The following is a 144,179-nucleotide window of genomic DNA, read 5'->3' on the forward strand; positions in this document are numbered from 1 at the left end:
TACTCAATCCTTCCCATGCTACTCAACCTCCATGATACCAAGGCAAAGTATGGGTGAAGAAACATTTATAAATGAACTCTAAATACCAGACATTTTGCTAAGCACTGAGTGTATAAATGTCAGCAATCAAGAAAGCCCATACCTCAAGGAGCTTCCATTGTAATAAGGGGGCACAGTATTTAGAAACAAGCTAGAGTTTCAAAGGTGTGGGAGAATGCACAGACAGCATAATAACATAATTGGGAGATGGCTCTGAAGTTGTATAGTAGCCTCTTTCCTGGAAACATAAGATAAATGTTCACTCACCAAAATCTTAAGGGTGAGAATTCAAATTCTGATGGAAAGAAGAGGGCCAGAATATAGAGATGCCAAATACAACTACATTTGTCCAAAAACATCCTTCCCTTGCTTCCCCCTACTCTGAACAAAGCAACAGATCCTGAATCTGCCTGACCATGTTAAAGAAAGGAGAGGAAAAGAAAGGGGAAGAATGAGGTATGCAGAAAGCTGACTACAAAAGTAACCTCTTCAAATCTGCAGGAAAGACAACTAGAAACCCAGATGGGACCAGTCCCTTGCAATTGTTCACCAAAGAGACTCAGGCCAGTACCCAGGCCATTTGTCTTAGCCTTGGAACTTGGAGGGACCAAAGGGAAGGTCTAGAAAAATACTGATATGAAATATTACTGAAAAAGGGCTAAAACAACAAACACCACAAGAGGAAAATGTTCAAGGAGACACTAGAATGCAAATGGACAGACATAAACCTAAAATTTAAGAGGAAAAATGAGAAAATGGTAAGAAGAAACCAAAAAAAATACAAAGATTAAATATAATATGAAGGATAGTGAGCCAAGAATGCATGATGAAAGACAAGATGCATGGACTTCCCCCTTCATCCCTTTCCGAGATCATGGAACAACAAGAAGAAAACTGAAAATAACTGAAAAGAGAAAGAAAATTTGAATAACAATAAATTCTAGTGCATCTTTGAGAACGGAGATTTGACTTTTCTTCTTTGTATCCTCAGACTTTAGTACAGGATTGGACAAATAGTAGGCACTAAATAATTTTTGAAATGTATCAATTGAATTACAGTTCCATGAACTAAGCTTTCTGACCCCCTACAGGTGAATCTGTCTTTTTCTGAAGGAGAAGTAGATGAATAAAAAGGGGGTAGAAGATAGAAGGAAATGGGATTGAAGTCGAATGGTATGACAAGTAGGGGACTTAGAAAAGGATGGAATAAAAAGGTTGGGACCATGATACTGGATTTGGGGTGGGAGATCTTGCCCCAGAGGGAAAGGACAGATCTCTGCTAAACAAGCTAATATTCCCCTAGAGGAAGGAGGTATGTGTATGTGGTGAGAAATGAGAATGCCAGAATGAGCTTAGTTTGAGCAAAATTGGATCACTGGAAATTTGCCTTCTTTTGGGTCATTGTGCCACCTTGGGAATTCTCCTAACTCAGGAGAAGGGATATATGAGTTCCTAGGGTCAGAGCTTTCTCCAAGAAATGGGAAAAACAGAATCAGAAGGAGTACATGTTTGGGAATGGAATGGAGACTGTCTCAGAGAGGAAAAATGTTTGGGTAGCTAAATTAGTGTAAAATGCAACTCTTATCCAGCTGTTGCTTCCGTCACACATTGCTTCCCCCACAAAATGAGATACAGCAGGAGAAAGACAAACAGACACAGACAGAGACACAGAGACAGAGACAGACAAAGACAGAGGGGGAGAGTCAGAGAGATAGAGGGACAAAGGAAAGGAGGGAAGGAAGGAAAGAGAGAGGAAGGGAGAGAAAAAAGAGAATGTAAATATAGAAAATTAAGAAAATCTACTTTTTAAGTATTTTGAATTACTGGAACTCATCCATTTATTTTGCAAATATCACAAATTCCTCCTTTACCAGGAGCCTCATTCATTTACCATTATGTGGTCTACTTTGCCAGTTTTTATGCAATTTTTTTCTAGATTTTCCATGGCATAGTCAAACATGAATTATGTCACATAGACAACATGGTACTCTGGAAAGAGCAGTGAATCAGAGATCTGGGTATGTATCTTTTTTAAGTTATTTACTACTTGTATTGCCTTAGGTAATTTATTTAACCTTCAGCTTCAGTTTTCTCATCTGCAAAATGAGGGAGCTTGAGCAAGGTGGTCTCTGAAATTCCTGATAGCACCAGATCTCCAATCTTGGCTCATGTGTCTTTTACATTCCTCTGCCTGCAATCCTTTGTTGGGATGTATCCTAAATACAGAATGAACAGATTTAACTTTTAGAAGCACCAGTAACCTGGGTTGTATTTTTCAGGTATATTTTACTGGGATGTTGTATCTCTTAGGCCTCACCAAATCCATAAAATCTCTATGGATTTTTAAAATTTTCCCCACTCCCACCCTGCACCCCTTTTAGGAAGATCCACTGGAACAAGAGTAAAGAGGCTTCATTATTAGGTGTTTGCTCTAAGTAAGCTCTGTACTGTGATTGAAAGAAGTCAAATTTCTGGCAGCAAATAAGCTCTTTGTGGAAAGACACATTTGATGAAATTTGAGATTTTTAAAATGTCAGGGGGAAAATGCTTTTCCTTATGTGTCTTATGATTCAACTTTCATGTCTACTGAACAAGAATTAGGTTTTCTTGAACTAATAGCTTCTAAAGCAATAAAATGTACACATAATGTAGAAAGATCTATTTAGGTATATAGAGATAATACTTCATACATAACCTATATGTACTATATTTAATATATAGATTCATGTAGTTTATAATTATATAACTAATATCATGGAATGAAAATGATTAGTAAATAAATATGAAAATCATTTTTAAAAATAGTATACATTGGATACTGATATATTAAGTTAATAGGTGTAAACTTTGTTAATCTTAGTTGTTTATCACAGTGTCTTTCCTATAATAGGTGATTAACAGATGTTTATTCAATAATCTATTTATTATTGAAGATCATTCCAAAAAGCTTAGTATTTTTTTAGCTAATTTGGAGACAACTATTTGGGATTTAAAATAACAAGAATGGAAAACGGTGTAAGTAATTTTTTAATTAAATTATACGAGTTCAGAATCATACCTATCTTGGCCATAATATTAATTTGAATATTAAACCAAGCCACACATTCAGCACTCTGTAGAATATTTTTGTCATTCTTATTGATTTTCTCTAATCTTTCAGTTATACTTATAAGGGCAGCTGGAATACCATTTCATCCATAGACAACTATTTTCTCATTCAAGTGCACCTTGGTGTGATTTATGAAAACAAGCCCTTTTAGAAATACGTGCAAACACGTACAAGTCTAAAAATAGCCCTGTGATGATTAAATCATCACACCTCTAGATTTTTACGGCTGCAGCCAATTCTTTTTGTTAGATGGTTTAATAAAATTACATTGTATTTTTGGGAGGAAAGTATAAGAAATAAACCTCCAAAGACTTTCATGTGTAGAGCATGCCAAAAATTTGATACACATTTATTAATTTTATGGGGCATAATAATCTCTAATGACACAGGAAACCAAAAATTTGCAATATTACCATGGAGCCAAAGAATCTTCCAGTTGTGACAGCAACCGACTTAATGAGCCGACTCGAGCAATAATTGAGTTTCTGTGCTTTTCTTTTAATTTCACTACCTGATGATACCTAAGAGCTGTAGACTTTATTTCAGAATCCCATTAGGTACCATTATGAGATCCTATTTCCTAGGGTTTTAAAACCTAATTGTCAGTCAATGTATTACAGTAAGCCTAGCTTTCTTTTGACTCTCATGGCTATACGCGGTGGGAAAAAAACAAAAGAAGTATGTTCCATCATCCTGTCAAGGAGGTTTCTTAACAAATTACCTTTCCCCTCAAAAGAAAACACAGAGAGACTTTTGTGGGCTTTAACAATCCTCATAGTTCATATCTCCTCTTCTAAGCTATTAAAGGGAACACAAACGGAAAACCCATTGAGCACTGAGATACTGACAATTGATGGCCTTAAGATTTATGGAGAAATTTAAGTATTTAATAATGGCAAGTCATGTTTTTAAAGGAGATTTCAAACTCTTTCATAAACTTATAATGTTCTAGAGAAAAAAAAGATGACTATATTTCAACTGATAATCAGATGGGCCATCTCTGCCTAACACCTGAAAATGCATGCTTTCTTTGTCTTTTAGATATTGTTGATAAGGGCCATCTGCATCATCTCATTTTTATAGGGCTTTATAATGAGTTCCTTATCTTGCATACTGTCAGACTGTTATTTGCACCCTGCTTTCTTTTTCTCTTCTTTATAGCTGAAGAACGGTGAAAATAACAATGAGTTTTCAAAAACCTCACCAAACGAAATAACTTCAGAGTGACCAATCCAAAGTTAAAAATAGATTATTTTACATATCAAAGAGGCTGAATTTTCCTTGTTTCAGGTGCATGAACTTAGGTTAGGATGACTTCAAAGATTATTTGAAAATTAAAATGTTATATACTGTCTTGAGTAAGTCTAGGGTTTTATACTGTTCTTTCCCTACAGGTCAATACATTCTGTTGATAATCTTTAATTCAAATTCAACAAACAGTGAAATGACTGACTACTGTTTAAACATCATGTCATTGGTACTGCATGTATACCCTTGTTTCCTGTTGGACTTTAAGGGAACCAAAAAGGACACCTTTCTTTTCTTACCAACCACCAAAAATAGATGTCTTGACCAATTACTATTTTTCTTGAATTAGGTTAGCAATAATGGCCTCACACTGATCTGTCAAAACATCTTGAAGTGGGCCTGCCACCAGCCAAGCAGTCAGGACAGCTTGTCTAATTCCCTTTGCCATGTACAGAGAAGATTGCCTCTGAGTTATCAGCCTTTAATAAATGTATTAGGTCATATAACTGTGAGCTCAGCACTCTGTTCCAGCCAGACAGTAGATCACAGACTATTCCAAGCTACAGTTACAAAGTTCATCTCAAGCAGCAGCAGATAAAGACTAGATATGGTATTATATGTATCCTGTTCCGGGTCTAGCCATAACAGAGGACCCCCTGCACCTCCCATCCTGAGTCTGCATTTTGTTACACAGAGCTCTATGACTAGAAAAAAAAATGAAAAGTAAGCTCCCCCCACCCTACCACTCTTCTGAACAAGAGGAGGGGAAGGAAGAAGTGAGGTATCCATTAATGCTGTGTCTGCCTGTCAGGGAGATAGAAGTAACAGCAAAAAGGCAGCAAGATGAGCCATATGGCCTTGTAATGATTCTTAGAAACCAAGTCAGATTGAGAGATCAGAAAAATAAAGTTTCAGAGGCAGTGTGGCAGTATCATAGGTAAAAGGCTAGATCTGAAGTCAGAAAGAAATAGATCGAATTCAGCTTCATGTATTTAACACCTACTAGCTGTGTGACCATCACTTAACTATTCAGAGACTCAGTGTGTATATCTATAAAATAGGGGCAATATTACATAGAATCTATCTCATAGGGTTTTTGTGAAGAGTAAATGAGTTGATATATCTAAAGTGCTTTGTAATTACAAAAGTATAATGTTTTCAGGCAAAATAGGGAGAATAGGGAGAGTGCGGGATGGAGTCAGCAGACTCAATTTTTAGTATTATTTCTGATGCTTTTTATTGTCTGTGTCTTTGGTCTTATTAGTTCAGCTCTGTGGAACTGAATTTCCTCATCTACAGAACGAAAAAGTTGGGCTAAATGGCATATGAGTTCCTTTCTATCTTTAAATCTATGATCCTTTGATATCCTAAGGAAGAGAAATCAGAAGTTTAAGGCCTTTCTAGTTTTAAAAAGCTCTCTTCAATGAAATTTACCAGGCCACTAGAAGCATTTTCTTTCTTCTACATTGTTGAATTCCCACTACTTTGGCCTAATGTATTTGAAATACGAAGTATAGACAGAATTGAAATGTACCAGGTGTTCCCGCTACACAAACAATGCATTAGATCATTGCCATTCCATATTATGAGAAAAGCCAGACACGAATATCAGATAAGGTATCTTCTTTTAAAATAGGAGACAAAATAGATATTGCAGGCTCCATGGTTCTTCAGCACATTAAGAATCAAGCCCAACAATTCAAGTTGATATATTTACATTAGCACTCCATTGACTCTGCTACTGACAAACACAGAAACAAATTGTTCCACTCAAGAAGAAAAGAGGGGCTATCTAAAACAGTAAGTGTCAAGGGACAAGGCATCCATTGACCAGCCTAGGCTTTTCAAAGACAGATCAGCTTTTTGGCAGCAAGGTGTGGACAAAGAAGTAGCACAGACCTGTAAGTATAGTGTCAAGAGTGTTAGAGGTCTGGATCACCTAATTAAAGAGATGGGCATTAGTACCACTTAAAGCTGAAAAAAGCACAAGAAAAAGCTAACAAAGAGATAAGATGCTACTCAGACTTCATGGATGATGGCATGGAAAATAGAGAAAAGATAGGACTGCTTACCACTTATTACATGTTCATTTTCCCTCTCGATTAGTAAGGATGATGGCTATACTCATGGGTTCCCATGAAGCCGGCGAGGTTGTCACTCATTGAAAATCTTCAAACAAAGGCAGGGTAAACATTGTTGGGTTTGTTCTTGAGAGGATTATTCTTCCAAATTATGGTTTGAACTAAATTGCCTCAGTGGGCCCTGTCAACTAAAATCCTGTAAATCTGTTATATTTGGACAAAAAATAGATAAAGCATAGTTAGTATAGAATTACAAACCAATACAAATTAGGAGATATTGAGAGCAGACTTCATTGCCTTTAATTAATTCAAGTTATCAGGCCCAGAGGAGGTCATTATTGAGAGACTGTTAATAAACTTTATAGAATAGTGAGGAAAAGGGGAGGAACTGTAGGACTAGAAAATAATAAATAAAGTACAGTTTAAAGCCAAACAAACAATGCAGATGACTGAGCCTTTCTAGGCTGTCAAAGTTAGAATGGATTTTAGATACCATTGAGTTCTTCACATGCCTGGAAAACAATAGAATTTCCTACATACCTGAGGAGTAGTTAGATAGTCTTTGCTCGTTCAACATGCAAGGTGAGAAAAGCTTCATAGGAGGCAGGGGACTTGAATTATTCCTTTAAGGAAGTAGATGTTTGGATATGTATTGAAAAAAGATGAAGGGAGTTTTGGTAGGTGGAACCAATAATCAAAAGCATTGCTATTCATAATAAGCACATCATATTAAGAGAAAGTAACAAACTTCATTGAAGTAGAAGATTCCTGTCTGGGAAGACTGAGAGATAAGGTTATAATGGAGAGGCACATGGTACATGTGAGCAGGTCAGAATACACACACACACACATACACACACAGAACTCTGAAAAAGAAATGAAAGATTCAGTTAAGGATGTATAAGATAAGATGAGAAGGTGGGCTAATCATGTGACAAAGGAGGGATATGACAGGGATACAGTCCAAGGGCTCTACCAGTACCTTGTTGTATTAGGAGAAAGCAAGGAGGGCCTTCAGCACTTTGAGCATAGAGATTATGGATGAAATTATGGGTGGGCATGGACAGGCGGGTAAATATAATCATCTGGCCCAGTGGAGAGATATAGTAGGCAAAGACAGTTTCAGTTCAGAATATAACTTAATTTGTAAGATATCCCCCAGAAGGATATTGTAAGATTATGAGCAGTATTGTCTCATAAAACAGTGAGAAACAGTGGAGAGAAAAACAAATTTAAAGAAAACTTGGTGAGAGGTCTAACTAAGCAAACTCTTCCCAAGGGTATTTAAAGATGAAAATGGAAGGACAATAAACATGTGAAAAATGGGGGGAAACAATCTATAAAGATTTTATAGCAAACTCTTCACTATCAAGGACAGTGGAGCCTCAGTGTTCTGATTTTAATTTCCCAGGCACATAAGCAATGGGAAATGGCATCAAGGAAAATTACGACAAGGAAAGCTGTTGTGCTAGAACAAGTCCATACAGAGGAAGGCTAAAGGCAACACAGTTCTGATGGTACTGAGTGATAGGTTCTCAAGGTCTCTGAAAAAGAGAAGATACCAAAGGTTTAGGGAAGACAGAAACAAAGAGGAGGGATGGAGGGAGGGAAGGAGAGAGAGAGAGACAGGGAGACAGACTGATAGAGACAGAGAGGGACAGAGAGATAGAAACACAGAGAGACAGAGACAGAAACAGAGAGACAGAGGGAGAGAGACAGAGTGGGAGACACACAGAGAGATACAGACAGACACACAGAGAGAGACCAAGGAAGAGGAAGAGGAAGAAAAAGAGAAAAAGGGAAGGGTGGGGAGAGAAATAGGACAGGGGAATAGGAAGGGAGGGAGACAAAGACAGAGTCAAAGAGAGAACATTATTAACCAGCAACTTATAAGGCTACCCATGTAAGCTTGAGTCTCTGCAATTTTTTAAACAATGTGCACACTCACTAGAAGCATTATTAGTGATAATATAAAGAATACATAGACTGTTGCAAATGCTGTTCTGTAACTGGAAATTTATTGAATGGAAAATAATAGAAATGGGCCGCTAGGTGGCACCATAGTGGATAGAGTGCTGGACCTGGAGTCAGGATGACTATCTTCATGAATTCAAATATGGACTCAGACAGTTACTAGCTGCGTGACCCTGGGCAAATCACTTAATGCTATCTCCCTCAGTTTCCTCATCTGTAAAATGAGTTGGAAAAGGAAATGACAAATTTCTCCATTGTATTGACAAGAAAACCTAATGGAATGACAAAGTGTCAGACAGGACTGAAATGACTGAAAAAAATCCCCTTATTGACTATCCTTTTATTTGTTTTTGCAAACGAAATGTCACCTTTTCAGCAGCAGATTGTCTCCCCAAATCATACGAGATTCTTTATTTTATGTGACAATTTGAGTCAGTTGCAGGTTGAACAATGTTCTTTCAAAATTTTGTTGAAGATGCCTCAGGTAATCAGTGCTGAAGAGTAATTCCTTAGAGATGATGAGGTCTTCTAGATGTGTTTTTAAAAATTATTCATTTATTTTTAATTTATGGAATGAAAATAGCATTTCCATAACAGCAAAATGAAAAAAAAAATTGCACGTGAAATCTCAAAACTATTATGTACAGGCCGGCCTAGTTACCATCACACCCCGGGAGGAGCCGCCGCTCCCGCAGCAGGCCCCAGTCACCATCACCGCAACAATGAGCAGCAAGGCCGAGACCCAGCAGCCGCCCGCCGCCCGCCCCCCCCCCCCCCCCCCCCCCCGTCCTCAACACCGCCGATACCAAGCCCGGCATCACTGGCAGCGCCGGAGCGAGCGGCGGTCCGTAGGCCTGACATCGGCGGCACCCGCCGGCGGGGACGAGAAGGTCATCGCAATGAAGGTTTTGGGAACAGTAAAATGGTTCAATGTAAGAAACAGCTATGGTTTCATCAAAAGGAATGACACCAAGGAAGATGTATTTGTACACCAGACTGCCATAAAGAAGAATAACCCCAGGAATTACCTTCGCAGTGTAAGAGATGGAGAGACTGTGGAGTTCGATGTTGTTGAAGGAGAAAAGGTTGCGGGGCCAGCTGTTACCGGCCCTGGTGGTGTTCCAGTTCAAGGCAGAAAATTTGCAGCCGACCGTAACCATTACAGACGTTATCCACATCGTAGGGGTCCTCCACGAAACTACCAGCAGAATTACCAGAATAGTGAGAGTGGGGAAAAGAACAAGGGACCAGGGAGTGCTCCAGAAGGCCAGCCCCAGAAACAGCGTCCCTAAAGCAGGAGGCGGTTCCCACCTTACTACATGCGGAGACCCTATGGGCGTCGACCACAGTATTCCAACCCTCCTGTGCAGGGAGAAGTAATGGAGGGTGCTGACAACCAGGGTGCAGGAGAACAAGGTAGACCAGTGAGACAGAATATGTATCGGGATTATAGACCATGATTCTGCAGGGGCCTTCCTCGTCAAAGACAGCCTAGAGAGGAAGGTAACGAAGAAGAGAAATAGAACCAAGGAGTGGAGACCCAAGGGCCAGCAGCCACCTCAACGTCGGTACTGCCGTAACTTCAATTACTGATGCAGACGCCCAGAGAACCCTAAACCACAAGATGGCAAAGAGACAAAAGCAGCCGAACCACCAGCTGAGATTACATCCGCTCCGAGGCTGAGCAGGGCGGGGCTGAGTAAATGCCTTTTTACCATCTCTACCATCATCCAGCTTAGTCATCATAGAAGAAGAAAGAATATGAAATTCCAGCAATAATAAGAAATGAACAAAAGATTTGGAACAGAAGACCTAAGTGCTTGCTTTTTGCTGTTGACCAGATAACTAGAACTCTCTGCATTATCTATGCAGCATGGGGTTTTTATTATTTTTACCTAAAGAAGCCTCTTTTTGGGAATGGCAAACATGGTTTTTAAAAAGCCTGGTTTTCTCAATACACCTTTAAAGGTTTTTAAATTGTTTCATATCTGGTCAAGTAGAGATTTTTAAGAACCTCATTTTTAATTTGTATAAAAAGTACACCTGATTTTTTCAAAAATCCACAAACTGCAAGCACCTGTTAATAAAGGTCTTTAAATAAAAAGAAACTATTATGTACAATTTGCTATTCCTTTTAAATATATAATACTTTTATCATGTAATTTTTTTCTCGAAAAAAAAAATAGGTGTGTATTTTTATGGCTGATATTGTACTTACTGCATCAGAGACTGAATCATTGAATAACTGCTTAAATGGGAGGTGTCGGAAGACTTTGACGTGATAATCCAATGATAAAAAATCAAGTGCAAAAAGAGGTGGAAGAAGACATTAGTGTCAAGACTAAATATGCGGTTGGTTGGAGTACTCATAGAACTTACCCACCAGCACATTGATCTTGGACCCATATTATAAATGTACAATGATCTGAGATCATAATTGAACAGGAAGAAAAGAATAGGCTGTATTGCTTTGAGAAGAATGTAGTTATTTTTAATGTTTCCAAGGTCCCTCCTAAAATATGGCTCAATCTTTTTAATACCAATGTTCTGATGATTTCATGTGGTTGCAAATCAAATGGTCTTTGAAAATGTGAAGTTCAGAACAAATGACAATGAAGAAGCCCATGGTAGGCATGAGCTGTCTGAAATATATTATAAATGAGGAATTATATAAGAGAAGTGAAAAAAATGTATTCAGAGAAATGTATAAACAAAAAATAAAAATAGTCTTACCACAGAGGAAGAGTGAAGGATAAACAATGGACAGCTTTCATGCTCTTTTAGTATCAATCAATTAATAAGAGTTTGCTAAATATCTGTCATGTGCCAGGTATAGTGCTTCATGCTAGGGATATAACTACAGAGGTTGAAACAATACCTACCCACAAGGAGGCTATATTCTATTGGGAGAGACAATAATTATATATAAAATACTTGTGGTATCACTGTGTTTGTACTTTATTCACGAAGAGGACCATGACATCAGGGAAATCATGACATGACTTGTAGTTGACTTTGGTTTGAGTGAGGGAGAGCTGTGCAATGTCACCAGCTTCACTTTCTCCTCCAGAGCCATCTGGGTCCATGTATAAAGTGAATAAATGCAAATATATACAAAGAAGTTAAGTGGAAGGTAATTTTTTGTTTTATTTTTGTAGAGAGGGCACAAGCATTTATTAATGTCTACTATGTGTCAAGCATTATATAAGTTATTTACAAATATCATAATCTTAAATATTACATACACTTGAATTGTATATTCATACGTACATATATACATGTATATTATAATACACCAATGAATTAGTAGCCTTCTTTTTATTCTTATAATAGTACAGGAGACAATAAGGTTTATCCTCATCTCTCATTCTCTGTATAAACTAACCCACCTCTTTTTTTAATCTTACATACCAAGAAAAATTCCATTTTTCACATAGAAATTATCATTACCAGTATGTCATAACCTACTGATATTCACTAGGTATTTTTCTATTGCTTTTTGTTATTTGTCATTTTAATTCTTCTGAAATCATTGTGTTCTCTAACTTAAGATCATGTTGTAACACCAAGAAAATGATAGTGATAATGAGATGTCCATTTGCAGAAACGTGTATTTTGTAGTTGCTGAAAGCAATACATAAATTTCCCAAATGATATAGTTAGGTGGCTCAGTGAGTGGAAAGAATGCGGAAATTGAAGTCAGGAAGACCTGAGTTCAAATCTTATCTCAGAAATTTGCCAGCTGCATGACTCTGAGTCAGTCACAATCTCTCCCAGAATCAGTTTCCTCATCTGTAAAATGTGGATAATAAAAGCATCTGTACCAAAGAGGTTTTTGTGAAGATAAAATTAAATAATATTTATAAAGTTCTTCATGAACCATAAAGCACAGTATAAGTTCTTCTTCTCTTTTTCCTCCTCTTTCTTCTTCTTCTTCTTCTTCTTCTTCTTCTTCTTCTTCTTCTTCTTCTTCTTCTTCTTCTTCTTCTTCTTCTTGTTCTTCTTCTTTCTTCTTCTCCACCTCCTCCTTCTTTTTCTTCTTCCTTCTTGTTCTTGTTCTTCTCCTCCTCCTCCTTCTTGTTCTTGTTCTTCTTTTTGTTCTTCTTCTCCTCCTCCTCCTCCTCTTTCTTATTGTGATTATGATTATTATTTTCATTATATGTGATCTAGCTCAATCTCATCCATTTATTCATCACCCATCTATGTTGCCTCTGTAGTTTTCTTTTCTTTTTTTGCTGCATTGAGGACATTAATTCATTGAGAACATTGAGAGTCAGTTATTCAATGGGCTTCCTGTCCTCCTTCATGTAATTTTCTGAGCAAAATTACTTATCCACTTAGTTGTAAAAAGACCTCTCTCATTTACCCCAGATTTAATTAGGGTGGGTTTGTATTACTTCAGTACTAAACACAATTAGTAGGTAGTCATCTTCAAATAGGAGTAATTTTTAGGATCTTTATTTGTTTGTATTTTACATGGAGATAAGAAATAAATAAACAAATAAAACAAACAAATAGATGGATGGATGGCTGAGTAAATAAATAAATCAGAAATCGCATAGTATTTCAAGTTTGCAAAACACTTTGCACACATTTCATTTTATTCTCATAACAACCTTGGAGCAGGGAGGTTAAGTGCTGTGCCCACATTTTTTTTTACAGATGAATTAACTAAAGTAAACAGAAGTCAAATGAGTTACACAAGATCACACAGCTAGTAAGTGTCTGAAGCCAAATTTGAAATCAGGTCTTTCTGACTCTAGGTCTAGTGTTCTATCATTTGTGCTCCCTAGTTGCTTCCATACTCACAAATATCTCAGAAGAATACGTCTACCCACTTTGTGTCACAATTGATGCCAATACCATTCAATTTCCCGAACAATAGCAAAATCAAAAAGTTTTATAAAATTCACAAATAACTCAATACAGAACTCTGGAAGATTTCTATAAAGCCATTATTAATTTTATTCACATGTGTTTAAAAGTGCAAATTAAAAAAAATACATTTGCATCTTATTTGAAGAAACAAGTATCTGATTTAAAAATATTTGGGGAATGGCCCAATTTCCTGTTCATCTCTTTGCTCCTGTGGCTTCCTACTTTAATTAATGCCTTTCCTTCTTATTACCTTGTCACTACAATAGATCTCATTATCCCAGTCTCCGCAGAAAAAAAAAAAAAACCAACATACAGCAAATGTTCCCTACCATTAAACAACAAAAGTTCCAGGCAGCGTTGATCCCCCAAATGGCATACATTAATTTTGTTAGTATTCTATGGAGCCATTTTGACATCACAATCTCTTTAATCTCAGTGTCCCCTGTAAAATAGCTTCAGGAGGACACTGTCCATCTCATTATGTGCATTCTTTGGCCAAGTCACATATTTTAGCCTCGACATGTTAGGGATTTTGGCTAGGCCTTCTATTTGGTAGCATTAAAATACAAAGAAAAAATATTTTGCACTTTTAAACCATGAAGGGAAAGAAGGGATCCAATCTTTATTAAACTTTATTACATCCTTTTAAAAAATCTTATCATGTATTAGTAGTAATATTTGTGACACTGGAGTACACTTACAGTATATGCCTCTCTAGTTATCAGAAGCTTCATTTTAGCTTTTAATCAACTGCAAAAGCCATTCATGGCTTTGGATAGTCCCACTGCAATGAACATTATCCATAAGCATTTCTTTCTTTTTTCTTTTGCATAAAGGAGCAGGGTCACATAGCTGACTGAACAGAGCTCTAAAAGGACTTAACTGGTTTTAAGAGGGCATAAAAATTTAAAAATAGCTTCTTCAAAAGGCCTATTGAATGATCTGTCAGTCCCCCCATGTTCAGAGGAAAAAATATAGATTCTATTCTCATTCATTCCACAACAAACTGCATTGTGTTCCTACTATATGCTGTGCACTGGGGATTACAAAAACAAATGCAACAATTCCTTCCTTCAACGTATATGCCTTGTATAGGAATATAAAAACATAGTGAATATCCCCCAGACTTAACACCTGCATTGTTGTTGCTTGTCCTTTATTCTTAAAGAGGATCAAAGACATCAGGAAGGTGATGTCTTGACTTGTAAGTGAACTTGATTTTTAGTTACTGCATAGTTAGTTGGTCTTTTTCTATCGTTTAGTAAGCATATATTGATTGCCTACTATATGCCCAACACCGTGCTGTGAACGTAGCATAATGTATAAAGAAAAGCCATCCCTGTACCCATGGAGCCTGTATTCTAAAGAGATTTGTTGTTGAACTGAGTTTTAATGTGGTTAAAGCAGTGTGTTTCCAGGATGGATATAACATGCTAGTAGTTTGTATCAGCATGAATTAAAGGATGATCATCCACTGTCATTTAGCAGAAGACAAAGCCTTGCCAACTTGAGAATAGATATGATTAAGTACTTTCTTGAATTGCTTGTCCTTTAGAAGTCAAGCAGTGATCTGGATGATTGACTGGCTCATTCAATCATTTATTAAGGGTCTACTGCATGTCAGGTATTGTGCTAGATTCTGGTGATACAAAGAAAAAACAAATTTCTGCCTTCAATGAGCTTATATTCCATTGGGGGAAACAAAATACACACATAAAAGTATGTATGCCCTAGGTATAAAGAAATTGTGGCAAGGGTAATAACAACTGAGAAGATCAGGAAAAACCTTCATGTAGACCATGGGATTTGAGCTGACCGAGCCTTGAAAGAAGCCAGGTATATGAACTAGTAGATTGGAGAAGTGTATCCCAGGCACAGAGGTCAACTTGTGTCAGATGGAGAATCAGAAAACGGAATATCAGGCAAAAGGAACAGCAAACATCTGCATTTATCTGAAGTGTGGAGTGTATGATAGGGCTTAGTCAATCAATCAACATTTATTAACTGCCTACTACATGCCAGGTACTGGGCTAAACACCAGGAAACAAAGAAAACAAAGAAAACTGGGGAAACAAAAAAAACATTCTAGGAATGGAAAAGACAACATATAAGCAATTTTCAAACAAGCTATAGACTGAATCAATTTGAAATGATTGACATAGGGAAGGCACTAGAACTAAAGCAGGTAAGAAAAGGGTTTCTGTATAAGATGGAATATTAACTGGGACCTGAAGGAAGGCAGGGGAATCAGGAGGGGGATATGAGGAAAGAGAGCATTCCAGGAATAGGGGATTACCAGGAAAAAAAATGCCTAGAATCAGTAGGGCATAATGAACAGGAAGGAAGGAAGGATTTATACAGCATGTACTATGTGCCAGACACTATACTCAGTACTCATTTGATCCTTATTACAACCTTGAGAGGCAAGTGCTATTATTATCCCCATTTTACAGTTGAAGAAATTGAGACAAAGGTTAAGTGACTTGTCAAGGGTCACACAGATAATAAGTGTCTGAAGCTGGATTTGAACTCAGGTGTTTCAGACTCCAGGTCCAACGCTCTATCTACTGTACCACCTGGCAATGAATTCAGGAAACACAGAATGGTCCAAGATTGTGGAGGGTTTTAAATACCAAATTAATTTGCATTTGATCCTAGAGGCAGTATGGAGCCACTAGAAATTTTTGAGTATGGAGTGACATGGTCAGAACTAGGCTTGGGAATATCAGTTTAGCCATTACAGGAGTTTGAAGGAGAGAGACTTTGAGCATAGAGACCAAATAGATACAGTTTACGAGACTGAGGCCCAGAGAGATTAAGTGACTTTCCCAAGGTGACACAGGTAGTAAGCCCCAAATACTCTGGCAGTATCTGTGTGTGTGTGTGTGTGTGTGTGTGGGTGTGTGGGTGTGTGTGTGTGGGTGTGCGCGCGTGTGTGTGCATGCATGTATTTTTTCTACTAGCTTTCACGCTCATTGAGAGCAAAGGTTATATCTTAGATATGGTAACCACTCAATGAAAATTTGTTGAATTGTTTTTTTTTCTCTCTCTGGATGTCTAGCACAGGACCTTGCATTTAGTAGATACTCAATTATTACTTGTTGAATAAATGAATGGATGGAATTCACTCCGTATATTTACAAAGGAAATGTCTTTTTTCCTTCCATTCCTAGTCTCTGCTTTCATCTAAACATGACCATATTGAATCAGTTCAATTAGATAATCTATAGTGAATCAGACTAACAAAAGTGTTTAGTCTAAAAGACGTTATCTGCTCATAAAAAGCAAAGCAAAGGACAGTAAAAGCAAATTAAAGATAACATCAGCTTTCACAGTTATCTTAGTCCTTTGCTAGTTTGTGAGTGATCTTGGCTTCATCCTGCCCATTACTTTCCAACAAATGGTACCTTCTGGTAGGAATGGATACTTTCTTCCATTGACTGATGCCCATCGTTCTTTCCAATCTTATTGACCATTTGCCCCTTTACCTTTCTACCCCCTGCATAGCCCTCTCTTCTCTGCCTAAGCGTAAACCATCTATTCAGTCCTTTTTGCGAATCTTCTATAGAGATTCCACCCAATGCCTGAAAACTTTCTTTGGAGGTGTTTGTATAAGTTATTCTAATAACTTAAGTTTGTCTAGCATTTTAAAGTTTCAAGGTAGCATTTATTCTATGCATTTTAATCTCTCTAGAACCCTGTTTACTTATCTATACAAATCAAAGGTTTCAATCAGATTGCGAATGAATGAATGAACTAATAAATGAATGATGAGAAAGCATTTATTAAATATTTACTGCACTAAGTGCTAAGAACACATATAACAAAAGCAAAACATCCCTGCCCTCAAGGTGTTTACATTCCATTAGAGGGAGGCAACACAAATATGAGGAATGATGGCCTGAAAAGGCTATTTTGGAGGGAAGTAGAGCACCTTAGAGCCAGTGAGGCTTCAGAAAGGGTGGAGGAACAGTCAATATGGTATTTGCTGCCCAACAACTCCGGGAGAAATGCCAAGAGAAGAATAGAGGTCTATACACAATATTTGTAGATCTGACCAAGAACTTTGATACAGTAAGTCATGAGGGCTTATGGAATATTATGTCAAAATTTGGTTGCCCAGAGAAGTTTATCAGTATTATATGTCAATTACATGATGTCATGCTTGCTCAAGTTCTGGGAAATGAATGATCTCTAGTGCTTTCCCACTCATGAGAGGTGTGAAACAAGGCCCTGTACTAGCTCCCATGCTTTTCAATATGATGTTTTCAGTCATGTCAGTCTTCAATGTGGACAAACATGGCATCAATGTCAGCTACCACACCGATGGTAAATTTTTCAACTTGAAAAGGCTACAAGCCAAGACCAAAGTAGAGGGAGTGTTGGTGTATGATTTTTTGTTTGCAGATGATTGTGCACTCAATGCAGTCTCTGAAGCTGAGATGCAACAAAGTATAGATAATTTTTCTGCTGCTTGTGCTAATTTTGGCCTAACAATTCAATCAAGAAAACACAGAGACTCCATCAGCCAGCATCATACCTCCCTTACTTGGAATCATTGGTTATAGCAAATGGAGAAGTTTTGAATACTGTGGATAAGTTTGTTTACCTTGGCAGCATACTTTCTAATACTTTATTCTATTATTTATTCTATTATTTGCTTTCTAGGGATATAGACATTTAAAATGAGGTTGAGGTGGATACATGCATTACCAGAGCTAGCTCAATGTTTGGGAGGCTCCCAAGGAAAGGGTGGGACAGAAGAAGTATTAGGCTGACTACCAACTAGAATTCCACAGAGCCATTATGGTGACCTCATTGTTGTATGCCTGTGAAACCTGGACAGTCTACCAGCACCATGCCAGGAAACTGAATTACTTCCATTTGAATTGTCTTAGGAAAATTCTGAAGGTCACCTGGCAGGATAAGGTACCAAACACTGAGGTCCTTTCTCAAACTAAACTGCCAAGCATTTAAACTCTACTGCAGAGAGTGCAACTCTGATGCACTGACCATGTTCTTCAACTTCTTTTTTTCTTTACATTTGCCTGGAAATCTCCTTCCTTGCATCCATGCTCTTAAACTTCTCTGCTGCCAGAGGTTCTGAGTCCACCCCTGCTTCAGGAAAGGTAGACTTTTTAGGCACCCAAACTCCCATGCTTCATGTATTTAAAGTTCTTATCACCCTCCACCCACTGGAGTTTTCCTTAGTGTAATCTTCCACCTCCAAAGTAAGACCTCTTCCTATTCTCTCCTTCATAATCTGTCCCTCCTTCTCCTCAACCATTTCTTTATAGACATGCATGTACCCATATTGTAATGCAGCTCCACAAAAGAAGTAGTCAACTGTAGGCAAGGTGTCTCCAGGTTCTGTCTATAATGTTCTCTGCACATTTCTTCACTGAAGCCTTTCTCATATTTACATCTTCAGCCAACTCTCCTTCCATTGATTTAAAAAGAAGTCTCTTATTCACCTTTCTGTTGTCAATTTATTGCTGTTCCTATCAACATTTATTTACTTGTTCTGCCTTTCTGCTGTTTGAAGTGTTTGAGATGCAAATTATCTCTTCTATTCTAGTTTTCTTTCCAAATAAGTTTCAAACTCTTTTTTATAGAATGTCCATGTTTTATCCTCAGATTTGCCAGATACATCACCCTGGGCTGTATCCTGAGCTCCGGTGCTCTTTGGAACACATTATTCCATTGCCTCCTTCTTTTTCTAGTGAGTGCGGAGTAGTCTTGAATTATTTGAATGTCCTTTCTTTTGAGTTTGAAGATCTTTCTCCCGATCGTTTATAGAACTTGTTGTTTCTGAATTGAATTGTTGAATTTTACCACTCTGCCTTGGAGTTTGCAGCCCCCCTCCCGCCCAAAGTCAACTGTGAATTCTTTTGATTAGAATTTCATTTTCTACATTCGGAAATTCTTAGTTTGTCTCTAAACATCCTGCCTTTGAGATTTGTGTGTTTGTTTGCGTAATGAGCATATTTTCTTTTCTTGTTCTTTGCTTTTCTTCTTCTAGATTGTCCTTCACTTCTGCATATTTGCATTCCCAGTCTCTTATTCGCTCTGTTGTTTCTTTGTTGAGGCTTACCATTGCAAATTCAAGCTGTTTTTCTTTCTATTTTGTTCATGATGATGATGATGATGATGATGATGATGATGATGATGATGACGATGATGATGATTTGCTGTTTAGAACATAAATTATGATCTCATAATTTAAATTTTTCTTTTAAATCACTCAGAAATAACATATAGTGGTTCCATGTTCTTTTCATCTTCCACAGGGTCCTCTGTCTCATGAAATGTTGTATTATTCTCCTTCAGGTTTTGGTATTTATTCATAGATGCCTTAACTAATTTGCTGGATCTAGAGGCTACATTTCTTTCTGTTCCTGTTTTCTGTTTTTCCTTTTGATTTATCTGTTCAAGGTCTTTGAAATTTATTCTTCCTGGAATCTATGGCACTTTCAGTCTCTCTCCTCCCCGTCCCCACTTATTTTCCTTATTGCTCATTTCTGACTCCTCACCCCGCCTCCCGTGGTTTCCTTGTAGCCTGGATTGCAAAGCCTTCTCCCACAATGGACAATTTATAATTCACCAGCCTAACTCTTCGCCTCAACTGTCTTTTGGATGGCCAGAATTGGTCCCCAGCTGTATGCTGCATGCTTGCCTTAGGTTTGGTGGATTGGATTGCTGCATAGCTCACCATATTCACTGTGTCCTATTTTGATGACCTGTCCCACAACCTCGGTTGCTTAGTTCTTTGGCTCAGGACTGACAATTCAGAGCCATCCAGTGAAATAGCTTATAGCCTGCTTTCCTCAGCATGACAAGTTCAGAGGTTTGTAGCATTGATACTTCTAGGTTGAAATACCCAGCATCCTTTCGCTCCTGAAGGGTTGTAGTCGATCTGGTTGTTGAGGCCTGAGAAAACTACCATAGCTAGGATCAGGCAGTCTCTTTGGTACTGGAGAGAAGTAGGAGGATTAAGGGGGTAGGAGTCAATTTTGGTATAAGCCTGTGTCTTGTCTTGGGCTTCCTAGCATGGCCTTGATGCCAGTAGTATGGGATGTAGGGGAAGGGTGTAGAGTGAGCCCAGAGTCAGTGAGCATTGGTTACTAAATTTTGGGGCTTTTTTTACATTATTTGGGACCTAGACTTAGTGTCCCAAACCATGGATACAGATGAAGTTGATTTATCTTTGGCACATAATTTCTGTTTGGAGAGGTTTGAGAACTCATGAAGATCAGAAAAAAAATGACTCTGTACTCACACAGCACCCCATTCCTATCTCTCATTCCCTGTCTCTGCCATCTTGTACTCACATGACCCGGAACTATTCTCTATGCCTTTATACCAGCTGTCCCCTATACCTGGGTAGGGGGAGTGGGGGAGGATCTCCAGTTGTTCTGCTCTTTATCTGGGCACTGGACCCAGATACTTCTGGAGGAGAGAGTGAGACTGGTGACTTGGCACAGCCCTGCCATCACCTTCCTGATATAATGATTCTCTTCCAGAATGAAGGACAAATGACAACCTGTGAGTAATAGTAGCTGTCCTACTGGGAACTCAACTGGTCAGTTCCAGTTGGATAATGTTGCTCCTTCCTTCCTTCCTTCCTTCCTTCCTTCCTTCCTTCCTTCCTTCCTTCCTTCCTTCCTTTGTTCCTTCTTTCCTTCTCTTCCTCTTCTCTCTCTCTCTCCTCTCCCTCTCTTTCTCCTCTCTGTTTGTTCTCATAGGGAATCATACCCTTAACTGGGGGTGCTCTGCCCAACAGAATACCAGTTTTGATCACTGAAACCTAGCAAGCTATCTTGGGGTTTCTGGGCTAGATTTGTTTTTTAAGGATCTTGCCTTAAACCTAAATCACTCTGACTCTCACTAATTGGCCAACTAATAAGTCCCAGCTCAAGGCTACCTTGGTCATTATTTGGGTTCTGTCAGCTCAGATTGAATGTGAATGACAATTGTTTCTGTTTTGACCTTGAGAGTCTTCCCCTCCCCAATTGATTTTTTTGAATAGGTAAAAGAAGCCATTTGTGCCTCATTTGCCTCACTTCTAATTTAGCCTTCATCACTGAATGGGTATGGCCTTAGACAAACTGAGACCTTGAAAGACCTTAGTTTGAAAAGGTCAAGGTCTCCCACTGCAGCCCGGGCCATATCCAGTCGTCCTATCTATATCTTGCCACTGGACCCAGATGGCTCTGGAAGATGCAGTGAGGCTGGTGACTTTGCATAACACCCCTTCACTTAAATCCAATTCACTCGCAAGTCATAGCATCACCTTCCTGATGTTATGGTCCTCTTCAAGAATGAAGGACAAACAACAACCCCCATTCCTGGAATGCTCTGCACCCACACCTCAACCTTTCAGCATTTCTCTCTTTCTTCAAGACTCAATCTAGAATTCCACAATCTGAAGGAATAATTTCCCAATTCTCCAACTGTTAACACTTCTTTCAGATTCACTTCTTTTTAAAAATTTTTTTAGACATTTTATTTTTAGTTTACAACACTCAGTTCCACAGGTTTTTGAGTTCCAAATTTTCTTCCCCTCCCTCCTCCCATCCAAAACAGCATGGAAGCCGATATGTCTTCTACATATACCTTCGCACTAAACTCATTTACACAACAGTCAAGTTGTAAAGAAGAATTATGACCAATGGAATGAATCATGAGAAAGAAGAATCAAAACCAAAAAAGAAGAGAAAAAAAGAGCAAATAGTTTACCTCAATCTGCATTTAGACTCCATAATTCTTTCTCTGGATGTAGATAGATCTTTCCATTATCAGTCCTTTCAACCTTGTATTGCTGAGAAGAGCCAAGTTAGTCATCACAAAAGCAATATGTTTGTTGTTGTGTAAAATATTCTCCTGGTTCTGCTCCCCTCACTCAACATCATATCGTGTAGGTCTTTCCAGCTAATCACTTTCTTTATTTCTGTTTCTTCTCTCTGTTTCTCTCTAAGGACATTTTTACAATGTATTTATCTATACAATGTATTTATACATTATACATTTATAAATACATTTCATATACATTATATATAAAGTATATATACATACATATATAATATTTACAAAAAGGGGCAACTAGGAAGCACAGTGGATTGGCCACCGGGCTTGGAATCAGGAATTCTCAACTTCATGAATTCAAATCCAGCCTCAGATACATACTAACTATATGACCCTCGACAAGTCACTTAACCCTGGGTTCCTCATCTGTAAAATGAGCTGGAAAAGGAAATGCAAACACTTCAGTATCTCTGCCAATAAAACCATAAATGGAGTCACAGAGAGTCAGGTATGACTGCAAAACAACTTAATAAATATATGTAAACCACTTTGCAAAGTACTTTATTAACAGTTATTGGAATTAAAAATTGACAAAGATTTTGACATGCAGTTGGATGGGTAACTCATTGAATTAGTCTATCACTACACATATCTGGGAAAAGAACTGTGTGTGGATAATGAACTGTGCCCAGTTTGAATTCGGGGAAGAAAGTTGAATAGATTGAATTTGGGAATTGGAACAGTTTCCATAATCCTCACCTTTTCCTTTACACATAGAAATCCAGCTTTTTGGATTGGAAATCTATATTTACTCAATGATGTAAGTTTAAAGTCCTAAAATACATAAGGGAGACACAGGTTCAAATAGCACCTTTTACATTTAATAGTTATTTGACCCTAATAAACTAACTAAAACTCTCTGGGCCTCAATTTCCTTATATGTAAAATGGACACACATCTCACAGAGAACTTCTGAGGAAAAAATGAGATAATGTGTATGGAAAGAATATATATAGAGAATCTTGTAATCTTAAAGCACATTGTCAATCTGCACTTAGAGAGTTGGAAGGGACCCTAAAGGTCATCTACATGAAAACACTTATTTTATTGAGGAAGAAAACAAGACTCAGTGAGGCTGATGTGCCTCATCCAAAGTCAAACTGGGTGTAAATGAGAGTCTGTACATGAGCCGAGTCCATATATGAACATGATCCTTGCCTCCAAATTTCAAATTATTAAATCGGGTAGATAGATAGATAGATAGACCTATCTATCTATCTATCTATCTACCTATCTATGTATCTGTGGGTATATGTGTGTATGTATATGTATATATATGAGTATTTTTGCATATATCTATATGTGTGTATTATAAGCATTGCAATGTCCAAATAATCAAAATTGTGTCCCCAGGTCAGTGAAATGACATATAGTGGGCATTGCTGAATGCAGTGAATGACCAATGGTGATTTGTGTGTAACAAGTGAGATAAAAGTTATTATCAAGTAAACATATGATAGGATGAGTTAGCAGGGCACATACATACATACATACATACATACATACACATATACATACACATACACATACACATATGCACATACATATATACATACATATATATGTATATGTGTATACATATGTGTATGCATATGTATATTTATGTGTATGTGTATATGTATATGTTAGTAGGGGGGAGAAAGAGGAAAAGCCAAAATATTTCATTTCACTGGTACCCATACAACATGAAAATTCTTAGAGGAAGATCTCCAGGAAATTGAGTAGAATATCTAGGGAGGATGTAAAGACAAATATTCCCAAGAATCAGACAAGATGAGAGAGAAGAGCACCTCTATAAATAGCATCACACCTCTTCAAGTATTGCAAAATGGTTTATTTTCTTCAACTAGACTGTCATTTTCTTGAAGTTCAGGACTAGCTTCCAACTTCTTTGCATCCTCCATGGTGCTTAGCACAGGGCCTGACCCATAGGAGACATTCAGTAAATAGCTGTTGATTGATTGACAGTCTCCCTTAGTGCAGTTCTGTGTGAATCATTGTGTTCATTTCTCCTTTCATCATGTTTCCCAAGTAGTTAGTGGTCCAGATAACAATATCTTCTAATGAAAATTGATTGAAATAAATGCATCCTATAATGCAATAGATTATGTTTTAAAGAACACAGCCAAAAGGCATATTTTCTTAAGTTTGATTGGCAGGTCTTTAGCAATTTTCTTTCTTTAACTCCAGTGTTTGAAATGTTGTGAAGTTTATAGAACATTCAAACTTTTAGCACAGAACTGCTGAGATTATTGACTTAACTTGTGGACTAGAAGTCATGACCTGAAAATGTTGGTTAATACGCAAACACAAAAAAAGCACTATTTCCTCTCTGCCCAATATCTCCAGGCCATTGGTTTTTGGTATCATGAGTGGAGCACTCACTCAGGGCCCAGAGTTCTGAAAGTGTAGCCAGCTCCTGAATGTATAAATGACTGGCTGGGTGCCTTTCCCAATAGTGAAGTCTGTACTTGCACTTGGTCGGCTTCACTGTCATCAGCAGATGTCACTAAAACCATTAGTAACTAATGGCTTGTTTAAAGGGACTTAATAGCTAATTTGTCTAGTCGGGAACAGCATCAACACAAACCTTTGAAAGCAGTGTTCTCTTAAGTCATTAGAAAATTGAGTCTGTTGTCCTTTAATTTTTAAACGGGGGAATGTATTTCAAATCAATTAAAGCACAGAGACAAATGATCTGGCAAAGTTTTGACAGCAAAATGGTCTTTGAATAGTCGATGAAAAAAGAGAACTGGTGCACTGCAGCCCATGGACCAATGAATCAGGTAAAGGAACCAGCAAGGAGATTTATGTGATCTTAATATGAATAAGTTGGCTCCCCAAGGGCCATTAAATAAGACGTGTTTGTCTTCTCCCGAAGGCTCCCAGTGGTTTTTAATAATGAAAGCTTATATTTAAAGGCTTCTATCTTTTCTGTACCGCCTTGAAGGGCAAGGAAATATTCCTAACTCAAATATATTCAATTGTGTTGTTACTGATGAATTTGTACCTTTTACACCTTTCTCCAAAATCCATGTTACCTGCCAACTCATTCTGTAATTAAGATGCGACCATTATTGCTAATAGTAAAATGAGTTGAAAGTACTTCTCTCATGGAAGTTAATATTTAGTTTCAGGGATCCATGTTCAGTTTTAGGAAAAAGCCCTAGATTTAGAAACAGGATTTGCGTTCGAAACTCAGCTCTACCAATGATGCTAAATAATCCATTTATAATAGAATGTGGGAACCTTGGTAGGAGGCTGATTTATTTCCCCTTTTGATCTCTGGCACCTAGTTCACACTAGGCCCTTAGTGAATGTTTATTGAATAAATGAATCTGACCTTTACGCATTTCACAAATTGAGGAACAAACATTTATTAAACACCTACTATGTACACCTACCATGCTTAGGTACTGGAAATAAAAGAACAAAATCCAAAAGTCTCTTTCCTAGTGGGTAGAACACTAGACTAGAATTCAGGAAAATTTGAATATGAAACTGACTTCAAACACTGGCTGAGTGACTTTCTAGAAGTCAAAATCTCTCTCTACCTTTTGGAATTTCTCAAGGTTACAGAACTAGAGGATGATAGAATCAGAATTAGAACCAAGGTTTCCTCATTCCTAGTTGAAAGGAGGAAATTAAGAAATATTTGCTGACTAAACAAGTATACGTTGGTGTGTAAGAATTCAACAAAATCTTGTGGGCATTTTCCTATAGCTAATCTATTATACAGTCAGAGAATTTTTATGCATTTTTAATTGCTGTGGTATATTGAAAATGGTAGTTCAACTTACTTCATTATGAAGAATAATACTCCATTGATGCTTGTAAAGAAAAGAAATCCACATGCAGATATAAAGCCATATAGGAAAGTTGCTTTACCCATGCATTTTATTCATATCCTTATTATAGATTTTATTTGTTATAACTTGGGTATCATGCCAAATTAGTATCTACATAGAAGAAGAATGTAAATGTTTAGTCTGCTTAGCCTACAGAAGACTAGAAGATGGTGAATGAGATGTAATAGTGTTCTTCATATATTTTATGAGAGAGATTATTGGAAGTGTTCAGCTATGCCCCAGAGGGTAGAACAAAGGGCTAGGGAAGTTTCAGAGAAAATATTTGAGTATAAAGAAACAAAATTCTTAACAGTTAGAGCTATATATTTTTTTCCAATGAGAAAAACTCTATGCTGTCTCCCTCTTACATATCCCACCCTCATTCGAAAACAAAAATCCTGTAACAAAGTAGTCAAGCAAAAGTCTCCTGCATTGTCAGCTAAAACTCTAAAATTGGAATGGACTCTATCCTGAGTGATGGGGTTGTCTTTTATTGGAGGTCTATAAGACCATTTCTACAGCTTGGGAGCTTGTCAGAAGGCATTCTTGCCAGGTAACATTGGACAAGATCTGCTTATAGGGACCTTCCAAACCTGAGATTCTGTAAGTCTTTGATTCCATGATTTTGGATGGTGATTAAGGGCAATACATATTCTAGGTGCACTTAAATGAACTCAAGTATTTCCAAAATCATTCCTTTGTTCAGAATGAATATTTATTACATATTCAGGCACACTTTGCAATTGTCTTCTATGTTGAAGTGACCATGCTAGGTACTGGGATACAGTGATATAAATGGCACAGTTCTTACTTTCCAACAGCTTAAGGAGGAAGAGTATACGATTTTGGCACATAAAAATAATACAAAGTAGAGTGTGTGGATACATACAAACTCACCCAGACAGAGTACTCTGGGAAAATTTGGGGAAAGAAGAATTATTTAACTCTTGTGTAGATTAGAGAATGCTATATAGAACCTAAGCTTTGAAGGAAGTAAGGATTGTGAAAAGCAGTATTAAAGAGGCAAGGTATTACAGGGGTAAGGAGTTAGCCTGGGCAAATGAAAAGGGATGGGATATGGTATGTTAAGTTTGAGAAATTTTGACTGGCACATATTTTGTTTGAAGGAATGGAAAGTGAAATATGTCCTTTATGTAGAGATTCTGAAAAAGCTAGTTTAAGTTATTTGTATTATATCCTAGAGCGAAGTGGGAGTCAGCAAAGTTTTTTGAGTAAGGGAGTGACATGGTCAAATCTATCAAACCTTAGCTATGATCAGATTCACAAGAGGCCTCTTCTAAGAAAGTAAAACAATTAAGTAAAACTAATAATACAATATTCTCATCTGAAAGTGCATGCAACATTCTATATCTCTAACTCCCCTCCACCTCTCTATTTTTTAAAAAATCATTAATATTATCTTTAACTTATGGAATAAAACAAACAATTCTATAACATATAAAAAAGATGAAAGCACTTGAAACTGCAAATATATTATGTACAGCTTTCTATTCCTTGTAAAACATAATAAAGTTATCATGGAAATGGAAATTTATTTTTTTATCCTTTTTTTATTCCCTGCATCTACCCACCCTGCCCTAGAGATGGAAGTTATAAAAAGAGAAGTGAAGGCAGATTTAGAACTTGGAAGTGTTCAGATTGTTATAGCTAAGAATACAGCATAACAAGGTTGGAAATTTGAGGGGTAGTCACAAAATACAGTAATAGATGAAAATTAAAGGGAGAAAACATCCCAAGATGACTTTCAAATTCCCTGTCCCAATATTTTAATAATAAGCACAAAACTATTACAAGTAATGAGTATTTTTTAATTTGTCTTTTCTTCTCATCAGTCCAATGTCCCAAGGTGGCCTGCAATAGGCATCTCTCAGTATCATTTAAAGACAATGTGATCATTGGAAGACTTACTTGGCAAAGTCTCTCCAAGAAAACTCGACCTAACAGCATGCTGTACTGAATATATGGTCCTCTTCAAGAAGGAAGGGAAAACTGTAACAACAATCACTTATTGAACATTGTTATGGGTATAGCCTTGTCCTGGTGCTAAAGGAAATACAGACAAAACAAAGGGAACAATGAGGTATTCATTAAACTGTCAAATCAGTCAGTCAACAAACTTTTATCAGGCACCTACTGTGTGACAAGCACTGCGCTTAGCACCAGAGATACAAAGGGAAAAGGCAGAACCTGCTCTCTACATATGTTTGTCCAACATCTATATCTGTGTCTAGAAATATAGGGGATTAAAGTTATATTTATTTCTATATAAAAAAGTTATTTATACAATTTCCTGTCTCAGAAACTTAACCCAATTCCATGAAGATTACAAGTTTTGATGTTTGTCTTTGAATCCTTAGGTCCTGGAACAGTACCTGTACATAGTAGGTGCTCTATAAACATTTACTGTAATTTGTGCATTCTGTTCAATCTGCTTCCTCTTAAAATTATTATGTACTTACACATTGAGAATAGCTGAGTTTACTCCATAAATCAGAAACTATTTAGTCTCCCTCAGTAGGCTGACAAACCCTTAAAAGTAGAGTTCTGCAAAAAATAATTTTCTAATCATTTTTAAAGTTGGATCGCCTGAATTCTTTTAGTCGACACCTGGATCATCATTACTCTAGCGATTTTTCCTTTTCCTTAAGAGTCCACTCTTTCCTTCTGAGAAAATAGATACATGTTTCAGACTCCCGAAACATTTTCCATATGTAATCTCATTTGATCTCCAAATCAACCCTAGGAGGTAGCTGTTAATATTACAATTTTACAAAGATGAAGGAACTGATGCTGAGAAATCACATGACTTGTACAGGGTTATAGGGAAAATTCATGAAGCAGGATTTAAATTCAGGTCTTTCTGATGTCAGTTTCAGAACTCTGAAGGTTACCGGGGGGGCAAAGAGAGGATAAGTGGCAGTGGCTAATCTTTGTCACATGCTGGACTTGTTCCCAGGAACTCCTGATTCCAGTGCCAGCTTTCCATCCATGATGACATGCTAACTCATGTCCTCTTTTTGCATCATGTTCAACATTAAAAGCAAATCAATACATTAGTCCATAAAAAGGAATGACAATATGTTCTGTTTGTGTTTTAGAGAAGTGGTGACAAGACTAGCCAGGGGAATGTGTGGCAGGAATACTGAGAAGTAGGATTTTTTTTATATTTTTGGCCAAGGGTAGTGTTCTAATAAAAAAACTAAACCTTCTGGTTTTTATTCTAGCAGTGGAAATATTAGAAATTAAATAGTTTGTCCTTGCATATGTTTTATAATATGAGACGGATATAATGGGTCCCAGCCTGAGATGGAATTTCTGTTTGTTTGCTGATTTTTTAATTAGTGAGAAGGAATCTCTCATTATTCAGAAAGAAAGAGTACAAAAGCAGAAATAATACAGTCCATAAACATGGCAAAAAATACAAAAAAAAATGTAGACGCTCTGTTTAATAAAGAAGGAAGACAACCCCCCCCACCTCCTCTAAGTTATACATTTTTTTCAGACACAGTTGGCTTGAGTTTGGAGCATGGAAAAATCATGTTTCATTCTCTCAGGGCTTATTAGGGGTAGGGGGTTGGCTAAGAGAGGAGAGGAAATGAATTGGAATGTTGTCTTCATTACTACTGTCTATGCCAACTCTGACCATGCTCTTCTGGCTTTGGGAGATGGGACGAAGACTAGAAAATTATGTAGAGGAGAAATGTAGGAGAGGAATAAAAGGATGAGTAAGCAGAGAGAGCAAAAGGGGGGAAAACAGGAAATAGGAAGAAAAGCTGCATATAAGAAGGAAAGATTGGAAATGTATATTAGGGACATTTATATGTCCTCAGAATTTGGTTAGTGGTAACAAATTTGCCAGTGGAATTCAATGACCCTTTACCCATATTCTCCCACAAGTAATTTGGAAATTCCCTTTAATATTTTTATTGACAAGATTGAAACAGGCCAAGGACCTGGACAAATGTTGTACGGTGGGAATGAATCATCTTTAGAGTCTATATCTGTTAGGAGAGCACCCCAGCATTTAGGACAGCACCTGACACATAGTAAGTGATCAATCACTGAATGAATGTTTGGTTAATCTCTGATATTACTTAACATCTAAATATGAAACATCTTCAAGTTTTGCCTACTTGGATTTCCAAACAACATTTAGAAAGTTTAAGGTGCTATTTTGATTATTAGAATTTATACACACATATTTTCTCTCTGTCTCTTTCTCTGTATATATATATAGAATGTGTGTATACACACACACACACACACACACACACACATATAGTATACTAAGAAGAAATATAGCAACCTGAATCCTTACGTATTATTTTAAATTTTAAATAGGTAAACCTGAATATATATATCAAATTTGGATGTTAAGTGACAAATAGATCGATAAATGCTCCTTTAAAAAAGTATGTATTAGGCACCTACTATGTGCCAGGCATTGTGTTGAGAGATGGTAATACCCTCACTTGTATAAATAACTTTTTTATATAGAAATAAATATAACTTTAATCCCCCATATTTCTAGACACAGATATAGATGTTGGACAAACATATGTAGAGAGCAGGTTCTGCCTTTTCCCTTTGTATCTCTGGTGCTAAGCGCAGTGCTTGTCACACAGTAGGTGCCTGATAAAAGTTTGTTGACTGACTGATTTGACAGTTTAATGAATACCTCATTGTTCCCTTTGTTTTGTCTGTATTTCCCTTTAGCACCAGGACAAGGCTATACCCATAACAATGTTCAATAAGTGATTGTTGTTACAGTTTTCCCTTCCTTCTTGAAGAGGACCATATATTCAGTACAGCATGCTGTTAGGTCGAGTTTTCTTGGAGAGACTTTGCCAAGTAAGTCTTCCAATGATCACATTGTCTTTAAATGATACTGAGAGATGCCTATGGCAGGCCACCTTGGGACATTGGACTGATGAGAAGAAAAGACAAATTAAAAAATACTCATTACTTGTAATAGTTTTGTGCTTATTATTAAATTTCATTTTAATAGAGCTTGATCAGTATGCTTACAAGTGAAAAAATTGATAGCCTAATGGGAAGTCAAGGAAATGACCCATGCACATGCTATTAATCCAATCCAATTCAACAAACACTTACAGGGTCCCTGAAATGTACAAGACACTTTGCTAATTGGTTCAGATATGAAAACAAACACACAAAAAATAATAGTCCCTGACCTCAGGGAGCTTATTACATATAGGAATAGACCTATGTTTCATTGTTATAAAGATCTCCCTAATGAGTAACTCCCTCTGCTGATGGATATCAAAATCTGATTTATGATCTTGGAGAGGTTAAGTCAATTTTTCAGGGTCACTTGGCTAGTACATATTGGACCAGGGACACATTCCAATGCTTCAGAGGAAGATTATCTTAAGGGCTAGAGAAAGATGGAGACCATAAGATCAGAGAAGGACTCTTTCAGTGGGTAGCACTTTGAGCTCAGCTTTGGAGAAAGCAAAGGATTCTTCGAAGGACAGGTGAGGAAGGAGTGAGTTTGACACCCTGGGAACCACCCTTGAAAAGGAATGATGTAGGTTTATGGTGAGTATCATAGAATGCTCATTTTGACTGCAATGGAGAATGCGTGAAGAGTGAAATAATGCCAGAAAGGTAGGTGCAAGACAATCCGTGTGAGGTGGAATCTTCAGTCATTCAAGCTATCTATCATACCCCTGAAACACAATCCAGCTTTTTCTGCCAGATCTTCTGATTGTTATTAAAGGGAAAGACTCAGGAATCAATCAAATGCAAAGCAGACTAAATACCAGCACGACTGCCAGATTGCCAAAAATAGGTCTTTGCTCTGTTTTGTTGCTGTTATTGCTGTTTGTTTTATTTGTTTTTTAAAGTCCTGATTACTTGAGGGAAAATAAGTTTAAAAGCAAAAGAAAGAAAAATACTTAAGTTCATGACTTTTAAAGTGATAGGATCACAATTAAACCCAAGGCTAGTTACTCATTCTATGAAACATGTTTTCCTTATAGTCACTGATTGGATTGTTCCCAATATGATTCTTTCAATTCCAAGGTAGAGTTTGAACATTGACCTTACAGAGACCTCTTTTTTTTTCTTCCTTACCCTCATGTTGTTTTGCATTTCCATTAAATTTTGGGTTCAGAAATGCAACTGCCAAAAAGAATCTGTTAGGTAAATTTTGGCTATTAAACACATGCCTTTAAGGCCAGTTTGTGGAGATTTCTACCGCCCTGCGTCTATTTTTGTTTCCAGTGCCCTATTTCTTCTCCCTCTAAAAATCTATGTTTCTGGGAACTGAGCATTATGACTCATGTCTAGAGTCCCATGGTGCTCTTTAACATTAAATGTAGGGGTCCCAAGAAGGTTTTGGATTTAGACACTTTCCTCAAAGCCCTTTGAAATCTGATATAAGTCAAGCACAATCTGTTGGATTGTCAATGGACGTAGTTGGATGCAGAGGGAGGGGTCAATGTTGTTGACTCACACCTGCTACAGTTAGACTCATCCTTCAACTCTAAAGGGACAGTTAAGCAGCAGCAATGAGCCTTGAAATAGACATTGGTGCTGGTCAGAAAGTGAATAGAGAGGATGGAGCCAGAAAAAATCAGTTGCTGTAGGGGACCATAGAGGGAAAGGAAAAGAATTTGGAGGAGAGACAAAAGGAAGAGAAAAAGCTTCTGTCTCAAGAGGAAAACCTTCTTCTGATTCCTAAGAGTGTCTAGCATGACTAGAGAAGCATCTAATCAGTGATCTCAGGATAATAGAGTTAAAACTTGAAGATAAATTTAGTCTGAACTAATTATTTTATAAATGAGGAGTTTGAGGCCTCGAGGGGTTAAATGACTTGTTTAAATAGCAAATTCAGAATTTAAAGCCAGGTCTTTCGACTCCAAAAGTTCTCTTTCCACTTTATGATGCTGCTTCCATTTTGTCAATTTGTAGTTTTAGGAATATGGCTTTAGCACTGGAAGGGAACTTAGAGTTTATTATACAGATAAGGAATCATGGAATATAATAAACATCCATGACTCAAAATTATTTGTAACCAACACAAAGAAAAACAGAAAAATAAATAATGAAATGATGATGATGATGGTGGTGATAATGATGATGGTGGTGCTGGTAGAGATGGAAGCAATGGTGATAGTGGTGATGAGTATAATGATGGTGATGATGGTGGTGGTCATGATGGGAAAGCATATCAAGTTTTAAATGTTTGAAAAATCTATTGCATATATTTTTTCAAGTTATCCTCACAACAGCCTTGAGAGATAGATACTATTTTAAAGATGAGAGAAGGAATATAGCAATTAGGTGGCACAGAAGATAGAGTGCTGGCCTTAGAATCAGGAAATTCAATCCTGCCTCAGACACTTACTATTTGTGAGACTCTGGGCAATTCACTTGAGCTCTCACCACTTCAGTTCCCTTGTCTGTATTTTTAAAGAGGCCATTCTTTGCCTCATCTGTTATTAAGCCTTAATCACTGAATGGGCACTGCCTCAGTCAGATTGAGACCTGTTAAAAACTTTAACTTGAAAAGGCAAGGTCCCCCACTGCATCCTGGGCCATTTCTAGTTGTCTGGATCCATATCTGGCCACTGGACCCAGATGGCTCCAGAGGAGAAAGTGAGGCTGGTGACTTTGCACAGCTCTCCCTCACTTAAATCCAATTCACTTTCATTTCATGGCATCACCTCCCTGGTGTCATGGTCCTCTTTGAGAACTAAGGACAAACAGCAACAGCTCTACTTCAGTTTCCCCATCTTCAAAACGTAGATAAGAATAGCACCTACTTCAGGAGGTTAATGAGAGAATTAAATAAGATAACAAAGCAAAGTGTTTCATAAACCTTAAAATGCCATGTAAATGCTAGCTATTAGTTATTCTGTTGTTAAATCATTGGTGTCCAAACCTTCCTGAAATCATTTGGAATTTTCTTTGCAAAGATACAGGAGTGATTTGTTACTTCCTTCTCCAGCTAATTTTATGGATAAGGAAACTGAGGCAAACTGATAAGTGACTTGGCCAGGGTCACACCAAGGCCAGATGTGGACTCAGGAAGAGGAGTCTTCCTGACTCTATTTACTTGCCCCACCAGCTATTAGCTATTACTTTCAAGAAAAGTGAAGTGACTTATTCAAGTAATGACAGGTAGAAAATATGGGTTCCTGAATGCAAATCCAAATTCATTTTCTCTGATTCCAAATACACTGGATTGCATGGTGCTTCTGCATGAGGCTTTCTCAAGGGCCAGTGTTTAGGAAAGCACATAGTCTAGTGATGTGTCAAGAGCAAGAAATAGTTTCTGAGCAGCTTGAGCCTTGGACTGGTGTTTATGAAATATTTCAATACCCAGAGGGTAGTCTCCAGTTCCTTGGGCAGATCTCCTTTGGAGGGTTTTTTAAAATAGGAAAATACACAATAACTATGCAGAAAGAGAAGATACACATGAGTTGTGATCAACACCAGGGATCAGAGAACTTACTCTGATGAGATCATAGACTCATGTGGTGATATGACGGATTGAGTACTAGCCTGGAATCATGGCAACCTGTATTCAGATCCAGACTCAGACATTTATTAGCTGTCCAACCTTGGACAACACTGTAAAACTTTTGAATTTTAGCTTCCTTAATTGCAAATCAAGATCAGCACATAACTTACAGGGTTGTAGTGAGTATCATATGAGATGATCATAGAATTTCAGAATTAGAAAAGCCCATCTGATCCCAAGGGCTATCTGGTTTAACCCAGAAACAAACTAAATCTCTAATGTAACATGCCTGAGTACTTTACATCCAATTTTGGCTTAAAAATCTCCAGTGAGGAAAAACTTAAAATTTATAGAGGGAAGGGGAGATGGAGTGGAGATGGAGATGGAGTATTTATTAAGCACCTGCTGGGTGTCAATTGTTTTGCAAATACCTTTTCACTTGATCTTCACAACAACCCTAGGAAGTAGCTGCTATTATCATCCCCATTTTACAGATGAGAAAACTGAGGAAAATTGAGGTTAGTTGACTAGCCATTGGTCACATGATTAGTAAATGTCTGAGACCAAGTTTGAACTCAAGTCTACCTAACTCCAAGGTCAGCATGAAACCACCTAGCTGACCATTGTACTTCTGGACAGCTCTGATTGTCTAAATGATTGCCCTGATTTCAAGCCAAATTTAGTCTCTTTGCAACATCCACCCATTCACTGCTTTTTTCTCTGCCTTTTGAGACCAAATGGACCGAGTCTAATGCATCATCCCAATCAAAGCCCTTCACATACTTGAGGACAGCTGTGTTGACTCCGGGCTAACCATCCCCTTGTTATTCACTTGGTTGTCATAGGCCATTCTTCTGGTTGCCCTTCTCTGGATGCTCTTGTACTGTTTCCAACATCCCTATGGCTCCCAACCCTGAACACACACACCAGATGAAGACTGACTAAGGAAGTGAATAGTATGAAAAGTAATCCATGTAGCATTCACTTTGTAACATTTTAGTCCCTATATGGTTACCTGAAATCTAGGATACATGAAAGTCAATGATCTAGCATCTATTAACAACCTACTAAGTGTGGGGCACTCTTTTCATCACTGAGGATACAAAGCAAGGTAAAAGATAGCCCCTTCCCTTACAGGGTTCACAGTCTAATGGGGGAGATAACATGCGAAACAACTATATATGCCCATGATACATACAAGATAACTTGGAGCTGATCAGCTGAAGGGGAAATGGGAAAAATTTTTGCAGAAGGGGCAACTTGAACTGATACTTAAAGAAAGCTGGAGAGTCCAGGAAGTGGATGCAAGGAGGGAGAGGCTTCCAAGCCAGGGAAGCTGCTCCATTCCTGGAGATGGCTGAGCTTCGCAAGAAACAGAAAGGAGGCTGATGTCCCTGGGATGCAGAGTACTGAGGGAGTATAAGGTATAAGACGGCTAGAAAGGTAGGAGGAAGTTATGAAGGGCTTCGGAAATCAAACAGAGTATTTTATATTTGATTCTAGAGGTAATAGGAAGCTACTGTAGTTTATTGAATGGAAGATGCTATCCACCTGCAGAGAAAGAGATGATGAATATAATTATGCATTGTGTGGTTTTTACGTATGTGTGTGTATTATATGTATACATTTACCTGCATGTATGAGAAATGGTGGCCTTCTCTAGTGCAGAGTTGGGAGGGAAGGAGGGAGACAGCTTGGAACTTAAATGTAACAAAATTAATTAAATTAAAAGAAAGAAAAAGAAAAAAAAAAACAGGACCGCTCCTTATCACTCTTCCTTGTAAGGCACAATAGCAAGCAAGGCCAGACTGACAAGCCCAGAACTGTCAGGGGCAGTATGAACAGCCTCAACTAAAGAGAAAAGTCCTGTCGTGAAAGAAAGTTCTTGGTAGAGACAAAGAAGAAGGAGAAGTTGGACAGAGAAATGAAGACAAATAACACTTTTTCTTAGAGGCAATTTATCATTGCAATACAACGGATTTGGATTCACAGGGGGTGTCAAATTTTTATTCATGGAGGCAGGAGAAAGATGAGACAAGAGTAGGCTTGCGGAAGACCCTAACCAAAACACAAAACAAAACACGACAAACAGAAAGGAACAAATTCCCAACCAACAGCCATGCAAAAATCAAGGCTGTGTATGTTTCCCTAGTAGAGCAATGCCAAAGTATTTCTGAGCCTCAGGCAATACTTCACTTCTGAGACCATTCCTGGCACTTAGCACCCTATCTCAAAGGCTGGGGGCATTTTCAAATTGGGTAATTAAGGACTCCAAAGGAATGCTTGTAAATCTTTTAAAGGTCCTCTCTCCCTCTACTAGCCCCGCAACACACTGAGTTCCAGGTCACACAGGCTGCTCTTTCACATTCCCCTGATTGTAGAGCTAATACTACTGAAGAATAATCATTGTAATGATAGCTTATCTTTACATGGCCCTTTAGGAGTTCACAAAGGACTTTCCTCCCCAACAGCTCAGGGAGGGAGATTATATATCAGATGCAACTAGGAAAGTCAATGAGTTTGGTTACTCTATCATCACTATTCATTCTCTGAACACTGAAGAGAGTAACATGGCCTTTTAAAGAAATTTTCTTTCTTAGTCTAATATTTTAAAAGACCCAATGAAATCAAACAAATGGCCCCAGACAGCAGAAGTAGGAGAAATAAGCAGACTTAAGGTTAAAATCTTAGCTATCTTGGGCTGGCCAAGAAGTAGTGGGTTCCCCCAATAAAGTCTTTATAAAAGCCTGAATGACCATCTGCCGGTCCCCTTCTACAGCTGATTTCTCTATAGAGAGTTAGGACTTCCTAATCTTGAATTGATGCCCAACTACCAGAACTATTCTTTCCAAACTGCTTTGTGACACACACACATACACACAGAGTATGTGCATATATATTCATATATATATACATATATATACATATACATATGTATATATATATATACATATATATAGAGAGAGTGTGTATGTATGTATATATACACGTATACATATGTACACAGATATGGATATATGTATCTATTCCCTTTCTATTTATAATGCATATAATTTACATGTACTTACATAATTCATTAGAATGTAAGCTCCATCTTTTTTCTTTCTTTTTAAAAACTATTGTCTCATTTGCTCCTTGCATGAACCCTGGGAGATATGTGCTATTCTTAACCTCATTTTTAACAGATGAGGAAATTGAGGCACACAGAGGTTAACTTACTCATATTTGTATCTCCAACATGTAGCACAGTGCCCGAAATACAGCAGGTACTTAAGAAGTACTTGTTGATTGATTGTTATGTGAAAATCATGATAACACTGCTTAAGATATGTGCATTAAAAAGCCATGTTAATGTGGTAAAGAAATCACTTTAGCTTTCTAAGCCTCAGTTTCCTCATTCATAAAATGAGGTTGTTACACCTGTAGTACTGATGTAATAGTGTTGTTAGGAGGATGAAATGAGATTATGCATGTAAGTGTTTTGCAAAGCGCTAAGGTTTTATAAGAAGTAAAGTACTATATAAATGAATGATTCAATCTATTAGAATTTATTAAATGCCTATTATGTGGCAGAGTGTCTAGATTGTTGGACTTGCAACTCAGGAAGACCTGAGTTTAAATCCTGTCTCTGATGTTTACTAGCTATGTCACACTAGGCCAGGAACTCAAACTCTTTCAGCCTCAGTTTCCTCGTCCGTCAAATGGGGATAGTATATGTTGTTGTGAGGATCAAATAGGAAAACATAAAACAATTTGCCCAACTTAAATTGCCATATGAATACTTGTTATAATTGTTACAAGGAGAGTTGGAAAAAGTAGCTTATAAGACCTGTCATGGATGTGAGTCATTGTTCTGAGAATAGTTGGAGCTCACATACTGCTTGACCCTTTCATCTCAGTATTCTCCCTAGATGTCTCTACTGCTTACTTTGGGGTCTTACCAGGTAAAATTTTCTGGGCAGTCACTAGAGTTAGACCTGGAACTATACACTCTACTATATGGACATTTTCAACAGGACTTTTTGAAGCTTTGCTCTCTTCTGCCTTTGCTAATTCATCCCATTTTCCTCAACACTGGCAGCTGTTTGGACAATTGAAATCATGGAGTTGGGATTTTTGTTAACACAGACTCACACCCACCCGTGTGTGTGTGTGTGTGTGTGTGTGTGTGTGTGTGTGTGTGTGAAAGAGAGAGAGAGAGAGAGAGAGAGAGAGAGAGAGAGAGAGAGCGAGAGAGAGAGAGAGAGAGAGAGAGAGAGAGAGAGAGAGAGAGAGAGAAAGAGAGGGGCTGGGGAGACAGAGACAGAGACAAGGACAGGCAGAGACAGAGAGGATCACAAAACATCAGATTCTTGTAAGGGTTCATCTTATTGGTTCATACTCCAGAACCTAATGAGATTGATGTCCTTATAGTAATCCCACAATGCAGGATATATGGTTTTAAAGTACTATAATTCTATAATTCTATGGAGTTAAGCTTAAATTAAAATATGTATGGAGAAGAAGCTTAAAATATTAAGATAGATTATTCTAGATTATTTTTGGCTTTCTGTATAATACTCTTTTTATATTTAATTTATTTAATATATTTAGTTTTCAGCATTGATTTTCACAAGAGTTTGAATTACAAATTTTCCCCCCCTTTCTACCCTCCCACCCACTCCAAGATGGCATATATTCTGGTTGCCCCATTCCCCAGTCAGCCCTCCCATCCCACTTTCCCTTCTTCTCTTGTAGGGCAAGATAAATTTCTATGTCCTGTTGCCTGTGTATCTTAGTTCCTAGTTGCATGCAAAAACTTTTTTTGTTGTTTTTGAATGTCTGTTTTTAAAAGTTTGAGTTCCAAATTCTCTTCCCTCTTCCCTCCCAGCCCGCCCTCCCAAAGAAGGTAAGCAATTCCACATAGGTCACATGTGTATCATTATGTAAAACCCTTCCATGATACTCATGTTGTGAAAGATTAACTACGTTTTACTCCTTCCTAACCTATCCCCCTTTATTGAATTTTCTCCCTTGACCATGTCCCTTTTCGAAAGTGTTTGTTTTTGATTACCTCCTCCCCCTGTCTGCCCTCCCTTCTATTGTCCCCCTTTTTTATCTTCTTCCTCCTTCTTTCCTGTAGGGTAAGATACCCAGTTGAGTGTGTATGGTATTCCCTCCTCAGGTCAAATCCAATGAGAGCAAGATTTACTCATTCCTCCTTACCTGCCCCCTCTTCCCTTCCTAGAGAACCACTTTTCCTTGCCACTTTTACACGAGATAATTTACCCCATTCAATCTCTCCCTTTCTCCCTCTCTCAATATATTCCTTTCTCATCCCTTAATTTTATTTTATTTCTTTTAGATATCTTCCCTTCATATTCAACTCACCCTGTGCCCTCTGTCTATATATATATACCTACATAGACACACACATATGTGTGTATATATATATATCTATATATATATATATGCATACACACACACACACACACACATATATATATATATATATATATATATATATATATATATATATGCATATTCCTTTCAGCTACTATGATACTGAGGTCTCATGAATCATACACATCATTTTTCCATGTAGGAATGTAAACAAAACAGTTCAACTTTAGTAAGTCCTTTATGATTTTCTTGTTTACCTTTTCATGCTTCTCTTGATTCTTGTGTTTGAAAGTCAAATTTTCTATTCAGTTCTGGTCTTTCCAATGAGAAAGCTTGAAAGTCCTCTATTTTGTTGAAAATCCATATTTTGCCTTGGAGCATGATACTCAGTTTTGCTGGGTAGGTGATTCTTGGTTTTAATCCTAGCTCCATTGACCTATGGAATATAGTATTCCAAGCCCTCGATCCCTTAATGTGGAAGCTGCTAGATCCTGTGTTATCCTGATTATTTTTCCACAATACTCAAATTTTTCTTTCTGGCTGCTTGCAGTATTTTCTCCTCGACTCAGGAGCTCTGGAATTTGGAGACAATGTTCTTAGGAGTTTTCTTGTTTTCTTTTGGGGATCTTTTTGAGGAGGCAATCTGTGGATTATTTCAATTTCAATTTTACCCTCTGGCTCTAGAATATCAGGGCAGTTCTCCTTGATAATTTCTTGAAAGATGATATCTAGGCCCTTCTTTTAATCATGGCTTTCAGGTAGTTCAATAATTTTTAAATTATCTCTCCTGGACCTGTTTTCCAGGTCAGTGGTATTTCCAATAAGATATTTCACATTGTGTTCCACTTTTTCATTCCTTTGGTTCTGTTTTATAATATCTTGATTTCTCATAAATTCACTAGCTTCCACTTGCTCCAATCTAATTTTTAAGGTAGTATTTTCTTCAGTGGCCTTTTGGACCTCCTTTTCCATTTGGGTAATTCTGCCTTTCAAGGCATTCTTCTCCTCATTGTGTTTTTGGAGCTCTTTTGACGTTTGAGTTAGTCTATTTTTAAGGTATTATTTTCTTCAGTATTTTTTGGGTCTCCTTTAGGAAGTCATTGACTTGTATTTCATGGTTTTCTTGCATCACTCTCATTTTTCTTCCCAATTTTTCCTCTACTTCTCTTACTTGCTTTTCCAACTGCTTTTTGAACTCTTCCATGTCCTGAGATGAATTAATATTTTTCTTGGAGGCTTTTGATGTAGGCTCTTTGACTTTGTTGACTTCTTCTGGCTGTATGTTTTGGTCTTCTTTGTCACCAAAAAAAGATTCCAAAGTCTGAGTCTGAATCTGAGTCAATTTTTGCTGCTTGTTCATGTTCCCAGCCAACTACTTGACCCTTGAGCTTTTTGTTGTGGTATGACTGCTTGTAGAGTAGAGAGTACTTTGGTCGAAGTTTTAGAGGCTGCGCTGTTGTTTTCAGAGCTATTTCTACACAGCAGTCTCTGCCAACCAGTGCTCCTTCTCCCCTAAGAACTGTCAACCAGGATTGAGTGCCAGATCTAGGCAGGGCAAAGCAGGCTTTGCACTCCTGCTCTAATCTGCCACTTAATTCCTCCCATCAGGTGGGCCCGGGGCTGGAAGCAACTGTGCCTGGGGCTCTGGAAGCAGCGTCAGAGCTGCACCAACTCTGCACCCCCAGGCAGTGGCTGATGGGGATCTCCTTTCACTCTGTCCCAGCAGCTTTTCCCACTAACCTGCTCTGTAGTTTTTGGCATTTGTGAGTTGAGAAGTCTGATAACTGCCCCAGCTCAATGATTCAGGGCCCTATGGCCTGTTCTGCCTGGCTCCCTGTCTGGTTGGTCTTCATGTGGCCCACACTGGGCTCTGTACTGCTCTGCTCCCAGCTCCATGAGATAGACCCTGCCCAGCAACCGTCCAGTCTGTCCTGGGCTGGAGCCCTGCTTCCGTCTGCTGTTTTGTGGGTTCTGCAGCTCTAGAATTTGTTCAGAGACATTTTTATAAGTGTTTGGAGGGACCTGGGGGAGAGCTTAAGCAAGTCCCTGCTTTCCAGCTGGCATCATGGCTCCGCCCCACCAAGAAATTTGTTATCATGAGAAACACAAAGGTGCAATATTTTGGAATAAAAATACATTATTTGATAAAACTGCTGGGAAAATTGGAAGATGGTATAGCAGAAAGTAGGTATAGACCAACATTTCACACTGTACACTAAGTAAGATAAGAGTAAAATGGGTACATGATTTGCACATAAAGGATTATACGATACTATAAGCAAATTAAGAGAGCATGAGATAGTTCACTTGTCAGATTTATGGATAAGTGAAGAATTTAACACCCAACAAGATATAGAGAGCAATACAAAATGTAAAATAGATAATTTTGATTATATAAAATTAAAAAATATTTGCACAAATTAAACCAATGCCACAAAAATATAAAGAAAACAGAAAACTGGGGGAAAAATTGCAATAAATATCTATGATAAAAGCCTCATTTCTCAAACATATAGAGAACTTATTTGAATTTATTTAAAAAAAAATACAAGTCATTCCCCAAATGATAAAACGTCAAAGGATATGAACAGGTAGTTTTCAAACAAAGAAATCAAAGCTATCTATAGTCTTATGAAAAAATGTTCCAAATCACTATTGATTAGAGAAATGCAAATTAAAACAATTCTGAGGTGCCACCTCACACCTATCAGATTGGCTAATATGACAGAAAAGGAAAATGTTGGATTTTGGAATGGATATGGGAAAACTGGAACACTAATACACTGGTGGTGATATTCTGAACTGATCTAACCATTCTGGAGAGCAGTTTGGAACTATGACTAAAGGATTATAAAAATGTACATACCTTTTGATCCAGCAATACAACTGATTGATCTATGTCCCCAAGACATCCAAAAAGAGGACCTATTCATACATTTTTTTTTCTTTTTTGTTTATTTATTTTTGGTTTTTAACATTTACTTCCATAAGTTTTAAGACAGCCAGCAATCTGATATAGGCTCTACATATACATTCCTATTAAACATATTTTCACATTAGTCATGTTGTATGGAAGAATTAAAATGAATGGGAGAAACCATGAGGAAAAAAAAAACAAAACAAAAAAAGAAAATAGTCTGCTTTGCTCTGCATTCAGACTCCACAGTTCTTTCTCTGGATGTGGATGGCATTTTCCATCATGAGTCCTTTGGAATTGTTTTAGGTCCTTGCAATGCTCAGAAGGGCTAAGTCTATTAAAATCTGTAATCACAGACTGTGGTTGTTACTGTGTACATACAATGTTCCAGTTCTGCTCACTTCACTCAGCATCAGTTCATATAAATCTTTCCAGGTTTATCTAAATTCTACTTGTTATAGTACAATAGTATTTAATTATATTCATATACTACAACTTGTTCAGCCCTTCCCCATTTGATGGGCAGCCCCTCAATTTCCAGTTCTTGGCCACCATAAAAAGAGCTGCTATAAATATTTTTGTTCCTGTGGATCGTTTTTCCCATTTTTATGATCTCTTTGAGATACAGCCCTAGAGTGCTATTGCTGGGTCAAAAGGTATGCACATTTTTATAGTCCTTGGGCATAGTTCCAAATTTCTTTCCAGAATCGTTAGATCAGCTCACAGCTCCACCAACAATGAATTAGTGTTCCAACTTTCCCACACCCTCTCCAACATTTATCATTTTCCTGTTTTGTCATGTTAACCAATCTGATAGATGTGATGTGGTACCTCAGAGTTGTTTTGATTTGCATCTCTCTAATCAATAGTGATTTAGAGCATTTTTTCCATATGACAATATATAGCTTTAATTTATTCCTCTGAAAACTGTCTCTTCATATACTTTGACCATTTATTAATTGGGGAATGACTTGTAGTCTTGTTGGCTCAGTTTTCTATATATTTTGGAAATGAGGCCTTTATCAGAGACATTAGTTGTAAAACTTCTTTCCCAGTTTTCTGCTTCCCTCCTAATCTTGGTTGCATTGGCTTTGTTTTTTTTTTAAATATTTATAGCAGCTCTTTTTATGGTAGCTAAGAATTGAAAATTTAAGGGATGCCCATCAATTGGGGAATGGCTAAAAAGCTGTGGTATATAAATGTAATGGAATATTGTTGTACTATAAAAATGACAAGCAAATGATTTCAGAAAAATCTGGAAAGACGTACATGAACCGATGTACAGTGAAGTAAGCAGAACCTGGAAAATATTGTACACAGTAGCAGCAATATTCAACGAACGACTGTGAAAGACTTTGCTATTCTCAGCAATACAATGATCGAAGACAATCCTAAAGGACTAATAATAACTCTCTGCCCCCAGAGAAAGAACTGAAATTATTTGAATACTGACTGAAGCATGCTGTTTTTCACTTTCTTTCATTTTTATTCAAGTCTTCTTGTATAAAATGACTAATGTGGAAATATTTTACATAATTGCACTAGCATAACCTATATATGATTGCTTATTGTCCCAGGGAGGGGGTAGGAGGACAGAATTTAGAACTCAAAATTTTAAAATGCTTTAAAATTTAAAAAGTACTGCTCTTGCTGAGTTGCACCTTCAGATTCCTAGGGTATGGAATTTTGTTTAGTAATCTTTCAGGCCTTAATGTATATAACTGATAGGCAAAATTATAGGCCAAGGTGGAATAGATAAATGAAACATTTAACAGGAAAGGAAGGGTGGAGAAGGAGAGAGATCAGACAGAGAGTATTTGGAATTCAACTGACAGGATTTATTATTAGAATAAACAAGCATTTCCTCTTCAAGGACAGAAACCAAAGGAAAGTGACCAAATACTTTTAAAAATTATGAAAGAAGTCCTTTTAGATAAAATTTCAAGGTTGTTTTTTTTTTTATCCAAGGGCATAAGTGGTTATTACATCAAGGAATGAGATAACCATTTACCATGCCCTTGCAAATTTATCATATTTTATTTCTTCTTACTTTCCACAATTAGGTCAGGAAGTGGTTAGTGGATTTCCGTATCGTCAGTCTACTAAGATGTCATGAAATTATTGCACTTCCTTTTTCCCATTTTCTAAAATACATTCGAAATATTCATGGAAAGGGTGGTACTAGCAATTGGTGCTACCCAGAAAGGCTGCATAAGAAATGTGGTGATCAAGCTGGTTCTTGAAGAAAACTAGGAATTTCAAGAAATGGTCGTGAAAAAGGAAATGTATACTGGGCATTGTGTACATTTTATTTTTGAGTCCCTATTTTTGATCATTTGGAAGCAGCCCCAGGTGTCCCTCCAAAACATTTTATTAGTCAGAAATATACATTGTCCATGTACCAGCCAACTGAGTAGAGGTATCAAGTGAATTTAGGTTCAGAACTCACAAACACTCTATTTTAAAGGACAGTGAGTTAGATATTGCTCACTTTGGTGTATTTTTCAATGAAATTAACACTTCACACCCAACACAAATTTTTAAAAGGTTGACATTTATAAATAGAATAAATGTTATAAAGGTATTTTAAGGGGAACTTTGTTCTTTTTTTGGAGGTTTGGATGCAAGACTACCTGTCTTATAATCAAATGCAAACTTAGTTGGGTTGATTTCTTTCGCTGCCAAGTGTAGCATATAATGTCATAAAGATAAGACATGACACCCCCATTTATCTTCATAAATGGTTCATGGAGGCCTGAAAAAATCTTGCTTTCCATGCAGCAAAGAACTGCCTTAGGATCATGGCACTTAATTTTCAATATCTATACCTAAATTATGAGCAGGCATTCACTTTGTCGACTTTCAAAAATCAAATAGATTTGCATTAGGGGACATCCATCACCTTGTGACATGACATAATGTCTTCATTTGTATTTTTTCATAAAATGTTTATTTAAAAAACACATTGTGCATCACTCTGAATTAGATTATGACAGTTACAGCATCATATTTCATCTTACAGAGAAAAGAAAGTGTATTTTTTTCCCTTCCAATGTAGCCTAGACTCAATAGAAACTTGATCAGTCTGTTTGACAGTGTGTCCAGGAGACGGCCTTCAAACCTGGGAAAACCAAAAAGCAGAGACAGAGAACAGGCAACTCTCACATGCATGTGGACAAAAGAACACACAGGGGTGAATAGTCTCTGTTTGGATTGATGTACTATATAAATACATAGAGATTGCCAGCTTAAAATTTGGATTCCAGTCTCAAAGCATCTGCCAAAAAAACATGGAACATACAGTCTCTGTCTGCTGATCATTTTCGCCGTCAGGTATGGTATTTCAGATTTGACTTCAATGTGGGCCTAGTTTGTCTATTCTGTCTAGAATCATTGGCCCCACTTGAAAAACTTGAGAGGAGGGCTGATCCAGAAGCCTGACATATTTTAAATCAAGTTAAATCCATGAGGACACTAAAATCTGGAAACTTCACGAAATGTTCCATTTGTGGACATGTTGTCTCCTAAGAGTGTTTTGGCGCTCCTATATTTGGATGACTTTTTGACCCCACCAATAACACAGACTACAGCTCATTGATTCTGTCTCATTCTATGTGACTTTCGTTCAGGTCCACCCATAAAACGTCCACAGAGGATCCACCCCCCAACTTCTTGGGACCCTTCCTCTAGTTTAAAGGATTTTTAAAACTTTTTCTGTATATATGAATCCTTTTAGCAATCTGTTAATGCCTATGGGCCCCCATACATTTTTTAAGTTTATGAAAGAAATATATTGGATTAAAAAGAAAACCAACCATATTGAAATATAATTCTTGGATTAAAAAAATTCATAGACTCCAGGCTAATAACTTCTGGTCTTAAAGTTATGATGTGGTATGGGTACCCATAGTGTACACTGGCTCTCCTCACTGGCCTGGTATCAATGCCAAATAGTAAAATTCTCTATTGATTGTTTTGTTTCTGAAGGCAAACTCTCTATATAGAACAAACAAAGCCAAACCAAAAATGTCTCCAAACACAAAAAAATCCCTAAAATGTAAATGATCAAAATAAAGTGCTTACCTGGTAAAAGACTGAGATAAGATTATAGCTGTGGCATTTTAGGAATGGAAAGAGATTTGGATAGACATTTTTTATTCTTCCTACATTCACAGGGGAAAAAACCTGGGACTGCTATCTTCTCTTTACAGACAATGAAAAGAATGGTTCTGTTGCCTTTTTCATTTACCTATTTTAAGCAGTGATCTCACAGAAAGGAACTCTGTCTAACCAAAGTTTTCCATTCTATGATGTGACAAAGAATGACATATTTCTTCTTGTGCTGCCCCCAGTGGAAATTGTGGAATATTTGATCATAGAAAAAAATCCTCCATAGACTTGAACATCAACATTGAATCAATTCTTTGTCTACTCTTCTCTGAAATCAGTAATCTCTGTTTCCTTACTCATATAATGATTTCCCCCCTACACATGATCATTTGTAACATTCTCTATGTCTTTGGGAGAAAATATGGCACAGTGATATGACCTTAGGATTTATCTTTAGGCAACCTGGTTTTGAATCTTGTCTCTGCCTTAACTATCAGACTATTCATCTGTCTCTGGTCTATTCACACTGGAAGAATACTTCATTTTTGTTTCACCTTCCTATAACTGACTAGTTCTTCTCAGAACCAATATTTTAAGAAAAGTATGTATGACAGTGACATCTTTCTTTATCTCTGAGTTCTACTCCCTACTCTTAACACTTTATGCACCATAGGACCTCATGGTACTTTCACTCTTTCCCTCCGTATCTCAATTTCCTTCTATGTGTTGTTTTCCCTCTTTAGAAAGTAAACTCTTTAAAAGCAGAAATTGTCTATCTTGGTGCTTGTATTTTATATTTCAAGCATTTTCCAAATTCCTGGCACATAGTAAGTGCTTAATAAATGCTTGCTGAATTGACTTGAGTGACTTTTTACAAATAGTGTCCCTTCCCTGCAGCTCAGTTTCCTCACGTGACATGCAAGAATAGAGTATATGTATATATTCACGTCATGTACATATGCATATAAATATGCATATGTGTTCCAGTATAAATTTATTTGAGAAATAGACAATTGCATTTAGTAGTGTTTATGTATACATATGATTTTGATTATCAGTAACATCATCACCATCATTTTCATCACCATAGTTCACATTTATAGAATAGCATTTGCAAAGCATTTTCTAATTGTATTATCTTACTCAATTGCCACAATTACTTTGCAAAGTAGGTTGTGATACCATTCATTTTCCAGTTGAAGAAACTGAGCTTCAAAGAGTTTAAGTGACTTATCTTAGTTCCTACAGCTAGTAAATGTCTCTGGTGTCATTGTACCCATGTTTCCTGAATCCAAATGCAGCACATATTTATATGTATACATGTATACATGATATACACACATCTAGGAGTAATGGCAAGCACAGCGGGACTTTTTGTTGTCTTTTGTTTTGGAGTGCTTCTCAGCACTAAGGCAATCAAGTGCCTTTGATTGAGTCTTGCCTTTGTTTGTAGGAATGCCCACACCCTTTTGCTAGTTAGATTATGGGAGACGGGAAACCCTGGAGAGGTGTGAAGCCCTGAAGAGATGTGAAGTGCTCTGACCCTGAAGAAGTATATATATATATATATATATATATATATATATATATATATATATATATATATATATATATATATATATATATATATTGTTTGGGGCTCATTCATTGGAATAGTGTTGGTGTGGAAACTCTGGGTAGCCATTAAGAATGCCCCCCCAGCTTCAAAAACCCAGATGTTGGTGCTGCTCTCTCTGGCAACTATGTATGTAATGCTATTGTCAGACAGTTAGAAGCCTGTCTATTGATTTGTGTTATTTTGCTCTGTTTATAATTTCTGCTTGTAATTTCTGTTTGTATTTGCTCTGAAGTTCAGGGTGCTGACTTTTCCCCCTGACTTAAGTGAATGATATATGTATATGTTTGATTAAAGTGAGATTGTAAACCCCTTAAAGTTGCTTTCCTTAGAAAAGGAGATCAAAGAACCTGTGCTAGCATCCCTCCTGAGTTGTTGGTCTTATTATCGGTCTTACACCTCCACCTTAGCTCGTACAACATTGCTGTTACATTAGAAGAGTTCCTTTAACAACTTGATAATTGTGATAAGGTGTGGTAACCTTAACAGTGATAGGAGCATGGACAATGGTCCTTGAATGACCCCCCATATCCTTTTTTGTTACTTTTCTTTTTCAGTTGTTTCAGTCATATCTCTTTGACTCCATTTGGGGTTTTCTTGGAAAAGACACTGAAGTGGTTTGCCATTTTCTTCTCCAGCTCATTTTACAATGAGGAAACTGAGGCAAGCAGGGTTAAGTGACTTTCCCAAAGTCATATAGCTAATGAGTATCTGAGGCCAGATTTGAACACGAGTCTTGCAGACTCCAGGCCCGGCAGAAACATCATCTGAAATTGGGGTCACATTCTCTTTGTACACACAAGATCCCTGCAGAGAGTGGGTTTAAATTTAGAGAGCACATATCACAGAAGGATAAAGTCATGGGTCCTGGTTGCTGTTATTTATTTCTCTGTACTGGGCTCTAATGGTTGGTAATCTTGAAGAGTCCTGAAGCTTTCCACCCTTGGTGCGTCTGTTGTTCAGTTGTTTTTCAGTTGTATCTAACTATTCATGACTCCATTTGGGTTTATTTTTGGCAAAGATACTGGAGTGGTTTTCCCTTTCCCTCTCCAGCTCATTTTTTTTACAGGTAAGTAATATGCCCATGGTCACACAGCTCATAAGTGTCTGAGGCCAGATTTCCAGATTTGAACTCTGAAAGATGAGTCTTCCTGACTCCAGTCCTGGCTATATCAACTGTGCCACCTAGCTGCCCTTTTGGTATATCTAGTTTGTCCTTTGTGTGCCTTTCAACTTGAAAAGTGGATGCTGCTATCTGCCACTGCTATTCCATGGGATGTTGCTTCTACCACCAAACAAAAACTGTTAGGATTACAAATTTTCGAAGTTCATGGGGACGTTTCCTGATCAATTGGACATAGAGGGGGAGAGAGACAGAGAGAGAGAAAGAGAGAAAGATAGAGAGACAGAGACAGAGAGACAGAGACAGAGAGATAGAGAGACAGAGACAGAGACAGAGGGAGATGGTGACACAGAGAGAGAGAGAGACACAGAGAGAAGTGGAGAGAGAAATCACAGAGGTAGAGACAGAGAGAGAGAGAGACAGACAGAGACAGAGACACAGAGCCAGAGAGAGGCAGACAGAGGGATAGACGAAGAGAGTCAAAAAGAAATGTTTTTTTTTTTCCATTTAAAGGAAAATTCCTCTTCAGGAGCCTTTCTCTGTTATATTGGACTACCACGTAACTTACCTGACAATGAAATACCCAATTTTGAAGTTCTTTGTTGGATTCTACATTATCCCAGATGTGTGAGTCCTATTTTTTTAGCCAGTCACAAGATATTTCCTGGTGCCATCATCCACTTTTATCCAACAGCTTAAAGCTTCTATGATCCATTCAAATTGATTAAGTACTTGCTTATATTTTGTTGTTGTTGAATCATTTCAGTCATGTCCTATTCTTCATGACCTCATTTGGGGTTTTCTTGGTGAAGATACTGGAGTGGTTTGCCATTTCCTTCTCCAACTCATTTTATAGATGAGGAACTCATGCAAATAGAGTTAAGTGACTTGCCTAGGGTAACACAGCTAGTAAGTGTCTGAAATAGGATTTGTACTCATGTCCTCCTGACTTAAGGGCCTGTGCTCTACCCACTGAACCACCTACCTGCCCCTAGCTTACTTTAATTGATGGAGTGAATTGAGATATTTGGGCCTTCTGTAATTCCATTAATAAGTTAGATAGAATCATTGCTATAAAAGATTGTGTTGTCCTCTTCACCTGGTTAAGAAATGATATTTTCATTTTTAAATGGCAGGGAGGAGAAAATATAAATGGTAAATTTACCTTTTTTTTTAATTGCAGCTTGCTTTTAAAAACAGTTTTTATGTTAGGTGTAAATTCAAGAAATATAGAAAGTTGTACATTTTTTCTGTTTCTGCTTATGCTCTGAGATCATTACCTCTTGGCTATGGGAATTATTTTTTGTAACCATGGCAGGTCACTACATCCCTCATTTGGTAGAGTTACAAGGAAGGGCAGAATAAAAAAGAGCAACATGGGTGCCAAGAATAAGCAGCCGTTCCCGACCTTGCAAGAAATGCTATCATTCTCTTTTTGTAATATTTCCTTGCATTCAGTAAGATGGCTTTCTTCATGGCAGTACTTTTATTGCATATTTCTATAGAGTACACTCCTCTTTATCATCATCATTATAACCACCATATGCCTAATATATATTCCAATGGAATAGCAGTGCTGCTATAGCTACAACTGAATTGGTGTATCCACCTATTATACGTTCTGATTTGGGGGGTTTAAATATTTCAGATCTTTCTGCCTAGGCATAGTCAGCTCATATTTCATTTCATTATATCTCCAACAAGCAACCTTTCCAAGTTACCACTCGGTAACAACCAGCTCTCCACACTATCTAGAAATGTCACTTTCTCATTCTTCTCCTTAGAAAGGAAAGGGTATTCCATGTCTTAGTGGATTTCTATTTTCCAAGTCCACTGTCATGAGTCTATAGTTTATTACAAAGTCCAATCCCAGATATAGCAAAATGACAAAAAGAGGAAAATCACCCAAAGAATTTGGTTTCAACCTCTCCCATAGGCCCCAATTTTTATGTTCTAGTTCATCATCAAAAATCCAGATTTGATAAAAATGAAAACACAGTCCTCTTTGTTCTCAGTCTCTTGTCCTACATCCCTGATATAGCATCTATCAAAAGAATATTACTCAAAAAATGACAAGTAAAAGATGGTTCTTCAGTGGAGAAAAAGAGAATTCTTCCTTGCTGCTTGTAGACCTTATGTTTCTCCTTAAGATCAGAGGATCCCAGATCTAAAGCTGATGGAGACCTCAGAGGCCATTTAGTCCAACTGCTTGATTTTACAGATGAGAGAACTGAGTCTCCAGAAAGTGAGGGCGACTTACCTTCCACACAGAAAGCTAGCACCACCCTTTTTGTGGCAACCTTCTTTTATCAGGACATTCTGCAGTCACAAAATCATCAGTCACAGAAATATCAGATATCAGCAGTCATTTAGTCCAATAACAACAATGATGATGCTGACTAGCATTTACATAGAGATTTAAGTTTTGGGAAGCACTTTTATAAATATCACATTTTGTTCTCACACATAATTCTGGGAAGTAGGTGTTTTTATTATGCCCATTTTACAGATGAAGAACTGATACAAAAAGGCTGAGTGGCTTCCCCAGGGTCACACAGCTATTAAGTGTATGAAATAGAAAATTTCAACTCAGGTCTTCTTCATTCCTTGTCCAGAGCTCTACCCACTGTACCACCTAATTGCCTTCCCTTAGTTAAGAATTCTCTTATTTAGAAAGTCCTACACTTAAAGCCTATAGTGAGGAGAATCCCATTATCACCCAAGGAAGCCATTTCACTTTTGGACAGCTTAATTTTGACAAAGTATTATGGACTTCAAATTTTGCAAAGCGAAATCTAAAATTTTACTCTTATTCAATACAGTAAATGCTCATTTATTCATAGTTCTAAACTTTAGCTGAAATAAGAGAAATTTTCTCCATACATATTCTATGATATATTTTGCATAAGCAAACACTGATATTTAAAAAGGGACAAAAAAGAATTATGAAAAAGCTGGGATCAAGGATGCAATTTTTAACATCAGCTTCCATCATATGCCATAGGGTAAGGGCAGATTCATCCACATATCCTATTCTTCCTACATCTATAATACTAAGCATTTATAATTAGCATTTGTAATGGTAACCCTGAAAGGTAACTATAAGATCTTTAAGTGACATCAGAGTTGTTGAATAGATTCCTTTATGTCTAGTAGAGTCAGACATAACCGAAAATGATTCAACAACAACAAATTTCTGAGCTGATACACACACATACATGCACATGTATAATATACATATACACACAGACATATATGTACATACATATATATGTATGTGTACATATCTATATCTATATCTATCTATCTATCTATCTATCTATCTATCTATCTATCTATCTATCTATCTCTCTATCTATAATCCCTGATGTCAATGTGGTTAATTTAGCCTTGTTAGTCTTTGGCCATCTTGGGCCTATAACCAACGCAACATTCCAGCTTTATTTAATCTGCTAAATTTCATTTTCAACTGACCCAGTTTTCAAGATTGTCACCATCAAAGAGGGCACCTTCAAACCCCAATGAGACATCATCAGAGAAATACTGTGAGGAGGCAGCTAGGTGTCATCGTAGAAACAATATTGAGCTTGCAGCCATGAAAGCCTTATGTTAAATTCCATCTCACACACTATCAGTGATACTCTGGGAAATGCACTCTATCTCTCTCAGGGTCTGAGTCCTTATTTACAAGATCAGGCTTATAATATTACATCAATATCAAAGAGTCATTAAATGGTCAATGAGATAATGTGTAAAGAGCTTTGAAAACCGTGAAGCACTAGATAACTGTTAGCTATGTTTATTAACACAAAAGGATTTCTGTGAACATCAGAGGACACATACTAAACTGGTTCAACCTGAAAATAAGGAGAACCAAGGGAACAATATGCATAATTACGTTGAAAATGTACAAAGTCAAATAAAATAACATTAATGCTTCATTTTGATTCATTATAACTACTAACTTTGATTCCAGAAAACAGATAATGAAATCACGTCCTTCCATTTGGTTGACAAGGTGAGGGCTATGGTTGTGGAATGGTAAGTACACTGTGAGTTTCAGTCTTTGTTTTTGGTTGTTTTCTAGAAGTCATTGCTGATTGGAGGTAATGAACTTAATATGGTGAAATGACTGAAGAATTTTAAAAACCCTATACATATAAATAAAAAATGTTCCCTTAACTATATAGAAAATAATGAGGTTATCTTGACCAATTCACGTATGTCCAGACTTATATTTATAATTTCCTTGATTATGATCATATCCAGGTTGTCATAATTAGTCCTTGCTATAATAAACTTATAAGAGTTTATGATCTTCCATTTTTCAGGCTCAAGGCATTATCTGAAGGATACTGATTTTATGTTTTCTCTTCCACCCAAACCACTGAAAACCACATCCAAAGTAAATATAGAAAGCACCTAGTCTACCATTTGTAAAGTAGAAAGACAGGACATATTTTTAGAGAATAAAAGCTAAGAACATTATAAATCTAAGCCTAGGAAGGGTAAAAATTAAGGGGATCTTGTACATTGAAGTCCCAATAAACTTTCTAAACAAATTTGGCAGTCAAAAATTTTGTAGTATGTTGAAGTTATGATTTGGGACACTTTTTGAAAGGAAATCCCATTAGCTACAGACACATCCCAGAATGGTAGCAGATTCAGAAAGGAGAGAGGCGGAAGGAGTAATATAATATCCCAAAGGAATTTTCTTTCTTATTAGTTTGGGAGGGACCCAGGCCTCAAATTGTATTTCTGGCAGGGAAGAGAAAAGATAAATTCTCTTTAGTTCCCATGATGCCAGATTGACATCGGGCACTGCTTCATTCTGTATTACTAAAGAACTTAATACATATATCAAATCTATGTGTTCCTTTTTTGAAAGTAGCTGAGAGAATATTCCAGTACATGGCAGGGGTGAGGAGGACAATTTTGACCACAATGTAAAAAGAAAAAAAATGTTTATTCTTAACCTTTATACATAGAATTCCCTTCCCACATTTCACATTTTCATACAATGCCATTTACTAAGTTATTTTACTGATACAATTTAATTAAGTGCAACTCTTGTAACCAAGAGTGAATACAACTTGGACTATATGAGACATTAGTAATAGTGTTATATTGTCAGTATCAGACTTGAAGACAGTTTTCATTTTCTCATCAAATGTGAGTAATTTCTCAACTTCATTTTAAAGAGTTCCTTATAAATTAAATATTGAACGTTTTCTTTCCTTTGCCTAACCATTCCATATTTGTTTACCTATCAATTTAATCTACCCCTAACATATAAGACTCTGGCACAAGTTACTGGGCATAATTCTTTTGCACTTGCTAGTCAGTCATTGGAAAGACTGTTGACTCATTCTACCCTGGGAGACTTAGGGACTAACTGCAGAGAAATTGTCAGTTAAGACAGCTTTACTAGGAAAATCTCAGATCTCTTGCTAACAGTTTTTTTCCTAATTAAGTTGGAGCTTTATCCAGTCAAATAAATCTATTATTTTATAGAGCTTCATTTTTACTGAATAGCATTGCAAAAAGAAATTGAGATTGTGTTTTTAATGAAAGCATCATGTTTCCTATTTTTTCCAGAGTAAATATGTCCATAACTTTCCTATGCCGACAATATTTTGGCTTCATCATTTAATTTTGAATTCACTTTTAGTGATAATTCGTGGTTGACAGCTATTCAGTTCTTATGCTGTTTAATTAATTATAGCATCAAACAAGATTATGTCAGTCATGCAATGAATGAAAATATAGAATACAATTCAGTAGAAAATATTTTGATAATTTTATTATTATACTGCTAGTATTTAAATAAATACAGATTAAAATAAAAACTTTCAAGAAAAATTCCCAGAAAACGGTAGCAAAATACTTTAGATTAACACATCTATATCATCTATAAAGCCCTCAACAATCTACCATTCTTCTATATTCACTCTCCATCCTAGTCAAATTGTCTAGGTAACTATCCTACAGACATGATTTCACATTGCTTGCTTCCATGGTTTTGCCTAAGTTGACCTCCACGTGTAAAATAAACACCCTCCCACGTCATGTCTCTGTTTCTTAGAACTCCCTTTCTCTCTTCAAAATATAACTCAAGTGCCATCTACTCCATGAAATACTTTATGATAATCTACAGTGTTAGTGTTTGCTCCTTCTTGTAGTAAGGTTTTTTTTTTTTTTTCTGATCATACTTATGTAACACCAGTGGGTGACTCTGCAGAAAGAACTCAATCCTTATTGTTCCTTCCTCCTTTCTGGAAAGGGTTAATTTGAATACATCCCAGCCTTTACTTATATCTTCCCTGAACTGTCATTCAATGTGCAGTCTTTTTTCAGTCATTGACCTCTCTCCTATGTCCCTCCTTTCTGGATATGTTATCAGCCACGCTGGGTTACAATATTCAGCTTAATTTTAGTATAGGACCAAATCATGGTCCCCACATCCACATGGTCCCCTTCTTTGCTGTTGGTAATACATTAGAATCTTACTCTGATTTTCACCGTGGGATTTCTTTTGTGAGATCAGTGCATAGATGAAAATTTAAAGACTTCGGTAACTAAGTTCTTTTGGATGAGATCCAAGATGGACTTTCCATACACTAAATTTTCCATTAGTATTATCATTATATTATTCTGTATACTTTATAATTAAATGTGTATATAATATATAATTTTCTATTAGGTAAGTATGCTGGCATCTATATTTGGGGAAATTACTCAGTATGAAATAATGACAGTCATTCTCTCTTTTAGAAGGGGTGGCATGGTTATACAGGACTAATACTAGAAGTTGTAAAACTACAATGAATTCAAGATTATGATAAATGCGACTTTGATACTTCAATTAATTTTTATCCCATTATATGTTCTGCCTCAAAAGCCTCTCACTCAGGGCTATTAACCAGATGTCCTTAACCTTTTACAAGCCATGCCCTCCTTTGACCATCTGGTGAAATATATGCACCCCTTCTTAAAATTCTGTTTTTAAATGCATAAAATAATATACACAAGTTTACAAATGAAACCAAAGGTTTATGGTTAATGAAAATAAGGATGTTTTTTTGCATTTAAATTCAATGAACCTCATAAGAAAAAAAAACTTGAAGTTATCATTATCGTATATAATATTATTCCGCATGGTGTTTCTCCCTATGTGGTAAGGTAGAGGATATGTGAGTTTAACTTTGATCTGTCAAGAGCTTCGTGATAAACTAAGGAGAAAATAGAGCAAAGAGGAGGTGAGGAGAGACTTCTTTGTTGTTAGAACTTATTTAGTAGTTATTTTATGAAGAAACATTACAAAGGGAATTTTAGGAAGAGTCTGGTAAGGAACTATGAAAAGTAATTGATGACCTGAGAGAAAATTAAAAGAGATTGTTTTCCTATCATGGCTAGAGATAAGTTGGAGAAGACAGGAAAAAAAGATGGAGAGATTTTTTTTTTCTGGTGAAACTTTTGCAACTTTTATCTTTTGAAGAGTATAAATATAACTCTTGTTGAAGAGAATTTATTTATGTCAAATTAATTGGATTGATAGAGGCCGTGTTGTCAATGATAAAGAGAAGTTCACTGAAATGATTGTAACATTGCAGCTTTGAGTTGACTTTTGGTACTTTTTTGCATCTGGAACATTGTAAATGATTATCTGTGTTTTGCTTTATTATTAATTTCACTGTTAATAGATTATATATTAATTTACATCAGTAATTATTTATTTTTATGAGACTAAGTGATGTAATATGCAGAGATGGATTGTAAACTAAAATTGTGACTGGTGTTTTCTCTAGCTTATTAAATATTTGTTGAACTGTAGTACTGACTATAGCTTAGTTGATTGACATATGTTGAAATATTATTAACTAGTCAGGTAACATATAAACAGAATTTTAGATTGTCTTAACATTTGGGATGTTAAGAAGATATGAGAACAAGCCAAGTAATAGGCTGAGAGATTCCCTATAAGTGAGTGTGATGTATGACTACAATCTTTGTAATCTTGTTTTATCCTTGTTGTGAACATTTCCACCAGCAATGCAGATCACAATGTATATAGGACTACACATTTTACATGGCTTTTCTGTATCTTCCTATAAGTCTTTCCCTGACCTTTTTTTTCTTTTAGATATCCTGATATAACATGGACATCACTAGAGCACATGGATTATCCACTAGCTTTCTTTCACTCTCAATATATGACCATTATTTTTCTAGTCATACTTAGCAGCATCCTCTGATAATGGCACTTCAAATTTTTTCATTCGTAAAGTGGCTTCCTTTCATGCCTATGATATATTGGTCCCTTGCTTTTTTGGTAAGTGTCCATTTTAGTTTCTCAGCGATTGGAATTTCATGACTTGTAGCCTAACAATATCAGAGAATATCATTCTTACAAATGTCTCACAATAAAGCTTAAAGTCAATCAAAGAACTGTGAAATTTCCCAAAGGCAGTTCATACTGTTACACGCCTCCTATTTATTTATGAAACTACTATTTTTCCATTTCATTTCATATATATATATATATACATATATAATGCATATGTGTGTATATATAAACATAAGGTATATGTGTGCATATCTGTCTATCTGTCTATCTATCTATCTGTGGATGAACTCTATGAACTGACTATTCTAATCTGGAAAATCAAATAGGAAAAAATATCCTATCTGTTGTTGTTCATTTATTTTAAGTTGTTTTTGACTCTTTGTGATTCCATTTGGGGTTATCTTGGCAAAGATCATGAAGTGGTCTGCCATTTTCTTCTCTAATTAATTTTACCACAGAGGAAACTGGGGCAATCAGGGTTAAGTGACTTACCCAGAATCATATAACTGGTAAATCTCTGTGTGAAGATAGGGACTCAGGAAGATGAGTTTTCTTGACTGAAAGCCCAACACTTTATCCATTCCCGGTTTTTTTCCCCCCGTGATTAGTTATGTCTGGCTCTTTGTGACCCATTTGGGGTTTTCTTGGCAAAGATACTTAATTAGTTTACTTTTTACTTCTCCAGCTTATTTTGCAGATGAGGAAACAAAGTCAAAAAAAGCTTTAATTTCTCCAGGGTCACACAACCACTAAGAGTCATATAAAAATGCTTTGCCATTATTGATTAGAGAAATGCGAATTAAAACAACCTTGAAATGTCATTTTACACCTAACAAAATGGCTTAAATTATTGAAGGGGAAAGTGATAACTGTTAGAAGGGATGTGGAAAAATATTCATTGTTGGTGGAATTGTGAACTCATCCAACCATTTTGGAGAACAATCTGGAATTATGGTCAAAAAGTCTGAGACCAGATTTTAACTCTGGTCACCTGATTCTAAGGCAGGCACTCTACCCACCGACCCTCCTAGTTGGCCTGTCTGTAACTTTCTTGAAAGGAAAGTCAAAGAATTACCTTCTACATAAGGTCTTTGCTGATTCATTTGGTTATTAACATACTGTTAAAACAAACAAACAAACAAACAAACTTTCCTTTACAGGGTTTATAGATTATTAACTTTCTTTTGTCCATTTTATCTCTTTCACTGTAACTCTCCCCTTTCTAGGAGAATATAAGTTCCATGAGGGCAGAGAATATTTAATTTTGTCTTTGCATTTCCAACACTTAGTGTTGCATATTTGACATAAGTACTAAATAATCATTTTTGACTAATTGCTATTCACTCTTTTTATCTTTGTTTCTCCTGTGTGGGTAGTTCAGCAGAATTCTTTCAGTACTTTGATCTCATTTAGGAGGCTCTGTAATGTTCTGAGGATCAATTAAATCAGCACGATCTCATCTGCAAAAGGCAGCATCTGGAGTGCCTGACTATCTGTCCCTCTTCCATTTAGACTTTGTATCTGACATTTTCCAAGAAGTTGGAAGATAATCATGATGAATGATAAAGAGGAAAAAATAGGAGGGGAAGAAGGAGAATATGCTTAAAGCTGTGTTTAAGTATACTGACAGCAGTACATATATACATACATATATACACGCATATGTAAGTATGTATGATATATATATATATATACATATATATATATATATATATATAATCTTCTCTCCTTCCTCTCCTCTCTTTACATGGGGTATCATGCCCTCACCTGAGTGTGCTCTGCCCAAAGGAAGTAAATTTGGATGGCTGAAGCCTACCTTGATACCTTGGGGTTCACTGGCTAGATTTCTTTCTTAAAGACCATGCCTTAAACTCAGGTCACTCTGGCTCTCATTGATTGTCCAACAATTGGCCCTGCCCAAGAGCCGCTTAATGATGGCTCAGAGTGAATGTAAATAGTAATTGTTTCTCTTTTGTCCAGGTCTTTCCCTCCTAGTTTGATTTTTTTTATTAAAGTGGCCAGCCCTTGGCTCACTTCTTAAACAGTCCTAATCACTGAATGGGCATTGCCTTACTCAAAGTGAGAACTTAGAAAGGCCTTAGCTTAAAAAGGCCAAGATATTCCACTGCATCCCGGGCCATCTCCAGTTGTCCTGATTTATATCTTGCCACTGGACCCAGATGACTCTGGAGGAGAAAATGAGCCTAGGGACTTTGCACAGCCCTCCCTCACTTAAATCCAATTCACTTGAATGTCCCGTCATCATCTTCCTGATGTTATGGTCCTCTTCAAGAATGAAGGACAAACTGCAAGTATATTAGCAGCAAGATGAAGAACAGAGATTTATAAGGGCAGATTTTAGGGTGAATTAGATGATATTAATCAATTATAAAAAAAAACAGAACTTCTAACCACCTATTTTGTTTGTTTTCTTTACCAAAGAGAAAGATTTTTGGACTTGGAGGTGTTGAACAAGGACATTAACAGGGAATTGAATCCATACATAGTGAAGGGAAGACAGTGTCCTTAATGAGTTCAAATCAAACTCAGACAAAGTGACTTAGATTCAAATAAGAACCTGAGAATATGAACAGTGAGCAATCGATTTTGAGGGAAGGAGAAAGTAGAGATCCAGAGAAGCACAATAGTTTTGTTTTTGTTTTTAAAGGAAGAATATATATTTCTCCAATTATAGACTAAAGAATTATGCTTCGATTGCTGTTAATATCATAAAAATCTCATTAAAAGGATGGTTTGTGACCACTTAGAAAAGAAAATAATGGTCAATAAAAGCTAATGTGAGTTCATAGGACTAGTGGAAAGTATATCCTCACTTTATTTTATATCAGCATTTCTAGACTAATAGATCAGGGTAATTCCCCAGTTATACTATACCTGGATTTTAGCCAAGGCAAAGGACTGAGATGTTTAATATGCCTCTGTCTTGTATATAACATAGTGATATAGTAGATGTCATTGAATAATCAACTGATTGATAAATTACACCCAAAATGTGGTAATTTCACTATGCAGGAAGACCTCCAATTGAGAACACAAATGCAATTTTCCAAGCCATTCAAGTTCAACATTTTTATAAATTAATGGAATGAACATATAGATGATGGCATGATTATAAAAAATTCAGATGACATAAATATCATAAACATACAGATTGATATTATTTTTGGCATGCAGAATCTGTATCCAAAAGATCTTGACAGATTATGTTGAAGGACAAAATCCAGTAAAATGACATCGAATGGAATAATTCCTACACTTGAGCTCAAAAGATTAACTGCATTATTACTTAATAATGGCTATGTATTGACCACTGTTCATATGAAACAATATAATCCCTTATATAGTTTACAAGCTTAATATATGAATCAGTTCTTACGTAAAAGCCAAAGAAGCTAATAAAAATTGATGGAGAATTTGTTGATGCATAGGGTCTAGAACCAAGGAGAATATATTCTCACCCTATTCAGGCTTGGTATTTATCACATCTAGAATATCATGTTCAGTTCTGTGATCCATAATTTAGGAAAAACTGCTCACCTAGAGAATATCTAGAGGAGGCAGACCAGACTGCTGGCCATTCAAGATTAGATTGGAGAACCTAGATTTTTTAATGTAAAAAAGACAAGACTTGGGGTGGAAGTAGATCCTAGCTCTTTTCAAGAGTTCGAAAGGCTATAGTGTAAAAAAAAGACTATGCCTATTGTATTTGGCCCCACAGAGACCAATAAAAGAAGGAATGGATGAAAATTTCATAGAGGCAGTTTTTGATTCAATTTAAAAGAAAACTTTTTAATGATTAGTCATATCCCAAAGTGGAAGACTGGGCAGTTAGGTAGTTCAGCGAATAGAGTGCCAGGCTTGGAGGCAAGAAGACTTATCTTCCTGAGTTCAAATCTAGCCTCAGATACCTAATAGCTATGTGACCCTGGATAAATTACTTAACCCTGGTTTCCTCAGTTTCCTCATTCATCAAATGAGCTAGAGAAGAAAATGGCAAATCACTACATGATCTTTGCCAAGAAAGTGCAAATGGGGTCTTGGAGATTCAGACTTGACTGAAAAAAGATTGAACACCAAAGTGGAAGACACTTCCTTATAATGAAAAACAGTTCCCCATCACTCGTAATTATCATACAAAGAATGGATGACTATTTGCTAGGTAGTGGCAAGAGCATTTATGTTAAGGTATGGGCTAGATTAGAAATTTTGTGAGGTCCTTTTCAAAACAGGTACTTTTATTTACAAATGATCAGTTCCTTCATCATTACTGGCACTTGTCATTATTTTCTAAAATACTTGAAAATGTCAAATTAAGAGAGCAGAGCTAAGATGCTAGAGTGAAGGCAGGGACTCATCTGAGTACTCCCAAATTCCCCCAAAACCACATTAAAATAATATTTCAAAACAAATTCTGGAGAAGCAGAAGTAACTTAGACAACTTAGAAAGCTGGCATGAAAGTTCTGTCTCATTGGAGTGAGAGTGGAGCACAGTTCAGAACACGCTGCACACAGACAAGCCAGCCACAGGACACGGGGTGTGAGTGTGTGCATGAGTGGCCACTGCTACTGGAACTCTAGACCCACATATCTGTAAAGACATTGGATAACTGATCAGAAGAACATTACATGGGACCTTGACTGGAAATTGGAGCAAAACTCTGCAGCATTGCTTATATGTGGTTCTGGTTTGCAGTCAGAGGGCAAAGAGGAGTGTGGACCATAGTCACAATTCCAGGGCAGAAAAAATACTTCTAGTCATTCACAGACAAGAGTATAGGCTGGGAGAGCAGTGAACACAACTCTCCTTATGTGATACCACCTTGGAAGAACTGAAAATTCAGACCCCCAGCATTAGTTCTGAAAATAGCACCATGAAAAACCTGAAGCTTGGCACAGATGCCCCTCCAACCAGGAGGAGAGTCCAATTTTAGCATAAATTTAAAAGTCAAGAAAGAGGCTGTAAAAATGAGCAAACAAAAAATAATCTGACCATAGAAACTTATTATAGTGACAGGGAAGATCAAAATACAAACTCAGAAGAAGACAATGACATCAAAGCAGCTACATGCAAAGCTTCAAAGAAAAATATGAATAAGTCTGAGACCTGAAAGTACTCCAAAAGGATTTTAAAAATCAAATAAGATTGGTAAAGTTAGTCAAATAAAAGGGAATAATGCTAAAATAACATGAAAATCATAATTTAAACCAAAAGTTGATACCATAGGCAATTAGGGAAGCATGAAGTAGCTTACCTGTCAGATATATGGATAAGGGAAGAATTTATGAAAAAAAAAACAAGAGATAGAGAGTATTACATGAAGTAAAATGGATAACTTTGATTACATTAAATTTTAAAAAGTTGTTCTTTTTTCCACAAAAACCCTAATTTAGCCAAGATTAGAAAGAAAGCAGAAAACAGGAAAAATTACAGCAAGATTTCACTGATAAAGGCTTTATTACTCAAATATACAGAGCATTGAGATGAATTTATAAGAATACAAGTTATTCCACAATGACTAAAGGATATGAACAGGCAGTTTTCTGATGAAGAAATCAAAGCTATCTAAAGTCATACGAAATTTTTAAAAAATCTCTAAATCATTGTTGATTAGAGAATTGCAAATTAAAACAACTCTGGGGTGACACTTCACACCTATGAGATTGACTAATATGACAGAAAAGGAAAATGACAAATGATGGAGGGCAAATGAGAAAACCGGGAAACTAATGCTCTGTTGCTGGAGTTGTAAACTGATCCAACAATTCCAGAGAGCAATTTGGAACTACACCCCAAAGGCTATAAACATCTGTATACCCTTAAATCAGCAATGGCATTGCTAGATCTATATCCCAGAGACTTAAAAAAGGAAAAGGAAAAGGAAAAGGACCAATATGTACAAAAATAGTTATAGCATCTCATTTTGTGGTGGCTAAGAATTGGAAATCAAAGGGATGCTTATCAATTGGGAAATGGATAAGGAAACTGTGGTATATGATTGTGATGGAATTCTATTGTGTCATAGGAAATGATGAGCAGGATACCTTCAGAAAAACCTGGAAAGACTTAAATGAACTGATGCAAATTGAAGTGAGCAGAACCAGGAGAATTTTGTACACAGTAATAGCAATATTATCATGAATGACTTAGTTTTCTAAGCAATGCAATGATGTAAGACAATTCTGAATGACTCATGATGAAAATGCTACCCACCTCCAGAGAAAGAATTGATTGAGTCTGAATGCAGATAGAAGCATACATTTTTTAACTTTCATTTTTCGTTTATGTTTTCTTTTGCAACATCACTAATATGGAAATATATTTTGCATGACTGCACATGTAGAACCTATATTAAATTGCTTGCCTTCTCAAGGAAAAAGGAAGGTAGTGAGGGAGAAATAGATTTTGAAACTTAAAATTTTTAAAAAGTTAAAAATTTTTACTTGTAATTGGAAAAATAATTTTTAAAAAGAGGAAATGTCAAACTACTGTGAGTACCAGGGAGGTGAGTAGTAGAAGGGGAAAAGTCAGTTCCAAATTACTTGTGGTCTCTTACATGGATGGTTAATAAAAACTAATCAAGTCTATACCTAAATTATATTTTTAGAGAAAAAGCAAATACATTTATTTATTATCATTCTTTTCAAATTTGATAACATGATTGAAATATTTATCCATGACAATATTATGTAAAGAAAATAGTTTTCTTCATACCGAAAAATTGTCTTAGAAAGATTTTTATATTGGAAACAGAAAATTGAATTTTTTCCTTTGCTAGAAAAGATAGATAATGTATTTCAGTTAACATGAAAATAAACCAACTTCACTGTGTTGGGAAGGAAATGTGACATAATAGTAGTCATAAAAACCGGGTTCATGTATTGGCTGTGCGATTTAGTAGTTGTGTGACCTTAGAAAAGGCATTCTATTTTTCTGAGTCTCAGTTTCACAAAATCCCCAAATCCTAGAGCTGGAATGGAATCCAGAATCCAGCTCATATCTGAACAAGAGCACTTTTGACAACACATTCTGTGAGTTATAAACCTTTCTTTCTTTGAAGACCTCTAGAGAGGGAACTGGAATGATAGAGAAGGCAATCTGCTGAATAACATGGGAAAAAGGGGTTTACCTAAGCTAGGAGAATGAAGACCTCTTGATATCAGATAGGGCTGAAGGGCTTACTTGTAGAATGCATCTGAGTGAAGTCAGATGAGGGAAAGAGGAGTGAGTGTTCAGCAAATGGAATCAATATTTTGGTTAATTTTTCTAAACTTTTTTTCCTTCCTAATTTTTTTATATTTTATTATAAAAAATCTTGAGGGGAGAACAGATACAGTGCAAAATATAGATAAATATAAATGATAACAATGCAATTTTATTTAAAATTTTTAAAAGCAAAATTTCATTTTTTTTGTTTTGGTATATACTTTTTTACTTTAGATATGTACTTTTAATCATATAAAGGCTTTTCATGCCTTACTCTATAGATTTTATAATTATGTGACCTAGTTAGCTATTCGGAGAGTTATTTCACGGATGGTAATTGAACCTAGATCTTAGTTTTCAGATCCCACTTCACTTTCAAACTCCCTCCAAATTCAGTACTTAACTTGGATGACTGTTATGCCTATAGATGTCATGGGTGTGTGTTTTTCTTTCTAATAACAATTCTAGCTCCTCTGAACCCCTCATAGACTCTAGAGTCTTAAGGCTATTCTCAGATCATTTTATCAATCATTCTACCAAGTATTTGTTCATAATAGGTACCTAAAATCAATCTATGAATGCATATTTATTATAAATCAAACTTGGAGGATCAAAAGAAGGATAAGGTATCATCTTTGATCTTGTGAAGCTTAAAGTTTATTTGGAGTGATATATAAACACTTAGAAATTTGAATAATGAGAAGATGGTCATAAGAGTTATCACAAGGAAGTAGATGGCCATGAACATGAACAGTATAGACAATTGATATCATAAGAATTTAGATTATAGAAAGATCACTGTAGACTGTAAGTTTATATTAAACCAACACATGGAAGGAAAGGTTTGAGTAGGTTTATGAAAAAATCAGGAAAGTCATTCCTGGTAGGGACAGTGAAAAACAAAAAGGAAAATCACTCAGTATCTCTGGGCAGTAAGTCAACCAAATTGGTGGAAATAGAGGACTGGGATGGGCAAGAAATTGTAGATAAAGGCAAATTAGGAGTTATGAATGAGACAAAATGTTAGATTCAGAGCTTGATCTTTATTTATCCTGTAGACAATTTGATGCCATTGAACAGTTTTGGTTAGAGAAATGATGTGACTAAAACCATATTTTAGGAAGATTATCTGGTGGTAGTGTGTAAGACAAATTAGTTGAGAGAAAGGAAATAGAAAGATTCATTAGGAGTTTATAGAGGCAGCTAGGCAGCACAATGGATAGAGCAGTAGGCCTGAAATCAGGAAGCCCTGAGTTCAGATATGGCATCAGATACTTCCTAGCTTGGTGACCCTGGACAAATCTGTCTGTCTAGTTGTCTCCACTGTAAAAATGGTGATTATATATATATATATATATATAATTTACCTCTCAGGGTGCTTGAGCAAACAAATGAGATAATGTTTGTAAAGTGCCTGACACAAATAGTGCTTAATTTACATGCACACACACACTCACACGTGTGACTATGTGTGTATGTGTGTCTGGATACATGTACAGGCATATATATGTGAATATATACAAGTGAATGTACTATATATTATGTGTGAATATTTAATATATAATGTATATTATTCATGGAGACATATATGCACATATGATATATATATATATATTTGTTACATACTTACATATTAGGACCATAGACAAATAAAATTGGCTAACCTATGTAAAAAACTTTAAAAATGCTGCATAAAACCTTGACATATAATAATATGAATAAGAAAAAAAACAATAAGGGTATGCACTAGGCTACTGGTTCTGGGAAATTACCTTATAACCATTGTTTTGGAAAGTCTTGGACTGGATACTTTGTGAGAGATAGCAGAAGGAGGCCAAGTTGCAGAATATTTAGTGTATTTGTTCCTAGAGTGAAAAGACCGGAAGTTATTTCAGGGGCACAACTGGTTGGCAGAACTTCCAAAAGAAATCTCTCCTCTCTCCTCTCTCCTCTCTCCTCTCTCCTCTCTCCTCTCTCTCTCTCTCTCTCTCTCTCTCTCTCTCTCTCTCTCTCTCTCTCTCTCTCTCTCTCTCTCAGATGGAAAATGTTAGAGAGTAAGTGAGAAATGGAGAGGAAGTCATAGGAATTTGAAGAGCTGAGTTGTGGGAGCAATAGAATCAGCCCATTACCCTTTCATAGGAAATAATAAGATGAGCTACAAAGAATTAACAGCATCCCAAAGGGCAAGAAAAGGGAGAAATAAAAAAGAGAGCTAATCTGTGGCCAAGAATGGAGAGATATTAGGCAGGATCATTGATCCCTATAGGCATCTTGGGGCAGGAGGAGCTCAAGTAGAAGCCACCTGCTGTACTCACCTATTCAAAGCCTAGGAGAAATTACAACAAAAGGTTTGTTCTTTCCCCAACTTTCTCTAACCTTTTCTGTCTGTTAACAAACATGTTAACTATTTTTTAACTTGTTTAATCCAGTAAGACTTGCCTTTTTGCTCTTGCCTTGGACAGGATATCCAATCTCCAAATTCCATTCCTTTTCATTGCCTGTTTCCCATGCCTGGAATGATTTCTCTCGTCACTTCTCCCTTTTAGCTTCCATGACTTCTTTCAAGAATCAGCTCATATTCCAACTTCTGCAAGAGGCCTTCCCCAGTTTCCTCTCCCCATCCCAATACCTTTCCCAGTATTGTTTATTTACTACTTCACCCCATCACACACACTATGTACACAGTTATTTGTATACTATGTCCCCTATTAAATTCTGAACTCTTTGAGAGTAGAGAAAATATTTTTTGCCATTCTTTCTATCCCCAGTGAGTAGCAGGCTATAGTAGCTGGTACATTTTTGTGTTTAATAAAGGATGGTTGACTGACTGACTTTACACCAACATTTCAAGTAACCTGAAATTTTGCCTCAAATATAAAGAAGTCAGTGGTTAGCTAGAGATAAATTTCAAAATTAATGAAGAGGTAAAAAAGGAAAGAAGAAAACAAACATTTCTTAAGCACCTTCTATCACTGGGCACTGTGTTAAGTACTTTGCAAATAATTCATTTTTTCCCTGATGCTAACCCTGGGAGGTAGGTGCCATTGGTATCCCTATTTTACAGCTTAGAAAACTGAAGTAGATAGATGTCAAGCAACTTGCTCAAAGTCACATAGCTAGTAATTTTCTGAGGCCAAATTTGAACTCAGGTCTTCCTGACTCCAGCCCCAGTGCTCTGTATACTACGTAATAAGGAGCAGATAGCCAAACTTCTGCTGAGCAATTTTCATTGTACTTCTAACCTTTTATTTAAACAACTCCACAAAGAAGATGAAGGGACCACATGACCTTGAGGGGACATTATATTGCCCCCAGACCAACAATCAACTAATGGTTGTAATGTGACATAGCTGACTGAATCTCCAGGGACAACATGGTTTGGGAGAAAAGGGCTATAGGACTGGTCAACCTCATCCTTCAAAAAGATATTTACCTCCACTGGCATTTCAGAAGGGATCAATAGATATGACAGTAATTGTAAAGAACTTTTGGGAAGAAAAGATTCAATTATGTCCTTAATATTTGAAGCCTTAGTTAACTGGGAACATAATGCTATTAACATGAAGAAGTCCAGAAAGTGATATTGATTTTGGGAGGGAAGATAAGGAATTGTGTTCTCAATTTGAACAAACATTTATTAAACATCTTCTCTGTGCAAAAGACTCTAAATAGTCCTATTCCAATATCTTTATGAATATGTAAGTATCCCTTCATCCTCAGATTGCATCAGAACTTAAACTCTGTGAGGTTTTATTCACCATGCTGTAAAGGGTTTGAGTACAGTTAGTGTAAGGTTGCGTCTACTCTTCACCAGCCTAGGAAGGATAAAGATCTTCATTACTATTTTAGACCATTAATAAATTCTAACTTGTATATTAATATCTAGATGTGAAACCCTTGGCCAACAAGGAGATAGACTATTAAGGAAACAAATATCTCCCATTTCCACATTCTCTTATCAATGAAAATAGAAGACTCTAAGATTTTGTAGGAACTGACCAATGAGAGGAAGGGTCTGCAGAGTAGAACTATCTTCTAGGGTTGGAAGGATGCCAGTTTATTGTGGAGAAAGGTGTCTAAACAATCAGTGATGGAGGCTAGAGAATAATAAAAGACTGAATGGAAAAAAATAAACAAACAGGAAATTGTGTTTCTCACATGTGTGAGTTGGTATTTAATCACACAATCAGACATGATGAATTTTCTTTGCATTTTATTGAAGTATGCCTTATCAATTAATTGTATGTCTAAGAATTTTTCTATGGTTAATGATAATTCACTAATTATTTAGTATTATCTATCCAATTATTTTGTGAAGTCTTTACAGAGATGATCCCACATTCCTGCTTCTACCCCCCATATACACCACTTGCCTTTCTCCATAATGTATGAAAATTCTTTGAAACTTGGTATTGAGGGGAGAAAAAAATTCAATTCATCTAAAACTTTAAGACACTGTTGACATATATTGCATAATTCATAGTATGGTAAAATTTAACACTGATTTAAAAAAACAATGATGGACCAAAGCAATGTAAGGTGAATGGTTGAATGGAAATTATTTATTTTAGATGGCACCATGGGTAGATAATCAAAAGAAGCCATTATATTCAGTTTTCAGACATATTTGTAAAACCTATTTTAAAATGCCGGATATATACATCTGAATACTTAGACATATATATTTTAAACATGTATTCCACTGAGACATTGTGTTCTGTTTTCCAAACCTAGTAGTTTTGAGTGACTTTAAAGACTTTTAGCCATGCTGTTCTTACAGGGTTTTTTGGGGGGGGAGTGTTATTCAAGCAACCTAAAACAAACCATCATATGATTGAAGATTAATTCTCCAAGGGAAGCATAGTTGCCTAGGAATAAAAATTTTAAAAGAGAGACAATGCCCAGAGGTATTTGCATTTGAAATCTGAGAAATACAAAGGAAAAAATGAAACTTTGAGGTATAGAACATTTTCTAGAAAAGGGGGTGTATTTGATTATTATTTTAATAAAAATATAAAGATATACAATCTGGTCTAGCTCTCCTATGAAAACTAATAACAATTACATGAAAATTGTAAAGAATAAGACAGAAATTTATTTCTTCAGGACCATTTAGAGGAGGGATGACAAAACATAAATATATATTTATTGTTTCTGGTGTGATTTCAGTAATTAAAAAAAACTACTAATAACACACTTACATATCACTTTAAAGTTTACAAAACACTTTGCTTACTTGATCATAATCAAACCTCAATATAAGTACTATTATTATCCAAGAGAGAAGTGATTTGTTTAGGATCACAAGTGCTAGAATTTGAACTGATGTCTTCTTGCTTCCAAATCCCCCAACACTCTCAGTTCTACCACACTGCATTATGAGAACACCTACTTTCAGGAATCTTGCATATTTGTATATTTGTATAGAATCCTGTACATTTTTTAAAGTATAAAATATATAGGTCAAGAGACTATTATGTGGAATTATAAACATATCATGCACAATGTGTTATGATTTAATTTAGTACAGTATTATTCACAGAAAAGTCACATATTTGGCTACATATGTGTATATACACACACATACACACATATATACACACATATACATAAATATATATTTATATATGAAATCTGTTTGAGGTATAAGGATGAATCTAAGGGAAATACCAGTAAATAAAAGTCATTTTGTATAAGTTTGCTATCCAAATCAACTTTTATATTTCGTATAGGAATCACTAATGCTAAAAATATTTTTCAGAACGCTTCAGACAAGGACACCAATGGACACATTCCTCTTAGAAAAAAGTGAATCATCTCTCATCCTTGCTGCCACTTCACTCCTCTGATCCTTCAACCACCTGTAAATACTTTTATTTTTCATTTTCTGTTCTCCCTGCTGAATCTTCAGCTGGAGCTTATGACTATTTTCCTAATGAGTTTATAAGGGATGTGTTGACATGTTCTGAACAAAAACTCTGTTGTAGCCAGTGAAAAATGAAAACAAAGAAAAAAATGGACTTCTTTGTTCAGACAGAATAAACCAGATGGTTTTACAAACTCCAGTAGCTCAATAATATATCCTTGATTCCAGTGTGAATAATGAAGGTGTTTAGGGAACCCTCTCTTGCATAAATGAGGTTTGACTTTCCAATATCCAACAATCTGGACATTTGCCATGATAATTATAACTTCGTGGGGTTAAAAAACCACTTCAAAGCAGAGAAACATGGTAATGGAAATTCCTTTGAAGACTAGTTCATGGACTTGAACAAACAAATTTAAATTCATTTCTTATTTTGTTCAGTTCTAGACAGATCATATTTGTTCTTAACATCATAATTACAGTTTTCTAAGCATTTAGGTTTTCAATGTGTTTTTTTGGATTTCTAATGTAACCACACTCTTTCATATGAATGCCCAGCTGCTTGGATGGGCACCAAAGGAAAATAAATATCAAGTAATGGCTTAAGCAACCCGTTTGCCTCACTTGATCCAAGTTGAACATTCTCAAAGAATCTAAAGCCAGGGTGAGAAATAAAAAAAGAATCTGAATTTCTTTGCTGACTTTATACGTGATTATGTTAAAAGGAGAGAGGGAGAATGCTACAATGGGTGGATTGTTGGACTTGAGAATAAGGAAGATAAGTTCAAATACTGCTTTTAGCACTAGCTACCTATTTAACAATGGAGAAATAATTCTCTCTCTCTCTCTCTCTCTCTCTCTCTCTCTCTCTCTCTCTCTCTGTCTGTATGACAGTGTATAATTTGTTGGGTTTAGAATCAGGAACATTTGAGTTCCAATCCTGTCTTAGACATTAAATATCTGGGTGACCCAAGGCAAGACATTTACCCTCTCTCAGCCTCAATTCCCTGATGCATAAAAAGGGGATATGAATAACATCTAGCTTTGCAGTTTTGTTGTGAGCACAAAATAAGATAACTCTTGCAATGTGCTTTGCAAACTTTAAAGTGCTATATATATGCTAGCTATGTGTGTAGGATTATATATTTGGAGGGCATCTAGAACCCTAGAAGTTTGATTTCATTAGTGCAAGGGAATCCTGGTATAGAATTTTTTTTCTCACTGACACAGGAAAGTGCCTTGTCTTTGCTAACTAATCTTAGAGACTAAAGTATCAAATTAAAAAAAAAAGTTTGGAATGCAGGCTCAAGTGGACAATGAGTATATTATTTCACAGATATGAGTAAAAATCATTGTTATTGAATGTTGTTTTTTTTTTTATTAACCGTTGGATTTCCAGGTACTGTGCTGCAATTTTGATTTTTCTTTCCAATACCAGGTAGTTCTCTTGGATCTTTGCAGCAGCTGAATTGAACTGATAACATGCAATGCCAACATAGTGTCCAGTCTATGTCATGTTTTTCATAGATAATTCAAAGCAATTGATAAACAATTATTAATTGTCTACTATGTGCCAGGTAATCTGCTGAGTGCTGAGGATACAAAAAGAGGCCAAAGACATTCCCTTCCCTCAAAGAATTTATAATCTAATGGAATCTAATTGAAACACAGAAGACCAGCAGTTTAACAATAATCAGAAGAGTAATTAAATTGAAAACTGTACCTCCACATGTCATCAGCCACCTAAAGACAGCCAAACGTAAGCAATACTAAAGATTTTCTGCAAGAATGAGATAGATAAAGAGCTCAAGAGCACTATTAATATACTTGAAAATGACAGCCAGTAGAGTGGCAGAGTAGATAAAGTGTTGGGTCTTGAGTTAGGAAGACCTGAGTTCAAATTCAGTCTCATCCAATTAATAGCTATGTGACTCTAGACAAGTCATTAAGTTCTATGTGCCAAAATTTCTTCAAATATACGGGGATAATCCTGTTGCCAAACTCTCAGAGTGATTATAAGGATGAAATAAGATAGAAATTTGGAAAGTGTTTAGCACCAAACCTGGCTTATGTGGTTAATAAATACTTATTTTTCCTTCTAGTTCTGTGCTAAATATTAAATTTTCTGCATACGTCTTCTTTCTCCCAATTTTAATCATCTTGGGCTTTCCTCTAAAATCTTAATCATTTTTAATATTTTTTCTTTAATTCTGGAGTTTGAAAACTCCAAAACAAGGTCATAGTATATAATCAAGATACAACACCATCAACAGCAATTATTATTTTAACAACTATAAATACTCTCCCTCCTCACATTTTCCCAGTGCTTTAATGTTTACAAATTACTTTCTTTACAAAGATTCTAGGATAATACTTCACAGCTACTATTGTTCAATTTTAAAGATGAGGACACAGACACATAGAGGATAAATGGCTCATCGGTCATTAGCAGCTCCTAGTTAGCCATAATTCAACGTCAGGTCTTCTGTCTACATGTCCAGCGTTTTCTCATTTGATCACACATTATTCTGGAATGCTGTGTCAGTAGAGGTTACTCTAGAATCCCCAAGCTACCACTTAGATGATTACCATTTTTGTTTCTTTTAAAATGCCTTGTAAGGCTAACTATCCATTTTATGATGAGTTATGAACGTACACAATGGTTGAAATTTTATCTGTGAGTGTCCTTACTTTATTGTAGATTTTTATAAACTTCACTTTTACTGCATAGATACAATCAGAATTGCACATTGTCAGGAAAAGGAATTTTGAGAATGTTTGGACTGAGGTAATACTAATGTAAGAATATAGCCGAGGCTGTGACTAAATCTGTCAAGGTTTACTTAACCCATGTTTCCTTTGGTTGGATTTTTCATAATGAAAAGAAAAGGCCTGGCACTTTTAAAGCAATATGATAAAAAAGGAAAGAATATTGACTAAAAGGAAGTGCCCTTGAGTGAATTAGACATTGAATTAGACATAGCTGCCATCAGACATAGTGATAGGATCTGTCTACCTTTCAAAAGACACTTCCAGTAAGCTAAAAAAGATAAGCCAGAAGTCATGAAAATGGTATGGGGTAGGCCATAGCTAAGGGAAAAATAAGCCAATATTTAGAGAAACACAGCTCAAACAATAAAGGGGGAAAGCCCCTACTTAATTATACTTGAGGTGCTTTTTTAAATTTGATTTTAAGCTGACTATTCAGAATTTAAAAATACAACGTGAAAGTGATTAATTTATGTAGTGGCTCTATGTGTTATATGTATATATTCCTGGCATATTGAAGGTACATAATACATGCTTGTTGATTGAATGACATATTCTTATGAGTCATACATATTTTGTTATTCATCATAGTCTAAATTGAATCTACAAATATCCTGAGCATGGCAGATTTTTATAAACCTTATTTTTATTGCATAAATAGTATTAGAATCTCATGATGGAAAGACAAGCAGTCATGAGAACATTAGGATTGAGGTAATTTTTATGTGTGTATATATAAAATATATAGATATAAACACAATAGATATGACATGTATATGTTATATATAATATATATGTACATTATAAATATGCATACATAGATACACACGTATATGTATATAGTTACACATACATACATAAATATGTTTGCAATCATTCATTCATTCCAAAGCAATCCAATAAATATTTGTTGAGCACCTACTACATGTCAGATTCAGTAGTAACCACTGAGGACACAATAAAAAGAAAAACAGTCCCTGCCCTCAAGAGGCATATAATCTGAAGGGGAAGATAATACATAAAAGGAGGTAGGAAAGGGGGGGAGAGGACAAGGACACCAGAGGGTACCTGGTCCTGGGGCATCTTGAAACAAGGCAGGGCAGCAGATGTAGAATGGAGTGGAGCTTCTAGCCTAGTTTTCTGCCTTCTATAAAGAAGGGAGGACACTGGCATTCTTCCCTTCAGCTCTTCACTAGGAGGGAGAGCAGACAGGCAAATGGTCATTATCAGGGCTTGAGTTAGCAGCATGGTAGTGAGTTTTTGAAGTGATGAGCTTCTCCTGGGTGGAGATGGAGCAAGGGTATGTTTGTCCATGGAATTTATAGTAGGCAAGGTAGTAGATGCAAGGTAGAGTTTGAAGTCATTCCTTCATTCATATCTGTTGTTCCTCTACACAAAGAGAGTACAATTCTATTCTATATTGGAATTGAAAATTTCCGTGGCATACTGGCTTTGGAGTCTGGTCTAGACAGGATGATTTAGATGAAGTTCACCTCTGACATATATATGTTGTATAACCTTACATAAGTCAATTACCTTCTTAGCACTCCAGGCAAATTCTAGAATGGTAAGTTTTTGTTTTGGTTTTGACATTTAATTTTTATTTCATTTTTCTCAGTTACATATAAACAAAATTTTTAACTTTAATGTTTTAACTTTGAGTTCCAAATTATCTCCCCTCTCCTCCTTTTCCTTGAGAAGGCAAGCAATTTGATATAAATTATGCATGCGCAGTCATGCAAATCATTTCCTTATTAGACATGTTGTAAAAGAAAATACAGGCAAAAAAGTGCATTAATCTGCATTCACATTCCATCAGTTTTTTCTCTGGAGGTGGGTAGCATTTTTCATCACAAGTCCTTTGGAATTGTCTTAAATCATTGTATCGTTTAGAATAATTAAGTCATTCATAGTCAATCATTCAATATTGATATTACAGTGTATAAAATTCTACTGGTTTTGCTCACTTCACTTTGTATCAGTTCATTGAAATCTTTCCAGATTTTTCTGAAAGCATCCTGCTCATCGTTTCTTATAACACAATAGTATTCAGTCGCAAACATACACCACAACTTGTTAAGCCATTCCCAATTGATAGGCATCTCCTCAATTTTCAATTCTTTGCCACCAGAAAAGAATTGTTATAAATATTTTGTGTATATAGGACTTATTTCTCTTTTTCTCTGGGTTTCAGACCTAGTAATGATATTGCTGGGTCAGAGTGTAGGCCAGTAATTTATAAACAAAATATTGACCTACATTGGTAGAATGAATTGATTCAATTGGCAGTTCACTAAACCAATAAATCAGAGGTCCAGTTGTATCAACCCCCTTATGTTTTATATTTACTTAAATATTTTGGTGTCTTTTCCCAAGATATACAATAAACTCCTTGAAAGTAGCTAAAAATTGTGACATTTAGAATAATGCATTTCATATAATGGGTTCTTAATTGAGTGATATGTGCCTTCCTTTGTTAGCAGTGATTGCTTGTATTTTCTTTGAATTTCTTAGCTTACATAATTATGTGGGCAGCTTGTGGTTGTGGTTTGTCCTTCTTTCTTGAAAAAGACCATGGCATCACAGGGAGATGACATGACTTGCAATTCAATTTGATTTGAGTGAGGGAGGTCTGTGCACAGTCACCAGCCTCACTTTCTCCTCCAGAGCCATCTGGGTCTGGTGGCAAGACATAGATCAGGAAGACTGGAGATGGCCCAGGATGCCTTGGGAGACCTTGGCCTTTTTAAGCGAAGGTCTTTTCAAGATCTCACTTTGAGTGAGGCAAAGCCCATTCAGTGAATAGGTCTTTTTGAAAACTGAGTCAAGGGATGGCCCCTTTAATAAAAAAATCAATCTGAGAGGGGAAGACCCTCAAGGTTGTTGGCCAAAAGAGAAACAGTTACTATTTGCATTCACTCTCAGTCAGGAGGGCCCTCCCAGGGACCAATTGTCCAATCAATAAGATCCAAAGTGAATGGGTTTAAGGCTTGGTCTTTGAGAAAGAAATCTAGCCAGTAAACCTCCCAATTAACTAGGTAGGTTTCATCCATCAAAATTTACCTTTCTTTGGGTAGAAAACCCTCAGGTAGGGGGAGGAGAAGAGAGGATCTTACTTAATAAACTTTGTTAAATAGGTGATTAATTGCATTTAGAGGGAAAAGAGCAGAGGTCTGAGTTTAAAATATCCCTACAATACTTTGAGGCTTAGCAACTGGAAAAATGGTGGTGCTGTTACCAGAAATAGGAAAGGTCATTAAAAAGCCTGCTTTAGGGAAAGAAGATAATGGATTTAATTTTAGACAAGCTAAGTTTGTGGTGACAGCAAGTTGTTTAAGGAGAAATGTCGAGTAGGTGATGAAATATGTAGAAATGGATATTGTAAGGGGAAAGGTCGAGTTATCTTCATCTAAGAGATTTTTAGTCAGCACTTTCAAGTATTTCCCAGAATGAATGACTACATCAAGAAACTCATGCCTCACAATATTCCCCTATTTCTGTATCTATCCTCTTGTTTTCTCTCTGTACATACAGAGCAGGAAATCTCTGCTATCTCCAAAATAGGCTCTTTGTTTGGCTTTTCTCTCTAGTAAAAGAGCATTCATATGGTAGAATTATCCACTCTTAAAGTAGGTTATTGACTCCTTGGTTGGAGAAATAGGCTGAAAGGAATGGGGATTTGATAATAGCAAAGGTAAAAGGGTAGCTGGTACTTCCAACTTTTTATACTGTATATTTATAATATACACTAAAAGAAAAATAGGGTCTCCACTGGAAAAAGTATAATATAATGGAAAAGTTGCTTACTCCAGAAGAACTGAATTCAAAGCTAGGCTTGTTCATTGTCTTGTGACTCTAGAAAAATCACTTCAATATTCTTGGTCTCAGTTTCCTTGTTGTTAAAATGATGGATTTTGATTATCATCTCTAAGTTCCTTTCCATCTCTAAAATTTGATGTCACTCAGTCTTCATTTGCCTAAGCATACATCTTCAACAATGATATTTCTATTCTGTTTCACTGATAACACACAGGAGGCACTGGAGGTTCTGGACTCCAGCTTCTAACAGGTTCAGTCTTGATCTGATCAGATAGGAAAACAGCTTTGGAGGAGTTAATAATAAGCTTGATTCTAGTCTAGTCTTCTCAGAAGGTTGCTGAGAATCAGCTCCCACAGCATTGACTAATCAAGCATTCCCTAATTCCCCTCCTCCCAGGGGCTGGAGAGATGTGGAGGCAATTACCCCTATGTCTCAAAGGTGTCAGTCGAGACAAGCACAGCTCCTGCATTGTCCTAAGTCCCCTCAAGCCTCAATGAGGGTCAACTGAGGCAGGTACATGCATTCCTCTATTCATTATCTGTGGATTCCCCCATGGGTTTCCCCCAACTCACTGACCAATGTCCACCTGTTAAACCTATAAAAGGGCAACAGACAAAGAAGGCATATTGCCGATATTAAGCTCACAAGTTAACTTTAGCAATATAATCATTCTGCACAAGTGTAGTAAATATCAACTGTGTCACTCCCATATCTCATGGCACAGCCTCAGTAGGACTGTCTGTCACTATGACTCTAAGAATTACTATCTAGGATCCCTGAGACTATTCTGGGAGTTATTATCTAACACCTGAAAACTAGACCTTCCCATGCCAATGGATCCTGAGAAACTAAACTCTAAAAAGATAACAAAATCCTCCTCACTAACACATTCCAATAGAGAAATTGGAGGGTGCATATACTCTGGTTAGGGTAAAATTTACTTTTGTATTATGTGAGGAAAAAAAAAAGAGTAGATTGCAAGGGAAAAACCAAAAACAAAACAAACAAACCTTTCCTAAAAGAACAAATTCTTTACAGTTAAATTATTGAGAATCACCTAACTTGAACTAATTTGCATTCTAATAGGAAATAATTTTTATTTTTAATTATCATGCAGTTTTGCTAAGTAATTCTTACCAGGCAACCATTTTATATATTATTTTCAGTTACTAAATATATAAAACATATTAATTTTAATGTAAATAAGTTGTTACACTATTATATTAATATTCATTGAAATTATTATGTTTATATATTAAATTCCTTTAAATGTCCTCTCTCTCTCTCTCTCTATATATATATACATACATCCACTGAATGAGTATATGTGTGTGTGCATGCACATGTGTATGCAGGCATATCTGTGTATGTGAATACTGGATATCTTGAAGGTATTTTAATACTCAATTATGGATATTCCCATTCCAGTTACAGATTATATTGCATGAACACTTTCTCTTGGATCTACACACTTGGATCTATAAGCTCATTTATATAATATTTTATTTTCCCTCAATTACACATTAAAATTTTTAAAAATTGGTTTTTTAAAGATTTGAGTTCTAAATTTTATCTCTCACCCCCTGCTGCAGATGGTAAACAATCAGATATAAGTTATACATGTACTATCATGTAAAACATTTCTGTATTAGCCATTTAATACAAGAAGTCTCAAATAAAAGGAAAGAATGAAAGAGAGTGAAAAATGACCATGTTTCAGTCTGTATTCAGACAATATCAGTTCTTTCTATGAAGGTAGATAACATGCATAATCATTAGTTCTTTAGAATTGTCTCAGATCATTGTATTACTGAGACTAGTTAAGTCATTTTCAGTTCTTCATTGTACAACATTGCTGTTACTGTGGACTACATACTTCTGGTTCTGCTCACTTCATGTTGCATCAGTTTATGTAAGTCTTTCCAAGTTTTTTTTTTCTGAAATCATTCTGTTTGTTATTTCTTATAGCACAACAATATTTCATCAGAGTGTATAACACAGTTTTTTTAGCCATTCTCCAATCCATGGGCATCCCTTCAATTTTCAATTCTTAGCCACAACAAAAAGACCTGTCATAAATATTTTTGTACAAATAGGTCCTTTACCCTTTTTGGGGGATTTATTTGTGACATAGACCTAGCAGAAGTTCCCATGTTTATGCATGCTATGGGGCTTGTTCACATTCCCTAACATCCCAAGGATACCAGTTGAACACTCAGGCCCTCTACCTGACATCTCTCACCCTCACCAGTCAATAGTCTTTTCCTTTCATACAGTTCATTTCCATGGTGATCCCCTTTACTCCTGTTTCTCTCTATTTGTTGCATGTTGCAACCTACTGACAGCAACCATGAAGTTCTCCATGACTATCTATGTGATACTTACTTCTGCTTCTTTACAACATATGTGCTCCATGTCTAATAGTCAGTGGAGTACTAACATTAAAAGATAGGCCTTTGTTTCTAAAAAGAACTTGAAAAAGGAGTTGCACAAAGGCAATTTAGTGCATTCTTCTCCTCTTGTTCAATTTTGGACCCAATCTATAGTCCAATTTGGAAATAACCAAATGTTGGGGGGCATTGTATTCTAAGTGGAAAAGGACTGATTTTGGAGTCACAAGACCTAGGTTAAAATTATGCCTCTTATGCCTGATACCTTTAAAAGCCTGAGAAAGTTACATTGCTTCTGTGGGTCTGGTTACTACTCTACAAAACGTAGCTTGCTGAATAGAGAGGGACTAGCTTATCATTGAGGTCTCCTATAGCTTTTACTCTATTATCTTATGATCTGGAGCATAGCTCTAACTTCTGAATATCAGTTAAAAACCTTCTAGGAGAAATAATGGTTATTATCACTTTACTAGGTAAGACAAGTCTGACACCTTCACCAAATCCAGGGGCAGAGTCGGTAGGAGAGCACCTTTGATATATACATATACACACACACATATATCTATATCTATATATATATATGTATATATATACACACACATATATATATACACACACACATATATATACACACACACACATATATATATGTGTGTGTGTGTATATATATACATATATATACACACATACACACACACACACACACACACACACACACACATATATATATATATATATATAATTAAGTTTACTGATTGTATGAACTTGCAAAAGCAGCAAGGACCAAAGACATTCATGGAAGGGAATAAAACAAAGAAACCAACAAGCAAGTATTAAAGGTTTATTGTATGCCACCACCATGTACCAAGCACTGTGATAGAGAAAAACAAGGAGCTTATATTCTAATAAGGGGGATATAACACATACAGGAAATCTCAACTGCAGTATCCTTGGAAAAGTGATCCTTAGGACACAGAAATTAGACAGATGACAAAGTATAGGAGTTTATAACATATAATATAAGGTCCAGATGTTAATAGCTAGAAATCTGGGGGGCAAAGGGGCATTCAAGATAATAAAGCTAAGTTTCTATTTCTCTAGTACTTAGTATACTGACTGGTCTGCTATACATTGGAATGATGAAAAGGGGCAGCTAACAACAAAAGAGGAGCTAGTAAAGACACTAAAGTTATTAAGCACAAAGTAAATAGCCCTATACTGCTCAATAGCACCTGAGGGCATCATTGTATTACAGTGCAGTGCAATAATTGACATAATTTCACATCATAATGATCTTGACTCAACAAGAAGAGGTTAAATCATGTTTAGTATACTCTAAGGAGGCCCTACATTTTAAGAAGAATTTAGAACCAGTTATTGGGAATATTCACGTATTGAACACCTCATTCCCTGGTGATGTCAAACAAATGAGGTGTTTCATAATTAAAGATAAAAACCAATTTGGAAAATGTGTTAAAGGAACTTAGGGAAAATGGAGAAATCCTTTAGGAGGAAATAGGATTGGAACTGGACCTTGATGGATAGATAATAATAGAAAGGATTCCTTGGATATGGTGTGCTCAGGGAACAAGGGAGGGCATGATTTACCTAAAATTCAAGGTTGATTTGTAGTCATGATCAACTCATTTCAATTTAAAAAATTAAGAATTAAGCACCTTCTATGTGCCAGGCACTATGCTAAGGTCTGGGGATACAAAAAGAAGCAAAAATAGTCCCTGCCGTCAATGAATTTACAACCTAATGGAGGCAACATGCAAACAAATATATACCAAGTAAGCTATATGCAGGATATATAGGAAATAATTAAAAGAGGGAAAGCACTGGAATTAATTGATTAAATTAAAAAAAAAGGAAATAGGGGCTGTATGGTTGAGAAGTTTCTACTTGCCTGATTATAGTACTTGGAATGACTGTGACGAGGATTGTTGTAGGAGAGGTGGTGATGCCGATGATGATGATGAAGATGATGATGATGAAACTGGGTCCTGTGTACGTCAAGAAAGATCAGAAGCCCTTACGGTCATTGCAAATAATCTTCACGGATTGTTATAGGATGAGAAAAAATTCACTTTCTAGTCATGTAAAGGAGGGAATATTTGTATCACAATTTCATGGATGATCAACCTGAGACTTAGAATAAGAGTAAACAGTGCCCAGATTATATAGGCTATTCTACTAAGGCAACTAGGGAGTGCGGTGGATAGAGTGCTGAGCACTGGGCCTGGAGTCAGGAAGACCTGAATTCAAATCTGGCCTCCTCACTAACCAGCTGTGTGATTTGGGGCAAGTCACTTAACCTTTGTTACCTCAGGTTCCGTACCTGTAAAATGGGTATAATAATAGTGACTAGCTCCCAGGTTTCCTGTGGCATTTGTAAAACTCTTTGCAAACCTGAAAGGGATATACAAATATCAATTCTTCTTTTTCTTCTCCTCCTCCTCCTATTATTTACTACTTTATTATTATCATCATCATCATCATCATCATCATCATCATTATTATTATTATTATTATATCTTCTGACATCAAGAGTAAAGAAATATGGTGGTGGAAGAGATACACTTCTAAGGATTCCATTTTCAAAATTTTGGCCAAACTCCTGAGGAGAAACAACTCTTTAGGGAAGGAAGGAAAGAATTTCTTTCTCTTCTCCACCCCACCTCCCACATTGACCCTATCATTGGAGAGAAAGGAAAAGTGACAGACAAGGGAAAAAAAAACTCTATTAGTAAAAGAGAGATATTAAGGACAAACACAGAGAAATTCAGACAGATTTCTACAGTAAGATACTCATGAATAGAAGAAAGCAGATTCAAGGAGATTCGTTCAGAAAAGCCTGCTAGCTATGGGTAATAAAAAAAATATTCTTAGTAACAAGAACTTTTGAATTTTTCCATAGTTTTTTTAGAGCTTCTTTTTTTTACCTTCCTTCTGGGATATAAATAATATTATATATTGACTCTGATTTTTCTTCTTTTTAAAAATGTTATTTATATTACCTATATAGTGTGCTAGTCATTACATGGTCCTACACATCCACATGCATACCTTAATACCATTTATTTTAAGTTTGAGTCATCTTTTACCATGAAGGTTGTGTATAGTTAGAGAAAAAAAAAAACACATTCAAGGTCTTAGGGATAATGTTTTGTACCAACTCTCATTATTATACCACATTACTAAAAAATTCTTTTTCTAAATGTTGAGAGAGTCACTTGATTGATGGTTAATGGGATGGACATCTTAAGGGGCTTATGGTCAATGATACTAGAAAGTGAGCCCCTTAGAGTTATCGCTATAACTATAAATGTTCGTGTGGACTCTGTGCTTGGTACATAATAAAATAATAGTACAATTTTTCATTCATTTAAAGTGAAAAATGTAGTGACTATTCTAAAGATCTCTCCATGCCACTTAGCTCATAGGCTTCTTGCCATTTTCTCATATGGTTGAATCAAATCCACCCAAAACATCACTGCAGCTGACATGAAACATGATCTTGTACATGTAGTTTAGTGTTCACTAACAAAAGGGCTGGTCTGAAACATATAGAGAGTCAGTCTTGAGATATTTGTGCTTTTACTTGATTTTTTCTCTAATAAATATCTTTGTGACTCAGAGAAAACAGGAGGCAAGAGAATTTTACCCAAAGGGCAAATGGTACTCAATTCTAAAGGAAATAGGGTCAGCAATTTTCTTTCAAGTGAACTTGTTAATGGGCAAGAGGGTGAAAGATTTATACAGCTGTAGAAGAGATACCGTGAGAAGTCCTCTGATGACTTAATATACTTACTGTCCTCATACAAAGTTTTAAAAAAAGTAATAATGAGAGGGGGGAGTAAAGAAAGCCATTTAAAGCTCCCTCTTTCTTTCACCTTTCTACAACTCTCCCCACCTCCAACAAAATTAATGAATGGATTTTCTACAACTAATAGGAGCATCTGCCCATTAGGTCTTCTGCAGGAATATTAGTTTTTCGCCTAGACTGCAAAGAAATTTTTTTGAAAAACAGTAAAATAAGTGCTGTTTCTTGGAATTCCCTTCCTTAAACACCACAAAATGCAGAAATGTTTAAGCAAACTTTTCGTTTTGCCCAAATGGTTTGTTGACTTAGGGGTTCTGACAGTTTAATGATTTTATTAATGGCCTCATTTTAGAGTAACTTTCAAAAAATTTTACAGCTTCCATTAGATGGGTTTTATGGGGTTATTGTGAATACCAAGAGGCATTACATTTAATAAGAGATTTGATGTAGAAACTTTCCAGAGGTTTTAAGAATGTTTCCAGTTGTCCTGTCTCTATTGAAACATGGCTAACAAAGTTAAAATTTAATTTAAAAAACACAAACAAAGTTTCAATGACCTTAACTAAAAGTATCTTTAAATCAGTATTATTAGAAATGTATGTATTCTACATCAAGTGAGGAAGTAACATCATAGTCTGCATGTGAAAGGTTTTATATAATTTAGGAAGAAATTTCTACCCTCAATGATCTCATAATACTAGAAGTTGATATAACATTATAGTGGTCCATATAGTTGTAATCCATACGCTCCCAAGGATTGACATACACACACACACACACACACACACACACACACACACACACACACACGTACTTATGTCTCTTTGTATGTCCATTTTAGAACTGACTCAGTGGTGTTGTGGAAATAGTGTTGGAATTTGGACTTAGAGGACCTTGGTTCAAATTGTACCCTCATCACTTATTTTTGTGACATTGAATGAGTTTTTTTAAACCTCCCTGGGCCTCAGTCTCCTTACCTGTAAAAATGAGGAGTTGGACTAGATAATCTCCAAGCTGTTTCTGGACTCTTAACCTATGATCTTAACCTTATTTCTGTATGAAAATTTTATTCAAGACTAGCTATGTTAAGGAAGACAGTATACATTTCTCTTTGAAACCATATTGAAGCTCCTAGAATGTCTGAAAGGAGATTATAGTAAAGGGAGTATATAATTCCATGAACTTTTAAAATATTTTGATAACTATATTTTAATATAATTAGTTTCCCTATAATCCTATGCATATTATTTTATGCATTTAAAAATATTATGCTGCAACTGGGTCCATAATTTTCACCAGACTTCCAAAGGGGGTCATGACATACAAAAAAAGAATCAGAGACTCTGGTTGAAATAATTATAGTGACAAGACTTTTTCCTGACATCAGACTTGAACTTGGTCTCAAAAATACCTGTACCTTACTTACAAGTCAGATATAGCATTAAGGGAATGCTAAGCTCACCATCTACTGACCACTTTACCACTAGTAACTCCTTCTCTATTTATAGGTTCTCCCTTTGGCCATATTGTGATGAGGATAGGTGACACACAAAGGGCTTTCCTCCAAGAAGATAAGATGACTGGATGAGAATGAAGAAGGTGGCAGAAATGGTGCTACCTTGCAGCACACTTTTAAGCAATGCAACATGGCTCTCCAATCCCCCAAATAACAGGAGCAGAGTGATCAGTCTGGCAAGTAAGAATAAGACATCAGGAGACTCTGTTTGAGTTAAGGCATCATGCAGCTTGGAGATGAAGAGGTTGCAGCACTAATTGTGACGTCTCTTGACAACCAGTGGCTCCAGCTGCTTACCAGGGAGACAACACAGCTTCTATTTGGTGGTTTCTCGCATGTGGGGTTTTTTTAGCCCCACATTTACAAATGGATCACAACACTATCCATGACAGTTAGAGAAATGTTATGAGAGCCTGAGTATATTTGTCCCTTATTAATTGTTAACACGGAATGTCTAGTTAATGGCTCATCAGAATCATTGGCGCTGGACCTATTTAATAGGCTTATGCTGTCACTTTGCTACACTCAGAAACTTATTTGCAGGATATGGCAAAGCTATGTCATTAAGCTATGCCTTTAGCACGCTCTTGTATATTTTTACTTCTTGGCCAGAAGTGGGTTGTTTTTTGGGGGGGCAGGGCAGGGGAGGGATTAGAAACTGTTGCTATTGTTTCTTCATTTTTAATTAATTTTTTTAAAATGATAACTTGTTTGTTAATAGTAAGTTTCCAGATCCCAAGTGAACCAAGAAAACTATTTGGAGATATGTTGTATGGGGATATTATATGGGTAATATTGGAGTCCACTAAAGACATTGATTTTTTTTTGCTGTATTGTTGCCTTCTCCAACACAGATGACAATCTCTCCACAATTTAGATGGTCTTTGAGAAGAAAAAAAAACCCTGGAGCCAGACTTGCTGGTGAGTCTTTCTCAAGTTCCTTTCAATTTAATAGCTATTTAATAAGTACATAAAATGTATCCCCAGAACAGGGTCTGGGGAAAATGTGCATACAGATTAAAAAAATATTTCTTGCCATCAAGGAACTTAATTTTTTCTTAGGGCAAGGCTAATCCTTAGACATCAGACCAACAATCAGTACTTCTATATGACCTCTGGTTATAGGATCATAGATTTGGAGCTGAAAGAAATCATATAGATCATTAAATCCAAGCTCATTATTTTACACCAGAGATTAAATGACTTTTCTAGAGTCACAGGTATTGGAGACAGGATTGGAAACTAGATCTTCCTCACTCCCGTTCCAGTGCCCTCCCAGCTACACTAGGATGATACCTTTCCAGCTTGCTAGAATCTGTTAGAGCTTATGTTTCATGGACATGACCTCCAAGAAGTCCCATTCACGTCCACACCAGGATGAGGCATTAGAGGATGATCTGAATGGAGGATGTAGTTTTTAAAAATAACAATCATAATGGAACTTAAAATAATCCCGCCATTTTGCTATATCTTGCTTCATTTGTATCTCTGTGCTAAAAAAAATAAAAAAAAAACAAAATTTTTCTAAGGTAAGTAATTTTTGCCCTCTTCCTCCTTACCCTTTTAAACTTGTCTGTACTGTAGTATCCCATATTTATTCTTTCCCTGTCTTAAGTTATCTTTCCTCTCCCCTTCTTTGTTCTAGATTCATGCTCAGGTTTCTCTTTCAATATTCTTTCATTTTTTTTGCTACATTCTCATGTCTGCCAACCTTGCCACTACCAAATCTTGACCACTCTCCACAAGGGTTGATGTAACCCCAACAAATCCTGCTGTGTCAATGGTTCCAGCATGAAACTGAACATAAGAGTATAAGGAGTATAAGTTTGTAAGTTACAAATAGTGAAGCCGGGTGGCTATCAGATAGCACACCTGTGCCTGCAGGCAGGGATCTACACATGAGTGGCTTCAGGTATTTGCCTGCAGGAACTCATTGAAAGTCAATGCAAATGAGGACACTTTCCCTAGCAGAAGAAATTAACCTGCGGGAACCTTGTAGGCACAGGTGTATTTTAGGACAGTTACAACATACTTCTTAACAGTATGTAGTATTATACATTAATCATGAATATACTAGGTCAACAAAGTTTGGTCAACTTAGAAAAGTAAGCAGAGGAAGGAGAATAGTGGACTGGATGGCAAAACACTGATAATTCATTACATTACCTAGTGTGTGTCTGTGTCTGTGTGTGTCTGTGTGTTTGTGTGTGTGTGAGTGTGAGTATGTGTGTGTGTGTGAGAGAGAGAGAGAGAGAGAGAGAGAGAGAGAGAGAGAGAGAGAGAGAGAGAGAGAGAGAGAGAGAGAGAGAATTGTAAGAATGGCAGTCAATGGAAAAATACACATACTTATAAATATAGATACATACATAGATAATACATATATTGCTATCTATTTTTGATTTCTGTTTCTCAAAATAAATAGAAAGAAGGCCTTTATATAGATGACTATTGTTGATAGCTCTTTTGTGGTTGAGGTAGAATAAGCTCTATGTTCGTAGAATCACAGAATCTCCAAGTAAAAGGCATCCTAGAGGACATCTAGTCTAGCTAATATCTGAAAAAAAAAAACTTTCTCCAACTTGGACAATTACTATAAATTGTGCTTTATCCTTGTCCATCTTCTCCAGATTCCTGACATTCTCTGAGGATGAAGCTGACCTTTGGCAAAGGTGCTCTCTTATCTGGGCACTTGAACCCATTGCCTCTTGCCTGGAATTTTCTGCTTTAAACTCTTTCTATTCTTTTTTACACCCAAGGCCAATCCAGGTTATTGAGTTTCTTCCTAAAAATTAACATTATTCTCCTTGTATGTTCTGACCAGGATAACTTATAGAACAATTATTTATCTTTCATCAGCTTTTGGAAATCACAGAATCTCAGAGTTGGAAGAAACCTCAAAAGTCATGTAATCTAACTTTTACCTGGAAATGAATTTGCCCCACAGTATATAGAAGAAGTGGTCATTCAATCTTTGCTTGAAGACCTCCAGGACTGACAGCCTATCACTATTTCCCAAGACAGCCCATATCTGTACAAAATAGTTCTAATTATTGGGAAATCTTAAAATATTAGGAAATCTAAATTTGCCTCTTTGAAGCTTCACTTGCTTGCCCTAGTTCAGACCTAGGTAAAATAAAAAGGGTAAAACTGAAAAAGCTCAATACTTTAAAATGACAACTGTTTAAATGCTTTGAGAAAACTTGCCATCTTCTCCCTTCCAAAGCCTTTACTTCTTTAAACTAAATATATGATAAATTCCTGAGACCTTTTAGCACCCTGTTGTCCTTCTATGGATCTTTCAGGTTACCAACATTCTTTCTAAACTGTGTTGCCCAGTTTTGTACAGTGAGCTAGGCTATAAGCATCTGATTGAATACAATGATAATGCGGTGGATATATGACTTGGCGTGCATTCTATGTACATATTGCATAAATATGCTTGATAGATCACATGGTTGACTCATGTTAAACTTATAGTTTACTAATATCCCAAAATCTTTTTTTTCTTTACATGCCTCACTTCTTATCATTGTGTACATTCCAAGTATTGGAGTTTTTCCCTCTAAGTCAAGTGTAAGTCTTTGTATGTATCCTGATTAAATTTCGTCTTATTAGATTTGATACAATGTTCTAGCCTGTCTCTTCATTGAGTTTGTAAACAACTAAAGGCAATGAACTATACTCTTTATTTTATTGTTGCTATAATGTCTGTCTGGTAGAGTTTGATAGATGTTGTAGGCACACAATAAATACTTACTGAATCGAATTGAAAGTAAGATACCTGGTTATAGAGGAGGATGTTCTCTGATGATATAGAATAGTTGATTGCATGTGGCATCCTCGAGAGCCAGGGAAGAAGGCCCACAAAGTTATAATAATTTTCCGTATTCTATTGAACTTTGCTGTATTCTATTAAAGTGTATTTTAAACAAGAAAGGATGTATACTTTGCTATAGTTTCAAGTGCAAGTGGATAATTAATAAGTGATTCTCTTAATGATTATCCAAAAGTATAAATACATTGTAAACTAATCTTGTATGTTGGGATATCAGTGATAATATATAAGAATTTAGAACTAAAGCTGGGAAGCACAGTAGATAGAGTACTGGGCCTGGAGTCAGGAAGACCTGAGTTCAGATCTGACCTCAGACACTTACAATCTGGGAAAGTCACTAACCCTCTTTGTCTCAGTTTTTTTTTATCTATAATAATGAGCTGGAGAAGGAAGTGGCAAACCACTCCAATATATTTGCTGACAAAACTCCAAATGTGGTCATGAAGTGTCAAATACTACTGAAGTGACTAAACAATAACAAATATTTAACCAATCTTGTATCTTTTCCAAGAAAACCCCAAATGGAGTCTTGAAGAGTTGGAAAATGCCTTTCTGAAAAACAATTTGGAACTAAAGGGCAATCAAACTGTGCATACCTTTTGATCCAGCAATATCACTTCTAGGGTTGTATTTCAAAGACAGCGTAAAAATGGGAAAAGGATAGATATAGATATAGATACAGATACAGATATGTAGATGTGTGTGTGTGTGTGTGTGTGTATAATATTTATAGCAGTTCTTTTTGTGGAGGCAAAGAAATGAAAATCACAGGAATGCTCACTATTTGGGAAATGGCTGAATAAATTTTGGTATATGAATGTAATGGAATGCCATAGTACTATAAAATTGATGAACAGAGGGATTTCAGGAAAAAAAAAAACCTGGAAAGACTTACATGAACTGATGCTGAGTGAAGTGATCAGAACCAAGAGAACATTGTATGCAGTAACAGGAGCATTGTGCAACAATCAATCATGACAGATTTAGCTTTTTGCAACAATACAAGGATCCAAGACACTTCCAAAAGAGTCATGACTGAAAATGCTATCCACATCAAGAGAAAGAACTATGGAGTCTGAGTGCAGATCAAAGCATATTATTTTCACTTTTTTCATGGTTTTTTCCTTCTGTTCTATTTCTTCTTTGACAGCATGACTAATGTGGATATATGTTTGACATGATTGTATATACATAACCTATTTCAGATTACTTGCCATCTTGGAAAGGTATGAGAAGAAGGAGGGAGGGAGAAAAATTTGGAACTCAGAATCTTATAAAAATGAATGTTGAAAACTATCTTTACATGCAATTGGAACAAAATAAAATACTATTTAAAAAAAGAAGAGTTGGACATGACTGAAACTACTAAGCATCAACAACATGAACTATATGGGAACTAACCTTATGCCTTGGGCTATTAATGGTAAAATGTAAGAGTTTAGAACTACTCCCATCTAAAACTGAGGTAAATTGCTGAGATCATTTACTCCAAATTCATTCCAAAAATGATTTTCACAAAAAGATTAGATTTGAGGAAATTCTTAATTGAAACAGGAACACATATGTTTTTTACAGTAATGGATGATTTCAAGTTTCTACAAAAGCTAATTTAGCCTGCTCCATATTGTTCTTAAAGAATACAGCATATCATGTCATTTACTCATCAAAAAACCTCAATGTCTCTCCATTTCATGAAAAATTTAGTCCAAACATCATGGCCTACTATTCCAGGATATTTATACTTTGGCTGCAACATAGACCACAAAAAAACAAAACAAAAAAAAAAACCCAAAATGCCTAACACTGTTCAATTAGACAAAAATTATTATATTAAATAATTGTAAATGAAGTTTTATTTATTTCTTTACTACTAAGAAATCTGCAAACTCAAAAGAATTCATAAGAACACTGAAGAAGTGAGCAATAGAGGTAATTAGGAGGAGATACATGGTATAGGTTGCAAGCCAGCTAGGAATCATGGATGATATAGTCCTGAAAGAGATTACAAAGTAGACATAGAAACAGCATCAAGCAGTCAGCAAATATTTATGAAGAACTTACAATGTGCCAGTATTTTTATCTGTGTGTATGTCTCTGTGTGTGTATATGTGTGTACATATATATACATATATGTAATATATATACACACACATATATATACACATATATATGTTATATATACACATATATACACACACAGGGTATATACATATATATGCACATATACACAAATACATACATGCATGTATATATCCACATATATGTATATATGTAGGCATTTGTATGCATACAAAAATAGATGCAATTTAAATTTAGAGAGAAAGACACTAATAGCTAGGAGTACTTGGAAAAGTCTCTTAAAGGAAGTTGCACCTAATACACATCTTAAAGAAATGCATTCATTTTAAGAGATGGATGTAAAGAGGAAGAGCATTTTAAGTGTGGGAACAATTAATGTAAAATCACAAAGAAAAGATAAAGAGTTTCATATATAAGGAACATCAAATAAGCCAGTATGATTATACTTTAAGAGTTCATGGAGTGATATAATGTTTAAGAAGACCAGAAATCTAGAAAATGGCCAAGTTGTGAAGTTTTCCTGCCCAACAGAAAATTTTATATTTGATCTTACATGTTATAGGGAACTAATAGATTTGATTGAGCAAGGTCAACATTGGGCATAGTCTGATATGTACCCTAGATTTCCAAAGAACACATTTCAAAATTTCAAATAAATGTTAGGATACTATCAATTGAAACTAAAAGGTAAGCTAACACAGGAGGCTTGGAAGGTTCACTGGAACAGAATTATAGTTACACAGTTTTATATGAAACTGATGGAGAGAAAAAGAGAGAAGAGTTATTTCAATATCTAAAGAGAATATTAAAATCTTGCCTAGAGAAAACAAGTCATTTTTTTCATCCCTGCTTAGGGTAAATATATGAAATAAAAAATAAAATGTATTATAGAATGTAAAAAAATATTCAACTCTTACTTTTCTCTTCTAAAGAGAACTATTTTCAGATAGAGAGGCATAAACAAAAAATGGGAAATAGTGAATTGGAATATAATTAAAAGATAGTAAAATAGTAGGTATTTTAAAATACTTTTAAAATATATCATTTTATGCTTATAACAACAAAGGGTGATAGGTGATATTACTATTCATATGCTACAGACAAAGTAAACTGATGCATTACATGATAGCATCTCAGTCGAGGTACCATGTGGAGGATGAGAGAGAAACAATTTATGATGGTGAAGGGACAGCAAAGACAAACTTTGAAGGAACAGAGATGTTCCACCTAGAACACAACCCAAGGAAGATGAGTTGTTCATTCATGGGAGGATGTTCCTTCTTCTATCAATTGCAACTAAATCATTGGTATGGTATCCAAAGGTATATACTTATGAGCGGTGGTCTGGGAACAAGAGAAGGGAAGAATATCCTCGTTATTTACTCTGTCATTTTGCTAACTTAAATAATGTAACCTTTGTTTCATGTATAATATGATTTGGTCTGGTGATAAAAAAAGTTCAGATATGGCCTGTGTACCTTGAACCTAGGTTTAACTTTCTTGGGGCCATATTCAGGAGCATAAATCAAGAATAAGTCATACACACCAAATTCATTTCTTGTGTTTTAAGGCTTACTAGAATAGGAAATTAAAGAAATAAGATAGATGTATACCATGCTTGGATATTAGCAAGCTCTTTAGCAAAGACTGCCCCAGTATTCTCATGGATAAAATGGATAGAGATAGACTGGGTAATAGATCATTTATGTAGATTTCTAATTTCTTGACTGACTGTATCTACAACATAGTGATGAATAGACAATAATCAAATTCTAAAGAGATCTCTAATGGAATTTTCCATGGATTATTCTCTTCTGTAATTCTTTCCAAATATTTTATCAAATACTAAAGTTTTAAGGTTTACAGTTAATATACCTTAAAACTGCAGTAAGACTTCTGGGACACCCTACGTAGAAAAAGGGAAAAAATAGACCCAAAAGAAATGCACTTATGGTTAAAAACCAACAGCAAAAACAAAAACCACCAATTAAATTTCAGGATTTTAGTTCTCTCCTACTTGGATTCATTAGCCATGTATAGGGAAACCAAAAAGGCAATGTCTGTATAGGCTGTATACATAGAAATATGAATTCTCTCCTTTGGCTTGGTTATACCATATTCATATTAATGTGTCCAGTTTAAGGTGTGTGATTTTAGAAGAGACATTTACAAACCAGAATGCATCAAGAGGAGGGCAACTATAATAACAAGGAGATAAAATGACATATCATGTGAAGATTGGTTGAAGACCTAAGGATGTTCATTATGTATGTATGATATCTGTCATCAAGTATTTGAAATTGTCATATTAGATATAATCTGCCTGACCTCAGAAACAGGAGGAGTAGATGGAAACTGGAGAGAGGCCAAAGTCTAAAAACTTTCCCAAACATCTAAAAGTAGAATGTGATGGAAGGGTGGAGCCAAGAGGGCAGAGTACAGGCAGCAATTTAGCTGAAATCCCTCAACATTCCCCTCCAAACAACTTAAAAATAATGCCTCAAGGTAGATGGCCAAAAGCCAAGATGGAAAATCACTGCAACTCACCCATATTCATCTGCAAAAAAGAAAAGTGTTCCCAGAACAAATACTGGAATCGCAGAACCAGCAAAAAATGGTGAAACAATCTTTTAGCTAAAGGAACTTGAAAGATCAGCAGGAAAGGTTCATCTCACTCAGGTAAAGGGGGAGTGCAGTCCAGAACAGGAAGAATCCCAGCAAACCAGCAGCAAACCCCACCTCAGCAAACCAATGGGAGATCCTGAGTACCAGTGTGGTGGGGCAGGCAAATGCCAACACCAGAAACTCCACCTGGGAGGGTCCTCCAGCAGCCAGGTGACCATCTTCTTCAGCATAGCCCTTAAAAAACAGACAGCCACCAGTAGCCAGACCACCACGTGCTTCAGTGTAGCCCAAGGGAAATACAAAAACACCCCATTGGCCTCAGCACATGCCAGACACCAGCCCTAGGACTCTGACTCAGAAACAAGTAAGCCTTACCAGAACTCTACAGCCTGTAATAGTGGTAACCAATCCCTTAACAAAAGGATTTGGTCTATAAAACTTAGACTCAGTCAAAAGACCATATCCAAGTATCTAGAAGACCAAAAATGTCCTCAAGGCGACAGGTTCACAAACTTTATTCCAGAATCTCAGTGCAGTTTTCCTTATAAATTTTTAGAAGATTATGTCTAAGCTCTTTTTTTATCACGGCTTTCAGGAATTTCAATAATTTTTAAAATTCTCTTTCTTGGCTCTATTTTCCAGGTCAGTTGTTGTTGTTTTCCAATTTTATTTTTCTTCCAATTTCATTTTTTTCCATTTTTTTTCTGATTTCACATTGTCTTCTATTTTTTCCATTCTTTTTGCTTTGTTATTGCTTCTTGATTCCTCATAAAGTCATTACCTTCCATTTGCTCCATTCTAAATTTTAAGGAATTATTTTCTTCAGTAACTTTTTAGACCTCTTTTTCCATTTGGCCAATTCTGCTTTTTAAGGAATTCTTCTCCTCATTGGTATTTTGGACCTCTTTTATCATTTGGCCTAGTCTCTTTTTAAGTGTTATTTTATTCAGTATTGTTAATGTCTCCTTTACCAAGTTATTGGCACAATTTTTTTCATAATTTTCTTGCATCATTCTCACTTCTCTTCCCAATTTTTCCTCTACCCCTCTTAGTTGATCTTCAAAATAATCTTTTTTGAGTTTTTCCAAGGCCTGAAACCAATTTATATTTTCCGTAGAGTTGTTGGATGTAGGAGTTTTGAATTTGTTGTCTTCTGAGTGGGTGTTTTATCTTCCTTGTCACCATAGTAACTTTCTACAGTCAGAGTTTGTTCCATTGTTTTTGCATTTTCTCACTTGACTTTTTACCCTTTGCTAAAGTAGGGATCTGCTTCCAGGGTAGAAGGTTTACTGCCCCAAGCTTCAGGGGTTTTGTGAAGCTGTTTTCAGAGATACTTTCAGGGACCTGTAAGTTTTCAGTATTTGCTCATAGAGGGAATCATTTTCACAGTCAGTTGAGTACAGAAATATATCTTACCCAACAAAAATGTATGAGAGCAGGGAATTAAATAAAGGGGGAGGGACTGAGAGAAGAGAGATCAGAACAGAGGAAGCTGTAGACAGAAGCAAAACACTGGTGAGAGGGGAAAGAGTGGACAAATAAGAAGAAAAATAGGATAGAGGGAAATACATAGTTGGTAATCACAACTGGGAATGTGAATGGGTTGAACTCTCCCATAAAACAGAAGTGGATAGCAGAATGGATCAAAAACTAGAATCCTCCTCATTTCTAAATATATAGATAGGTGAGTTAAATTTATAAAAATATAAGCCATTCCCCATCTGATAAATGGTCAGAAGGTATGAATAGGCAGTTTTCAGATGAAGAAATAAATGCTAACCACAGGCATATGAAGAACTGTTCTAAATAACTTTTGATTAGAGAAATGCAAATTATTACAACTCTGATACACCATCTCACACCTATCAGATTGGCTAACATGAGAAGAAAGAAAAATGATAAATGTTGGAGAGGATGTGGGAAAATTGAGACACTAATGCACTGTTGGTGGAGTTGTGAACTGATCCAACTGTTCTGGAGAGCAATTTGGACCTATGCCAAAAGGTAAACCAAACTGTGCATAATCTTTGACCCCACAATACCACTCTTAGATCTATATGCCAAAGAGATCAAAGGAAAAAGGAAATAAACTCACACGTACAAAAATATTTATGGCTGCTTTTTGTGGTGGCAAAGAATTTGAAATTGAGGGCATACCTATCAATTGAGGAATGGCTGAAAAATTTTGCAATGTGATTGTGATGGAATACTATTGTGCTTTAAGAAATGATGAGTAGAAAGGTTTCAAAAAATCCTTGAAAGACTTATTTGAACTCAGAAAAAGTGAATTGATTAGAATCAGGAAAACACTGTACACAGTAACAGCAATACTGTACAATGATCAACTGTGAATGACTTACCTATTCTTAGTAATACAATGATCCAAGACAGTTCAGAAGGGCTTATGATGGAAACTGCTGTATACCTCCAGAAAAATAAATGATGGAGTCTTAATGCAGATGGAAGCATATTTTTTTCACTTTCTTTGCACTTGCTTTTTTCCACTAACCCTGGCTGTTATGGGAATATGTTTTACATGATTTCATGTGTATAATTGACATCACATTTCTTACCAACAGATCAGAGAGAGACAGGAGGGAAGGAGAGAATTCAGAGTTCATTTTTAAGTGAATGTTACGAATAAATAAATAATATTTTTTAAAAGAGAAAAATACATTTATCATCTTGTGAAAAAAAATTACAATGTGCTGCCTTAGTAGGCAATGGTTCTCTATCTCTGTATGACTTTACCAGAGGATAAATACAACCACTAGCTAGACAAGTACAGAGTTTTAGATATTTATGTAGGGTTTGGACTATGATACCTTAAAGGCCATGATTCTATGGTTTATATCCAACATTATTTCCTACTATATAACATACCTATTCTCTAAACAAACTGGAATACTTATTCTCTATAGATGTCCCCTGCTTTCAGGAATCAGAGATTATCTTTTCATCATCCAGTCTTTCTCACCTGTCTTTCATTCCATTCTTTGTCAAAGTCCTAGTCATCTTTCAAGACCCTGAATGAATGCTTCATCTAAGTTCCTATTATTACTTCTTCATCTGGTAGTCCTTAAAACTTATATCATTTAAATAGCTCTCATCATGTTCTGTGTCATTACAGAATGTATATGTGAATGCATGTATGTGTGAGTGAATGAATTTATTTTATTGAGTAGAGGGACTGAATTTTAATCATTTTATATATCCTCTAGTAGCTAATACATAAAGTGCTCTAAAAATCTGTTATTATAAATTAATAAACAAAGATTGTTAGACTTTTAGCCAGCTGACCAAGCACCAAGACTGGGATTCCTCTACCTCACTAGGTTACATCTCTTTATTGTCATCTTTCACATGAGGTTCCAAGTGGTGATCTGGAATTGTTCTCTGTGGGTGATCTCTTTGCAACAAGTAGCCCTATCTTTCCCAATAAAAATGCCTCTTCAGGGCAACAATTTAAAAAAAAAAACTCCTCTGTTGCTTTTCAGGAGTGCAATGGACTGGTACCTAGCCCAGTCACTCGGCTGATTCTGGAGAAAAGTTAAGGAAAGTTGCTTCTATAAAGACACCAGACCTACACTTAATGCCACTTATTGCCACAGACATCATATTCTCTGGTATACTATAAGCTCCCCTAAAGAGGTTTAGGTATATAACAGCACCCTAGGCAAATAATATTATACAAGAATCACTGGATTTTAGAGGTTGAAGGGTCATTGTGATTATAAAGTTTAACAAATACTTGAAAACAATTCCCTCTATACCTTCAGAAACAAAAGGCCATGAAATGTTCACTCTAAGACCTCCAGTGCGGGGAATCCAGTACTTACTTGTCTGGTCACTTCATTTTTGGATGGCTCAAATTCTCAAAAAGAAATACTGGCACCGGGGGGTGGAGCCAAGATGGCGGCTGGAAAGCAGGAACTTGCATAAGCTCCCCACCACGTCCCTTCAAAAACCTATAAAAATGGCTCGGAACAAATTCTAGAACTGCAGAACCCACAAAATAGCAGAGGGAAGCAGGGATCTAGCCCAGTACAGCCTGGATGGTCGCTGGACGAGGTCTATCGTGCATGGAGTGGAGGGGAGCGGAGCTCATTGTGGGAGGCAGCAGGACCAGCCAGGCCAGGAACTGGGCAGAACAGGCCCTAGCACCCTGAATCAGTGAGCTGTGGCAGTTACCAGACTTCTCAACCCACAAACACCAAAGACAACAGAGAAGGTTAGTGGAAAAAGCTGCGGGGGATAGAGTTCGCAGTTCGGCCACTGCCCCAGGTGCAGCAGGGGAGGTGGAGCTACAGAACTAAAGCTGCAGTTACTTCTGCTCCAGGCCCATGTGGTGGGAGGAATTAAGTGGCAGATCAGAGCAGGAGTGAAAAGTCTGCTGAAGATTTGCATCAGGTCTGGGTTGGTGGTTCTTGAGGAAGGAGGAGTGCTGGGGTGGCAAAACTGGCTATGTAGAAATAGTTCTGAAATCAATGGTGCATCCCCTCAAGCTTGGAACAAAGTACTCTTTGCTCTACAAGCAGTCATACCCCGCTGAAAAACTCAAGGGTCAAATAAGTTGGCTGCGAACATGACCAGGCAGTGAAAACACACCCAGATTCAGTCTCAGACTCTGGAATCTTTCTTTGGTGACAAAGAAGACTAAAATATATGGCCTGAAGAAGTCAACAAAGTGCAAGAGCCTACACCAAAAACCTCCAAGAAAAACATGAACTGGTCTCAGGCCATGGAAAAGCTCAAAATGGAGTTGGAAAAGCAAGTTAGAGGAGTAGAGGAAAAATTGGGAAGAGAAATGAGAAGGATGCAAGAAAACCATGAAAAACAAGTCAATGACTTGCTAAAGGAGACTCAAAAAAATACGAAAAGAAATATTGAAGAAAACAACACTTTAAAAAATAGACTAACTCAAATGGCAAAAGAGCTCCAAAAAGCCAATGAGGAGAAGAATGCCTTGAAAGGCAGAATTAGCCAAATGGAAAAGGAAGTCCAAAAGGCCACTGAAGAAAATACTGCCTTAAAAATGAGATTGGAGCAAGTAGAAGCTAGTGACTTGATGAGAAATCAAGATATTATAAAACAGAACCAAAAGAATGAAAAAATGGAAGACAATGTCAAATATCTCATTGGAAAAACCACTGACCTAGAAAATAGATCCAGGAGAGATACTTTAAAAATTACTGGACTACCTGAAAGCCATAATCAAAAAAAGAGCCTAGATATTATCTTTCAAGAAATTATCAAGGAGAATTGCCCTGATATTCTAGAGCCAGGGGGTAAAATAGAAATTCAAAGAATCCACAGATTGCCTCCTCAAATAGATCCCAAAAAGAAATCTCCTAGGAACATTGCCGCCAAATTCCAGAGCTCCCAGGTCAAGGAGAAAATACTGCAAGCAGCCAGAAAGAAACAATTTGAATATTGTGGAAAAAAATCAGGATAACACAGGATCTGGCAGCTTCCACATTAAGGGACCATAGGGCTTGGAATATGATATTCTGGAGGTCAATGGAACTAGGATTAAAACCAATAATCACCTACCCAGCAAAACTGAGTATCATGCTCCAAGGCAAAATATGGATTTTCAATAAAATAGAGGACTTTCAAGCTTTCTCAGTGAAAAAACCAGAGCTGAATAGAAAATTTGACTTTCAAACACAACAATCAAGAGAAGCATGAAAAGGTAAACAGGAAAGAGAAATCATAAGGGACTTACTAAAGTTGAACTGTTCTGTTTACATTCCTACATGGAAAGATGATGTGTATGATTCATGAGACCTCAATATCATAGTAGCTGAAAGGAATATGCATATATATATATATATATGTGTGTGTGTGTGTGTGTGTGTGTGTGTGTCTATGTATATATGTAGATACATACACACACACACACAGACACAAAGGGCACAGGGTGAGTTGAATATGAAGGGATGATATCTAAAAAAGTAAAATAAATTTAAGGGATGAGAGAGGAATATATTGAGAGATGGAGAAAGGGAGAGATATAATGGGGTAAATTATCTCCCATAAAAGTGGCAAGAAAAAGTGGTACTGTAGGAAGGGAAGAGGAGGCAGGTGAGGGGGAATGAGTAAATCTTGCTCTCGTTGGATTTGACCTGAGGAGGGAATACCATACACACTCAATTGGGTATCTTACCCCACAGGAAAGAAGGAGGAAGAAGATAAAAAGGGGGGATGATGGAAGGGAGGGCAGATGGGGAGGTAATCAAAAACAAACACTTTTGAAAAGGGACAGGGTCAAGGGAGAAAATTCAATAAAGGGCAATAGGTTAGGAAAGAGCAAAACATAGCTAATCTTTCACAACATGAGTATTGTGGAAGGGTTTTACATAATGATACGCATGTGGCCTATGTTGAATTGCTTGCCTTCTTAGGGAGGGTGGGTGGGGAGGGAAGAGGGGAGAGAATTTGGAACTCAAAATTTTAAAAACAGACTTTCAAAAACAACAACAACAAAAAAAAGTTTTTGCATGCAACTAGAAAATAAGATACACAGGAAATGGGGCATAGAAATTTATCTTGCCCTACAAGAGAAGAAGGGAAAGGGGAATGGGAGGGGAGTGGGGTGACAGATGGGAGGGCTGACTTGGGAATGGGGTAACCAGAATATACACCATCTTGGAGTGGGGGGAGGGTAGAAATGGGGAAAAAATTTGTAATTCAAACTTTTGTGAAAATCAATGCTGAAAACTAAATATATTAAATAAATTTAAACAAAAAGAAATCATTTTTAAAAAAACCTAAAAAAATACTGGCACCAAGCCTACATTTGTCTCCTTGCTACTTCCAAACATGATTCCTACTTCCATCCTCTGGGATCAGGCAGAATTAATATGATTTCTCTTTTACATGACAACCTTTAAAATCCTAGAATACAGCTGACACCCCCTCCCTTAAACTGTCACATCTCTAGGCTAAATGTACTCAGGGATTTTTGTTTGTTTATTTTTGTTTATTTTGCTTTTGTCTTACCAATCCTTATAGCAACTTTTATTTCTTTTATTTTGTGGACTCAAAAGTTCAAAAATGTAAAAACTGAAGAAAAAAATAATCATTTATTCAGCGTTACTTTTTTTCATAAACAGAAAGATGCGTAGATAAGGAAACCATAAAAAGTAATGCTAAATCATTAACTCTAATTGACCATATTTACTGGTGGTCATAGTATATAGAAGGAAATGGCAAGCCACTCAAGTATCTTTGTCAAGAAAACTCCAAATGGTGTCATGAATAGTCAGCCATGACTGAAACACCTGAACAACAGCAAAGAGTATAGAAAGATACGTAATGTCATTTACAAAAGCAGAAAATTGTAAAAGAGACAAATATGAGCTTCATATGAGTCTAAATATACAATATCCTTGTGTAGAAACAATTTATTAATTATTAAAATGTATTAGCCTAAATTGACTTCCTTCAATCATGTGACTGCCACCCTGAGCAATGTATGTAATCTCTCAGTGCTCTAAGGAGTTCTCTAATACTGCAAGTTGTAGAAGACTTGCTAATCTATATTGGTATAGAGTATTTAATTACTAGAAGTTCCTTACCTAATTAAATCATAGATCCAATCCAAAACAAAGAGAAGGAAAACAAAGAGAAAAAGATATAATAAAGCAGAACAACAAAAAAGGCACAGATACCATGATCTTTCTTTCTCTCTCTTTCTCTCTCTCTGTCTCTCTCTTTCTCTCTGTCTGTCTCTGTCTCTCTGTTTCTCTGTCTTTCTTTTTCTCTCTGTCTCTCTCTGTCCCTGTTTCTCTCTGTCTCTGTCTCTCTGTTTCTCTCTCTGTTTCTCTCTCTGTCTCTCTGTCTCTGTCTCTGTCTCTGTCTCTCTCTCTCTCTCTCACACACACACACACACACACACACACATACACACACATGTCCCCATAAAAACCACATTCCTTTACATCATGAGGGGCATGTACAATGCAAAGATGATGTATTTAATAATTTCTTGCATAGATGAATTCACTTCATTTTTGAATTAGCATGCCAATTAGAATAAAAGGAACAGATGTCCTGTTTTGTCACAATCGTGTGAACTGCGCAGGGGTTTTCTGTGAATATGTCTTCCATCCGATGATGGATGGTGCATATAATAGAGAAGGTAAAGTACCAAGGCACTTACAACCCTTTATTTCCATTTGTCCTCCTTGCCTTGGCTACACTTCTGCAAATCATTATGCTTCTTCTAGGAACAATTTTGACTGTCATTGCTCCTAATAGCTTCCTTTAAATGCACTTTTTGAAAAATCTCACTGGAAATGATTTCTAAAAACCTTGCAGAAAGTAACACTACCCTTGTAGTCATGGTGTATTGCCAGAAGTCTTGAATGAAAGCAGTTTTAGTGGGCATTGCTTTTCATTGGATGTAGCCTTGAATGAGGACAGCCAAAGAATCTTTCTCATGTTATTTTATCATTTCTATAGGGTAGGAAGGGGAAAAGTGAGCTGCAGCACTGCCTAGAAGCACATCTTTTGATTTCTTGAATCTTTTTTGTACATATTTACTGACTTGAACATATATACGTTTGTGGAGATATGGAAAGAACACTGGACTTCCAGTCAGAAGATGTGAATTTCAATGTCATTGTGTGACCTTGTGACCTTCATTGAGCCTCAGTTTCTCATTTGAAAAAGGAGAGAAAGTTGTACTCATGTGCAGGTCTGGATGAAAGATTCTCTTCAAGCTCTAGATTTATGATCCTATAGACTTTGATATTATGAACTTAATTTATTTGGGTATTTAAATATTTGGATTAAGTATATTACCTTAAAAGAGAAGGATATAGCTTTATATCCCATGACCTTATAAAAACATTAATTAATTGACCTTCCCAAAGATTACTAGGATGAAACACAGAGTGAGAAAAAGGGAATAGTGAATAATGAGCCTGGAAAGATAGGTTAAGGAACAATTGTGCTTGGGAAAATGAGGGTCTATTGGGATTTACTGAATAGGGGATTATCACAGTTAACAAGCATTTATTAAGCACCTTCTATGTGCCAAATGCTAAATGCTGGGGATACTAATAAAAGAAAAACATAAAGCAATCCCTTTTCTTAAGGTGTTCACAGCCTAATGGGGAGACAACATACAACATACAAACAATGTACAAACAAGAGAAATGTAGCAAAAATTGGAGGTAAACTCAGAGGGTAGCCACAAAGATTAGGAAAGACTGGATAAAAGCTTCTTGCAGGTAAGACTTTAACTCTGAAGGAAGCAAGTGAAGGTGGGAGCTATAGATGGGAAGAGAAAGTGTCTTATAGACTTGGGAGATATGCAGGGAAAATACTCAGTCTAGAGATGAAGTGTCATATTCAAGGAACAAAAAGGAGGTTAGTGGCACTGTATCACATATAATATAGAAAGGCGTAAGGTATAAAAAGATGAGGAAATTTGGAATGGACTAGGTTATTAAAACACGTGAAATCCAAACAGAGAATTGCATATTTGATCCTGCGGAAAATAAAGAGGGAAATATGAGAGTTGTTACCCAGGAGAAAGAGAGAATCTAAAAATTAGTGACAAAGCAAGGGTGATAGAAAGGGGAACCGATTGGAAATGATGTGATAGGTCACTTGTGAAGGTCAAAGTCGACCTTGGCAAGGAAAAAGATTGTTCTGCATATGAAACAAGGATGAAGAAAGGAATAGTAGTGAAAGGCATATGAGTGGTGTGAGATGAGGAGGAGGGAAGAAGAAAGAACTTTGTAAATTTTTCAAGTGAAATTTGAGCTAAAGTTCTGAGCTGAGGACATGGTGATGTGGAAGCTACGGGCTATCTGAAAAAGGTTGAGAAGTTTTGGAAAAGACACTGGTAAATCAGATAGTGAATCAATTAGGAAAATGTAAAAAGATCCCCTTGAATCATTGAGGACCCTTTTGAAATCATGTAACATAATATTGTAGTGGATCAAATCAACATGGTTTTATGATTTTTGTATAGCTTCATTCAGCAGCACATGATTAGGATAGATAGCAGCATCTGGTGGGAATATTCTAAGACTGAGATAAGGACAGTATAGAGTCAAGTTAGTTCACTAGGCTATCAGGATGGGAAAACAAAGAGGATGTAGCCAGTATACAATAGTGTGGAGAGCAGACTGGAGTTGGGAAAGACTGGATAGGTATACCAACTAGGTTTCAATAACTCCACTGAGCTAGGTAACAGATGATCAAGGCCTAAGATAAAGTGGAAACTGTGAGGAGAGAAAAGGGATCAAATGTGAAACACTCTATGGAGACTGAAAAGTTTAGATTTGTAAACAGCATATATTTTGGGTGTGGAATTATACCTGATTATACCAAGCATAATGCCCAATCTCTTGGAACACTTGAAGAATGATGACTTCTTCCAAAGAATAGGACTGTTTGCAAGATGAATAGATTGGGGGAAAGATGATGGGTATTTTTATAAACAAATTGAGTTTCAGATATCTCTGAGATATCCTGCTTGGAAGGGGATATCTGTGATGTGACACTGAAAATTAGTATAAGGGACTGGTGCTGGATACTTAGATCTGGGTGACTTCTGCAGAGAGATGATATTTAGGTCTACATAACTGATAAGATCACCAAGAGAGATTATGTAGAGAAAGAATAATAGAGGTCCTAGAAGGAGGTTTTCTCAAGTTCTTATTCTATAAATCATCAATAATAATTGCAACTAACTCCTAGGTTTGTTATGAAGATAAAATGAAATATTATTTTAAAGTGTTTCGCAAACCTTAAAATAATATATGAATATTTGAATAACAAAATTTTATTACTAAAAGATGTGATTTCTTCCTATGTCTAATATGAATTATTGAGACGTAAGAGTAGTTGATTGTTTTGCCTCCATATTTCCACATATTCAACTATGTCTTGAACTTACAAGTTTTATATAGATTAGTCTCCATGAGAAGTATGTATGAGGGAAAGCTAAGTATACAGAAAACACACACACACACACACACACACATATATACATACACATATACATATATGTGTATATATTGCAATGGGACCCATCTGGGCCACGTGAATGGTACTTCCCTTCCTTCCCATGTGAATTGTACTTCCTTTCCTTCTTTTTTTCTTGGGTGGCTCATGAAATACCTCTTTTCTAGAATTACGTTTGTCAGATAATGAATTTCTTCAAATTATTAATCACTCTTTGCCAACTACTTCTCTTTCTTATCATTCTGAACCTGCTAAGGAATATTATAAGCTTCTCAAAGGCTTGCATTTTTCTTGTGGGAGAAATCATTACTTTGTTTCCTCACTATAGAGGTGAATGTATATTCTGCTTTTATCCAGATTACCTTTCCCCTAAATCCGCAATGGTAACAAAAGCATTCAATGCACAATAAGATTGAGTGGCCACTAATTTCTTTCTCTAATAAATAGTAGTAAAGGAAAGAATAGAGGAATGGCAGTGGAGAGGGAAGGAATAGTCTGTAGGCATGTGCAAACATTTAACTTCTTTAAACACTTTCCTCTCCTGGGGATAAATCAGGACTTTTCCCCCATTTCCATCATACAATAAATAGAAAAGAATATTGTCTCTAAGTGAGCCACTCTATCATTTCACCAAACTTCATCCAATCAAAAACCAAACACATTTACCTTACTGTTATTGCTAGTCTCAGTCTTTCTCTGGTGTTGGACACTGGGGAATAGAATGCCCAGAACAAAGTCCTTGACGCATAGTCCTGAGTTGCTCATGAACTCTTAACTCTCACTCTCAAACTAACTTTTTTTCCTTCTCCATCTTTCTCTCCAAATTCTTTGTGAAAAATTTTCCTACAAGACTTGTATAAACTAATGTAGAATGAAGTGAGCAGGCCAAGGATAGCTTATACAGCACAAATATAAAAAACTTTGAAAGAAGTGAGATGCTTCATCAATGCAATGTCCAGCCCTGGTGTCAGAGGACAGAAGATGAAGTATGTCACTCACTTCAAGGCAACATTGGACATGGGATGCAGAATGAGAAGTACATTTTTTGAAACATGGCCAATGTGAGAATTTGTTTTGTTTGACTTTGCATATTCGTTACAAGGGTTTTGTTTTTGTTTTTTGTTTTTGTCTTTTCTGTTTTAATGGTTTGGGTGGTGGTAAAAAAAAGAGAGAAAATCTATTTTAACAAAAAAAATCATTAAACAAGCAAGCTTTCTCATCATTTCCCAATTTCATGGTGAAGTGCTGGTAGATTCTGGGAAAGTGCCTTCATCTCCAGAGTATTTCAAATGCAAGGTCATAATATATACATCCACGCTCAAGTATGCAACAAAGCACAATATATATGTAACATAGGCATATGGATAACATGTGTAGTGTATGAATCTGCATTACACACACATAAATATGTATATATAATGTTTCCATAACACAGAAGCTGTTAAGAAACACCCATTAATTCAGCAATTACCTCTGACATCATATAACAAATTTCATGCGTGTGTTCTTAATCTCCCTATTGAAAAGAACAAGGTTTGTTTAATCATCAGATCAGTCCTTATAATTATATGGCATTCAGTTCCATTTATTTCACTGTCCTTTCCATTCACTTGCTTACAATAATCTCATTATTTTTCTGTCTCTACTTACTTCACTTTAAATCAATTCACAAAACTCTTCAAGTGTTTCCCTAAATTCCCTATTTTGTTTTTATTTTATGGAATGAACTTTGGCACATAGTTATGCCACAATTATTTCAGCCATTTCCTAATCAATAGACATCTACTTTGAATAATCACTAATGAATGATGCCTTGTACAGGGCTCTCAAGTAGCCTCCAATACAGCAATGTTAAACATCTTCTGATGGACTAAGCAATATTGATGACATTGGGGCTAGTAGCTAATAGGTAGCTCTCAGTCTTTCCTGGCATGATGCGCAATAGGCCATGGCCTACCATTCTTTGTCAGCAATTCCATGACCAGTATCAGGCCCAAATTCTGACAATCATAATGGCCTTGACCAGATCCTGACAACATCCTTGCTCTGGTGCTCTGTGTATACTACCTTATAGTGACTCAGCTGGGGCAAATGCAAAGCAATGTATATTTTACAACATCCAAATTGTAAATAAAAAGATGTGGGATTTTCTATACCTAAAGAAATTTAGCACTTTGGAGACTAAGTATTTCAAAGAGTCCCATGGATTTTAAAGTGTTATTTTGAGGACTTTGGGAGCCACGATGGAAGAATAAGCAGTATTTCTCCCATATTTACTTCCAAACAATAATACAATGACACCCTAAAACAAATCCTGGAGTAATATTACCATCAAAAAGATGGGAAGAAACAATTTTTTAGCCCAAGAAACTTGGAAGACTGACAAAATGGTCTCTCTCACTCAGGTAAAAGTGGAGTACAGTATAGGACAGGAAACATCCTAGCAAGCCAGCAGGCAAAAGAGTTAGAACTACAACCAAGAATCACTTACCTGGCAATATTAAGCATAATACATCGAGGGAAAAATGGTCATTCCATGAAACAAAAGGGTGTCAAGCTTTCATAAGGAGAAGACCAGAATAAAACCAAGGATTTGACCTCCAATATTAAGACCCAAGAGAAGCATAAACATAAACATGTAAAAAGGGAAAAGAATGCATAAAGGATTCAATAGTTTACATCCCTAATGGGAAGATGATACTTGTAATTTTTAAATATTATATCACTAATTATACAGCTAGAAGGAATACACATAGAGCATGCAGGTATAAGGTGGATTTGAGGGAATGACATTAAAAAATTAAAGCATGAAAAAGAGGAGTGTAATGGATACAGAAAGAAGGCAGAGTTAAAATGGAGTAAATTATTTTACATAAAGAGGTGTGAAAGACCTATTACTTAGAGTGGAGGGGGAAATGGGAGGGTGGGTGATGAGAATTACTTGAACCTTACTGTCATCAGTATTGACTCAAAGTAGGAATCACATATACAATCAGTTTATAGAAATCTATCTTACCCAACAGGAAAGTAGTAGGGAAGGAGATTAAGTAAAGGAGTCAGGAGACCAAAGGAAGATAGAGCAGAACAGGGGAGGTGGTAGACAGAAGTAAAATGCTGGTGAATTAGGAAAGGGTGAAAGAAGAGAGAAGACGAACAGGAGGAAGAATAGGATGGAGAGAAATACACAGCTAATAATCACAACTGTGAATGTGAATGGCATGAACTCTCCCATAAAACCAATGGAGAGAGCAGTTAATAAAAACTAAAACAAAAGAAAACAAAAAAAAAAAACAGAATCCTACAACATGTTGTTTACAAGAAACACACCTGAAACAGAGACATGCATACAGAGTAAAGGTAAGGGACTAGAGCAGAACCTATTATGATTCAACTGAAGTAAAAACAAAAGGCAAATCACCCAGCAAAAAAAAAATCAGGGTAACAATACTGCTCTCAAGAAAAAGTAAAAGTAAAAACAGACCTAATTAAAAGATTAATCACTAATTAATCAGTTTAATAATTAGATATTAAAAGATATGATAATAGATATATGTACTAAGAGGTATAGCATCGAAATTGGTAAAGGATAAGTTAAGTGAGTTATAGGAAGGAATACACAACAAAACTATACTATTAGTGACATCAATGGTCCCCTCTCAGAACTCCATAGATCCAAACAAAAAATGAACAAGAAACTAAGGAGGTAAATGTATTATTAGAGAAGTTCTTTATGACAGACCTTTGGCATGATTTAGACGTAAAGGGTCACACCACAAGCTAATCAGAAGAGCACAGAATGATTTATCTGTGAAACATATGGGGAAGAGAAGAATTTATAACCAAACAAGAGATAGAGAGCATTACAAAATATAAAATAGGTAATTTTGCTTATATTAAATTAAAAAAGTTTTTGTACAAATAAAACCAATGCAACCAAGATTAGAAGGAAAGCAGAAAGATGGGAAAGCATCTTTACAGCAAATGTCTCAAATAAAGGCTTCATTTTTAAAATATATAGAGGACTGAGTTAAATTTACAAGAATACAAAATATTCCTCAACTGAGAAATGGTCAAAGGATATGAGCAGGCAGTTTTCAGATAAAGAAATGAAAGCTCTCTATTGGCATATGAATAAATGCTCTAAATCACTTTTAATTAGAGAAATGCAAATTAAAACATGAATTATCACCTCATGCCTGTCAGATTGGCTAACATGACAGAAAAGGAAAATGATAAATGTTGGAGAAGATATGGGAAAATTGGGACATCAATGCCCTGTTGGTGGAATAGTGAACTGATCTAACAATTCTGGAGAACAATTTGGAACTATACCAAAAGGGCAACCAAACTCTGGATATCCCTTGATCCAGCAATACCACTACTAGGTCTGCATCCCAAAGAGACCATATAAAAGGGAAAAGGATGTACATGTGAAAACATATTTATAGTGGCCCTTTTTGTGGTGACACAACATTGGAAATTGAGAAGATGCACATCAATCGGGGAATGGCTGAACAAGTTGTGGTATTTGAATGCAATGGAATACTGTTGTGCAATAAGAAATGATGGACAGGCAGATTCCAGAAAAACCTGGAAAGATTTGTATGAATTGAATAGAACCAGGAAAAAGATTGTATACAGTATCAACAACATTGTGTTATAATCAGCTATGAATGACTCAGCTCTTCTCTGCAACACAATGATCAGAGACAAGTACAAAGGACTCATGAAGGAAAATGCTATCCATACCCAGAAAAAGAACTGATGGACTCTAAATGCATATTGAAGCATATTTTTTCACTTACTTTATTCTTTATCATGTTTTTTTTTCTCTTTGATTCATTTATTCTTTCACAACTGCGACATATATGGAAATATATTTTACATAACCTATATCAAATTGCCTACCATTTTAGGAAGAGGGGATGGGAGAAAGGGTGGGAGAAAAAAATTGGAACTCAAAATCTTATAATAATGGGTGCTAAAAATTGTGTTGAAGGGGCAGCTAGGTGGTACAGTGGGTAGAGCACCAGACCTGGAGTCAGGAGGACTTGAGTTCAAATTTGGCCTCACACACTTGACACATGCACTAGCTGTGTGACCACAGGCAAGTCACTTAACCCCAATTGCCCTGCCAAAAAAACAAAAAACAAACCAAAAAATTGTGTTGACATATAATTGGAAAAAAATAAAATACTATTTAAAAATAAAGGAGATGGGACAGAGCCAAGACGGTGGCTAGAAAGCAGGGACTTGCATGAGCTCCCCACCAGGTCCCTCCAAACACCTATAAAAATGTCTCTGAACAAATTCTAGAACTGCAGAACACACAAAATAGCTGAGGGAAGCAAGGTTCCAGCCCAGGACAGCCTGGATGGTTACTGGGTAAGGTCTCTCTCATGGAGCTGGGAGCAGAGGTGGTACAGCTCTGAGGCTGCTCACAGAGCTACAGCGCAGTTGCTTCAGGCTCCAGGCCCACCTGGTGGGAGGAATTAAGTGGAGGGTCTGAGCAGGAGTGCAGAGTCAGCTTAGATCTGAGTCCATTGGGGGGAGTGGGGTGACAGAAGTGACAGTTGACTGGGGAATGGAGCAACCAGAATATATGCCATCTTGGAGTGTGGGATGGGTAGAAATGGGGAGAAAATGTGTAACACAAACTCTTGTGAAAATCAATGCTGAAAACTAAAAATATTAAATAAATTAAATAAGAAAAAAAGGAGATAATGAAGGAAACTACATCTTACTAAAAGGTATGATAGACAATGAAGTAATATCAATATTAAACATATATGCACCAAGTGGTATAGCACCCAAATTCTTAAAGAAGAAGGTTCATGACCAAACAGGAGATAGTGAACATTACAAAATGTAAACTAGACATTTTTGATGATGTTAAATTAAAAGCTTTTGCATAAACAAAACCAATATGACCAAGATTACAAAAAAAGCAGAAACCCGGGAAACAATTTTACAGCAAGTTCCTTTGATAAAGCCTCATTTCTCAAATATACAGAGAACTCTGTCAAATTTACAAGAATACAAACCATTTTCCAATTGAAAAATGATCAAATATATGACCAGGCAGTTTTCAGATCAAGAAATCAAAGCTGTCAATAGGCATATGAAGAAGTGGTCTGAATCACTTTTGATTAGAGAAATGCAAATTAAAACAACTCTGAGATACCAACTTACACCTATCAGATCGGATAATACAACAAAAGGAAAATCATAAATGTTGGAGGGGAGATGGGAAAATTGAGACACTAAAACACTGTTGGTGGAATTGTGAAGTGATCCAACTGTTCTGGAGAGCAATTTGGAACTATGCCAAAATGACAACCAAACTGGACATAACCTTTGATTCAGCAATACCAATACTAGACTTGTATCCCAAAGAAGTTATAAAAAGGGAAAAGGACCTACAGGCACAAAAATATTTATAGCAGCCCTTTTCATGGTGGGAAAATATTGGAAATTGAGGGGATGCCCATCAATTTGGAAATGGTTCAACAAGCTGTGGTACATGAATGTAATGGAATCCTATTGCACAATAAAAATGATGAACAGGCAGATTTCAGAAAAAATCTGGAAAGATTTGTACAAACCGATGCAAAGTAAAATGGGCAGAACCAGGAAAACATTGTACATAGTATCAGCCATATTCTGTGATGATCAACTATGAATGATTCAGCTCTTCTCAGCAATACAATGATCTAAGGCAAGCACAAAGTACTTACAAAGGAAAATGCCATCCACATCCATAAAGAACTGACACCCTCTGAATGCAGATCAAAGCATACTTTTTCACTTTCTCTATTCTTTTTTGTGGTTGTTTTTTTCCCTTTTGATCTATTTCTTCCTTAAAAACTATGCCTAATATGGAAGTATGTTTTACATGATAGCACATATATAACTTATATCAAATTGTAATATTTTAGGAAGAGAGGAGGGATAGTGGGGGAAAAATTGGAACTCAAAATCTTTTAACAATGAATGTTAAAATTGTCTTGGCATATAATTTGGAAAAAAAATAAAATACTATTTTTAAAAAGTAAAGCATTTTCCCTCCATCCCCAAACTAGAAAACATGGAACTGTTTAGGCATAGAATATAGTCATGATGTAACATGTGCTGAAGAAAACAAAACAAACAAAAAAACCTCAAAGTACATCTACATAAAGAAATCAACTAACAGCTTATCTAACACTTTGGTGGGAGGAAAAAAAAAACACCATACATCTTTATTTTTAAACATCAGAGGTGAAGGGAAATACCAGCATATAGGAATATTCTTAATACAAGTCACCTCCACATCTTGACTAAAGCATTTTTTCCTGTCTATATAAGCATCCACCTAGAAGACTTGAAACCCCATGGAATTATATCAAGCTGGGTACCAGTCATCTGATTGTCAATTTTAGCTGACATATTAATCCATCTCTCGGCTCTGCTTTGCATGAGTCAACTGCATTGTATTAATAAGATGGCTAGTGAATTGGGTACTATACATTTAAAAAAAACACACAACAAAAAAGAGGGTGTAGGAAAATTCATGTATCCAAATTGAATATAAAGCCATAAAAGAAAATGTGTAAATCAATCTATAAAGTGATTGTCAGTTCTAAAAACAACAAGAATTATAATAATAATAACAATACCAATAATTATTATAGCTAGCAGTTATATCGCTCTTTTAGGTTTGCTCAGCATTGTAGATACATTATCGAATATATAATACAGTCAGAAAGCTGCGATGTAAAAATGGAATCAATCATTTTAAATGACTCTAATAAGACACCACTTAAATTTTGCAAGTAGGCATTTCACACCCATGTAAAATTTTATACTTGTGATTAAAAATTCATCACTAAATGTGCTTGGGCATAGCCCCATCAGGAGGGACTTTGGAATTTTGAAATATGTTATCCAGAGAGAGTATAGCACAGTAAGAACAGTATTTAAGTTGGAGTTAGAATGAAATCAATTCAAAGACTTTCCCTAATGTTATCTAGCTTCTGTGACCCTGGACAAGTGAGTGATGCCAAGCTAAATTATAAATCATGTGTAACGCTAGACTGTTAGTTTCTTGGGGAAAAAAGAATGCTTCATTTTTGCCTTTGTATCCCTAGCACGATGCACATTTCATGGCAAATGAAAATATAACAAATATTTGTTGATGAGTTAATTCATATATGTGTTGTCTATTAAGTTCAGCTTAGTATTCAATGGCTAAACAAAAGCAGTTAAGGGGAAATTGAAACCCAAATTATGGACAGTGTTCTACAGTCTTATGTATATGTGACAGTACTGGAGAGTTAAAAATACAAGATCTTGTAGAACCACGAATGCATTAGTTAAAACATTGATTAATCCAAATCAAAAATCACCTAGAGCTTTTCAATTCTGTCCAAAAATTCAATTTTTCATCAGACTCTCTGAACCGGGGAGTTCTGAGGATTTATTAGGTTACTTTTTTATTTCATTGCTATAGGGAACTCCTGGCACAGAAATTTCTGCTGCCAACACAGATCTCAAGCTTTCAGTCTTAGATATTTGCTTCTTGTTGTTGTTGTTCAGTCATTTCAGTTTTGTCTGACTTTTCATGACCCCATTTGGAGTTTTCTTGGCAAAGACACTGGAGTGGTTTGTCACTTCCTTCTCCAGCTCATTTTATAGATGAGGAACTGAGGCAAACAGGATTAGGTGACTTTCCCAGGGTCACACAGCTAGTGAGTATCTGAGGCCACATTTGAATGCAGCAACATGAGTCTTCCTGAATTCAGGCCTGGCAGTCTATCCGCTGCATTACCCAGATGTCCAGAGATTTGCTGAGTGTGCTGCAAGTGATTTCCCTAGCATCTAACAGCTGATATATGTCACCAAAGGGTCTTGAACTGAGATCATTCTCATTGTGAGTCTTGCTTACTAGATAACACATCACATTAACTTTTGTGAAAAGACACACCAAATGAACATATTTTTGAGTCTCTTCTTTGGAAAGCAATGGGCTGATAGAAAATTAAAGTATTGCAAAGAGATATTTTAAAACTACTTTTTAATTAAATCAACTTTTTAAATGTAATCTCCATTGGCTTTTCCCTTCCTAAAAATAACAACCTATAGTTTTTATGGCAAAAGAGAAAGAGATTTTCACATGAAGTCAGGAGACCAGCAGGCCACACCATTTGCTGTGACTTTTGGCAAGTCATCTGAAAACTGTGAGCTTAGCTTTTTTTTAAATCTACCTCATAGTATTTTCCAAGGGAAATATTGCCTAAGCCTAAAAGTACATTATAAATGTAAACCATTATTATTAATAAAATAATTGTAAAATAAAGTGAAAAACTTCTACAAATTCTTTGGTAAGCCAACTGTTCACATTGACTCAGAATGACTTGGAGACAGGAAATGTGCATATATGAATAAACATTCCTTCAGTGCAATTTGGTAGTGTCATATAAATATAATCCAAAAATCAGCTTAAGTAAAATTTCCTTCAAAAAATCCACTTTTTGATATTATACTCTCCATTTTTGATGTTTAAAATGGTTTACTCTATTTTTAAAAATTCAGTAAAGGCTAATGTACTCTAGTCTTGCAAGGAAATTTAAAAGACATGTAGTCAGCTGTAAAGAAATCTTCCTTTATGTTTATAAATTAAAAACAAAAGCTTGTAAAACTGTTTCTCCACTATGCAGTAATGACCCAGTTCATCTTTGTTTCATTCTCAAATGACATTTCCACTTTCTAAAGTTTGTAAATTGTTAATAACACCTGGATTTTAGGCAAGAAGAGAAAGAAGAAAAGTTTGAGTAAATGTGTAGTCTGCCTAAAGTCTGTCCACAGCAACATACAGAAATTGTTCAAACTCTAAGAGTTGATTGAAATCTTTAATTGTATGCTATGCTCCACTAAATTTATTGATAAACTCTAAAGTAAAATATCAAATGATTGAACTTGTTCCTGCAGTACCTGACAACATTGATTTGGCAGAACCTAAGTTTGTATATCAAGTAATCAAAAGAGAAATGGATTTTCAAAATATATATGTATATATGTGTATATATATATATATATATATATATATATATATATATATAATAGTAGAGATGGAAGTGCTTAGGAATGAGAAGGAAAGTTCTTGAATCATTGGTAAATTGTCCAATACTAACCCCAATTGAGTATTAGAATTTTTTTTCAGCCACAAAGAATAAAAAATAAATCATAGATTTGTAGTTGAGAGACCAACTATGCCAGGGGAATTTTAAATCCATAAGTCCAGAAAACTCCAAGAAGTCTCTGAATAATTTTCATGGTGGTCTCTGAATTGGAGGGGGAAAATACAAATTTATTTCAATATAATTGATTTTTTTGTAATCGTATATACTTTTATGCATTTAAACAAACATTATACATATGCCTCACCAGCCTGCCAAAGAAGTTTTATTTAAATAATAATGATAACAATAATTTTAAAAGGTTGCAAGGCCCTCAACCAGTCCAACTTTTTCATTTCATTGATTAGGGAACTGAGGCCAAGAGAAGTAAAGCAATTTGCTCAAGATCATATAGGTCATGAGAGAAAGATAGGAGTCAAATAAACAGCATTAATATAGACATAGTGAAAAATCAAAGTTAATATCTGCATATATATATGTATATTATCTGTGTGTGTAAATGATAAGCAGCTCATATTGAATAAGAATTAGAACTGATTTTTTTCCGTGTCTTTTCATCACTATTTCAGGGACATGTGGTCTTATCGATCTGCTTGTTCCCTGTACCAAGACAATATGTCAGTTATCATGAATATAGCTAAACCCCCAAGTCTATCATTCAGTTGCTATTCTTCAGGACAAAAGTCTCCAAGTCTAGCTATGTGGTTGTCACAAAATAGATTACAATCTGTTTCTGGGCCCATACTTGAATTTTTTTTCTGAGTAGACAAGCATTAGATGGGAGAGAACCCAGAATTCATCTAGCTTGCAGAGAGAGTATAATACAAAGAGGAATAGTTCTGGATTTGAAGAACCCGTGTTAACTTATTACAAAGAGGCCATGTCACTAACATACACAGTCTTTTAGGCAAACATAAATTTGACATTCAAACAACATGGCCAGACCATTGAAGTAGCTCTCTCTTCATTAGAGTTTGAATCTTTGGCCGTTCTATTCAAGAAAAGACCTCAGTATCCAGTAACTTATCTTGCCAGGTGATCTTCAAAATCTTGTAAGACAATTCAGTAAAAGTGATTCAGCTTCCTGGCATGACACTGGTATACTGTCCAGGATTCACAGATATACAACAATGAAGTCAGCAAAATGGCTCTACAGACCTTCACTTTGGTAAGCAGCTTAATAATTCTTCTCTTTCACATTTTTGAGCCTCCCAAACAAGGGTGTTGGCATCTGACTGTGGCCTGTTCTGTCTGTCCCAGAAAGAGAGACAAAGACCAGTGAAAAGTTAATTCCCTAGTGTAATGTGTGGCTGAGTCGGCTTCATTCTTCAGCCCTCAAGTGAACAGCCACCATCAAATGGAAAGGATTCAGAAAGTCAGGGAAATAAAAATCAAAAAGACTGAAAATTGCAAAGATCTCAGGAAAAAAGAAAACTTAGTTTACAAACCTTGAAAGCAGAGCACAAAAAGGAAGACATTATCAACAGAAGAGAAAATGGCCTCCAGATTATCTAAATGAGTTCAATCATTCTTGAGAATAGGCTTCAAGACAAAGGAAAATGAATGAATAATAACAGATGAGGCAGAGGACCCCATAGATTCTCAAGAGAGAAAAGAATGATTTCAGAGTGTTCCCAAAGGCTTCAAGAGAGAAATAAGAATCATACAAGTATAATGTATGGTTTATATAACAGAATTAATCTGTAGAATAGAAAACAAAAAAAAACATGAATCCATCTAACAAATCACATCAAAGAAACATGATTGGCACACAAACACAGAGAAGTAGAGGAGAATCTAGAAGAAGAGCTGCCAAAAGTAATACCATGAAAATACAATGTCCATATAAGCAAAATATATTGATCTCAAAGAGAGTATGCTTAGAGATAATTAAAATGATATATATCTCCCAGAAGAGCATGACAAAAATGCCTCAAAATGATAACAAGAAATAGTACAAAACCTTTCTTGGACTTCTGAACACATGAAAAAAAAAAGTGCTAACTGATAAATTCACATATTGCCTTGAGAAAATAAAAACCAAACAATATTGATTAACCACAAAAAACAACCAAAAGTGCAGAAACTTCTTCTGTACACTGCAAGACACACAGCTATCAAATTTAGACAATCCCGAGAAACAAAAAATTTCGCAAGTGACCCGAATGAAAACCTTCAGATATAAAAGAAAGGAAATTCAAATAAGAAAAGAATATTCTCTACCAGAAATTGCAGAAGGAAATGGAATGAAGCATTTTGAATGGCAAAGGAGCTCAAGAAGCAACTGAGGTGAATACCTTGTAAACATGAACTTGATAATTAATGAACAATAAAAGGATATTAGGTAAAAAGAGAAGCATATGAAGCATTTCTACAAAGTAGACATGAGCCCAGTTATTTCTTTCGCAACTACCACAGACAATAAGAACATAAGAAAGTTAAACAAATACAGTGAAGGAGGAAGAGACAAGTAACAATAATTTAGCTCAGAAAAAAAAGAGGAAGGGAAAAATAAAAAGAGAAAAATACCTGGGGGTTAAAAATAGCAATACCAAAAGCAATGAAATAACAACAGAGACATTAAAAGTTTTCTTTCTAAAAGTACACAAAGAGAGAAGGGTTAAAGTGGAACTTAGATGAAAGAGTTGAGAATGAAGTACAGACCTGAAACACTGTAAACAAATATTCCCCAAAACAAGCCTACACATGAATCAATGATGATTTTGCATCTACTCTGTTGAATGGAAGGGTGCATAAAGAAGCAGAGGGGAAGAAAAAGATAGAGGAGAATATGTTATAAGCCCACAATAAGTCAAAGGTAAACAATAAAGGGAAAATAACTCCCATAGTCTTGGGAAGAAGAAGGACTGTAGGAGAAGGGGTCAGTGGCAAAGGAAGGGAATGGAAGAGGGTAGAAAAAAGAGGGAAATCTTGACTCAGTGATGGGAACAGGTCTTGCTATAGAATACTTCCATGGTGGGACATAGATAAACCATAATCAAAAATGGATGACTTAAAGAATATAATATGGAGGGATTTGCTGCTTAGAGGGACCACAATCTCTGAGAGACTATGGAATAGCTTTTGAAGAGTTTAAGTGATTTTCCCAGGGTCATGAAGTTAAGTGATTTAGTCTTTGAACCCACATCTTCTTAAAGCCAAGTCTTTTTCCCCCTAACCTCTGTTTCCCTGTGCTGCCTCTGCTTTCTTCCCTCCTCTCTCTTTTCCCTTTCTCTTTTCTTTTCTCCCCTCCCTGCCTGTTCTTTTCTGTCCCCTCTTTAATAACATACATTTATAAAGCACTATAGCATATATCATTTATTGTAACCCACATCTCAGACCGATTCTACTTTTTAGCAAAAAATAAAGACACAAGTTTGGATCATCTTTTTTTTCACACAGAAAAGACAGTTTGTGGTGATGTGGTCCACAAGGCATGTATAACAATTTCCTTGAGTGCTTACACAGAAATAATATCCTACATTGTAAAAGATTTTGCAGCAATTACTTTGACTGTGAAAAGAAGCTCTGTGTAAATGGAAATCCTTCTCTAGCTCTTTGTTCCCTCCTTCCTTAAAAATGACTGGCAGCTAGAATTCCAATTTCACATATTTCAGAAGGAAACCAAATTCTTTTTTTTTGAACCATGCATTTTGCATGAACTTATGCATTTCATTTGTTTTACTGTTTTCCTGTGGCTTGGGCATATCTTCCAGTTGTTTCATTGTTTTCCTCCTCCCTTCTCCACTCACTCAGTCAGCCAATAAATAGGGGCCATGATACTTCTTGATTTACAGACAACACAAATGAGCCCCAGGGCAATTATGTGACTTGCCCAAGGTCAAGCAGTTGGTCAGTTTTAGAGTCAGGGGTTTGAACCTAAGTCCTCTGATTGTACTACCTTTATTCTTTCTATAAGCCATGCTGACTTCCTTTGAAGACTATAGGCCGATTTGGTAGTGGAAATTATAAAGGCAAACTGTACACCTATGAGGATGTCCCGTTTGCTGAGGCTTGCTTTCATGTTATTCCCCTTCACAAACATTATGTTCTAGCTAAAGGGTCCTGCTTGCTCTTCTGGGAAACTGTTTTCTTTTTCTACCTCTGGACCTTTGCATAGTCTATGCCTTATGATTGGACTGCATGTCTTCCTCAACCTTTGCCTTTCAGAATCCCAGATTACCCTTAAGACTGAACTTGTGAGCTAATACTTATAGGCAGCCATTGCTGATTTTCCTCCCCCATATCCACAGTCCCCACCCTTAGCCAGTTAGTAGTCTTTCCTTCCTCAAGTTATCACGTGTAGACTTTCTTCAAGTATGTGCTGTACCCCTCTTCCCTAGGACTGGGCCTCTTATGCATAGTAGGAACTTAATAAGTGCTTTTTGGATGTAATGTTTCATATGGTTGCTCCCAGACCGTTGAGTGTTTTGTATGATCTTGGATAATCAGTAAAACACTTCTGGAAAAATGAAATTATCCATTACAGCACCTTTTTGTCCTTGATTCAGAAGCCAAGGTATTTCAGGGTTTCCTTTGCAGGTTTTCTCTCTTGTTAGGCTCAGGATATGAGCTGTCTAAATTGTACTCAGCCAAAAACTTGATTTATAAGTGAATTCCATAAAGACTAAATTAGTGCTAAATAAGAGCTTTTAATGACTACCCATGAGCTTAATCCAAACCAGGTAATTCATAGTTTACAAAACCTTAGTTTAAATATAATTTATATTGGTTCACTGAAGACGATTTATGGAGGGCATTTTTTTGGAGTGGGGGCTCTTTCAGCTACCTTAGCACAGCAATTAAATTAGCCTGAAAAACAAAAAGTAAAAAGCTTTCATAAAAAGGCATCAAAGTAAAAAAAATGACTGCCAATTATGTTATTAAAATCAAAGTATATCTCTGTTAATTTTCCTTTTTCTCACTTATTCATTGGACATAGAGTCAAATCAAGACTCCTCTGTTATACCATTAATTATTTATAAATGAATCCTGTAACAGTAACCTTTCTGCAACATGTAACTAAATGTCTAGGAAAAGAAGTATCCTGGGATTAAATTGACAAAGAGATGCTAAAAGTATCACTGAATCAGCTAAACTATGAATTCTGCTTAGAGTAAGCCTTTAGATGAGAGAGCTTCCTTTTTCCAAATAACTGTCAGCTTTTTTAAATGGCATGTTCACCGGTGTTTCTGCTCCTCTCTTGAAATGTTTGTTTGAGCATGATTGGGTACTGTCAATTAAAATCATTCAGCAAATGGACTAGCTTGCGAAGAAGCTACATTACTGTGTTAATTAGTATATAACATTTTGGAGCCTTAGATAATCCTTTGTATTTTAAACTGATGCTGTTGACAGGTGATGGCTATAAATGTGTACAGGTGTGGCTGGAAGAAACGAGAGGCCACTGTCAGTGGGCATGTGCATCACACTGACCTGCCCCAGGTGGCACATCTAGCTTACTGGATCAATTTCAGCAGAGTCCCCTGTTAGAAGTAATTAGCATTGCCTAAATCTCGTGTCTGCTGTTGTTTACAATTCTTGCTCTTAGGCTAAGAGGACCAGAGGTGCTACTTTCAACAAAATCTTGTTGGATTTCTCCTACTTTGATTTCTGGCAACATGAATAACACTGCTTAAAAAAAATCAGAGTTGTGATTTCATTGGTATAGGAAACTCATAATAATGAAACTCCCTCTACCAAAGAATAGCTGATGCTATACAATGTATAGGCTTAGAGAAAAGCCTCAGGCTCTGAAAGTTTAAATGAGTTGGCCTGCAGCAATATTTTTTCAGTAGGGTCATTTGAACTCAGGGTTTCTGGCATTGACCTTTCAAGCTTTTAATTCACCCTACATTTTTGAATTTCTTACTAACACAAGTAGTAGTCTCTTACTAGATTACATTATCCCCCTTCCTTTCCAAAATGCCACCCCCCCATTACACAAATTGTTGTTGTGTTTGTCCTTCATTTTCGAAGAGGATCATGGCATCAGGGAAATGATGACATGATTGGTAGTTGACTTTGATTTGAGTGAGGGAGAGCTGTGCAAGGTCACACTTTCTCTCACTTTTTCCTCCAGAGCCATCTGGATCCAGTGACTAGATTGTCATCAGGATGTTTGGAGATGACCCAGGATGCAATCAGAGATCCTAGCCCTTTTGGGCTAAGGCCTTTTCACATACTCTCTTAGAGTGGATCACAATAGGTCCCTGTCCAAGCTCCACTTAATGGCTGTATTTTGGGCACTCCTGGCTTAGAGTGAATGTCTATGGTAACTGTTTCTCTTTGGAACAGCAACCCTGAGGCTCTTCCCCTCCTGGTTTGATTCTTTTTTCTTTTTGTCTAATTAAAGGGGTCATTCCTTGACTTACTTCTTAAAGAGGCATTACGCAAACACATGCTAACTCAATAGAAAGAAATAATATTTACTTGTTAAACCATGTTTGTTGTAACTCTACTTCTCAAACAGATGACCAGACTTCTCCACTCCTGACTGTTCGGCATTTCAACTTTTTGTCCATATTCATCTCCTTTCCAATGTCAGCTAACATACTTACAATCCATGTAGCCATGGATATAATGCCCTTCTCAAATTTATTTGATAGATTGTTTTGCTCTTTGCTCCACTCACAAATACAGTTCAGTGCCATGCACATGTTGTTTGTCCTTCATTTTTGAAGAGGACAAATAGCATTATGGGGCGATACCTTTACTTGCAAATGATTTGGATCTGAGTAAGGCAGAGTTGTGTAAAGTCTTCAGCCTCCCTCTCTTCCAGTACCATCAAAGTCCAGTGGCAAGACAAAAGTCAAGAAGACTAGTGATGGGCCAGGATGCTTTGGATAACCTTGGTGTCTTCAATGTCCAGCTTCTTTCTATAGCCATTGGGTGACAAATGTTCCCATCTACCCATCTACCGGGAGAAGTCTTCACATTCTTGGGGTAGACATTCCCCTAACTCACTTATGGGTTTGAGGCCTGTTGATTACCCTCAACCTGGATTAACCCATGTGCCTTGCACATACCGAACACTTAAATGTTTGTTGCATTGAACTGAACTGCAGCTTGATGAGTTTTCAGATTTGCAAACATGTTCTTCACTGCTATCTCTAAAATCGGTTCTCATTTTACATTAATGATGTTTTCATTTATATAATGTCTGATGTGATACATCGACAGCAGTCCAATCAATCAATCGTTGACTCAGCAAACATTTATTAAATGCTTGCCATATTCCAAGCACTCAGCATTATGCCTTCTCTTACACCAAATGAGACAAATACTGCTCTCAATAAGCTTACATTCTACTGCAGAGAGACTAAAATTTATCTATATCTATCTTTTCTATCTATCTATCTATCTATCTATCTATCTATCTATCTATATCTCCATATATATACAAATCTATATATACACACATACACATATACATACATGTGAGACTATTGACAGCTATAGAATAGACATATGTATGCATGAGAGACAGATTGTATTTGGATATCACATAACATAATGATATGTGTATATATATGTGCATGTGTGTGTGTGTGTGTGTATAGAAAGACACACAGACTGAGATACATACAAACTTGAAGAAATAAAGAGACAGAGAAGAATAATATAGGAGAGATGAGAACAGTTTTGTTTAGTATCTTTATCCAGAAGGAAGAAAGGGCTTCTATGGGATAGAAATGAGGAGAAGGAGAACATTTTAGATTCTGGTGAAACCGGGCTAAAAGCAGAATGAAGGGATTTAGTAGATGCTTTGTGTTGTTGCTTTAGTCATGTCTAACTCTCCATGACCTCAGTTGAGGTTTTCATGGCAAAGATACTGGATTGGTTTGCTATTTCCTTATCCACTCACTTTACAGCTGAGGTAAATAGGGTTCAGTGACTTGCCTAGTGTTACAAAGCTTATAAAATGTCTGAAACCTGGGAACTCTGGAATTTAGAGAAAATATTCCTAGAAGTTTTCTTTTAGTGATCTTTTTCAAGAGACGATCGGTGGATTCTTTCAATTTCTATTTTATAGGGGCAGCTAGGTGGCATGGCAAGTAGAGCACCGGCCCTGGAGTCAGGAGGATCTGAGTTCAAATTCAGCCTCAGACACTTCACACATGTACTAGCTGTGTGACCTTGAGCAAGTCACTTAACCCCAATTGCCCTGCCCCCCCAAATAATTTCTATTTTATCCTCTGGTTCTAGAATATCAGGGCAGTTTTCCTTGATAATTTCTTGAAAGATGATGTCTAGGCTCTTTTCTCAATCATGGCTTTCAGGTAGTCCAATAATTTTCCAGAGTTCCCAGGTCAAGGAGAAAATACTGCAAGCAGCCAGAAAAAAAAACAGTTTGAATGTTGTGGAAACATAATTAGAATAATACAAGATCTAGCCAGGTTCTACATTAAGGGATCAAAGTGCTTGAAACATGATATTCTGGATGTCAAAGGAGCTAGAATTAAAAGCAAGAATCACCTACCCAGAAAAACTGAGTATAACGCTCCAAGGCAAAATATATATTTTCAATAAAATAGAGGATTTTCAAACTTTCTCAATGAAAAGACCAACGCTGAATAGAAAATTTGACTTCCAAATACAAGAATCAAGAGAAGCATGAAAAGGTAAACAAGAAAGAGAATTCATAAGGGACTTACTAAAGTTGAACTGTTTTACTGTTTTGTTTACGTTCCTACATGGAAAGATGATGTGTGTAATTCGTGAGACCTCTCTCAGTATTAGGGTATTTGAAAGGAATATATATATATATATATATATATATATATATATATATATATATATATATATATATATATATATATATATATATATATATATATATATATATACATATATATATAGACAGAGGGCACAGGGTGAGTTGAATATGAAGGGATTTAAGGGGTGAGAGAGGAATATACTAAGAGAGGGAGAAAGGGAGAGATAGAATGGGGTAAATTATCTCACATAAAAGTGGCAAGAAAAAGCATTTCATTGGAAGGGAAGATGGGGCAGGTGAGGGGGAATGAGTGAATCTTGCTCTCATTGGATTTGACTTTAGGTGGGAATAACATACATACTCAATTGGGTATCTTACTCTACAGGAAAGTAAGGGGAAGGGGATAAAAAGGGGGGATGATAGAAGGGAGGGCAGATGGGGGAGGAGGTAATCAAAATGAAAAGGGACAGGGTCAAGGGAGAAAATTGTATAAAGGGGAACAGGATAGATGGAAGGAAGTAGAGTTAGCCTTTCACAACATGAGTATTGTGGAAGTGTTTTACATAATGATACATGTTTGACCTATGTTGAATTGCTTGCCCTCCTAGGGAGAGTGGGTGAGAAGGGAAGAGGGGAGAGAATTTGGAACTCAGAGTTTTAAAAGCAGATGTTAAAAAAAAAGGTTTTATTGCATGCAACTGGGAAGTAAGATATACAGGCAATGGGGCATAGAAATCTATCTTGCCCTCCAAGAAAGTAAGGGAAAAGGGGATGGGGAGAGGAGGGAGGTGACAGAAGGGAGGGCTCACTGGGGAATGGGGCAATGAGAATATATGCCATCTTGGAGTTGGGGGGGCAGTGTAGAAATGGGGAGAAAATTTGTAACTCAAAATCTTGTGGAAATCAATGTTGGAAACTAAAATATTAAATGAAAATGATATTTTTTTTTAAAAAAAAACCAATATTAAAAAATGTCTGAAGCCACATTTGAACTCAGGTATATAAGCATTCCTGACTCCATTCTTGATAGTATATTGCAGGAAGTTTCTGGTAAATAGTAAGCACTATAGAAATATTAGCTAATGTTATAACAGATGTTATTACCTCTCCATGGAATTGTGTTTCAGGGCAAAATGCAGCAGCCCCACAAGCTCCTCCAGAATGAGGTGCAGGGAAGAGGAAAAGCCCATTCCACATCATCCACATTGGATTTAAGTGAAGTTGCGAGAAGCAATCTGCCTCACTTTCTTATTTTTTTTTTAATTTTCTTTTCCAGAGGCATCAAAGTCAAATTGCAAGACAAAAATCAAGACAACTGCAATGGCCTGCGATACAGTGGATAACTTTGATGTCTTCAATGCCTGAACAAGATCTAAGCCAGGAGTGTGGAAGTTTTCATTCAAAGTGCCACAGTTGGGGACCTAGAGGGTCACATGTGGCCCTGAGCATGGAGGCTTCTCACTCCTGATCTAAGCACTGCACAGCCCCTGCTTCAGCTGTCTTCATGGCTGTTGGGAAAATTGTTCTTATCTGCCCATTCTGCTAGGGGAAGTGTTCACATGCTTGGCATAGACATCTCCCTAACTCACTGATGGGTGTGAAGCCTGTCAATAACCTTCAATTTCAAGCATTTATTAAGTGCTCACTCTGTCCTAGGTACTGAAGATAAAAGAAGAAAAATTAAAGTCTTTGACTTCAATGAGCCAACATTCTATCATCATCCTGAGAATCTTTTTTTAGATTTTCAACCTATCCAACCAACTCATAACATAGTGTTTTGCATTGGTGTTGTTCAGTTGTTTCAGCTGTGTTGCACTCTTTATGAACCCATTTGGGGTTTTCTTGGCAAAGATACTGAAATGGTTTTCTATTTCCTTGGCCAGGTCAATTTACAGTTGAGAAACTGGAGTCAAAAAGGATTAAGTAACTTGCCCAGTTTCACATAGCTAGTAAATGTCTTAGGCCAGATATAAACTCAGGTTTTCCTGACTCTAGGCCCAGCACTGTATCTGCTATGCTACACCCAACTGCTGAAGGTTTTCTATAGGAAGTATTGAATGAGTGATTTTCAAATGAAGGAATAAACAAATGAGTGAACACTAGCTTCATTTTGTGGGAGCCTTTTGTCAGCTGACTTAAATTACATGTAACTCTAGAAATACACAAGATTTCTCAAGAAACTGATACAGCAAGCCCAGCTTCTTAAATATACCACTGATTGGTTATTGCATAACATTAGGGATATTATTCATTCATTCAGCAAATACTCCTTATCAAATGCCTACTACATGCAGAGCACTGAGCTATGTCACCTCAGTAAAAGATAACATCAGGCAATGGAGTTCTGGATGGAACCAGGAACACACAATCACACACACACACACACACCCCACAATTTTATATACAAATTATGTCAAAGATATTTGAGAAAAGCAAAGAACTGTGGTGTCAAGTGTGGGAGAAATCACTCCCAGCTTAGGAATCTCATGGTAGCTCAATATATGAACAATTGTTAATTGGCTTTGTGCTGCCCCATTGGGGTTATTTTCTGAATAACAACCACAGACTACAGACTGGCCATCCCTATCTATACCCTTATCTCAATTTATCCATGGCAAATCCATATCCATAAACACAATTTAGATGCAACTCAACTCTGAATTTTCTATGAAGCATAGGGCAACATGTTGGGTAAAGGTTCTTGGCTAGTTTGCTGAGAGTTTTTCCACACATTTTCATGCCATAAATTCAGAGCCATAATTTTAAAGCCTTCATTTGAAAGATAAGGAAACAGAGAAAAAAAGTGATAACACCAAAGGTATGGGTCTCTCTCACTATAAATGTAGAATTCTTCTGGTGAAGCTAGGTGGCTAGAGAGCAGGCTCTGGAATCTGAATGACCTGAGTTCAAATAGGACCTAAGTTACTCACTAACTGTGTGATTCTGGGCACATCACTTAACTTCTGTCTGCCTTAGTTTCCTTAAATGTAAAATAAGGATAAGAATTGCACCCATCTTCCCAGGGTGGTTATGGGGATCAAATAAAATAATATTTGTAAAGTATTTACTTAGCACAGTGACTACCATGATGTAAATCCTTAAAAAATTAGTTGTTTCCTTATGCCCTTCCTCTCAAATCATGGGGTGATTCTAACTCTGAGAAATCAGTTCTAATGTTCTGAATATTTTCTTGCACACAAACTTCACACTGCGTAACATGAATTTTGTCTTTTGTTGTTATTTATTCCTGAAAAACAGAAAATAAGATACTAGATTAAAGCCTGTCAAAGGAGGGCAATTTATACAAGCAATTTTGTCAAACATCTGTTTTACCATCAACATATAACGTATATGCATTTCCCTTCTAGTCATGGTAGCCAGTACACACACACACACACACACACACACACACATCTTCTAACTCTCTAAAGATTGTCTTTAGCTCTGACCCTGAACAAATAACTAAACTAAATAGCCACCTTACAGGAAAATGTTCATTCCAAATAATGAAAAAAAAACACAGAAGAAATAAAGAAAGCAGTTTACACACACACACACACACACACACGCACACACATGCACACACATATGTATATGTATATACACATTTGTGTACATGAATATATGTGTGTATACACACACACATATATATATATATATATACCCAGTAAACCTGTAGACATACGTGTGTATGTGTGTATATGTGTGTGTGCATGTGTATGTTTGTGTGGGGGGAGGTATAGAGACAGCTAGGTGGCACATTGAATGGAGTGCTAGGCCTAGAGTCAGGAAGACCTGAGTTCAAAATTGACCTCAGACACTTACTAGCTATGTGACTCTGGGCAAGTCACTTAACCCTGTTTGTCTCAGTTTCCTCACCTGTAAAATGAGCTGGAGAAAGAAATGGCAAGCCACTCTAGTATCTAGTATACGAAATGGGGTCACAAAGAGTCACACGTGACTGAACAACACAAAAAAATATATATGTGTACATGTTTGTATATATGTATACACATTTTCATATATATGCATGTATACATACATATATGCATACATATACACATATTCCGTGTAAGCATACATGTGCACCCATGCGCACTACATGCATATACATATGTGTATGCATGCACACATACACATATGTTATATATTTTTTAAGATTATCAAGAGAAAAGCAGATGGGTGCTGTAGAGAAAATGATAACCCATGGTGGAGGTTAATCTCATTTGTACTCATTAATGTGCAGAAATATTTAAACTAATAATGCTGTAACCCAAACTGAACAGTGGTTTAGTGCATAGAGATTTCCCTTTCTTCACTGTTTGAATACTAAAACATAGTCTTTATTCATGAAAAAGCATATAAAATAAAGTTTTAAATTATGCTAGGGATAAAAACAGAAGTGTTCTAAAGGTTCCTTGATAACAGAGAGGATGATATCCACTGTGTAACATAGTGCATCAGTTAATTTTTTATGGTTAACACAAAGTCTTCTGCAAAACTAGGCTGATTTGTAATCCAGGAATATTTAAAGCTTCTCTAGGCCTGATTGCTCATTATGTCTCTTGGGGTAAGAGACCTGGTGGATGCCTTAGCTGCTATAGGCAGTATTAAGATCGGGGTCAATCAGGACAAACAGGATAGGTAAAAACCTGAACTATTAAGGACAGTCTTTACAGTGGATTAACTTAATGACGGACAATTTATGATACAAATCACTGAAGAGTTTCAAGTGGCTAAAATGATCCAAGAGGGGGAAAAATAAAATTTTGTCAACTGTTAAGAGTTTTATGAATCACAGAATCTTAAAATTGGAAGAGAGAATAACTGGTAATTCTACAGTAATTTGAGGTTTGCAAAGTACTTTATATGGTATCTTCTTTGTTCCTCGCCTTACAAGATAGGTGGCCTCATTAAACCCACATTGTCAATGAGGAAATGAAGGCTGAGAGAGTTTAAGTGATTGCTCAGAACCACACAGATGTCACTCTCTGTAGTCAGGTCTCCCTGACTCCAAAGTCAGAACTCTATCATCTCTACCACCACAAAGAATCTGCTTTAATTAAGAGATGGGAATTTGGTCTTCTGACCCCAGGGCTGACACCCTTTCCACTATATCACACTGTTTCCCTTACTCCCTTACTTTTGGAGTTGGAAGAGACTTCAATATCTAGTCAGGACAAGAATCTTCTCAATATCATTCCTAAGAGAGGATCATCTAGCCTTTGCTTGAAGACTTCTAAGATGGAAGAATATACTGCTTCCTGAGGAAAGTTACACATCACACATTGGTAGAGCTCAAATTTGTATTGATTTTTCTTTATATGAAGTAAGAATCTAGTTGTTGTTGTCATTCATTTGTTTCAATTGTGCCTGACTCTTCATGACCCCATTTGGGGTTTTCTTGGCAAAGATAGTGGGTTTGCCATTTCCTTCTTCGGCTCATTTTTCAGATGAGGAAACTGAGTCAAACAGGGCTAAGTGTCTTGCCCAGGGTCACATAGCTAGTAAATGTCTGAGGTGAGATTTCAACTCAGGAAGATGAATCTTCTTGTTTCCAGGCCTGGAACTCTTTTCACTGTGCCACCTAGCAGCTTCCCTAAGTAAGAATCCACCTCTGAAATTTTCACACAGTATGCTAAGTTAAGAGTTCTGAGGCCAAGCATAAAAGAGTACATGGCATTGGGAGGATATTACATGAAATATGGGGTATCTTCCACATGACAGCCCTTCAGATACTTGAAGAATGATATTCTGTCTGCTGTTAAGACATCTTAAGAGAAGTTAAGCATCTCTAGTTCTTTCAACCCATAATTACAAAGAGGCAGGATGGCCTCTCCAATAATGTCATGCCAAGAAATTCCATTTCCCTTTTTGGCAGGCTTACTAGCCTAGAAGTTTGGGGAAGTACTTAGATATAGATTTTGAATTTAGATTCTTTCAAAGTATTTGACAGTCATATTCTATTATTATGGAAAAGATGAAAAGTGTGGGATAAAACATAACAGATAAATGAATTTAGAAGTGTTTGAATATTCTGATTCTAAATATAATCATTTATTTTACAATGTCAACTTGGCAGGAAGAATTGAGTGGAGTGCTCCAGGAGATCTAGGAATACTGTTGTGGTTTTCATTTTAAAAAATCTTGGATACATCTACATTTTGAATTTTTATTAGAAGAGATAGCTAAACATCATATACAGTAGAGTTACTACCAAAATAGATATTGAAAAAATAGAAAATTGTACTCAAATAAGATAAAATTTTGGGGGAGTAAAAGTACTTTCATACTTGGGTTTGAATGAGAAAAGTAGTCTAATACTTGGGTTGACTTGATCAGACCATATCTGGAATATTAGCTTCAGTTCTAGACATGGCACTTTTGGAAAAAAAAATATTGACGAACTAGAGACTCACTAGAGAGGGGTTAGCTGAATCATTAAAGAACCTTCAGAGACAGAGGTACCATCTGAAGATTGGTTAAAGGAATTAAAATTGGTTAGTCTGGAAAAGAGATTTGGGAGGGTTAAGTTAGTTTTCTTCAAGTGTTTGAAAAGTTAACAGATTGAAGACAAGATGGATCGGATTTGTTTCTTTCAGGCATTAGAAGATAAGAGAAAAGTAGATGTTTGATGAACTAAGTTTAGTTTTGTTATTAGGTAATAAACACAACAAAAAGTTTTCTAAGAGTAACTATCACAAAGTGAAAAGCCTGCTTTGGTGGACAAAGTATTTGCTACTATTAGAAGGCTTCTAGTAAAAGATGACCACTCGTCAGGTGGGTTGACTAGAGGATTTCTGTTCATGAATGGGTTGGATTAAATTGAAAACCAATTTTGAGATTCTGTGACATCCATATGCTGTAATTTTATGGCTTTCTGCCATACTGATAGTCATTCTCTATATGTTCAACAAGTTATCAATACTCTTTATATAAAAGTGGCTTTGTGCTTCTGATATTTATATTTTTCATCAATATTTTGGTAAAAGGTATACATTATGAAATTTGGAAATGATCCAAAGCTAGGAAGGCTAGCTAATACATTGGATGACAGATTCAGGATGAAAAGAAAACCTATTAAGTTGCTAAAATGTTGATATGAATGTAATAGAAACAATTCTTACATTTGTGGAAAAAAATATTTCAATACAATATGTGTGCAGGAATGGTTATAACGCAGTTTGTTTAAAAAACCTGGCGATTTAGTGGATTGTAAATTCATAGTATGAAATCCCATGCAAATTAGAAAAAAATATTGTATCCTAAAGCTTCATTAAGGGAAGATAATATCCTCCCTTGCCTTTGCTCTGGTCAGACCATATCTACAGCATTGTATTCTATTCTGAAAGACACTGGATATTAAATCAAAACAAGCAAAATATATGTCAACCCAAATCAGCTGACACATTAATCACATTTAGCAACATATGTAGCATTCCTTACTTCTAGTCTCCTACCTGTCCAATGAAGTGATGGAGGTACATTTCCTCCCTTTTGTACAAGATGACAGTGAAGTAGAAAGCAAATGAAAATGGAATTTTAACCCACATCCTCCAAGTAGAATATATATTTGAAGCCAGTGGTGAAATAGGATTAAAATGGTAGTTTATCTCTATTTTTTCTAATAGCTTTCTGTTTTTTCCCCTACAGTTATTATCAAATAGGTGAGTCCCCAAGTATCACATATTTATGGGTTTATTGAACATTACACTACTGAAATTTCTTTCTTCTAATTTTGCTAATCTAGTCTTTTTCTGTTTTTCTATTTTACAACAAATATCAGTTTGTATGATAATTTTCATATTATAGTTTTAAAATTTGAAATATTTCCTCTTCATTCCTCTCCTTTCCCCATTATATATTTTTAAAAATATAAACATTCTTGTTTCTCTAAATAGGTTTTACTTATTTATTTTTGGAGGGGGGCGGGGAAGGCAAGGCAATCAGGGTTAAGTGACTTGTCCAAGGCCCCACAGCTAGCAAGTGTCAAATGTCTGAGGCCAGATTTGAACTCAGGTCCTCCTGACTCTAGGGTTGGTGCTCTTCTCTAAATGGATTTTACTATTTTTTCAATTCTATAAAATAATTCTTTGATAGTTTGGTATGACACTGAGTCTGCACATTAGCTTATGTAGTATCATTAATGGTTTGTTTGTTTGCACAGCACAAATATGAGAAGGAATCTCTAATTATTTGTCTTTATTTCCATAGATTATTTTAAATTGTATTTGTCTAAATCTTGATTGTGTTTTGAATGTTTTCCAAATGTTTTATGAATCTTTAAATAATTTTGAATGTGCTTTCTCTTTCAATCATCAGTTTCTGGTTTTCCCCTCTCTTATTCATAGTATTTTATATTGTAATTTTAGTGAAGTTATAGTTAAAGTGTTGTTTCTTTTTCTGAACATCTGAGAATTTTTAGGTAAAATATTATGTCATCTTCAATAAGGAAAAATGTGTTTCTTCTTTGACTGAAAGTATGACTTTTTAACTTATTTCTATTATTAATATTGCTGGAATTATGTTTTATAACAATGAGGAAAGTGGAAATCTTTACTTTTTTCATAAGTTTGTTGCAAAAGTTTCCATCATATTCGCATTGCAAATAATGTAAAGTTTTGATATCTATTTCTCTGTCTCTCTGTCTCTGTCTCATCTCTATAGACATTTATACATACAGATATCTATATAGACTGATGGATAGATAGGCATATTTAAGTAGAAACAAAGACCAAAAACAAGTAATAATGCAATGAGAAAATGATGGATATATGGATAGTAAAACTATCTATAAATATGTAAACATACATTATACATAAGCAGGCATTTATAGAAATCTTTAAATAACTATAGAACTATAGATTTACATATGTGTACATAAACACATTCATAGACATATTCATACATACATACATATATACATATACATGTATGCATACATATAGTTCTATAGAAAGGGATCTATAGATTTTTATATATGCATGTCCACATGGCAGGTAGATGTCACAGTAGATAGGGACCTAGGATCAAATCTGGGCTTAAATACTTACCAACCTTGTGACCCTGAACATTTCACTTAACTTCTGCTTGACTCAGTTCTTTCAACTGTAAAATTTAGATAATAACAGCACTTATCTCCCAGGGTTGCTGTGAGGATCAAATGAGATATTTGTAAAGTGTTTAGCATAGAGTTTTGCATATAGTAGTTGTTTAATTATTGCTAGTTTCTTTCCTTCCCATATGTATATAGATACATACGTGTGTGCATATTCATGTGTATATGGTAGATATGTGTACATATGTAAGGACATGTGTATTCACATATTTTTCATATAGCTGTATCTTTTTCATATATCTATCTATTATCTATAAGTAGTTATAGATTTGTACATATCTATATGGATTGTAATTTATACATACACATATATAGATGTATATAAGCATATGTATACATATGTACATATGACTATATACACACAATTCATATGTTCATAGGTTAGTGCACATTTAATACACACATGCACATGCATATACACACATATTTATGTACAAATATACAGGTTTATATATACACTTCATGACTTCAAGTTATCTTTTATATGTCATTTTAATATTTGTGAACCACTTTTTATACTTTATACCTTTGACTTCTCATAATCTAGAAATATGTCACATATTATATTAAAATTGTCCTTTCTAACCCAGCAATACCACTTCTTGGTCTGTATCTAAAAGAGAACATAAAAAAACAGGAAAATGTACGTGTACAAAAATATTTACAGTTTCTCTTTTCATGGTAACAAAGAATTGGAAATCAAAGGAATGCCCATCAATCGGGCAATGGCTGAACAAGTTGCAATAGATGAATGTAATGGAATACTATTGTGCTGTAAGAAATGATGAACAGGCAGACTTCAGAAAAAACTGGAAAGTCTTACATGAGCTGATACAGAGTGAAATGAGCAGAACCAGGAGAACATTATACACAGTAACATATTGTGCGATGAGTGACTTTAATAGACTTAGCTCTTCTCAGAAATGTAAGGATTTAAGACAACTACAAGGCTCACGATGGAAAATGCTATCCACTTCCAGAGAAAGAACTTGGGATTCTGAATGTAGATGGAAGCAGACTGTTTGATCTCCTTTTTTGTTGTTTTGTTTTGTTCCTTCTTGTGTTTCCTCCCATCAGTTCTAATTCTTTTTAACATCATATGAAAATATGTTTAGTATGAATGTATAAATAGAATCTATATCAGATTGTACACCATCTTGGGGAGAGAGAAGGAGGAGAAGAAAATTTAAAACTCAAAATTTTATCGAAGTGAATTTTGGAAACTAAAAATAAATAAATTAATTATATAAAAAAGTTTAAGAAATAAACTCTGAGATAAAAAATATACTTTCTATCCCTTTGCTGTTTAGATTTAAAAAAAACACAAATTATTAAATTTCATCATGGGCATTTTCTGCATTTGTTACTAGAATGATATAATTTTGATCATTTTACCTTTTTTATAATTAATTACATTATTCTCCTAATGCTTAATCATTCTTATGTTACTAGGAAGTTAGTCACAGTGAAAATATTTTTTGGCTTTATTGCTGCTATCTCCTCAACCCACTCAGATTGGAGTCGGATTTTCAGTCCAGAGGTAAACGAAGAAAGAAGTTCCACTTCCTTTCCCCTTGGTCATGGAAGCTGCTTAACAACTCTCCAAACATAGATACTTTGCTAGTTCTAACTCAAGGGGATCCTTCTTTTCTTTGATGTGGGGGAGAGGGGCAGAACCAATCACTTCCACCATTTGGAAGTTGTGAGAAGGTTACTACAGATTCATGCTCTCTTGAGGGAGGAGGCAAAGGCTTCCAAAACTGATGCTCAAGCCAAGAAGGCTGCTTGTTCTTGTTGCACCCCACCCCTGTGTCCAACATGGGAGACATTAGATAACATTACTCCTTAAGGATATTATGGTGTGAGGCAGCTATTGGGCTTAGTGGATAGAACACTGACCTTTGAATCAGGAAGATTTGAATTTTGTATCTACAGATTCCTTTTAGTCTTGGATAATTCATCACTACTTAAAACTGCTCATTATCCTTTTGAAAAGCTCTCCTTGTTGTCCAAATTTCCCATATATCAAAGCTGAAATCTGACTTTCTATAACTTCGCTTCTCACCCTGGCTTCTGGGGCCAAACAAAAATAATTCATTACAGCAAATATTTATTATTTTCTGAATGCGTTCAAAGAATTGAGCTGTCTTAAGGGAAATAGAAGTCATAAACAACCAAGATAGCCCAGTCCATTCTCAGGTAGCATCAGTTGTCAGGCAGGGTTTCTGTTTGTTTGCTTGCTTTTTCCTGCTGATGTCAAGCCTATCACCTATTCACAACCACCATCCATTGCTTTGAGTATAATGCCTGGAATAGAGCAGGTATTTAATGAATGGTTAATTGTTTGTTAAACAAATACAATGCAATTTGAAGTGGAAGGAGATAGTGACAATTTACAGAGTTAAAAGAGGCTTCCTGAGGGAAAAAGAAGAACTTCATTATCATTTGTTCAGCCAAGGAAGAGGAAGGAGGATGGATATCTCTAGGAGTCTATGCTAGTAGGTTCCAAAGTTCCATGGCCCCAAAAACCCTAAACCTCGATGAGGAGAGTTCAATGTCTATTCAGAATAAAATATCTCCCCTCCGATGAACCTCCAGAGAAGTATTATGGAAGCCAGAAGTATAACTAATAAGCACAGATGACTCGTTCGGAATAAAGATCCTGTGTGCAAGAATTCCATCTGTCACCATGGGATAGTTACTAAAAAATTCTTCCAAAATATTCATAAAGCGTTTTTTTACTGAGAATAATATAATACAATCTGTCTCTTGACTTTTGACTGAAGGGGTCTTTTTTTCTTCCTTATTTCTTAATTTCTGAGGCTCTGTGACAACTTGCTCAGCCCTGAATGGGGCCAGGGAGACTAAGATCAACCATTTTCCAAGGCTCAGTTCATGGCGGGTCATTTTATTGTCATGTAGGTAGCATTGTCAATGCTTCCAACTAGTTGGTCTGTGTGCGGAAGCTGTGACAATGCAAACATCTGTCACATGGTGTTTATTTTTTAAAATAACATAATAACAACTCACGTTTCCATAACACTTTAAGGACTGCAAAATGCTTACCTCACAACAACCCTGTGAGATAGATCATTTATTTCATTCAGAGATGGTATACACACACACACGCACTCACACATACATATACATATATCCATATACATTATATATATATAAACATATAATATGGATTTATGGATTTATAGATATTGGTACATATTTCACCATCATTAACAACAAAAGTGAAGTGATCTGATGTATTGTCTATTCTGACCCTTATACTTTACAGATAACAAAACGTAAGCAATTCATCAGTGCATTTATGTATTTATACCGTACCAACATCAACAATAAATATGAAATGACCTTAGAGATTGTCTAATAGGACCCATACACAATAGGACAAAACACACAAAATGCTTGTGTTCGGGTCACTAAGCTCATCACTAGACCTGCAATTTCATTGGTGTAGGGAACTCCCAGCACAGAATTCCCTCTCCCAAAGCAGGTCACCATTCCCTCTGCTATGCATAGTTTTGGTGAATTGCTTTGGATTCCAGTAGGTGTCACATGCCCAGGCTTACATAGAAGGGAAAATATGAGGACCATAAAGCAGTAAAAGCTGTAGGGCTGATGGCAGTGTCCAAGTCTTTATTGCAAGTTATGCTGCTGCAGACTCACTATGTGGGATTGCCAGGACACATCTGATGCTACTGTGATTTTGAAGGCTCAGTCTTACTTTGACATGTCTATTGCATACCATCAATACTGGATATTACAACATGGGACATTCATTTACAGAAAGAAGGGCTGCCAAATTTTGGGAAACTACTAAAATCAACTTTCCATTTGAGTTATCCTTTGGTTGAGACCCATAAAACCCCATATACTGCTTCAGTATTAATGAATCTGGGTAAAGTCTTAGAAAAAATATAAGTGGGGGAGTTTGAACTTGAAGAAAATAATTTCTACCTTCTTTGTGAAGAGCTAGCCTGGGGTGAGTGTTTCAAAGGGGAATAAACATTTCCACATTCTCCCATTTTGCTTCTGGATGATTAGATTGTCATAGAATCATAAGCCAGGGGAAAATGCCAACTTCAGCCTCACTTACACCAGACACATTTGGAAAGGAAGCTAAAGGCTTCCTACACTAAGAGTAGCCTTGCCCTGAGACACTGAAAGCATCACCCTTTGTACAAGCTGATTTTGCAAAGCTCTTCTACAATCATACCATGACTAGATTTTTCTACACAAACAGTAAGGTCTAACATTTATCTTTTACTTTGATATTTAGAATTATGTTTTTTTCATTAACATCGTTTCCCATAAAAGTGCAGGGAAGTTTCAGTAGCCTAATATATTAAGATGCTTTAAATGATTAAATAAACTTTTAAATCTATTGGTGCACGGCAGATATAGAAGTGAATCATGAATGGTTCATATCAGAACAAATATTTCATCTAAAAATCAGTGGAACAGCCCTACATGAACTATAAAATGCTTAGTTTCTATGGAATGTGCTTGGCAGTAAGATTTTTTTTTAAGATCTAAGAGTCTGACCTTTCTTTTTTTCTTGTTCCCCCCTCCCAAAAAAAATTAGTTAGCTTTTTTCAAATTAGAACATCTGGTTTATATTGCTAAACCTCTGGCCTTTAAAAAGCTCTGTTCCCAATTCACACAAAATACCATTCAGTATTGCTTGACACAGTGACCCTTCCCTGTAGGTGGTTAGCTGAATAAACTGATTAAATAGATTCAGGAATTTAACATATATACAGCAAGTTAACACTTGCATCCTGAACTGATTAGTAAATATTCACATTTTCTTGCATTTTTATCATGATTATGTTTTGGCCAATTTGACTTTTTAAAAGAGGAATTTTATGCAAAGACTGTTTCAAAGAATTCTCCCTGGGACAAGATGCTCTGTTTTAGTAGATTCCCTTTTAGCACAGTTTCTTAAAGATTGAAGGATTTTTATTTCTTTTACTGCTTCATGTCCCTACAACATAAGGTAGGATCCTTATGGTCATGGGGTAGAGAATTGTATTTAAAGAAGATTAAAGATCACCTAGTTCATTTCCATCATTTTACAGATAAGGAAACTGAGGCTTATATATATTTAAAGAGTCTCATGGAGCTATTTGATGAGGAAACTAGAGCTGGTAATAGATTTCTTAATTCTCCATTTAGTTTGCTTCACACCCTACTGATTAATTCAGGCACCACTTAAAAAAAAACCCAAACTGACCAAACAAAAACATTAATGAATGGTGAGGTAAGCTCTAAAAAAATAAGCAATTGATATTTTGACAAACTCTTTGGTGTTTAATTGAATTAAATATTAAGTGGTGAGACAAGGAAGATATCCCTTTTACCAGACCCTCTAATAGAATCCTCACAGTTATTTGTGTAGATGGTAATTCCTTCTGACTTTTCCTTCCATTTGCCTTGAGGAAAAGTCTGTTTGAAAATGTTCAGCATACTATACCATACCTAACAGGTAATCTGCCTAATTAAGACCAGTGTGGGTATTCATAGTAAAATCACTGAAGAATTCCTGTAACCTTTTCACCCTCCCAGTGTACCAGAGTTTCTAAGAATGAGATAACCTAGCCATTAACTCAAGTGTATACACTTGAGGATCAGACTGTATTTTTCCAAGATGCCTGATTTGGCATTTTACAAGTGAGTTTCCTCATATAGAAGAAGGAAGCAATTTGTCTCATTTCTGTTATAATTCTCAACTTGTTCTGATATTGCATGATCTAATATCTATGTCTGAAAATTCATAATACAAATAAAAAAGTGCACCATGACTTTGACTTCTCTATCCAGAGACCTCATAAAACTTATATCCACATTTTCAGTTCACTCATCTGGTATAGTTCAATGAATTATTAATTATGACCTACAATAAAATATTATTTTTCTCTGATGCACAGCAAGAGGAAAGATGCCCAAGAGGAATCCACCTGGCAGCTCAAAGCAAAAAAATGGCCAAAATCGACTCACAAGTTGTTCATCAAGGACTTCATGAAGTGCTTCTGTCCAACAGGTGAACCAAAGAGATATTTCATCTGAAGATATTGACAGAATGTAAAAGGAGGAAGCATTGTGTTTTAGTAACTAGATAAGACAGCATTGATTTAATAATGGTGGTGGGGCAGGTCACCTTTAGCACAAAAAATGAAGGGTGGCATTATCATAAGAGGAGATTACGTGGCAAAGGCATTAAGCATCAATTTGAAAGTTTGGTTATGAATATGAGACACATGGCATAGAAGAAGTTATAGTAGTTCAGGGAAGTGATGACAAAATGCTTTGATAACTGTGAACATTCTAGGAAAATAAAGGAAATACAGGCTATGGGATCTGGTATATGGAAGACATGCAGGATTCTGAAACCAATTTTTTATATAGAATAAGAGAGGAAGGTGATTGAAGATTATCTAAGTTTCCTCTCTTGAGATCATATGAACTCCAATGGAAAGGATAAGCTTGGGGAAGCATCATGGAAGGGAAGTACATAGTTTAACATTAAGAGAACATAAGTCTCTTTTACCACTCTCACTTTATCTGATTATCCAAAGTTCAACTATAGTGCATTAGCAATCATATCTGAGATTTTTGGAGAAGTGGAAAGAGAACTGGAAATCTTATTCCCAACACATTCACTATGAGACCATGGGGAAATCCCTTAACCTCCCTAATCCTTGGTGCTCTCATTTGCAAACTAAGAATAATAATAGCTTCAATGATTGTATAACATATTTATGGTGATGCTCAAATCAAATGAATATTTTTAAAGGGTACAGCATAAAGAATGTATAATTTGGAAATGATGGAAATTGGTCCTTTACTATGTGAGTGATCTTGGGCAAATCATTTCTCCATGCCTCAGTGCCCTGACTTGTAAAATGAAGATATCAGATTATATGATCTCTAAGCTCCCTTCTTGCTCTAAATATAACCTTTGATCCACTTTAAAATGCTATATGAATACCTGCTACTATTATTATTCCTATGACCCAGACAAAGTCTTATCGGGACAAAGTAACTTGATCTTACCTCAGGCCATAAGGTGCTGTCTTGACTTTTGCAAAATCAGCACAGAAGACATTTAGTCCAAACCTGTCCTGGTTTATGATCCTCCTTCTCCCTGTCAATCCCACACTGTCCCATTCAATCCAAGTAGAGCTTGGGCAAAGTATCTACAGATACCAGGGCTACTAAGGCAGCCCCAAGGTCATAGAAGCTCATTCGACTCACAAGGTAAGGACAAAGAAACCTTCTATTCTTTGATAGGTAAAGTTGGGGTCTTCCACAGTGAATCTTAATTCCTTTCCACCCTTAGGTCATGTACTACAACTTGAAGAAGTTCATAATCTGGAAGAAAACTTTCCACAAAACTTATCAACATTATTGAAGACAATGTATATTTTTCCAGATAGTAATGGTTAACCACTTGCTGTTTCTGGAAGCTGTGTTGTTAAAGTATTAGAGGAAAGGCTTCTTTCTTTATTTTAACAACACTGGAAAAACTCTTTAGAAAGCTTAGGAATCATTGTCCAAGGCAGACCAAAACAAATCTTTCTCCAAAGTATTTATGCTGTCATAGAAGCTTTACAACAAAAATCTTGGCAGAGACATCCCAGTCTGTTCTCTATAGTACCCAGAGTTTAAATGGTAAGGCTAAGAGGACAAGATCCTGTTTTAGATATTATCTCAGCAGAGACTTGGCTAAGAAGTTGAGATGAAAGGATGTTGAGTTCAGAATCCCTTGGGCATCCCAAAATTCATTAAGGCAATAAGATGATATTTCATTCCAGGAAAGCAGGGCTAATAGGGGAGAAAAGGAATAGAATTAGCATTTATGAAACAGCTACCATGTGTTAGGAACTGTGCTAAGTGCTTTTTTTTTAAACAAATATTCTCTCATTTTCTCCTTACAAAAACTCTGTGAGGTAGGTGTTATTATCCACCATTTTACAGTTGAAGAAACTAAGGCAAACAGAGGTTAAGTGACTTGTCTAGAGTCACACAGTTAATAGGTATTTGAGGTCAGATTTGAACTAAGGAATTTTTGACTTCAAGATAATCTAATACTCTCTAGGTTAGAAGGGACCTCATAGGAGAAGTAAGAATGGAAATTCTGGCTACATCATACCCAACAAGAGATCATCTAGAGTTAGAGGTCCCCAAACTTATTTGACTTACCACTCCTTTTTCAAAAAAAAAAGAATTACTCAGGGCCACCCTGGAAATCTTTAAGCTTTAATTTTTTTTGAAATTTTCATCATTTCAAAAAATATAATTAAAAAATGGCACATCTTAAATTTAATAATTTACTATAAATTTGTGGGTTTTTTCCTGCATTGTAGCATCAGGTAACCATATAGTATTATACTGTAAACAAGTCATTACATGCTCATGTTCCTTCTGATGCATGCTAGATTTCCCAACAATGCTAGACATGCTTACCTACAAACACTTGCTTGTTAAGACCTGTCAGTGGACTTGACCACTGATGGGTTATAACTTGCATTTCATGTATTCATTTCGAAAATAATGTAATCATTTACTTTGACTTTAACTCTGCTGCACAATAGATCAAACATACCTGAATGGTTTTTCAAAATTTTCTTATCTTCGACCAACACAAAATTTTCTTATGTTCTTTCCTTTGCTTCCACTGTCCCCTTATTTTTATTCAAAGACCCCAATTGTGCCTGAGGCTACTACTGCCCCCCTTCATTCCAGCACTCCCTAGGGGCAATATTGTTCACTTTGGGAACCTCTGCTAGACCTTGAAGGAAATCCTACTCTTAGTGAGAAGAATTTCTCTCTTTTTCTGTCCTCATTGACCATGTTGGAGAGATCAAACTGGAAGGAAATAATTCATCAAGGCAGGAGCACAGAAACACACAGAACACACCAATGAGAAACACAGCTTCATAAAGAGAGCCATATGAGGGAGGTAATAGTTTCAAGGAGAGTAACCCCAGAATAGAGGCAGGTAGGTGGTGCAATGGATAATGCACTAGACCTGGAGTCAGGAAGACCTGACTTCAAATCTAGCCTCAGATACTTACTAGCTTTGTGACCCTGGGCAAGTCATTTAACCCTATTTGTCTCAGTTTCCTCATCTGTAAAATGAGTTGGAGAAGGAAATGGCAAACCACACCAGTATCTTTGCCAAGAAAACCCCAAATGTGATCAGGAAGAGCCAAACATGACTGAAACAACTGAACAACAACCTCAGAATGCTAGTTTGAGTGGGAGTTGGGGAATTACATTTGAAAGAGCTAAAATGTTACTTAAGTCCTCTCTTCTTGAGGCAAACCATCTTTGCTTCTACCAAGGGTTCCTCAGAAGGAATAGCTTCAGATCTTCTCATTATGATTGCCTTCCTCTAGATATACTTTATCTTATGAGTGACCTCCCTAAAATCTGTTTCATAGAACTGAACATAGTTCCCTAGACATGTTGTGGGTCATATAGAAACTATGCCTATTTAACAATCTCTAATGTTGCTTTAGGTTTTTTTTGTCTGCTATTTTGTATTATGAACTCGTTAGGATCTTGAAATACAATAAAACATACCAGATGACCAATTCAATTTAGCTCATTTCCCATGTTTACAATGATCCTTTTAGCTTCCTAAGAAAACCTTCTATATTTCCATCTTGATGGCACTACAGACTCTTTTCAATGCTGAAAAGAAGAGACCTATGTTTGAAGTTCCTTCCAACTCTGAAATCTATCATTGTCTTATAAAAGGTAAAATTGGGTGTGCTTCAAGTTAGAATTCCATCAGCTGAGAAGGGAAGAACTAAAAATTTTTTTATAGGAGACAATATGGTATAATGGGTATAAGATGGTACTTGAGATCAGAAAGATCTTTGATTAAATTCCTCCTTATTTACTAGTGGAATTACTGTAGCTCAGTCATGTCTTGTCTCTGGCCTCAGTTTTCTTGCTTAAAAAAAGAGGAGATTGCTTTGAGGGACATCTAGAGTGCCTTCTAGCTCTAAACCCATGATCCTGTGATTCTTCTCTGACCACCAAAACTTGTAAATCAAAGTCACATATCCTTTTTTTTACCCATGAACATAATGTAGATGGAGCATTGAGGATTACCCCCCCCATGTCCATCCCATTGACTATTAGCTGATTAAAAGGTAACTACCACTCCTTTTCAGAGCATTTTATGATTTACTGAAAAAAAAGCTTTCCTCACAAAAAAACACCAGGAGGTAGGAATTACAAGTATTATTATTCCAATAAGGAATGGGTCTTAAAGATGTTCACATAATCACACTATTTAGTTCTAGCAATAGTTGAAAAAATGCACACTATACAAGGTCAGAGTTGAATCCCATTTACAGACCTCGCTAGAGCACATCTAAAGTCTTGCATCCATTTCTGAAGACCATATTTTCGGAAGAACATTCCCAATATACTAGGTCTTAAGAGGAGGGTATGTAGGATGGTGAGGGGTGATGAAAGTTGGAAAAAGACAAATAAAGACAGGAAATTAGGACAAACAACACAAAACTTCCTAACAATTAGAGCTTTTGAAAAGTGGAATGACCAACCCCAGGAAGTAGTGGCTCAATAACTTTTTAATATGATACAGTGGGCAATTCATTTTGTGTTTGAAGGTTGGACTAAATGGTTATTGAAGTCTCTTCCAAGTCTTAAATCCTGTAATTTTGTGGGATCCCAAGATCACGAAATGGTATATGATAATAAGTTTCTTTATATCAGACAGAGTTTCATTTTTGTCTTTGCATTTCTATGCCTCATAGAGCACCAGACATTTGCTCTGAAGTTGATAGATTGGACCACAATAGCTCCTTGCCCAAGCTCCACTTAATGGCTGTATTTTGGGCCCTCCTGGTTTAGAGTGAATGTCAATGGTAACTGTTTCTCTTTGGAACTGCAACTCTGAGGGCATTCCCCTTCCAGCTTGATTTTTTTTTCTTTTCTTTTAATTAAAGAGGTCATCCTTTGACTCACTTCTTAAAGAGGCCTATTCACTGAATGGGCATTACCCACTCTAAGTGAGTACGTGAAAAGGCCTTAGCCTAAAAGGGGCAGGGTCTCCCATTGCATCCTGGGTCATCTCCAGTCAGCCTGATGAATATCAGGTCCCTGGATACAGAGG

General features: G+C 36.1%; 1 pseudogene; it reads left to right on the forward strand.

The window, feature by feature from the left end:
- Positions 1-9,173: 9,173 nt before the first annotated feature.
- LOC118846710 lies at positions 9,174-82,194 on the forward strand (annotated as a pseudogene).
- Positions 82,195-144,179: the final 61,985 nt, after the last annotated feature.

This window comes from Trichosurus vulpecula, chromosome 4 (assembly GCF_011100635.1).
Source record: "Trichosurus vulpecula isolate mTriVul1 chromosome 4, mTriVul1.pri, whole genome shotgun sequence".
NCBI classification, from domain to species: Eukaryota; Metazoa; Chordata; class Mammalia; order Diprotodontia; family Phalangeridae; genus Trichosurus; species Trichosurus vulpecula.